General features: G+C 42.6%; 1 protein-coding gene across 12 annotated transcripts; it reads left to right on the top strand.

Moving 5' to 3' along the window:
- The first annotated feature begins 30,347 nt into the window (after positions 1 to 30,347).
- On the top strand, positions 30,348 to 83,656 carry Gpatch2l (G-patch domain containing 2 like). Of its 12 annotated transcripts, XR_011373483.1 has the most exons (12): positions 30,348 to 30,418; positions 32,832 to 33,503; positions 45,792 to 45,856; positions 51,782 to 51,958; positions 54,538 to 54,617; positions 56,277 to 56,344; positions 57,738 to 57,792; positions 59,103 to 59,188; positions 68,809 to 68,903; positions 80,772 to 80,857; positions 81,154 to 81,238; positions 83,441 to 83,656. XR_011373483.1 is itself a non-coding variant. In XM_070029277.1 (10 exons), the coding sequence occupies exons 2-10, from the start codon at positions 32,842 to 32,844 to the stop codon at positions 76,372 to 76,374; spliced, it is 1,458 nt and encodes a 485-aa protein (XP_069885378.1). In that variant the 5' UTR covers positions 30,348 to 30,418; positions 32,832 to 32,841; the 3' UTR covers positions 76,375 to 83,656. The 12 variants fall into 12 exon arrangements, 4 of the variants coding, with proteins under 4 accessions (XP_069885378.1, XP_069885417.1, XP_069885406.1 ...); XR_011373491.1 differs by having other exon boundaries at positions 59,162 to 59,188; positions 80,772 to 81,238; XR_011373481.1 differs by having other exon boundaries at positions 80,772 to 81,238.
- Positions 83,657 to 144,179: the final 60,523 nt, after the last annotated feature.

Here is a 144,179-nt window from a genome sequence, read left to right as displayed (position 1 = left end):
CACAGCACCACTACCGGCCTTTTCTGTTTATGTGGTACTGAGGAATCAAACCCAGGGCTTCATGCATGCTAGGCATGCTAGGCAGCCACGTTCCCAGGCATGCAATATACACGTTTTAATGGTAATTCTTACTTCAGTTCCACACCAATGGAATGGTATAAACCTGTTGGGCACAGCACAGCTTTTCACACCTTGGACATTGGACACTGTGACAAAATACCTGAGCTACTTACTTGAAAGGAGGAAAGGTTCATTTTGGCTTATAGTTTTAGAGGTTTCAGCCTTGTGGTCATTTGTACCTGACACTGTGGGCCTGTGGCAAGGCAGTATTCACAACAGGAGCATGTAGTAGAAGAGACAAAAATAGAGAGAAGATCAGAGAAACAAAACAGAGAGAGAAGAAATGGTCAGGGTTCCAATAGCTCCTACAAGGGCACCCCTCCAAAGACCTAACTTCCTCCCACTACACCCCACCTTTTAAAGGTTCCACCACCTCCTGATAATGTCACAAGTTGGTGACCAACCCTTCAACACATGGTCTTTGGGGGACATTTTACATCCAAATTATAGAAGAGTCTGCCACACTCACCTTCAGTTACACATTATTTAATTCTTTCATCAGAAAACCCAGGTTCTCAAAGATACACTGTCATTGAAAAGGCTGTAGCAAGATCTATTAAAACTGCAATCCACTTCAAGGTGGAACTCCCAATGGATAGTGAGCATTGCTGTGTTTGCCTATAATCTTTTAAATGTCCTATGGCACTTCTCTGTGTGGGATACAGCGGCACCTTGGTCCACAGTTTGGAGACTATGATGTAGAACAGCTAGGCTCAAATCTCTTTATCTGTTTGCTTGTTTACCTATATCTTGGTGGTTTAGAGGTTGCACTCAGGCCTCAACTTTACCAGGCAGGCATTCTGCCATTTGAGCTATGCCTCTAGCTTTTTGCTTTAAGTTATTCTTGCCTCCGATCCAGTCTGGACCTCCATCCTCATGGCTAGAGCCTTCTGTGCAGCCGGGATGTCAGGAAGGTACCATCATTCCGTTTATTTGTTAGGGCTGAAGTCTCACTAACTTTTGCCTGGGCTGATCTTGAATCTTGAGCCTTCCGATTTCTTTCACATAGCTCAAATTATAGATATATGTTACAGTTTCTGGGCATGTATTTATATTTCTTCAGCAAATACATTCACAGTACTGACTCTGTGCCAGTCTCTGCTCTGAGAGCTTAAAAGCATTAAGCTTTTAATCATCATAGCAAGCTCATGGGACAGTTATTCTGTGGTGGTTATTTTTATGTTCTGACTTGTTTAAGTAGCAGTCTGGATGTTACTGTGAAGGTGCTTTTGATGTGATTGACATTTCAGTAGAGTCTGGATAAAGAAGATTGCCATCCAATATGGATGGGCCTCATCTAATCAGAGAAAGGTCTTAAGATTACGGTTTCAAAAACAGGAAGAAGAAATTCTCAAGACTGCAATATGGAATTCCTGCCATATGAGCTTCCAGCCTGTTGCCAAGGCTTAGGTTGGTGAGTGATCTAGTGAAGGACCCTGAACTAGGGACTAGTTCATTTGGGTTTCAATGAAACTTGACTACGAGATTGCCAAAGCTGTCATATGTTAGATGATTCTGATGGACTGGAAGGAGGCGAGAGTCCATATGAAGCAGGTGGGTGTACAGACTCAGAAAGGAGATGTAGGTGGCTAACTGCAGGCCAGTTAGAAGAAGAAAGACATAGGCATGCCAGTTGCCAGTAGCCTAGGGGAGCCCAACTACTGTGTGTTGACACAATGTCAAGAGGAATCCTTGCTTCTGTGAGGCGGGCAGGGCACTTGGGAAGGGAGTGGGTCAGCCTGGCTGACTCTCCACCACTGAGGAACGTGATTTCGGTTCTATTCCTTGACCTATACCCCTCCATCCCCAGAGGACTAGCACACCTGGAGGTGGTAGGAAGGAATGATCAGGATAGGCAAGCCTTCAAAACCATGGCAACAACGTCAGTTCTGGAAACAGAGCTATGATTTCCTCTTGGAACTATTCCACTCTTCATGGAAAGATATGGTCATATAGGTGTGTTTAGCCCCTCATGGAGGGAGGAGGGAGGGAGGAGGGGGGAGGCTGGCAGTTTAGAGACTGTGTCATCCTGGCCATAGGGACTGGTTCAAGGGCAGACATGAGACCCAAGCCTAGGCAATGACTGCCCAGTCATGGCTTCTGCTGGAGTTACAAGGAAAGAACTATCTGTCTAGTGCACTTGCTGAGCTGAGGACTTAGGCTGGGACTGCCAAGGACCACTGCATTGGGTATGCCTATCTGAAAAAATGGGTGGGTATAGAGAAAGGCAGAGCCAAGACAAGAAAGATGTTTGAGCTCGTGGCTGCTGTAGTTCCTAAATCTGGAACTCTAGTTTTGTGAGTCATTAAATTCTCTTTTGAGTTGGATCTTTGCTCCTTGTGATTCAGGCTGGTTTTGCCTGGCGAAAGGGCTTCAAATTTTCCAAGTGAAGTGACTGTCTCACAGGGATGAAACTCTCATCTCTCAAGAGCTGCAGAAGAGCCAGTGCCCACTGACCTGGGCTCTAGATGAGAAAGACTTTCCTAAGGGGCACAGGTACCTGCAGAGTCTGTAACACTTATCTGTGTGAGGGTACATGAACATTGTTTGTGCACACTATAAAGAATGTGAAGTAAATAGGCTTTGAAGTTGGAGATGGGCTGATTCAACTCTAAATTTGGATTTGGTGGGAAGCAAACCTCCAGGAGAATGGTCTGGTGGAAACAAATCTGGAGTCAGAATCTCTGGTCCTGTCTTTCTCTCTTACCAGTCAGCTGTGTGGGTCAGAGTAAACAGTCGATCCCTCAGGCTCATGTTCTCTGTCTGCCCAAGTTAGGGTTTGCTGTCTGTGGGGATTGTTGAGTCTCAAAGCAGTAAGTGCTGTGCAATGCAGGGTTGGGGGAAGTTTACACACTGGATAGAAGCACCTGTTGGTGAGGAGGTGAGGTGTTAACTGAGGGTTTGACTGGGATTGCTGAGAAGCTAGACCTGGGCTACAGGTGCTCCCTTGTGAGTGTGGGTGTGGCTGTGTCACACTCCCAAGGGAGGAGCAGTAGGGGACATGAATGATGGGAGTCCCCAGACAGCAGGTGTCTGTGGATTGAGGATTGTACAAAGCTTGATCTATGCAAAGTCTTGCAAATTTGAATTTGAAAAAATTCACTTGGTGAAACAAACAACAAAAAAAGATACCACGTTGCATCTGTGAGGGTTTATGATGTACAGAACCCTGTGTTGAGCCCCTGTGTGTTGCTAGACCCGTGGAGGAGGTAAGGAAAGACTTGGTGGCAGGCTGGTGTTTTATGAGTAAGTGTATTTCATAATTACCAACTTATCCACACTTAAATGTCCGCCCAGGGAGATCTGCCCGCCCAGGTCAGGGTCTCAGGCTACAGGAAGCTCTGTTCCACCTCTCAAATGCCCCAGATGTGCCCTACACAACTATCCCCATCATACTTTCTGTCTAGGCAGCCTGCCACCATGTATGAGGGATTCCATCAGGTTTTCTGTAGAGATTCCAGAAGGCACCAGGCCTGGCAGTGCTCATACCCTGATCCTGTGTAGAAGAAGCTCCCGAGTAAACTCCTCAGAGAACTCCATCCAGGAGTTCTAGACCAGGCTTACTGTGTGCTTCAGGCTGGTCCTCCTCCCTTCTTCCTCCTTCCCCTGGTGCTACATAAGCCATAGCATCCATGTCCTGCTGCTCTCCCCCCTCCCCTCCTGCCTTCTCCAGGGACATCAGGATGTGACATTGGGCTTCCTACAGAGGCTGCCAGCTTTGGCAAGGTTGATTGGGACCCACATGTCAGCCTGGGCCACCTCCTCATCACCGTAACTCTGAGCCAAATAACAAGACCACAGGAATCTGCTAGCACAGGCCTAAGGAGCACACTCCATTACTCTCTTTTATTCACTCTGGAGATTTATGTGGCCTATCTCCCTTCCCTTTGTCCACCTGCAAGGGCCTATAAGTCATGTCCCTGGGCTGACAGGTCACAGGGCCTATGCTGCTGCTCTGTCACAGTGAGTGATGCTAGGGGGTGATTAAAAGAGAGGAAGGGTGAGAGGTCAGTAGCAGACGGCATGATGGGAGTTTGGAATGTAATTATCACTCCCGTGACATACTGCTGGGTTGCTTCTCCCCCTGCTCATATCAGATATACACACTTGGGTGCCACTGGCAGAGAGGAGGACGTGGCGATGCTGGAAGGGATGGCAAAGATGGCGGGAAGCAGCTTTGTATAGTGGGCCTCCCAGGTGAGCCTGGAGCACCAGTTACCAAGGGGCCTCTAGATCCCACCTTCCCAGGACACAGGAAGACTAGCTGCTGTTGTCATTGTCATTAGCCCTGAAAGGCTCTTTCCCAGGAGCACTAAGAAGGAAATCTTAGGAGGGAGCCGGTGGGCTAGTGGCTTATATGAATCACACCACTCCAGTTTCACACACCAAATTGAACATGGACTGATTGCAGACTTGAAGCCAAAGTGAAGTTGTATAAGTTGTAAGCCTCGGCCTGAACAGGCCTTACAAGCGTCCATTTTGTTTGTCTTAGAGTTTTAAACCACCATGGAAAGAAGTCCTGGTTACTCTACTAGAGCAATCGCATGGAAACAAAAGGGTTCTGGAGAATGACAACTGTGAGGAAGGACAGACAGACAGACAGACAGACAGACAGACAGACAGACAGACAGACAGACACACACACACACACACACACACACACACACACACACACACACACACACACACACACACACACAGAAGTTCCAGTGTTCCAATCTTCCAGGGGCCAAGCATGACAGAGAGGTCATTTTGGATTCTCAATTGCAGAGAGACTAAGCCCAGTCAAGCCACACGGAGCAAAAATGCCCTGCCTAGCCACGCCTCAGAATCATAAGTTATGGTGTGGTGCTGGTTTTAAACTGTGTTGTTTTGTTACTGATAAATCCAACTTATGGGACTGGGTGGGAAAAAATGGGAGGCCTTCCATAGTATTTACCTGACTTATGTAACTGTAACCCCTCTGTACATCAGCTTTATATAACAATAATTTCTTTAAAAAGCCAGCTCATCCTCTTTTGCTTAATTTGAGATTGCAATCACACAGCAACAAGAAGTAACATCCAAATTAGCTTTATTGAGGCTAATGCTAGAGTATAAGGGACAGAGTCCCCCTGAGTGCTCTCTGAGAAAGCAAAGAAGACTCAGGTGGAATGAGATGCGCTCTGTGGCCACTCCAGAAGAGGGGTCAGAGCTGGACATTCTACTCAGGCACAGGCTGTAACCTTTAAAGGAATCAGGTGGTATAAATAGGATAAACTAGCTTCTCATTAAAGTAAGACACCTTTGTTGAGAAATCAGGCCTTTCACGGTTTGTTATGATTCTAACCTGGGTCCTGGAAGCCATCCTCCTCTGTTCTTTGCCTCCTGTTTGGGGGCCAGGTTCAAGCATGGAACATGTGTGTATGTGTGTGGGAACGTGTGTGTATGTGTGTGGGAACATGTGTGTATAGATTTTTGCTTGTTGCTTATGCTTGTTTTGCTTTTTGCTTGTTCCTTTTGCTTAAGCTTGTTGCTTAGTTTTTTGTGTTCAAGGTTGGCACTCTACCACTTTAGCCACTCCTCCATTGACTGCTTTTTGCTAGTTAATTGGAAAGAAGAGTCTCTTGGATTTGTCTGCCAGAGCTGACTTCACATGGGATCTTCAAATCTCAGCCTCCTGATGCTTACAAGGGTGAGATTGACAATCTTGCTCAAGGAGGTATATTTTATCACGGATATGGTCCACAATGCCAGAATGTAGTACTGTAAAAAGCAGATTGACTTCCAGTCAATTTCATTATTGTTTCTAAATTATTTAAGACGATGCAAGTGATCACCTATGCCTAGCCTTGAATTTCTACTGCTCTTAGTCCTTCTTCATGAAAATATGAACATTGGGAAGTCAAATGCGAAGGCCCCAGGCAGGCAGGACAGAAAGGGTTCAGGGACCTCTGTGATAGGCAGGGCTCTTGCAGACAAGATCATGTTTAATCCTCAGAGGCCCCTGATAAAGGAAGAGAGAGCGGGTCTCCCAGAGGGGAAGTCTATGAGTTCTTATAGCAAGGCAGGGGTGGAACTGGAGTGTAGACATAGGGCTTTTGGGACTCCAGGATTAACAAGGCTAAAGGGAGAATGGCTCCCAGCTCCAAAGGCTGGGACACCCTAGATAAAGCTGGAGCAGTTTCTGACAGAGGCCGCCTTCAAGAGAGATGCCTGTTGGGAATTTTATCCCACAGCTTGTGACTACCTCAAGAAGTGGAATACAGCTCCATTATACTTCCCACATTCACCCCCTCCCTTAGCTCTCCCCTTCCCACTAATATTCTCACTGTTTAACACTCCTGTTTATCCAGTTTTTAGGTATTTGTTCATTGCTCAAAGAAGTTTCATTGTGATATTTCACATATCTTTTATGTCAATAAGATGAATCCCTTGGATTAAATTTTTCCCTTCCCCCCACTCAAGTTTCCAGTGAGCTTCCTTATGCCATCTAGATACACAGATACAATGTATGTTGATATTCTTTATCCTGGAAAGGTCTCTTTTCCTCTCTCACTGCCTCTAGCCCTACCAAACAGTTTCACAATTGCAAGCATGTTTTCTCTATATATGGGAATACAATTCTGTACGTGTATGTATATGTTTATGTATATTTTTGTATTGGTACTGGGGTTTGAACTCAGGGGTCCCTGGGGGCTGTCCTTTAGCATTTTTTGCTCAAGGCTAGTAGTCTAGCCACAGCTCCACTTTTTTGTGTGATTAATTGTAGATAAGAGTCTCACAGCCTTTTCTACCCAGACTGGCTTCAAACCTTGATTCTCAGATCTCAGTCTCCTGAGTAGCTAGGATTATAGGGGTGAGCCACCAGCACCCATTTATATGTTTAAATTTTTGTCTTAGCTTCCACATATGGGAGAAAACACATGACTTTTGCTCTGAGTCTGGCTTACTTCACTTAGCATGATGATCTCCAGTTCTGTCCGTTTACTGGCAGACATCATTTCATTGTTCGTTAGGCTGGAATCATGCTCCATTATGAATATATACAACTTTGCTTTATTCATTTTATCAATTTCAGAGTGTCTGGGATGTTTCCATAGCTTGTCTATCATGAATAATGCTGTAATGAACATGGTTGTGCAAGCGTTTCTGTGTATCTAAACTTAAATTCTATGAGCTATATTCCCAAGAGTGGTATCACTGCATCATATGATAGTTCTAGGTTTTTCAGGAATCTCCATACTGATTTCCTTAGGGGTCACATTAACTTACATCCCCACTGGCAGTGTATGAGGGTTCCTTTCCCTCTCCCCCCAACCTCACCAGCATTTGTTGTTGTTTTTCTTGACAATGGGCAATCTGACTAGAGTGAGATGGAATTTCAGTGTAGTTTTGATTTGCATTTCTCTGTGGACAGGGATGCTGAGCATTTCTTCATGTATTTTTTGGCCATTTACACTTTTTTTCTTTCTTTCTTTTGTTTATTTTAGGTCTGAGACCAGGACTCAAATTTGGTACCTCACACTTTTGCTCACTGACTAATGCTCTACCAGCTGAGCCAGGCCTCTAACCCCTATACTTCTTCTTTTGAGAATTATCTGTTCAATTCAATTGAATTATTGATTCTTTGGGAGTTTAATTTTTTATGCCAGTCCTAGGGCTTGAACTCAAGGCCTGGGTGCTGTCCCTGAGAATTTTTGCTCAAAGCTAATGCTCTACCACTTGAGCAACAGTGCTACTGTCACTTTTTTGGTGATTAATTGGAGCTAAATGTCTCATGGACTTTCCTGCCTGAGCTGGCTTCAAACCACAGTCCTCAGATCTCAGCTTCCTGACTAGCTAGGATTACAGGTGAACCACCTGCACCTGGCTGGGTGGTTAATTTTTTAGCTCCTCGTATATTCTGGTTATTAATCCTTTGCCAGATGTATAGCTGACAGTGATTTTTCTCCCACTCTGTAGGCTGTCTCTTCAGTCTTGTGACTGCTTCTCTTGTGGTGCAGAAGCTTTTAGTATAATGCAACCCCATTTATCAATCCTTATTTTTATTTACTGAGCTACTGAATTTTTAAAAAAGAAATTATTGCCTATTCCTAGATCTTCCAGTGTCTAGAAAAAGGTGGTTTTTCATTCAAGAAACTCACTCCCTTCTCCACCAACCTTCTCTTCTCTTCTGGGTCCTCCTTGGTTAGAATCTGTCTCACATCTGCTCCCAAGTGATGATTACACACATTTCTTCACAACTCTGTGTTCAGTGGCATCATGTCCATGGAAACGGACAGATGTTACATTCAGAGCCTTTCCACCCCACAGAGCCAGTTAAATGCAGCTGGATGTACACATATATAAATATGTGTACATGTGTTCACTAGTATTTGTGTATTTTCCTGCATCACTGTTACACTTCAATAAGAAGAGCTGAACACCAGTGGTTCACACCTGTAATCTTAGCTATCCTAGCTACTCAGGAGGCTGAGACCTGAGGATTGTGGTTTGAAGACAGCCTAATTAAGCACACAAAAGTCAGAAGTGGAACTGTGGCTCAAGTGGTGCAGCAATATCCTTGAGCACAAATGCTCAGAGAGAGTGCCCGGGCCCAGAGTTTAAGCCCCAGGATCAGCACAAAAAAAAAAAAAGGAAAAAGAAAGAAGATGTAGGGCTGGGTGAAATTGTTAATTCTGGCCAGCTTCAGCTATATAGGGAAACCATATTTCAGAAAACAAAACTTTGGGATCTCCAGACTCCCAATTTCATGGTTGTCACGAAAATTATTTATTCTGAAGAGCTAGCTACATAACCCCATGCTAGACCACTTGCTTAGCATACATGAGGCCTTAGGTTCTATTCCCAGCACTATATAAGGTTCTATTCCCAGCACTACATAACACACAATTATTTATTGTCTGCTTTGTTCCTCTAAGTTCTGTGAAGGAAAGAGCTGCATGTACTCAGCACCTAATAGTTAATGGTTGCATCAAAAAAGAATTTCCACAAGGCAAATGAAGTTGGAGCATCCTAAGAGTGCTGCCATCCGCGACCTGCCTACATTATTGGCTACTAAGACCTTGTATGTCCTTCAAGGGTACCCACCCTTGAACCTCTGCATCTTAGAACTGGGTAACATAGCTCCTCCCTCTGTGTGTGTGTGTGTGTGTGTGTGTGTGTGTGTGTGTGTGTGTGTGTGTGTGTGTGTGTGTGCACCCACACTGATCCTGGGATTTGAACTCAGAGCCTGGGCACTGTCCCTAAACTTTTTTGTTCAAGAATAGTGCTGTAGTACTTGAGCTGTAGCTGCACGTCTGGCTTTTTGGAAGTTAATTGAGATAAGAATCTCTGGGCTGGGGGGCTGGGAAAATGGCTCAGTGGTAGAGTGCTTGCCTTGCATGCCTGAGGCCCTGGGTTCGATTCCTCAGCACCACATAAGCAAAAAGCCGGAAGTGGTGCTGTGGCTCAAGTGGTAAAGCGCTAGCCCTGAGCTGAAGAGCTGAGGGACAGCGCCCAGGCCCAGAGTTCAGGCCCCACAGCTGGACCCAAAAAAAAAAAAATCTCATGGACTGGACTGGGAAGGTGGCTCAGTGGTAGAGCGCTTGCCTTGCATGCATGAGGCCCTGGGTTCGATTCCTCAGCACCACATAAGCAAAAAGAAAAAAACCAGAATTGGTGCTGTGGCTCAAGTGGTAGAGTGCTAGCCTTGAGCTGCAGAGCTGAGGGACAGCGCCCAGGCCCAGAGTTCAGGCCCCACGACCAGACCCCCCCCCCAAAAAAAAGAGAATCTCATGGACTTTCCGGCCCACATTAGCTTGGAAACATGATTAGCTTGGAACCAGAATCCTGGATTTGAGGATCTCAGCCTCCTGAGTAGCTAGGATTACAGACATGAGTCACAGGCATGCAGCTTGAGTAACCTTATTCCCACTGCCTAGCATAGTTGGAAAATACTAGCTCTTTTTTCAGTGTCTTTTCAGTGTGTGTCTCCCCGCCATCCCTGATGGCATGAACTATTGTTTTTCCTCTGACTCTGTCTGTTGCTCTACATAGCACTTAGCTCTGTTGAATAGAGACTGTGGGCTATGTCAGTTTTCTCAGTAGGACTGAGGGTTGATTAAAAAGGACCATATTTTGTTGGCTCCTTCTTCAGTAAGACATATAGTACTTTCAACCCTTGGACTCTAACAGACGTCTGTGAAATGAACTTTGAGAGTATAACAAGAGAGCCAGACATTGGTGGCTTATTCCTAGAATCCTAGGCTAAGATCTGAGAATCAAGATTCAAAGCCAGCCTGGGCAGACAAATCCAGAGACTCTTATCTCCAATTAATCAGCACAAAGCCAAGCTAGAGGCATGGCTCAAGTGGTAGAGCACCAACATCTGTGAACAAAAATCCAAGCAAGAGCTCAAGGCCCTGAATTCAAACCCCCATGCTAGCACAAAAAGAAAAAAGAAAAGACTAGCACAAGAAAGAGTGGGGAGGGGAGGGGATTAAACTTCCCCTAAGGACAAGGCCACCCATTACTAAAACAGGAAAGACAGGTGGGATGTGAGTTATGGTGGTTGACCAAGTAGCCTTTCTACCCCTTCTCTCCCTCTGCATCCCATTATTCTAAAGCAGAAGAGGTAGCTATGAATACTGGGTACAGGTCAGGAGCTGTTCTGCATGCCACCCACCCTTTGCCCGAGATGCTGCCCTGGGTCCCTGCACTGGGCCCTCCGTTTATCCACAGCCCTCTAGATTCTTTTGTTGTTGAACTTTTAAAAAATATAATTTTATTGTTTATTAAGGTATTTTACAGATGAGTGACAGTTTCATAAGTCAGGTAGTGAGTACAGTTCTTCTTGGACAATATCATCCATTTCTTTGCTTTTCTTCCTCATTCACAGGCTTCTAAATTCTTTTTTTTAACTTACAACTTTAATTATCTTTAAGTAGTTGTACAAAGGGGTTTCAGTTCAACATGTCAGTTTATGAGTACAATTCATCAAGATCAATGTCATCCCTTTGATCATTCGCTATGACCGCCCCCAACCCTCTTGGAGATTCTTTTGCATCTCTTAGCATCTCCTGGCTAATGCAGGTCTTTCTTGGAAGAGGGTTTTTATTCTCAAATGTCCCCTTGCCTGGAAGGGAAAAGGGAGTCAGTTGGGGTGCTAGGCATCTTCTATATCTTGATCGGGCTGATGGTGTGAGGAGGGATACGTAAACTGTCACTGAGCTGCACACTAAGAATTGGCTGCATTAAAATGAGAAACCGAAACAAACGAAACCCAAAAACCTGCACCAGTGGGCTTCCCTGTAGTTCCTGCAGGGCATCCCGAGCCAGGGACCAGTGGGTATGGAAGACTGGCAGAGGCTGGCTAAAACAGAACAGAGAGAAGACAGAAGAGATGGGAGAGAGAAAATCCTCTACAGCTCCCTGGGAAGACAAGGACGCTTATGCATCCAGGGAGAGAGAGAGGCTCAGGCTGGAGGAAGGCGCTGGGCATTGAGAAAACCTTGCCAATACCAGGGTTGGAAAGGAGCTGGGCAGGAACGCATTGAACTCAGCAGGCCAGACAAGCAGTGGGTGGGCCTTGCAGGAGCTGAGCTGCTGGGAGGAGGCGGGTGCGGGCCTGGGAGGAGGGGCGGGAAGACAGCGTGACTGCGTCTGATCTACAGTGACGAGTACCAATGTTAACTGTCACCTCTCATCTCCAAACTAAATCACACCTGGAATTGGAGCCACGGAGGAGCTGATAGAGTCAGCCTCGAAGAGGCGACAAGTCAATCAGTGAGGAGATGCACGGGAGACGCTGGCTTCACCAGGCCAAGCGCCTTCATTCATTGTGGGATTTACACTTGTCAGGCTGCTGCCTGGGGGTGGGCAGGAAGGGGGGTAGGCAGGAGGAGGGGGTGGGTAGGGCACTGGTCTCACTTCAGCTCCACTTAAAATGGTGTGACTGGCAGCTTCTCCCTGGGGTCCTCCCTGCAGGCTGGGTCTACTTGCTCTTGGAGGGCCCACTCTGGGGCCAGCAGTCTGCAGTGGAATGATGAAGAAAGATGGGTGGTCTCAGGGCTCCAACCAGCCCTGGCCCAGATGGGAATCTGTGGGGACAGGAAGAATCCCATTTGGGGCAGCAAGTCAAGCGGGGCATTGTGGGACAGATTTAAGTTGATAGGTCTTGATTATTCTACTTTGGTTGCACAAAATGCAAAAAGATCTTCCATCCTCATTGCTATCCACATTTAACAAGTGAGATTCAGTCTGGTATTAGGTCAAGATTAGCAGCACAGAGCCCCTCACACTCTGAAAGACAGAGAAATTCAGATGTTAAAAAGGTCTCCAGTCACCACCTACTACTGCCTTAGAATTGGTGACTGAGCCCATAGAATACCTCCCACCCTCCATCACTCACCAAGTCATCATAATCCTCAGCTCAGCCATTTATAAAAGTGCTTTTCACCTATAAACACAACTGTGCTAAGTGTCATGCCAAGGAAAATGTCTAGAGGTATAAATCCCAGATGGAGGGGGAAAAATCATTGAGGTTCCATTGCTGTTTGAACATCTATTTTATTTTTGTCACCATGAAAGCAATAAAGCTTCATTACAGAAAATTTGGAGCAACTGAGAGGGAGAAAGTCACCTACATACCAAGTTAGCATTTTGATGTGTTCTTTTTAGTGTATTTCTCTTATTTCTTTTTTTAACCATATCTTTCTTGAACTCCCAGGGCACATCCTATGTCAATGAACACAGAGGTGGGTGGAAGCTTCATTTTCTCCTCTGACCCCTGTTGAGACTGGCCCCAAAGGACAAGGCTTCATTCTGCCTGGTGCCCGGGCACAGACATGGTGATACAGGCATTTGGCAGACTGATCTCTTAATCCAGATTGGTGTAGTCATTTGAAACTGAAAGTAGCTCCTTTTTATGTTGTCTGCTTCTCAGCATTAACTTCTCTTTGATGTAATTTTTGTTTCTGATGCTCTCTCTCTTCATGGGTTAGATTAGTGTGAAATTGGCCTGGCTCCTCTAGAGACTGCAGTGCTAAGCTTCAAATATTTGGTCCTTATTGGAAATCCTTAACCCACATCAGGGGAGAAAAGTGGCTGCGTTACTTGGGAATATGTGTGTGTGTGTGTGTGTGTGTGTGTGTGTGTGTGTGTGTGTGTGTGTGTGTGTGTGTGTGCGCGCGCACTCTCATGCATGTGCGCATGCTCATTCATGCCTGAGCCACCCATGAGCAAGATTCAGCATAGGGCAAAAGGGAGAAAGGTGCATGTTGGTAAAGGAACAGTGTGGAAGTTATGGCAATTCTTTCTATATTAACCAACTACTGAAGATCTGCCAGTCTTAATCTTGGAATGAGGAATAGGAATGGGTTTTAGGGAACTTGGAAAGTTCCTAAGGGAAGGCCTGATTAGTTTGCTGAACCTCCCATTGGAGCTGTCCAAGGGCCTTGGTGCTGAAGGAAAGTTAGAAAAGTAACTGCCTGGGAAGGTAACTGAGCAGTTATGTACTGCTGCCTGCACCACTGTGATTATGCCTATTCCAGTGAATGCCACCTGATTTTCAGATGTGATCTTCACACACATGCATGTGTACACAGAGGATACCAATACCAACAGTCTGAAAGGACTGGCAAGAGAAGGCTCCCATGAATGGTTCTGCCCTTCTATTTTGCTGCCTCCCATGTGACAAAAAATGATAAATCCAAGTGTTGGCAACTCATGCCTGTAATACTAGCTACTTAGGAGGCTGATAGCTGAGGATCATGGTTCAAAACCATCCAAGGAAGAAAAGTCCATGAGAATCTTATCTAATTAACTTTACCCCCCCCCCCAAAAGTGGTAGTACACCAGCCTTAAGTGAAAAGTAACAAATGAGGGTTTGAGGCTCTGAGTTCAACCCCCCACCCCCTGCAAAAAAAAAAAACAAAAACCAAAGAAAGAAAGAAAGAGGAAAGAAAGAAAGAGAGAAAGAAAGAAAAAGAAAGAAAGAAAGAAAGAAAGAAAGAAAGAAAGAAAGAAAGAAAGAAAGAAAGGAAGGAAGGAAGGAAGGAAGGAAGGAAGGAAGAAAGAGAATGTCAACTTGCTTTGGGGTCAGGTTGCTGGAGGAAGGTACTGGAACACAGGGAACTCATTTGAGCACTTGGCCCAGGCCAGTGGAGAGACCTGAATAGTCTCCTTCAGCAAATGATTCTCAGGGACTCCATAGTCACTTTCCATGTGAGACCCTCCCTGGAGAGCAGTCACTATCAAAAGTGATCCTGTCCACCAGCTGCCCCAAGCTGTTCACAGTACAGGTCATCTCCAAACTGACCATCAAGGCTGCTGTGGCAGTTTTCCCGCTCTCCATTCAAAACCAGGGCAGCTCCAAACGCCTGGTGCTTCTCCTCCAGCCATCCTTTATGTTCCTCACGCGTTTCTTCCTGTTCTTTTCTCCTTAAACAACTTGCCCCCCACTTCCTTCCCACTCCTTAGGTCTGCGCTTCCCTCCACCCGCTTCTTCCTTCTTTCTCTCTCCTGGGGAAAGCGAGGGGATAGCCCTCTCCCTTCTGGAAGGGCCCCGGGCCTACTTGGGCTCAGCCTTGTGTCTCCTTGTACCGAGGCCCTCCTCTCCCTTTCTGGAGTTCGCAAATCACTCCTTCCAGTGTCAGCCGGCAAATTGGTTTATCCTCCCCCCAACCCGGCTTTCATTACCTTGCCGAAATGAAGCGATATCTCCTCGGTGGAGGCTTCCCGTCCGTGCCGCCGCTGGCATAATAAATGAAGACAAAGTGCCGGCGGCAGAGACCATCTCCCCACCGCACCACCAGCCGCTGCCAGCTTCATTATTCGCTTAAGTTGCCGGAGAGAATTACTTAACCCTGACCCGTGTATTAGGGGCCTGTATTAATGCCGCGACAGGCGCCTCTTACTGCAGAGAACAATTTATTAGTGCCGAAACAGGCTGCTTTTCTCTGTCATTTTTCCAATCTGAGCTTTGAACACACATCATTAAACTTGTCTGACTCTCTCCCCTTCTCCATCATTCCTTTTTTTTTTTCTTTTTTCTTTCTTCAAACAGAAAGCACCGTAGAGAATGGAGATTGTGCTGAAAATCTCTTAAGTTCCGTTCCCTCTCTTTTCTCTCTTGCCTCTTTTCTATCTTTTCTTTGGGATCTTTGTTTTGGTCTTGATTGCTCTCCTATTTTTTGGAGTCAGAATATGTTGGGAGTGAGTTGTTCTTTGGATGTGGGGCTTGAGGTGGAGGGAGAAAGGACAGAAATGCTGGAGCCCCTGTCCCTTAAACGGGGACACCTGCTTATCGCTCAGATGCCTTCTCTTCTGCCTCTTTTTATGTCTCCACTTGAAGCATTTTGCTTGAAGTGAGGCTGTCAGCCTGTACTGCCACCAGGCCATATATATATACACATATATATATATATATATATGTATATATATATATGCTATACACACATACACACACATATGTGTGTGTGTGTGTGTGTGTGTGTATGTGCATACATGCCCCTCTGTCACAGGGGCACGCAGTGTCAGAGTCTAGGTGTGCTCATCTCTGGCTCCTCCTGTGGCTTTGTTTCAGTACCTGAGTTCACCTGTAGCTTTCATATCTTGCGTGGTTCCTGATCCTGGTTTTCCTGCCCACAAAAATGCTCTCCTATTTTTTGGAGTCAGAATATGTTGGGAGTGAGTTGTTCTTTGGATGTGGGGCTTGAGGTGGAGGGAGAAAGGACAGAAATGCTGGAGCCCCTGTCCCTTAAACGGGGACACCTGCTTATCGCTCAGATGCCTTCTCTTCTGCCTCTTTTTATGTCTCCACTTGAAGCATTTTGCTTGAAGTGAGGCTGTCAGCCTGTACTGCCACCAGGCCATATATATATACACATATATATATATGTATATATATATATATATATATATATATATATATGCTATACACACATACACACACATATGTGTGTGTGTGTGTGTGTATGTGCATACATGCCCCTCTGTCACAGGGGCACGCAGTGTCAGAGTCTAGGTGTGCTCATCTCTGGCTCCTCCTGTGGCTTTGTTTCAGTACCTGAGTTCACCTGTAGCTTTCATATCTTGCGTGGTTCCTGATCCTGGTTTTCCTGCCCACAAAAATGCCCTTGGCTCAGAGTAGCACAGAACCCTGCCTGGATACTGTCATTCTCCCTGGTGGCTCTTTCCTGCCCTCTGGAGAGAGGAAACATATGCCCACTGTTTTCATGTGTGTTCCTCTGAGGGCAGAATTTGAGTAGACTTAAGTATAAATAATTTGGGGGAGGATGTAACATCAAGAAGCAGGAGTGAAGGATAGGGAAAGTGAGGCCCGTAAGGAAGAAAAACAGTAAGAGAGTCTGAGAGCTGGTATAGGCAATGGGGTTCAATTCCACTAGGCCCTTTGAGCTAGGGACAGAATGGGTCTCCCTAATTATCCTTCTAGGAAACCTTGAGGATTTAGCCATGGACTCTTGGCCTCCTTTGGCTAAGGGGGGTGGGCATAAACTACTTTCCTATACTACATACGACTTCTCCCTGTGCTATGCTGTGTGTGTGTGTGTGTGTGTGTGTGTGTGTGTGTGTGTGTAGGTGTGCTAGGGAGAGATAAGACTCCTGTCTAAAGCTGGTTGGCTTAGGATGGCTGCATATGGTATTTACCAGCATAATTGTAGGTCATGAGATGCAAGGGCCCTCAATAGCACCCACTCCTGTGCCACTCCATGTGCTACTTTGCCTCACCATCCCCTCCCTCCAATCCCCAGCCCCCATCTTCATTGCCAGCAGTTTCCAGCTCTGCAGCCTCTGCCTGACTGCATAACAAAGCCAGGCAAGCCCATAAATGAGTGAGGTAGGATGAAGACTGTTGGGGGGGGCGGTTAGGAAATTTGTCCTGCAGAGTACCAGTTTCGTACCAGGGGGGGATCTTTAGAGGGCTATGGCTTTTAGTAAGTTTCCACTCACTTTGTGCATTCTTTCCAACTTTCGTTAATAGCTTTGGGGACATTTGGACAGACGTGAGGCTGGAGAAGAGGGGCTGAAGTGGGGGAACAGAGAGCAAAGCCTATCTAAAGGCCAGTGGCTTTTCCCTCAGCCCATCCCCTCCCAAATTCCCTGGGCCTCCAGCTGCCTGCAGCCCTCCCTCCGTTTAGCCAGATAGCTCTTGAAAAGTTCTCTAATCACCTCTGCTTCCTGCATTAATGAGCCTCTCATCTCACTGATGGCAATCAGAATATTTGCTTATGAAAGGGACACGGTTAATAACACGATTGCTTCCCTCCGCCTCCTTCCTTCCTCTCCTCCCTCCTCCCCCTGCTTCCCCCTCCACACAATTCTCTCAATTAACGATAGGCAGAAATTAATTTTTCCCCTAGATCGAAACAATTGCAGGGAAGCGGATTGCCAGCGTGGCTTTAGATAGGGACTGCTCCCAGCAGAGCGGAGAGAAAGGAGGGGAGATGGAGGAGATAAGCAGGCTCTATCTGCAGGCACAGGACAGAGTAATACAAATGTTATCCTTAGAAATGTACTTAAAGAGGATATGTTTATAATTCGGAGGGGATTTTCAGAGGCACTGCTGTCCTCCCTCCCACTCTATACCCTACTCGTCTCCCTTCTGCTTGGCAGAACCCAGAGTTTGTTGGGAATTTTGCTCCTGCTGCCTCAGTGAATGTTGTGAACCCAGGGTAAGAAGGGACACAGGTCACAGCTAGGGTCATGGCTAGGGACCTGGGACCTCTGGGGCTTAGGCCCCTACTGACAGTTCTTTCTTTGTGGCCCAGTGCCAAGCATCAGGTGTGGGGTCTGACTGTTATGTGGCTTTGTAGTTGAGAGTGGGCTGTCTTCCACCAGTATTCCCCCTTCTGCACCCAAGGCTTCTTTGGTGTGAGCCTTCCTCCCAATTGCTGTTGAGAGGCAGGGGCCAGAGGAAGCTAAGATCATCCTAGCAAAGAGGTTTTAGGAATGCAGACTCTGTAGTCTGGGTTTGAATCTCAGCACAGCTGCTTAACCTCTCTGTGGTTCATCTGGAAAATGTGGATGGCACCTACCTCATTGGATTGTAGTAAGGATTAAATAAATACTAGTTTGTGAGTCCGCTTTACATAAGTATCATGAAATACCCATGGTTAAGGGTTTATTTTGACTCATGGTTCTGGAGGTTCCAATGTGAGATCATTGATATGGGCCTCTGGCAAAGGCAGTGCATTATGGCAGGGATGAATGTGAGAGTGATTGCTCACGTGATGAGCTAGGAAGGAAAATGAGGTACAGGGAGAAAACCCAGCCAGGACCCTACAATCCTTCAAGGGTACACGTACCTAAGGACTGCCCATTAGGCCTCCACCTGCCAAAGTTTCCTCTACCTCCCAATATGCCGTCCTGGGGAGCAAATCTCCATACGTGGACCTTTGAGGGTCATTCAATATCCAGACTGTGAGTGCTTTAAATAGTACATGGCAATTTAGCAAGTGCTATTTAAAGGTTTGGTTAAAAAAACAAATTGCTTGTGGCAGTCAGGAATCTGTCAATCCATCTTTTTAACAAATAGTGCCTGTATACTAGTCTTATGAAGGAAGTAGACTTTTTAAGTTACTGGAATTTGAACTTCAGGGTCTCACATGCTTGCTACACAGATGCTCTAACACTTAACTACCCCCCCCCCAACCAATCCCTTTATTTTATTTTATTTTTTCAGATCGGGTCTTGTCTTTTTGCCTGGTGGCAACTCCAAACCATGATCCTCCTAACTACTGCCTCCTAAATAGCTAGGATGATAGGTGTGTGCCACACACCCAGCTTATTGGTTGAAATAAGCTCAGAGGACTTTAAACTGTAATCTTCTTGGTAGCTTCCAAGAAGATAGGATTATAGCACAAGCTAGGATAGAGCCATTTTAAAGATCAGATGCTGGTCTCCACACTTTTCATTGTTTTTTTTTTTTTTTTTTTTTTTGGGTCCGGTCGTGGGGCCTACACTCAGGGCCTGGACGCTGTCCCTCAGCTCTTCAGCTCAAGGCTAACACTCTACCACTTGAGCCACAGTGCCACTTCCGGTTTTTTTCTTTTTGCTTATGTGGTACTGAGGAATCGAACCCAGGGCCTCATGCATGCAAGGCAAGCGCTCTACCACTGAGCCACCTTCCCAGCCCTCCACACTTTTCATTGTAAACGAAGCCATAGAGTGTGTGGAATTCATTGTATGAAAAATTATAGGAGATTCCAGCAGGAGGAAGTAGAGAGATCCAGCCAGGCCAATCAGGGTTGGCCTTCACAGAGGAAGTGGCTTGTCAGCAGACCTTTAAAGAACATACCAGGTTTTTAGCACATTGGGAAAGGCTGCTAGATAGAGGGGCAGGAAGGTGAGAGGATCCAGTTGTAATGCCAACAGGTCACCTATAAATGGAAGCAATCATGGCAGAAAAGAAGGGCTAGAGCAATCCCTTCCATCTTCTCCATCCTTCTGTGTCTACCACACCTTAACTCTGCCCAACTCTCCCCTGTCTCTCCATATCCAAGAAAGATTAACTTCTCTCAGTGTGTGAGAGAAAGTTATCATTAGCCGAGAATTAAAAGAGTGATTAATGATGCATACCTCCCCCCCTCCAGCCTTATCTAATGGTGGGGAGATGGACAATGGGGTAGGTGGGGAGGGGCAAGAGCAGGAGAGGGAGAAAATGGGAAACAATAAATATTAAGTATAGGAAGAAAAGGAGCGCAGTGCAGTTCCCACTTGTTAGATTGAAGGCGCCTCTCCAGAGGGGGCAAGGCTCCAAATTGCTAATTAGCGCCTCTGAAAAGGCCTGGCTCTGATATGCACTAGGCTGAAAGGCCACGTTAATGAAGGCACGGTGCCCGCTTCCCTTTGACGGCCTGCATCCCTCCTCCAAGCCCCAGGCTTCTTGAACAATGCAGCGGGAGCGCTGGCTCCCCAGGCCTCCCCGGGATAGCCGGGGCAGTGCACAGGCAATGTGGAGGGGGAGATAAGGCCTAGCGGAGGGAAGAGCTCCCTCCCAGGGGCCCAGGGAAAATTTGCAGTTATTATGAAGGAGATGAGACAGATTAAAAGCCCTTGTGTTCACTGCTTTGCCCCTTTATTTAGTGGCTTCATCTTGGAGATGAAAGAAGTTGGAAATGACTTTCTCTGCTTTGCGCTGCAAGAAGCTTCATGGCACATTTCTTGACTTTATTCCTTCTTTTGTTTCTCTCTTCCTTGCTTTTAACCCCTGAAAGGCTTTTACTTGTGGGACCACGGATACTGGTGAGGTGCAGAAATACACACTGTATAGGGAATCTCTATTGACCAGGAGAGCCAGCTCAGGGAGGACTGGGATATCTGTTTCTGAGGCCAGTGGCGAGACCAAGGAAGTGATGAGCTTACCTGCTTTGGATGGCTGCAAGAGGAAGCTGCAGGACCCATTATCCCAACGTTGGAGGCTCCCAGGATGTGAAAGTGGGGGCAAGGAAGTGGTAGGGGGAGCTATCCCTAGGGTGGAGCCTTGTGCTGTGTTTAAGACCCTGATTGTATACCATATTGCCTGCTCTCAAGCCAGACCCCTACCACACTGTAGCATATAACCCTGGGCAAGAGGCTTAGTTTTTCTATGCCTCAGTTTCTTATCTGTAAAATGTGCGTGAATATAAGATAGTCTAAATACTTTCTCTCTCTCTCTCTCTCTCTCTCTCTCTCTCTCTCTCTCTCTCTCTCTCTCTCTCTCTCTCTTTCTCTCCCTCCCTCTCTTTCTCTCTCTCTCTGCTGGTTCAGGGGCTTGAACTAGGACCTGGGTACTGTCCCTTAGCTCTTTTATTCAATGCTGGTGCTCTTGAGCCACACCTCCACTTTTGGCTTTTGGGTGGTTAATTAGAGATTTGAGACTCATGAACTTTCCTGCCTGGGGTGGCTTCAAACCTCACTTCTCAGATCTCAGCTTCGTGAGTAGCTAGGATTACAGGCATGAACCTCTGGCACCTGGCCCAAATACCTACTTTCTATGTAAGGTGAATTGATTGATTACTGCTTCTAGTTTTTTGAACTTCCCTGTATCTACAGCCTTTGATAATATCTTTCCATACTCATACTCACTGTAGGCTTGGCCACATGAACTGGCCAATATGTCAGTTACAACCTTGATTCAAGCACAGGCTTCAAGAAGTGTAAGTACTGTATGTTTCTGCCTCCTCTTAACCTCCTACCATGTCATGAAGACATACCACCGCTAGCTTCTGATCAAGAGAACATGACTATGTCAGCCTGCTAGAGGCCTGAGGGAGGCATAGGGATTTAAATGATCATAGATAAGAACATCCTAGATCATCCAGTCTCTAGCTGATGAAGACTTACCAGCAAGTCCAGCCAAGATCAGCCACACCCAGCCCAGATGAGCAGAACTTTCCAGTGAGCTTATGGACTTGTGAGAAGCAATGAATGAATATTGGATTAAGCAACTAAATTTCAAGGCAATTTGTCATGAAACATATTGTGGCAACAGGTAATTGATATATAAATTGATGCTAAGAAACCAGAAGCTGTCGTAAACCAATTCACACTAAAACTGATTAACATACATATGTTAGATTTGCGAATGTAAGTGAAGGCTGGGAAAGATGGCAAAGAAACTACTGTAGTAGGTTGGAAAAGGTGACCTAGATGATGTCTGGTGAAATAATTGGCAAAACTGTGTTCTGAGGTAATTTGGAAGAGGAAAGTACTTAATGAACTGATGGATTTGAGTAATGAGATTTCCAGGTAGCATGTTGAAAGGGTCAGATGTCTCTTGCAAACTAAATTTGATGAGGTATTTGAGAGATGAGCTAAAGATGAAAATGACCAGTTTGTTAACATGATTTAAAAGGATATTAAAGAGCTCAAAACCTGCTGGATTGGCAAAAATAACTTCCTGTCTTCAGCTGCTGGAGCCAGTAAAAGATATTCAGTGGAACCCAAACCTTAAAGCTTCCATTTCTGGCATTGCTATGATTTGGATCCGAAATACACTTTCCAGACTCATGTATTGAAAACTTGGCCTACAGTTTGGCAGTGTTCACAGGTGGACTTTTGCGAAGTGAGTTGGATCGTGAGGACTTCTGACCTTATCAGTAGGTTAGTTCATTAACGGCATTATAATTTGATGGGCTTGGGGGAGGTGATAGACACTTAAGAGGTGGATCATTGGTAGTATGTCCTTGAGGAGTAAGTCTTGTTCCCTGGCCCTTTCCTGCCCTCCCCCAATCTCTGCTACCTGGCCACCATGGGGGTGAGCAGCTCTGTGCTAGTTTGCCCATCCATTGTGATTCTATGCCTCACCACAGACTCAGAAAGAATGGAGCCAAGCCAGACAACCCTTCAAACTATGAACCAAAATAAATTTTCTTCTTTGTTTTTCTCAGTCATAGTGACAGAAACTCTGACAAAGCATTGATAGAAAAACAAAGACTGGATTTGCCTGCCCTATTATCTTAAGCAATGAAAGTGCTTTGAGCATGTTTTCATTTTCAGTCTCAAGGTAACGTTAGCAGTGTCTGGAAAAACAGTATAAAAGAGAGAGAGAGATAGACAGACAGATAAATAGGTAAGTGTAATTATAAGGATAGTAGAAAATTGGCCTGTAGAAAATTAAACAGCCAGGGGCTGGGAAGGTGGCTCAGTGGTAGAGTGCTTGCCTTGCATGCCTGAGGCCCTGGGTTCGATTCCTCAGCACCACATAAGCAAAAAGAAAAAAGCCGGAAGTGGCGCTGTGGCTCAAGTGGTAGAGCGCTAGCCTTGAGCTGAAGAGCTGAGGGACAGCACCCAGGCCCAGAGTTCAGGCCCCATGACTGGACCCCCCCCCAAAAAAAAGAAAATTAAACAGCCATTATAACTATATTTCATATGATTAACAAGACATGAAAAACCCGGAGCTATTAAAAAGAGACATGAAAGATATAAAAATCCCCTCCATATCTAACTTTAATACAAATACAATGGTTGGGATTCTTTTAAAAAATTGTATTGATCAAGATGCATTATACTCATAACTGAGTTATGATGAATATAGAATTGAAATCCCTTTGTATAACTATATAATATAAATAAAAATGTATTGAATATGATAGGTTTGTGGCTCTGAAAACATAGTAATATAAACTAAAATAAATTAAGAAAATAATACTAGAAGAGGAGGAGGAGGAGGAAAAGGAGGGAAGGAGGGGAAGGCAAAAGTCAGAAAAGAGGAAAGAATGGAAATGAAAAAGAACAATTTAGAACAGCCCAATAAATGTGAACAGATGCTCATTGATATACTGGAGTATATCCCAATAGACTCACTGTGTTTTAGATACATGTAATACCCATAGTCTGTTGAATATCATAGATGAGCCCATTTTAACTGAAACATGCTCAAAGCACTTACATTAGCTTACAATGGGCAAAGTCACCTAACACTCTTAAGGCTATTCAATAACAAACTATTAAATACATCAGATAATTTATTGGATACTTAACTGAAAGTAAAAAAGAAAACAGAATGGCTATTTGGATACGCTTTACTATTATCATAGAGTAAAAGAAACCATACATTATTAATCATAAGTATATATCAGACATTGTCTGATGGGAGTGGGAGGAAGTCTTGAGAAGCCATAGCCACTATATGCATGCATGAAACTATCACAATAAGACTCAGTACAATTAAGGTATGCTAATAAAAATAATAAAGAAATTTTAGCTAAAACTTCCCTATATTTAGCAAAAAATATCTATAAATCTATGGATTCTAGAAGCCCAATGTTTTCTTTTTTTTTTTTTTTTGTCGGCTGTGGGGCTTGAACTCTGGGCCTGGGTGCTGTCCCTCAGCTCTTCAGCTCAAGGTGAGCGCTCTACCACTTGAGCTACAGCGCCACTTCTGGTTTTCTGGTGGTTTATTGGAGATAGGAGTCTTAGGGTCTCTCCTGCCCGGGCTGGCTTTGAACCGCGATCCTCAGATCTCAGCCTCCTGAGTAGCTAGGATTACAGGCGTGAGCCACCAGCACCCGGCAAGCCCAATGTTTTCTAAGGACAAGAAATATAATGAATATAGCACAAAAATACAAAAAGTTTCCTTCTTGTGCCCCTGCTCACAAGTTGCATAGTTTATTTTCCACATACTGAATATGTAGCTGTACTTGTTCACCCCTCCTCCCTTCATTTCTGTACCCCCGCTTTGCCCCTAAAAAGACAAAAAAAAAAAAAAAACAAGGCAAAACCAAACAACAAATAATAGATTTTTTAAAGATAGTGATAAAGAAGAAATTTTAACAACAAAAAGATAAAAATATATTATGTGTAGAAGAAGAGGGGAAGAGGGACAGCAAGTTTGGTCTTTGAATAGTAGAAGCCAGAAGCCAATGGAGCAAAATCAAAACAACAACCATGTCAACCTAAAATTCTACATTCAACAAAAGTATCTTTCAAAAATAAAGATAAAGCAAGGTGCTGATGGCTCATGCCTTCAATCCTAGCTATTCAGGAAGCCAAGATCTCATAAGTGAGGTTTGAAACCAATCCAGGCAGACAAGTCTGAGAGATTCTTATTTCTAATTAACTAAAACCCAGAAATGGAGGCATGGCTCAAGTGGTAGAGCACCAACCTTGAACAGAAAAGCAAAATGAAAGCTTGAGGTCCAGAGTTCAAGCCCTAGAACTGGCACGTGCGCGCACACACACACACACACACACACACACACACACACACACACACACACACACACACACACACACGTAAAACTATAAGTTTTTTGTTTTGTTTTTTTTTGTCGGTCGTGGGGCTTGAACTCTGGGCCTGGGCGCTGTCCCTCAGCTCTTCAGCTCAAGGCGAGCACTCTACCACTTGAGCTACAGTGCCACTTCCAGTTTTCTGGTGGTTTATTGGAGATAGGAGTCTCAGGGTCTCTCCTGCCCGGGCTGGCTTTGAACGGCGATCCTCAGATCTCAGCCTCCTGAGTAGCTAGGATTACAGGCGTGAGCCACCAGCGCCAGGCTTATAAGATATTTTTATTTAAAATAACTTTAATAATAATTGACTAGTGAAGACAGAAAATAACATAGTTTCTTTTGTAATATGTAGAAGTAAAATGTAAGATTGCTGATAGTTTAGGACATGCCATCCCAAAATATAATAGAAAGATTGTATTTATTAGCTTTTCTGGTCTCTGTGATGAAATAACTGAGAAATAATTTAAAGGGAAGAATTATTTATTTTAGGTCATGGTTTCAGTCCATCATGGCTAGATCCATTTTCTGGGCTGATGGTAAGAACAACAGTATAGTGGTGGTAACATAAGATAGAGGCTATTCACCTCAGAGTGGACAGGATGTGGAGAGAGACAGAAGCAGTGAGAGACACTGAAAGAGAAAGAGAGAGAGAGAGAGAGAGAGAGAGAGAGAGAGACAGACAGACAGACAGACAGACAGACAGACAGACAGACCGACAGGATGAGGGACCAGGTATAACCTCAAAAGGCAGGCCCAGTCTGGGTGCTGGTGGCTCAGGCCTGTAATCCTAGCTACTAAGGAGGCTGAGATATGAGGATTGCAGTTCAGAGCCAGTCTGGGCAGGAAAGTCTGTGAGACTCTTATCTTCAATTAACCACCGGAAAAGTGGAAGTGGCGCTGTGACTCAAGTGGTAGAGCATTCGCCTTGAGCTGAAGAGCTCAGGGATAGGGCCCAGAGCCAGAGTTCAAGCCCCACAACCGACCCTGACCCCCCCACCTCCCCATCCCCACCCTCACTCCCTGCCCCAAGAAAAAGGCAGGCCCAACAGGCTACTTTCTCCAGTGAGGTACCACTTCCCCAATAGTGTCATTCACTAGGAACCAAGCATTCAACACATGAATCTGTGGAGAATATTTCACATTCAAACCATAATAGAGGAGTATGAATTATTGTGTCCAAAGAGAGGCCATTAATGACACCAGTGTCTCATGTGTCCCTCTGAAAGATGTGTTCAAGTCCTATCCACTGGTCTTGGTGAAGGTGATTTTTAAAAGAGTCATTGTAAGCTGGTTGAGTGCCAGTTGCTCATGCCGTTTTTGTTTTTGTTTTCTTTTTTGTTCATTGTAAGGCTTGAACTCAGGGCCTAGGCACTGTCCATGAGCCTCTTTGTGCTCAAGGCTAGAGCTCTACCAGTTGAGCCACAGTCCCACTTCTGGATTTTGAGTGGTTAACTGGAGATAAGAGTCTCAGGGAGACTTTTCTGCCCGGGCTGGGTGTGCTCCTCAGATCTCAGACTCCTGACTAGCTAGGATTACAGGTGAGAGCCTGATGAGTAAAAAAATGCTGCAATAATGTCCCTGGCTGGGCTCCAACAACCAACCTTTCTGTTAACAACCAGATGTGCTAAGATTGTGCTACAGAGATGCAGCTCATGCCTGTAATCCTAGCTTCTCAGGAGGCTGAGATCTGAGGATCATAGTTTAAAGCCAACTGGGGCTGGAAAGTCCATAGACTCTCATCTCTCCTAGAATGTTTATCCTTCTTATGGTTGCATAGAACACTATATACCTTCTTTTGAAAGTACCTGCCCAGATAGTTATCAGAGACACCACAAATAGCAGTAAGTCTCCCTCCAACCCTTCTTTTTGTCATGCTTTATTATTCTACCAGCTGACATTTTATGTATTGGTCCACTTATTACTTATCTCCTTCCTCTGAAGTCTTTTTCAAGAATTGGAAAGTCAGGGGCTGGGAAAGTAGCTCAGTGGTAGAGTGCTTGCCTTGCATGCATGAGGCCCTGGGTTCGATTCCTGAACACCACATAAGCAGAAAAAGTCGGAAGTAGTGCTATGGCTCAAGTGGTAGAGTGCTAGCCTTGAGCTGAAGAGCTGAGGGACAGCGCTCAGGCCCTGAGTTCAGGTCCCATGACCAGCAAAAAAAAAAAAAAAAAGAGAATGCCTTAAGAATTTGGGCTGGGGGCTGGGAAGGTGGCTCAGTGGTAGAGTGCTTGCCTTGCATGCATGAGGCCCTGGGTTCAATTCCTCAGTACCACATAAGCAAAAAAGAAAAAGCCGGAAGTGGCGCTGTGGCTCAAGTGGTAGAGTGCTAGCCTTGAGCTGAAGAGCTGAGGGACAGCACCCAGGCCCAGAGTTCAGGCCCCACGACCGGACCCAAAAACAAAATTAAAAAAAAAAAGAATTTTGGCTGGGAAGGTGGCTCAGTGGTAGAGTGCTTGCCTTGCCTGCATGAGGCCCTGGGTTCGATTCCTCAGCACCACATAAGCAGAAAAAGCTGGAAGTGGCACTGGTAGAGTGCTAGCCTTGAGCTGAAGAGCTGAGGGACAGCGCCCAGGCCCAGAGTTCAGGCCCCTACAACCGACAGAAAAAAAAAAAGTTTGGATAAAAAAAAAAAAAAAGAAGGGGCTGGGAAGGTGGCTCAGTGGTAGAGTGCTTGCCTTGCATGCATGAGGCCCTGGGTTCGATTCCTCAGCACCACATAAGCAAAAAGAAAAAAGCTGGAAGTGGCACTGTGGCTCAAGTGGTAGAGCGTTAGCCTTGAGCTGAAGAGCTGAGGGCCCATGACCGGACCCCACCCAAAAAAAAAAAAAAAAGAATTGGAAAGTCAGGGACTTTTGTGTATTTGTTTATAGATGCATCTTTTGTATCTAAAACATGGCAGATATTGAACATATATGTCTTAACTGAGTTAACGAATGGATGTTAATGCAGGAAACTCCTGCCAAATACCTCTTCAATGAAGAGAAAAACATGTAGTACAGAGTAGCTTCTGTAATCAGAGGCCTAGTTCAGATAATAGTTAATTCGTCACCTGTTGTTGTATGACCCTATTTAACCTTTCTGAGCTTCAGTTTCTGTATCTGTATAAGAATGATAGTATTTTATTAAAGATTGATAATTAGTCAAATGGGCTTACCAGTAAATACATGGTATGGTTTTCTTTGCATAATAGTATATGCATAACAATAAATATCACCTATGTGTGCTATGCAAGATGCTAGGCATATGCTCTCAATCTTTAGCAATAGTTTTCAGAGAATGTATGGCTCCTCGAGTCACTCTGCCTGATTAAATGCTAACTAGTTTTCTTCCTTCCTTTCTTCCCTCCTTTCTTCTCCCCTCCCCCTCTTTCTTTCTTTTGTCGGTTGTAGGACTTGAACTCTGGCCCGCAACTCTTTTTTTTTTTTAACTACAAATTGGCCCTCAACTCTTCAGCTCAAGGTAAGTGCTCTACCACTTGAGCCACAGTGACATTGCTGGTGTTCTGGTGGTTAATTACAGATAAGAGTCTCACAGACTTTCCTGTCTGGGCTGTCTTTGAACCTTGATCCTCATATCTCAGCCTCTTGAGTAGCTAGGATTACAGGTGTGAGCCGCCAGTGCCCAACACTAGTTTCATTTCTTTTTTTTTTTTTTTTAATTTTATTTTATTTTATTTGAGAACATACTGTACAGAGGGGTTACAATTACATTGGCAGGATAATGCATACATTTCTTACCAAGCATTGCAGCCTCCTCCTTTGTTTACCCTTCACCTCCCTTTCCAGCCTCCCCCTTCCCCCCCACCCAATCATACCCCCCTCCCCCACACACACTAGTTTTATTTCTTACTAGGCTAATTAACCCTTCTGTACCTTAGTTTTCTTACCTACGTAAAAGATTTATTATCTAGTCATAGGATTTTTCTGTAGATTAATCAGTTAATCCATGTTAATATTTAGAATGGTGTATGATAACTATTGAGGGCTCAAAATGATGCTAAAGACCATTATAGTCATGCACCACAAAATGATGTTTTGAGCCAGTTGCCAGTGTCTCACTCCTCAATCCTAGCATTCAGGAGGCTGAGATCTGAGGATTTTGGCTCAGAACCAGCCTGGGCAAACAAATATAAGATATAAGCCAGAACTGGAGATGTGATTCAAGTGGTAAAGTGTGAGCTGTGAGCTGGAAAAAGCTGAGCTAGATCTTGAGGTCCTGAGTACAAGCCCTAGTATTGGCACAAACACAAAAATGATGTTTTGGCCCACAATGCAGCCTATGTAAGGTTGTAGCCATAAGATTAAATGAAGTTGAAAAATCCTTTGTGCTGTTGACATCACAAAGATGTAGTGCAACAGATTATTCATGTGTTTGAGGTGATGCTAGTCATATGAAAGTATATCACATCCAATTTTATATAGAACACAATTCTTGATAATGACAGTAAATAACTATGTTTCCTGTATCTTTTGTTGTTACCATATAGTATATACTCTTTCTATTTAGAACAAAGTTTATGTCAAATGGTATGCCCAGTGACACTGGCAGCAACCTTGTACATCTACTGTTTACATCTCTTGCTTGAGTCGTGGGGTCACATGGAATAATCACCCAGTACCCACTTGGTTTGTGTCCAGACACAATAGTGACATGAAATTGCTTAGCCACAGTTCACAGAATACATCCTTCTTGTGAAGCAATACATGGCTGTATTGCTGTATTTCATGTTACCACTGAACTTCAAATCTTCTGTGCATTTCTGGGGCAGGTCTTTCCTGGTGCTCTGCTGCTTCATGAAAGTTCATTTTCCCCGCTATTACCTGCTTCTGATCGCCAGCAAAATTAGGTCCAGATACTCTTTTGCCACTGCTCTCCATGTTCTCCATTGAGTTCCATTGTAAAGAGTCTTGGCCTAGCCCTCTGAGCTTCACTATTACTTGCTTTTCTTCATTTCCTATTAAGTCCGAAAACAAAACACTTCCACCAGGCAGAGAAGGTAAGTGATCTGGCTTCATTACTTTAGGCCTTCATTACTTGTCCCTCTGGGGCAGTGGAGAAAGCCTGTTTTATGTGCATATTCTTATCTCGGGGATAAGCACCGTAAATATTTGCTGATGAGTGATTACTTTGGGGAGGAAAACTCACACATAACTGCCTCTAATTCGAAGCTGAAGAAAACGCAGGAATGAAGATTCTAGCAAGTGGGCAAGCGAGGGAAAATCTTCATGGAGGTGACCTGACATTGATCCTTTAAATCACCCCTACTTCCAATGGTTCAGCTTTTATTAAATGCTCCCCAGAAAGGCCCTCCCGCAGCGGCAGCTTCAGCATCCATCCACAGGCCTGCCCGCCGGCTGGCTCGCCCGCCCGGGAGCCTTTCCTTATTTCCCCGTGGCTCCGCCCACCATGGGGGCGGAAGTGTGTGTGCTGCGGGGCGGAAGCGCTGGGTGTGGGCGGGTCTCACGTTTACTCACTCAGCCCCGCCCACTCCATCAACACCCCGCCCCTCCGGCCCAGACCGGAAATGAGGTCAGAGAGGGAAACTCCGGCGGGGAGACTCTGCCCAAAAAGCGGCGCCCTTCGGAGCTGGCGGCGGCAGCGGGTGAGGGGGAGGAGTGCGTTGAGGTGCCCGGGGTCCCAGGCCTGTGGCAGCGGGTATCGGGGCCGTGGGCTGAGGCTGGGCGGCAGCGGGGACGGCGAGGCCGCGGCGGCGGGCGGGCGGGGCGAGCGTGGCGAGGCCTTGCGTCTCAGGGCCGGTCCCTCATCCCGGGCGGTGATGTCGCCCCTGGGCCAACGGTCCCCTGTCTGCTCGTCTCTCCGTCCTTCCGGCTGGCGGCCGCGGGAGGGCTTGGGGGGCCCGGGCCGAGGTCCTCCTGGCCCTCGGGGAGCGGCCCGGCCAGGGCTGGGCAGATGAAGGCTTTCGCGACACCGTTTTTCTCCTGAAGTGGCCATGTTGCCGGGACTTGATTTCTGGCGGTTTTTGCCCGAAGAACAATTGCGCCCCGACTCCCCAGCTCCGACCCTGCGTCGGACTTCCTGAACTTGCTTCCCAGGAGTGACTCAGCCTTACCTCTCGGCCCGGGGGTATAAGGGGTGGGAGTGGGGGCGGGGGGCGTGCCTGCGCCCGGGGTCCACTCGGTGCCCCCAGCGAGCCTGGAGGTGCGGAAGGCCCGGGGTTCTCCTGTCACTCCTCTTCGAATTGGAGTCTTTGAGACCAGAAAAGATTCTGCATAACTAGTCGATTTGCTCGCTGACCTCCTTCCACGTTAAAAGTTTGTGCAGTTCTGCCCGAGTTTTTTTAAAGCAGTTCTTTATTAGGGAGTAGTGAGGCTTAGACATACTGCTCCCACTTGTTTATTTTGGTCTAAGGATAGCTGATTCCAAACCCCAACCGTGACACTTTAAACTACTACTTAAACAGCTTAAAGGGTTGTGGCATGTGTGTGTGTGTTTACATTATGAGAAGTTTTGTTTGGGTGGCAGTTTTGGAGCTCGGTGTGTCCACAAGTGTGACATATAAACCAGAGGACTTGTCTGTCTTTGAATTGAGTGACATAGGAACAAGGCGGGAAAGTTTCAGAAACTCCTTTTGTACAGAGTGCCAGTGGTCCACACCTGGCTCCAAAGGACAAGACCTGGAGGATAGCAATTCAAAGCAATTCAGAAGTTCTGGAGTCTGCATCTCCAGTTAACTAGTAAGACCAGACTGGAAGCATGGCTCAGGTAGTAGAGGCCAGCCAGGAGCACACAAGCAGGGTGTAAGGCCCTGTGTTCAACCCCCAGTACCGCACACATGAAAGAAAACCTTCTACAACATCTGAACTATATTAAGTGTCACAGCTTTAAGCTCTCATTATGATCATAAATACTTTAGGTTCAACAGAGTTTTGGAAAAACGTACTAATTAGTGTATATTTTGTTAGTTGTAAGACTATATTACTTATCTTGAAAATTACCTCTACTATTCTTATTTCTTGAAAGGTTTGCCTCTGAAATGTAATAGTTTGAGGAGAATGTTCTAGTTTGCCTAGAGAGATTTTTAAAGGAAATGATCAGGACATTTTAGAAAGCAGTTAGCCAGAAATCTTAGACTTCCCATGTCCCTGTCATTATATTCTATTTTTATGTGATTGTGAGACCCTAAAGCACATAATTAGGATGATCAGAATGAAGAAAAGAGACTAAAAATTGCCAATTATTGAAAAATAAATGACATTCTGTAAGGTTCGAATTTTAGTAACTTTCAGATGACAGTTGCTACTAGGATGTTATCAAACTTTGGCTTTTTTTTTTTTCCTGTATACAAACTTGGGTCATGGAAGAACTTGGGTCAGTAATACTTAAAGCCAACCTCCCCAAAGTTTATCACTAAGTTCTCTTTCTGTTCTCTGCTACATATATTTATTTTCACTAGCTATCCTGGACAACAGAGCAGTCCTTCATCCATTGTCAATACTGTAGTGTGACTGATTCCCACCCTGTTATCCCAGCGCTCCTATGGTTTTTTTAAATTTATATTTATATTTATTTATTTAATTAATTGTGAGAATACTGTATAGAGGAATTACAATTACATGGGCAAGATAATGAGTACATTTCTTATCAAGCATTGTTGCCTCCGAGCTGTGTGATTTTCTGTTCTTCTCTGAGCATTTACTAATCTTTTTGGATTTTATCATCAGCTAATTCAATGACAAGTTTAATTGGAAAAAAGAGAAAGCCCTATTCCCTTGAGTTTGTTTTTGCTGATAGAGTAGTAGTTGTTATCTACTAAGTGGTTGACTTTGTGTACTTCAGGGCATGTTGACTTCAGTCAGAACCTATTTTTAGTGGCTTAAGAGAACATAGGTGGTAGGAACAGTGTGTTAATTGTAGTCAGATGAAAGGTGTCTATTTTCTGTAGACTGGGAGGATTGTGCAAAGCCATGATTGCTCTATGAAATTATTGGAGAACAGCAGATCCTATTCCTATTTTCTTTTTCACTTATGAACTTTCCCTTTTTACTTTTTGGCAGATGTGGCCTCATGGATGAGCTGGTACATGATCTAGCTTCAGCCTTGGAGCAGACATCTGAGCAGCATAAGCTTGGTGAGCTGTGGGAGGAGATGACCCTGAGTCCCCGGCAACAGAGGCGGCAGCTTCGGAAGCGCCGAGGCCGGAAACGCAGGTCTGACTTTACTCACCTGGCGGAGCATACCTGCTGCTACAGTGAGGCCTCGGAGTCAAGTCTGGATGAGACCATCAAGGACTGTCGAGAAGTGGCCCCAGCCACCAATTTCAGTGACTCAGATGATACCATGGTGGCCAAACGACACCCAGCTCTCAATGCCCTAGTCAAGAGTAAGCAACATTCTTGGCATGAATCTGACTCCTTTACTGAAAATGCACCTTGTCGACCACTCAGACGCCGGCGGAAGGTGAAGCGAGTGACATCAGAAGTGGCTGCCAGCCTTCAGCAGAAGTTGAAGGTGTCAGATTGGAGCTATGAGAGAGGCTGCAGGTTCAAGTCTGCTAAGAAGCAGCGCCTGTCCCGCTGGAAGGAGAATACTCCCTGGACCTCATCAAGCCATGGGTTGTGTGAATCAGCAGAAAGTAGGACTTTCCTAAGCAAAACAGGAAGAAAAGAAAGGATGGAGTGTGAAGCTGATGAACAGAAACAGGGCTCTGATGAGAACATGTCAGAATGGTGAGATCTCCCTTCCTAGGTCAAAAGTTTTCCTGTATACCAATGTGAAAATCCATAGTCTTGTAATGGGTCCCACTTTATTCCAAAGCATTCACTCTAGTATTACTTTAGTAGCCTTCCTTTCGTTACCCAGTAGTCAACCTCTGCAAGAATCTAATTTTCCTGTGTCAGGAACACTATGTATAATAGGAACAGTGTGATTCTAAAAATGACCTAAATATGTACCTCATATGCAAAACAGAATTTTAAGAAACAGTTTGTTGCTGTTTATGTTATGTAGTTCATTCTTACCTATGATGCTATTCTTTAGAACCAGGAAAAAAAATGCATAGTTGCCAGGTCTGGCAGTTTGTAAATAAACCATTTTGGTAAGCCGCTTTTGCACTTTTACTACAGGATATTCAGCCTCTCTACTTTGTTCCCTTTTCATTGTTTCAACCTAAATGCCTCCAGAGACAGCCTATAAATGGATTTTGAGTATTTCTGGTTGAGACCATTATTAGTTTTAATAGTGGTTGGTGTTTGTTAAGTACTGTGTGAGGTTAGTATATATGTGGTAGGCACTGTATCCTGTGCTTAATGACTACTCTTATTTAATATTTACAGTTCCACTATTTGTATTTTATATGAGGAAATTGAAGTTAAGAGAATTTAGACAGTTTTCCCAAGGTTATCCCGTGATCACATTGAGTCTCAAACCTGATTTCAAAGATAATATTTTACTGTGTTTTGTTGCTTATGCTTTTCCATGACCTTTTCTGTCTTAACTTCTTTTTTTCTTTTTCTTTTTTTTTTTTTTTGGTCCGGTCATGGGGCCTGAACTCTGGGCCTGGGCGCTGTCCCTCAACTCTTCAGCTCAAGGCTAGCGCTCTACCACTTGAGCCACAGCTCCACTCCTGGCTTTTTTTTCTTTTTGCTTATGTGGTGCTGAGGAATCGAACCCAGGGCCTCAGGCATGCAAGGCAAGCACTCTACCACCGAGCCACCTTCCCAGCCCTCTTTTTCTTTTTTTACAACTATAGAATGTATGACTTTTCTTAGGACTTCCTATTGTTTGTCTTAAGAGCAAAGACTAAGTGTACTCTGAGGTGAGGCTATGCCAATAACAGGATAACCTGTGTAGGTTTATAAGCCTCCACTTTTTTTTTGTCAGTCATGGGGCTTGAACTTGGCCTACATGTTGTCTAGAAGCTCTTTTGCTCAAGGCTAGCACTCTACCACTTTGAGCCATAGAGCCACTTCTGTTTTCTGGTGGTTAATTGGAGATAGAGTCTCAGACTTTCTTGCCTGGACTAGCTTCAAACTGCAATCCTCAGATGTCAGCCTGAGTAGTTAGGATTACAGGTGTGAGCCACCTGCATCTAGCTGTGGCTTTGAACACTTGTTCCATTGGCCTCAGCCTTCTGAGTGCTGGGTTTATACCAGTTTATACCACACCCACTTTTCTTTCTTTCTTTCTTTTTTTTTAAGTCCTTAGGGCTACAGATTAACCCTTGAACTTTGTTTATGCTAGGCAAGTTCTTTACCACTGAGGTGCATGCACAGCCCTGTTCTCAACTGTTTAACTTATCTATAAATGGAGCTATCAGTAGAGTATAAATAGATAATAGTTTGTGATTTGGATATTATTTCCTCTTGAGTTGATTCTGGCAAAATTTTCTACCTTTTTTCCTCTCTGTATTAAAGGAATTCCTTTCAAGAATCCTCTCTCTCCCTCTCTCCCTCTTTCTTTCATTCTCTCTCTCTCTGTGGTGTGTTTTGAATTTAGGACCTTGGCCTTATGCTTGTTAGATAATGTGCTCTACCACTTGAACTACTCCATCAGCATTCTCAAGAATCCTCTTGGTTATTTTAATTTATTTACATACAGATCACAGTGTTGAATTTTACTTTTTATCAGTAATTTGAGGATTATCCGAATCACAAACCATATTAAAATATAGGAGTCAGATACTGGTGGCTCATGTTGTTAATCCTAGCTACTCAAGAGGCTGAGATCTAAAGAATGGCAGTTTGAAGCTAGACCACCACAACCAACAAACAAAGCCAGATTGGAGGTGTGGCTCAAGTAGTCATGCTTTACTCAAGCAAGTAAGCCTAACAAATGTAAGTCCCTGAGTTCAAACCCTACTACTAGCAAAAGGAAAAGAGGAAGGAAGGAAGGAAAGAAAAGAAAAAAAGATCGGAATTTGATTATTGCTTAGCCTAGTCAGTGGATAGGATTTCTTTAAAACAAAACAAAAACACATGAGTTTCTTTTTCTTTAATTCTTTTTCTTTGTTGTTGTTGTTGTTGGTCATGGGGCTTGAACTCTGGGCATGGGCGCTGTTTCTGAGCTCTTCAGCTCAAGGCTAATGTTCTACCACTTGAGCCACAGCGCCACTTCCTCTTCCTTTAATTCTTTACCAATCCCTCATGATTTCTGAAGAACCAAAAGTGGGTATGATACAGTAGTTTTTAAAAATATCTACATAAAGATCAAACTTTTATTTTAATCTTTTTCTTTGTATGTGAATATTCTAAAATGGGACAACTCTTGCAAAATTAATTTTTGTTAGAAAATTTATGCAAATTTTTCTCACTAGCTGCTATTAATTAGGTGCATAGCTCTATTCACTAAAAAATTGTTCTCTTTAAATATAGTTCAGGGTTTTTTTCTTCTGTAAGTGAATTGGTTGGATGTTGGGTCTGAAGTCACATTCAGGAGCCTTCCTAAGGTGATGTATTAGAGGCTGATCTCAGAGGAAAGAAAATATTCCCTTCTCTTGGAAGGCAAGTGACAGAGATAGAGTGCTAAACTTCCCCCCTCCTTTTCCAGCCCAGGCTGACCTTCTGCGGCCCCTTGGTGCCTCTTGTTTTCTTATTTTTATAGAAAATCAATGTCCCTTCTGACACAAACAATAGCTCAGAAGCAAGAATAAATGGGAGAATGCTGAGATCTCTGTCCATCACCTCTCACTCTAACTCCCCCAAACTCTTTAATTATGAGTGTGCTTGCTCCAGGTGTTTGTGACAGTGAAATTGCTAAATGAGGACCATTTTAACCAAAGATTGGGTAATCAATAACATTCTATAACAGTAGCTTGTTGGATCAATAACATTCATTATTTCATGGTTAAGGTAAGTAGCCTCCTTTGCAAGTGGAGGTCATTAATCAGGGGTTACTAGAGCTGTGAAAAAGAATATATGTGGTAGGTTGGTGATGTCCTATTTTCTATTCTGTAAATAGAGTTGTTGACTCAGAGTGTATTCACTGTTATTGCAGTTTGTAGTATTCATTTGAGAGCATTGTGAGGTAGCATAGAGTACTTTTAATAGATTTATTCCAAATTCTGCTTGTTTATCCTTAATAACACTGAGTGATAGATATGATATTTAAGTCCCTCTTGCAAAAAAGGTCCACCACTTGAAAATTTCCTCTTTCTCTTTTTGGCTTGAACAGTGGCTTGAACCATAGGCCTTATGCTTTCACTCAACTTTTTCTGCTCATGGCTGACACTCTACTACTTGAGTCACATCTCTACTTTTGTTTTTTTGCTGATAAATTGGAATAAGAATTCCTTGGATTTGTCTGACTGAACTGGCTTCAAATCTACATCCTCCGCTCTCACCTTCCTGAGTAGCTGGAGTTATAGTTGTGAGCCACAGTACCCCACAGTAGTCTTCCTCTTGAAAGAAACATTACAATTATTCTGTGGCTCTAAAGGAAACACCTAGGACCCAGATAGAATGTCGTGTCTTTTCTCCACAGGCAGTCTTTCCTTCAGAAATGTAAGGTTTGCCTCAGTCAGAAAATTGAATAGTTCAGCTGCACTCTCTGTAGAATGTTGTTCTATCTTTTACTTTGTATATGGAGGCTGTGATTTCTAATATATTCTTGACTAGAGAGGGGATGGTAGTTTTTGGGTATATGTTTGTGTTTGGGTATAGGAGGCAGTTAGGGGATATTGAGTCCTGAGAAGTAAATGAATCTTACTATTGGTATGATCAATAGATGGTACTGTTTTATATGTCTGTATTTACTATGGATCCCAAGAATGAGGTCAAAATCAGGTCATGAGGATTAGGGGATGATCTGATCTCAGCCTCATAAACCTATATGAGATAAAAGCCTGCCAGTAATATTGACAATTACATTATGACTCTGCATGTCCTTTTGGCCAGTTGTAGCTCTGAGAAGGCCATGCTACCTATTGAGAATATAACCAAAGGTAATTAACCTGTGTACTCTTTCTGTTGGCAAATATGAACAAGAGACCCCAACACATTCTGCAAACTAAGTAGAAGGGAATGTATTCTGAAAGTTGGGAGGAAGAACAAACTTAAGAAGATGATTGCCGGGCTGAGGAGGTGGCTCAGTGGTAGAGCGCTTGCCTTGCATGCATGAGGCCTTGGGTTCGATTCCTCAGCACCACATAAGCAGAAAAAGCCAGAAGTGGCGCTGTGGCTCCAGTGGTAGAGTGCTAGCCTTGAGCTGAAGAGCTGAGGAACAGCGCCCAGGCCCAGACTCAAGCCCCATGACTGGCAAAAAAAAAAAAAAAAAGAAGATGATTGCCACTGGAAACAAAAAGTGTATTTTAGGAATTGTCATCAGGATATAAAAAGATGGCTAGTCATGGTGGTATGACTCCCAGCACTTGGGAGTCTAGAGCAGGAGGATTGAAAGTTCAAGAAAGAAAATTTATGAAAAAAGTTAAGATGTAATTATAATAGTAAAACAGGACAATTCCTTCTGTAGGAAGGGACTTGGTTGATGATATGGAGAAATTTGGAAGCTGTTCTAAAAGGCAGAGAGGAAACTAGTGGGAGAGAAAATTAGGTCTAGAGGACAGAGACTAGAGGCCCAGTTTGTAAGTAAATGTCCCAAAGAAGAAGCCAAAGTATTGGAAAAGCAGAATTTAAAAAGAAAAAAAACTAAAGAAAATAGGAGGGGGGGGGGTGGAGAGGAGGGGGAGAGAGAGAGGGAGAGCAAGGGAGCATGAAAGAGAACACCCAAGTACTTAAATATTAGAAGGGATGGTCAGGTTGGAACAGGTTTGGCATCCATTTTTACAGAATTAAGGGTGAGGGGTTACATTTGAGGATTGCTTCCCCCCTCATCCTGAATTTTACATGGGGTAAGATATACTTCATGTGCAGAGGCAAAGAAAGATATTCTCAGGAATGCAGGGCTCAGAATATGTGCTCATCCACTTCGAGGTAAATGATCATTAGCTCCAAGAATAGGTTAGTCTTACAAGGATGGGTGGACTTCTCTGAGCTTAGTCCTCAGTTCAGTGTCAGAGACCTGAAGAAGATCTGGATCTTGGTAAAGTATACCTGGCTGCAGTAGTCACATTGTTGAACCTGTAAACTGGAGAAGTTGCTACTTCTGTTCATGGACCATCTGAATGAAACTAAAAAAGGTAATTTCTTAATTATTTGTTCTTTTACCATATGTAAGTGATTTTGGAATTGAAGGAGAAAGTTCTCTGAATGACTACTCGGTCATATGTACTATTAGAAATTTGATTATATATGGTTACAAAGATTCTACCTACACCTAGCAAAAGATTGGGAAAACAAATAGTAAGAGCAGAGATGTCTTTAGGTAGTAAATTTAGGCATGGCATATTACTTTTTGTTTTTTCTGAATTCTAAACAATTTTTCATTTTGTTACATGTATGTATATAAGTATGTATGTATGTATTTATTTAGACAGGGTCTTGTTGTGTAGCAGGCTGGCCTCCAAGTTATAATTTTCCTGCTTCAGTCTCTTGAATACTAGGATTCAGATGTGTCAATACTCCCTGAAAGATATAGATATATAAATAGATGTAAAAGACACCTCTTATTAAACTCCTTGGTTAGTATAATTTTACATGGGAAGGGAAACAAACCAGGGTAGTTGCTTTCTAATACCAGCTTTTGATTAGAAGTGATAAGTGAATTCTTTGCCTCTTTATTGTAATTTAGACAGAATAAACTATTCGTACTCAATTCTAAATGTACATTGTCTCTTGTGGTTTGGAGTAAAAAATGATTAGCTAACACTCAGGTCAGAGGAGGAGCTCAGGAGCTTTCCTTTTCTTCCAGCTGTCAGAATTTGGAGAGATTTGTCTTGTTGAACTAGAAGTTACAGCTGGGTGCGGGTGGCTCACACCTGTAATCCTAGCTACTCAGGAGGATGAGATCTTGAGGATCGTGTTTCAAAGCTAGCCTGGGCAGGAAAGTTAGTATTTTCAGAAAAGAGTTCTGAAAGGTACTGTATTACCTGTTGCTGAGAACCTCTTGCTCTAAGGTGTCATTACTCTAAACAGGACCTATTTATTATCTTCTGTTTCTTGAGTTTAGGTGTCTAGGAGTGGCTTAGCTTGGTGGTCCTTACGATCTATAATAAAGTTACAGTCCCACTGTTGAGGGTAAGGGATAAGGAGTCTTCTCAAAGCTCAGCTGATGATGAAGACTGTTCCAAGATAACTTAAACTGCTGTTGGTAGATCTTATTTCTTCACAAGGTTGTAGGGCTGAGAATCTCAATTTTCAACTCGTCTTCATTTAGGCCCCTCTACAGCACTGTCAGTGTTCTCAAGACATGGTAATTGGCTCTTCTTGAGGGACTAATGTGAGAGCTGTGTGCAGGGGTGGTGAGTACAAAGTGGAAGCCATAGTCTTGAATCACCCAATTTAAGAAGTTTCATACAGTTACTTCTGTCCTTTGGCACCATGTTAGAAGGACTGTACTAATGTGTAAAATAACTACAGGTTGGAGGCTGAAGACTAGAGGCTGGTTACCACAGATAGCTATTAGCTGTCTGATTTTTTTCCCCCCTAACCTAATGTGATGCTACATTTAGTAAAAGAACAGTAATTCCTTGCCCCACCCCTATCTTTGTCTTTGATGATACATTTTCAAGACTCATAGTGGATGGATTACACTGAACCCCCTGTGTTTTTTTCCCTATACGTTGATACTTATGATAAAAAAAAGTTTCTTGGGTTGTTTTTTTTTTGTTGTTGTTCATTACTCTAGATCAGGTTTCTCAAGTTGGGCACTATTGACATTTGGGGTTAGATAATTCTCTGAAATGGCTAACAGCATCCCTAGTTTCTATTCACGAGGCGCTAGTACTTTACCCCTTCAAGTCATGACTATCAAAAGTGTTTCCATGTGTGTGTGAAGCTTGTGTGTCGCTCAGGGCAGCACTTGGTAGAGCATGCAAAAGGCCCTCCTGCACTGCGAGGAAAACAAAACAAGTAAACAACAACAACAACAAAACTCAAAAAACTTTCTAGACATTGCCAAAAGACCTCAAGCCATGGAAAATTGCCTCCAGTTCACTGTATCTGGATTTTACTTCACTGTCTGAGTTTCAAATTGAGAAAACTTAGGTTACAATATTGATCTTTTCTATAGAACAAATATACAGTTTTAAACTTGAGATTTTTTTTTCTTATTTGAAAATGATAACCTTTGACTACCCCTAAAAAGAGCAAGCAGTTCATTTTCAGAACTTGAAAGGAAGAGCATCTTAGAGATGCAAACATTTCAAATCAGTACCAAAGTTTGTAATGTTTGGTTAGCAGTGTTTGTCCTGAATTATTTCAGTGGAGGGGTTTGAGTAGTTTTATTAGACTGAGTTCCTAATGTACATATGTGCAAATGAATACAGTGCTCAATCACCTGATCCATTGAGAGCGCCTCTAATTACAAAGATGCTCTGGTGGGAAGATTAGATAGATGTGTGATAAAACAAAGGAAGTAAAATGTTACTGGCAGAATCTAAGTGATGGGGTGTGGTGTTAACTTCTTTAAACTGTTAACTGTGTTTAAACATTTTTCATGATGAACTATTGGCAGGAAGACCAGTCTTTAGAACTGCTAGTGAAGTTGACTTTCTTTACAGTTCTGTTACTTCAATTGCAGATGGTTCAGTTGCTTTTCTAGTATTGTAAGTAGATAATATAATTGGTAGTTCAAAATTGGCTCTAATTTTGTCTTAAATGCTTTTGAATAAACACAGAAACATTTTTGAGTGAAGAGCATTGTAGAGAAGTATGAAGTATTACTTTTACTCTCATACAAATACTTTCATACATCTAAAATTGGATGGCTTTCTCAGTACTATAAGGTTAAATTCTAGATTTATACTGCTTATTATTTGCAGAATATTGGTTATGGGAAAGCATAGTCTCTACTTCTTTAGTCCCTTCTCCCACTGTCTTGTCTAAGTGATAGTTGTGGTGCTAGTTATACCTGTCTTATAAATACTTAACAAATTGCTTCTTCCCTCCCTCCCTCCCTCCCTCCCTCCCTCCTTCCTTCCTTCCTTCCTTCCTTCCTTCCCTGCTTATAATGGAAGACATTTATTTCTTTGTTTTTTTATTGTTATTATAAAGATGATGTACAGAGAGGTTCCAGTTATGTAAGTCGGGTAAAGAGTATATTTGTTTTTGGGACAATGTAACCCCTTCCCTTGCTCTCTTCAAGTTTTTCCTTCTCATCCCCACTCACAAATTGTATAGTTAATTTCCAACATACTGTCTAGTCTCAGTACCACTGCTAAGAAATGCTTCTTAAATGATTAAATGAAGGTCTAGGAGAAATAGTGGAGAAAACTTTTTCCCTTCTTTTCCTGATAAAAACTCCAAATCCTCCCAATTTGAGATTGGATTTTTTTTTTTTTTTTGGCCAGTCCTGGGTCTTGAACTCAGGGCCTAGATGCTATCCCTGAGCTTTTTTGCTCAACATTAGTACTATAGAGTACTACAGTAGAGCCACTGCTCCACTTCCTACTTCTTGGTGGTTAATTGGAGATAAAAGTCTCAGGGTCTTTTCTACCTAGGCTGGCTGACTTTCCAACTGTGATCCTCAGATACCAGCCTCCTGAGTAGCTAGGATTATAGAAATGAGGTATTGGTGCCCAGCAGGATTGAGTTTTTTGTTTTTGTTTTTTTTTTTAAATAATGGATAAGTTATTTGCAAGGTTAATAGCTTTTTCCATGACAGTTTAGAAATAGTGTGGGAAGGTTTTTGTATACAAACTATTTAAAGGTTAGAATCTGGTAAGGGATGAGACCAGGGAGTACAGGGAAACTCTGGAGGCAAAGGTAGGCATCGGTTTTATGAGGACAGGATCTCATTATCTGCTACCTGTATGGTCTTCTTGTTCCATTTCATCTGAAGATTAATAAAGGCTAGATTTCTGTCTTCCTGGCTCTGCTTCAGAGGACTACAAACAAAATGGACATGAGGTTGAATCAATTTTTTTTTTTTTTAGTCACTAGTGGGCTTGAACTTAGGGCCTGGCCACTGTTGCTGGGCTGCTTTTGCTCAAGACTAGTGCTGTACGACTTGAGCCATGGCTCCACTTCTGGCTTTTTCTATGTATGTGGCACTGAGGAATCAAACCCAGGGCTTCATGCATGCTAGATGAGCACTCTACCACTAAGCCACATTCTGAGCCTCCAGGGCTTCATGCATGCTAGACGAGCACTCTACCACTAAGCCACATTCCCAGCCTCTAATTTTTTTTTTCTTTCTTTCTTTCTTTTTTTTTTTTGGGGGGGGGGTCCGGTTGTGGGGCCTGAACTCTGGGCCTGGGCGCTGTCCCTCAGTTCTTCAGCTCAAGGCTAGCACTCTACCACTTGAGCCACAGCGCCACTTCCAGCTTTTTTCCTATGTGGTGCTGAGGAATCGAACCCAGGGCCTCATGCATTACAAGGCAAGCACTCTACCACTGAGCCACCTTCCCAGCCCCATAATTTTTTTTTTTCTTATAAATGAGGAACAGTTTGTTTTTTTTTTTTTTTTTCCCCCTTTCCTAAGTAAAAGGGCTCATGGTTGAGCCAGGCACCAGTGGCTCTTGTTTGTAATCCTATCTACTCAAGAGGCTAAGATCTGATCTCAGTTCAAAGCCAGCTTGGACAGGAAAGTCTGTGAGACCACTAATCTACATGGAAGTGGCACTGTAGTTTGAAGTGTCAGAATACTAGCTTGAGTGAAAAAGCTCAGGAACAGCACCTGGACCCTGAATTTAAGCCCCATGACTGATAAAAAGAATAATGAAATAACAGTTGTAGAATATATGTTTAAAATGTACTAGGCTCTGGGTTTGATCAACACAATAAAATTATATAAACCTTTTAAAAAATTAAGAAAAAAGAAATGAACAGTACTATATGAGTAAGACTTGGTAGAGTTAGACCACTTTCTTCAGATTTGCTAAAAATACAAAAACATCATCATTGAGTTTATCAGCTCAATAAACACAGCACCTTGAACTCAGAAGCAGAAGAATGCAGTACTTGGTGAGGATGTCTTCTGAATTCCACTGTAGAGCCCTTTGATGATTCTAGTAGTGTAGTTGAGAAATGACCTTTGAGAATCTTCTTATTTACAAATACACAAGAAAATAAAATGAGGGCTGTGAATGTGGCTTAGTGGTAGAGTGCTTGCCTAGCATGCACAAAGCCCTAGGTTCAATTCCTCAGTGCCACATAAACAGAAAAAGCCAGAAGTGGCGCTATGGCTCATGTGGTAGAACACTAGCCTTGAGCAAAAGAAGCTCAGGGACAGTGCCCAGCCTCTGAGTTCAAGCCCTAGGACTGGCAAAGAAAGAAAAGAAAATGAAATGACCTATACAGAGGTAGTGTTCTTTTTTGGATCTTGCTGTGTCATCTACCTTGCATCTATTGCTCAAAGACAAGCTTAAATGAGGAAAGCAGTGCAATTAACTTAAGCAGCTCTTGAGGACCTAGTGTTGGCCAGCTATTTGGAAATGTTGCAAAATACAACATATTTTCAGATTTTTGATCCAGGAATGTAGATTGGGATTTTACCAAGCCTGTTTCTTCTGTGGCAAAGTGAAGATGGTTGTTCATTCTTTTTGTTTCTTTCATCTTCAAAGAAATTGACCAGCTTAGAAGGAAACTTTCCCAGTCATGGATGGTTAATAACTAATATTTCTTTTTTTTTTTTTTTTTTTGTCGGTCGTGGGGCTTGAACTCTGGGCCTGTGAGTTGTCCCATAGCTCTTCAGCTCAAGGCGAGCGCTCTACCACTTGAGCTACAGCGCCACTTCCGGTTTTCTGGTGGTTTTATTGGAGATAGGAGTCTCACAGTCTCTCCTGCCCGGGCTGGCTTTGAACCGCGATCCTCAGATCTCAGCCTCCTGAGTAGCTAGGATTACAGGCGTGAGCCACCAGCGCCCGGCTTTAATAACTAATATTTTAAAGATAGAAAAAACTTTCTTGAACCAACCAAATCAAATCCAGTGAAGATTGGGTGTAAGAGAACAATGTAAGATGAAGCAGAATCAATTATTAGAACAAAAGTTTTAGTTCAGTGACTCAAAAATGATGATTTTTTTTTTCTGACTTGAACTTAATATCTGATGCTTTCACTCATTGGTTAGTGCTCTCCTAACTGAGCCACGTCTCCAGCCCCAAGTTTGTTTTTTTTTAATCTTAATTTTTAACTTATAATTCCTTTTTCCAGAATTAGTCTTAAATATATGTTTGATATTAAAGAAGACATAAAATTTTTGAAAATAGAACTTTTGCCATTTTTTTTCGTCTTTATGGATTTATTTGCTACTTTGTAAGTAGAAGAAAACTTGAGGTCCTAGATGTCTTTGAGGTCAGGGGAAATACTGGGGTTTGAACTCAAGGCTCACACAACCTGTGCTTGCTAAGCTCCAGCTCAAGGTACTAGACATCTTATGATTGTATAGCTTATTTGAAAGTGATTTTTGGCAATATTTAAGAATAAAATTGTTCTGTAAATTTATTAATCAAATCAGGTTGAGATTACTTATATTTAGTATCTTATTGTAAACTAATGTAAACTAATAACTTTTTTTTTTTTTTTTTTGCCGGTCCTGGGGCTTGAACTCTGGGCCTGGCCACTGTGTCCCTAAGCTTCTTTTGCTCAAGGCTAGCACTCTACTTCTTGAACCACAGCGCCACTTCTGGCTTTTTCTGTTTATGTGGCACTGAGGAATTGAACCCAAGGCTTTATGTATGCTAGGCAAGCACTCTACCACTAGGCCACATTCCCAGCCACTTGAGATATTTTTAAGTACATTGAAATATACCTAAGTAAAAGTTTTAGATTTCTCCACTTATATTTCTTCAGTTTGAGGGGAAATAAGTTTTACTTATGGTTTTCCTGTGAAATCTGCTGCGTGACTAGCATGTTAGATTGAGATTAGAGAAGCTTGGGCTCTTTCCACTTGAAAACCAGAAGAATATACAGTGGTTTTTGACTGGAGTTGATACATTCTCTTATGTCTTACTCTTTTTTCAGTGAAACCAGCAGTGTGTGTAGCAGCAGTGACACTGGGCTCTTTACCAATGATGAAGGACGGCAAGGTAATCTTGACCCCAGCTTTGGGACATTGATTCTAGTAACTATAGGAGTGCCTTACTGAGAATGTGATGGTGACCTGTGGCAGTGGTTCTCAGACTTTTAAGTCATATGAGAGCCACTTGGGCATCTGTTAAAAAACTGCATTCCTGGGCTTCTAGAAATCAAACTGCTCCTGGAGTCTGCAGTTTTTATATGCACCTGAAGTGGTTCTTACATAGTAGTTCAGGTTTTGAGAATTGTTGGTCTAGAGGGTTAAGAGGGTCAAGGTTGGTACTTAGAGAAGTTCTTTTTTTTCCCCCATAGAACCAAGTATCCTTATGCATTCCTCTTCTTTGTTGGGAGGGGGATATGTTGTTCTTTTACCAAGGGAGAAATTTACCTTATTTATTAATGATTATAGTGTTCTTCGTAAACATATTAAGTAAATATCTTCTTTAGGTAAGCTTTTTAGTGGGAGGGGCAATACTGAGGTTTGAATTCAGAGCCTATCACTTGATAAGTACATCTCTCTACTGCTAACTTATGCTTCCAGCATCCTTTTGTTTCTTTCTCCAGTGCTGGTGATTGAGCCTAGGGCCTTGAATATATGAGACAAGTTGCTCTACCAACTGAGCCACATCTCTAGCCCAAGTTAAAATGTCTGAATATTATAGAGTCTGTGAATAAGGCATGTATATGTTAATCATCAGGTCTTTATTTTTAAGTATTGTAAGTAGTAATTTGAAACTTTGTGTTTGTCTATATAAGGGCATTTAGCAAAATTCTTGTCCTCTATACTTGATCAAGGTCACAATACTTATCCACCAGTAAGAATTTTGTAAGTTTTCTTAACCTACTTGAGGAATTCAAGCATCTCTAGAATCCTTTTTTTTTTTTGTTATGGCTGAATTTTACTTATTTATAAGTGATTATAGTATTCTAGCTGGGTATATTATAAAATTGCCTTCTATGGCCCAGTAATTTTTCTCCAAGATAAAAGAGGTACTGGTCACATGTCTAGAATGATCCAGGTAGGTTCCTCAGAAATTCAAGCATCCAAATCCGAAGGGACTGGTGGGAGGGTACTCATCTATGCCATAGCATTGTAGCCATAGAGATAATTTAATCCCTGTGGAGTTGTTGAGCTTCTTACGACAATGGTGGTGATTTTGTTTATATTTCTCTCATTTTAGAAAGTTAAGTGTTATTGGAAACCGTGTGTACAGGTAGATTCTATCTCAAGTTCTTTTCTTTTGTCTTGTCTTTTCTTTTGAGATAGAGTCCTGCTATGTATTCCAGGCTGGTCTGGAATTCTCTATTCTCCTGCCTCTTGCCTCCTGAGTGTTGGAATTATAGGTATGCACCCTTATGCCTGGCTTCTAGTTAGGGTCTTGATTCTGTTATTTCATACCAAGAAAGTCTGATTGTCTTCCATAAAGACTATACATACCATTCAGAATTACTGATGTTTACCTCTTTCTACAGTGCTGTGAAGTAGCATAATTCACCTTTTAAAGGTTGTGATGCATAATTTTATAGAAGTGTAAGAAAGCCTATACCTATTACAGCAAATCAAGTTTTTAACCTTTGGAAGATGTAATAATGATATCTTCATTTATCATGAAAAAATTATATAATACTCTATAGCCTCAGCTTTCCTCTTTTTCTTTGTTTCAATTTTATACATTCAGGTGATATTGAGATGCTAAGAATTCTGTTCTTTTGTTCATGTTGGTCCTGTTCATGTTGGTCCTGTTCATGTTGGTCCCTAGCTGAAATCTCATCTATACCTTTCTTTGGGTAGATTGTCTCATTCTCTAACAGCTCTTGCCCCTTTTGCCTCAGGGCATGTTTATGGACTGTATCAGTGTGTTTTCTTGCTCTGTGTTTCATGTTGGGTTTGACCCATAGGAGGCAGCAGTAATATTGGAGAGAAATTAGATTTGTATTAGTCCCACATTTTTATTGTAATAATGCTGCTTAGAACCCCCAAACTTCCAGTGGTTTACTACATTTATTTCTTACTGTGAAGATTTTTTTTTTTTGGTCTGGTCATGGAGCCTGAACTCTGGTCCTGGGTGCTGTCAGCTCTTCAGCTCAAGGCTAGCGCTTTACCACTTGAGCCACAGCGCCACTTCCGGCTTTTTTCTTTTTGCTTATGTGGTGCTGAGGAATCGAACTCAGGGCCTCATGCATGCAAGGCAAGCGCTCTACCACTGAGCCACCTTCCCAGCCCCAACTGTGAAGATTTTTTTTTTTTTTTTTTTTTGGGTCCGGTCATGGGGCCTGAACTCTGGGCCTGGGCACTATCCCTCAGCTCTTCAGCTCAAGGCTAGCGCTCTACCACCTGAGCCACAGTACCACTTCTGGCTTTTTATCTTTTTGCTTATGTGGTGCTGAGGAATCAAACCCAGGGCCTCAGGCATGCAAGGCAAGCGCTCTACCACTGAGCCACCTTCCCAGCCCAACTGTGAAGATTTTTACTGACTATAATTTAAATGATCTTGCCTGGGCTTAGCTGTTCTCCAGAGTTATAGTTACCTCAACTTATTGTATCTTATGTTAGCTAAAGGAGCTTCTTATGGCAGAGACATAAAAGCCAAATTACCAAGCCAGACTGTACATGTATATTTAAAAATTTTTGCCTAAGTCACAACTGCTAATATTCTGCTACTTAAAGCAAGTCATATGAATAGGCACAATGTCAGTAGGATGAAGAAGAATGATTTGCCTAAAGGGGAAGGCAATGTGGAATTGAGTGGCAAAAGGCAAAGAATGTGGATGAATCATTCTAGTACAGGGAGGTGATAATGGAATAATAGTGCAGTCTACCACATTGGATTGAAACTCTCCCCGACTCCCTTTCTTTTGAATTTTGCTCTTCTGTTGAAGACTACTACTCCTGTATCGTAGCTTTAGCCTAAAATTGCAGTTTCTTCTTTGGCTCTAATAACCAATCTTTCCTTTTTTCCAGGTGTAATAATGGTAAAAAACTCTGCTGTGCTGATTCTGGGCTTCTGCCTCCTTTGGTAGTTTTCTTGTTCTATACACTCGTACCTTTATAAGTAGTCACATCATTAAAGTGTCCTTGAATATCCCATTTAAGTGTGCATTTTTCATGAGAAACATTTTGACTGACAGTCCTTACCTTTTTGTGTGTGTGTGTATGCTTTAGTGGTCCCTTGTGCCTATTGACTTAAAAAAAAACTATCTACTATATCATAGGTATTGTTTAGTGTTTTCCACTGAAGCTTTCCAAAGGGAGGAATTATTTTATTACTTTATAACTATGATACCTATCACATTGCCTGCTTTCTAATAAGCTTCGAATAAATAAGGAGAAACCATGATAGGGAGAACACTCTCCTTTTCTTCTCCAGACAACATTGTACATAGAATCCCAAATTATAAGAACATCTGAATCTATCTGCATCAAGATACTAGAGGAACTAAAGGTGGGGAGCCTGATCACTTACCCTCTTCTTTATTTCCTGGCAGCACTCCTTTTAAGTAATTCCTGAATCAGGCATTATAGTGAATTCATGTTGAAAACTTTTGGTCTAGATCTCACAATATTACAATGAATCCTGTAGCTTATACTGGTTATGTAGGGGAAGGATTTATGTTCCACATGTTTATAATGTATCCCAGTCAGTTTTACCCCCTCCCTATTTATCTTTCTCCTTTTACAGAACAATTACAGTGGGGCTTGGACTTAGGGTCTGGCTGTTCTTGAGTTTTTGAGCTTAAGGCTAGTGCTTTACTACTTGGAGCCACAGCTCTACTTCTAGTTTTTTAGTGGTTAATTGGAGATAGGATTCTCATAGACTTTCCTGCCTAGCCTGGCTTTGAACTGGGATCCTCAGATCTTAGCTCCTGAGTAGCTAGGATTACAGGCATGAGCCACTCACACCTGGCCCATTAGTCTTATTTTCATAGTTGCAAATAATCTTGACCCAATGAGTCCTTTCTCTATTATTGGAAATCATGAGTAGATACTTGAGAACTAAAAAAAAAAATCCAGCTATAGTTTGGCATTAATCATCAGAAAAATTGATCTGAGTAGATAGTCTATTTCAAGAATATCCTAGGGAGAGTTTCTGGATAAGAAAGGAATGAACATGGAAGTGGTCATAGTTCATCAGTAGTCAATAAGATGTTCTTAGAATAGTGTTTTTTTTTTTTTTTTTTTTTTTTTTTTTTTTGGGTCTGGTCATGGGGCCTGAACTCTGGGCCTGGGCGCTGTCCCTCAGCTCTTCAGCTCAAGACTAGCGCTCTACCACTTGAGCCACAGCGCCACTTTCGGCTTTTTTTCTTTTTGCTTATATGGTGCTGAGGAATCGAACCCAGGGCCTCATGCATGCAAGGCAAGTGCTCTACCACTGAGCCACCTTCCCAGCCCATAGAATAGTGTTTTTTAAGCATGGACCCCAGACCAGCTTAGTTTCATGAGGAAACATGTTAGAAATGCAAGTTTTTGGTCTTACCCACGCCAAAATCAGAAATGGGGGTAGTGCTCAGCAGTCGGTGTATTATATTCCATGTGTTGCAACCTTTTTCTGTCTCCCTTCTATTTCCCCCTCTATTATAATGAGTGGTGTTTCTGGTGCAAGGTAAACATTGAGGTCTTCTCTTTTAGAGAGACAATTGTTTGTAGTTTGTGTTTATATTGGACCACTTTGAGTAACTTGTTCAGTGGCAATATCTGCTGCTATTTACCAGAGTGCATCTTTTACTGCCCCTTCTGGAGGTTTTTACTTTGATTTAAGACTTTCACTATCCTGGGTGATAGTGGCTTCATGTGACTGTCATGTCCTGAGGGGCTTCTTTGGGGTCCAGTATATATTAGAGACTGAATGTACTGTGGGCTTCTTTTGATGTTCTTGTTATTTCCTTCATCCTTGCAGTTTTGAAAAGGTGATGAGGCAGCAAATAGGAAGTTACCTTCCTAATTCTTATCTGTCTTATTGGTAGGAATAACTTTTTTTTTTGGAAACTGAGAAGCTATTATAGTAGCTAGTAGGAAGAGGTTTGAACCAAGAGTCTAGATAGATGGGTCTAGTTGTGACTTTATCATTTATAAACAGCATAACTTTGGCAACAAGATACCAAGGATTATTAAGCAAGGTAAGGCAAACATATGAGAAATGCAACTACAGGAAAAAAGACACACCAAAAGACAAATCACCTTCAGCAGGAGTAGGACTGAAGTGACCTTGTGGCTGTGAACCCCTAAATTTGTATTTAGTAGGAAGAATGGTAAGGAAGACAGTTTATTTTTTGTGGAAAAGACTTCAAGCTTTGTTAACCCAGCTTTAGGTTCAAATTCTGGTGTCATCATTTAGTAACTTAATTTGACTTCTCTATGGACATTAAAAACATTGTTGTAAGTTGGAATTAATATAGGGATTGGAAGGGATTTACATATTTACAGAGTTTTAGTAAGGACTAAGCAGCAGCCTTACTAGTTTTCACTATTAGAGCAATCCAGTCTAACTCAGAATAGCGTTCATGTGACACTAATTTGGTATCTCAGTTTTCATTGAAATATTTATTAGGAAGAAGGGCCAGAACAATTTTTGGTACTTTATTTGAAAATATTATCAAGCCAGGCACCAGTGGCTCATGCCTATAACACTAGCTACTCAGGAGGCTGAGATCTGAGGATCATGGTTCAAAGCCAGCCTGGGCTGGAAAGTCCATTAGACTACTCCAATAAACTACTCAGAAAAAGCCAGAATGGGATTGTGGCTCAAATGGTAGAGTGCTAGCCTTAACACAAAGAGGCTTAGGAACAGTGCCTGTACCCTTAGTTCAAGCCCCAAGACAGGCAAAACAACAACAACAAAAATCTAATCAAAACTGTAGCACTGAGAAGACATCCTCCTATTTGCTTTTTCTTGGTGCATGTTGAAATTCCAGCTTATGACATGACCTATTTGCTTTAGGGGATGATGAGCAGAGTGATTGGTTCTATGAAGGAGAATGTGTCCCAGGATTCACTGTCCCTAATCTTCTACCCAAGTGGGCTCCTGATCACTGCACTGAAGTAGAAAGAATGGACTCTGGACTGGATAAACTTTCAGACCCCACATTTCTTTTACCTTCCCGGCCAGCTCAGAGAGGTGAGTTTGGAGGAGACTAAAATGTAAAATATAATTTATGCTTTTATGGTTGTCTTTGCTCAAACATACCTCTAAATATGCACCAGTATCTCAATTGTGTTGTTATGCTAGGGATTTTCTAGAGGATTCTTGAGCCTCAAAGCTCAAACTTCCAGTTCTAGCTAATTCAATCTATGGAGATTCTTGGGACATATATTAATTCCTTAGCCTCTGTTGCCAATTTGTGCCAGATTTAGGAAGCCTTACATGTAGTGGCTGCTCATCTTTCTGTGTAGATAATAGATTATTGAGAGTTCATTGGAAGCTCAGTGAGAGATTTTTTTTCTTGTAAAGGAATAGATTATCATAAGAGCATTCACATATAAGGTATAATGGCATTTTTACATGGATAATTTAAAAATTAAAAAAATACTTTTAGGATCATATTAATGATACTGTTATCACACATTTCAGCACAAATGCATATCCTTTCCTTTTGTTTTTTCTTCATTTATAAGGTAGCAAAGTAGGGTAAAAAGAGCCTAAGATATGGAGATGTTATTGTGGTAATACTCTCATACAGTCTATTAGCTCTGTGGTTGTAACCAAGGCACTTCATTCCCTAGGGATGTCAGGGTCATTGCTTAAGACATGACATTGAACAAGACTCTTTTATACATTTCTTCAGCTCAGTAAATTTATAATTCTAGGAGTCTCTGTAACAAGTACCAAGTACTTGTTGAGCATTGTAGGATAGTCATGATTATACTGAGAACTGTAAACTTCCATGTAGGATTTAATTTTTATTAATTTGGATTGATAGGCTTTAATGCAGCTGGTTCTTGCTAAGGACTACTGCTTTCTGAGACACAAATTTTGCTGCCTTAGTAACTTTTTTTTTTTGCTGGTCTTGGTGTTTGAACTCTGGGCCTAAGTGCTGTCCCTGAGTTTTTGCTCAAGGCTATCATTTGAGCCGTAGCTCCACTTCCAGATTTTTTATTTTTATTTTTATTTTTTGTGGTTAATTGTTGATAAGAGTCTCATAGATTTTCCTGCTTGGACTGGCTTTGAATCTTGATCTTTAGATCTCAGCCTTTGAGTAGCTAGGATTATGGCTGTGAGCTACCAGTACCTTGGCAGTAACTTTTATTTTTTATTGAATGTTTCAATAAATATTTCTGTAAGTTCTTTATGAACCATTTAAAATAGACACAAAAAAGTAAGACATCAAGAAGAAACTGGGAATGGCTATAATCTCAGTTTCAAAGATCAAGTCATTAATAACATTTTTATATCTATTCTTGTTCTTCCTTTGTGTGTAGAACATACATAACAGGAAATGGTATCATTCTATTTTTCATCACTATTTCATGAATTAGTACATTTTTGAGATAGTAACTAGCACTTAAAATTAGGAATTGGGGGCTGGGAAGTGGCTCAGTGGTAGAGTGCTTTCCTCGCATGCATGAGGCACCAGGTTCAATTCCTTAGTACCACATAAGCAGAAAAGCCAGAAGTGGTGCTGTGGCTCAAATGGTAGAGTGCTAGGCTTGAGCTGAAGAGCTGAGGGACAGCGCCCAGGCCCAGAGTTCAAGCCCCATGACCAACACCCCCCCACCAAAAAAAAAAAATTAGGAACTGTTAAATGTACCTTTTCTATTAGTATAGTGTTTGAGGTTTATAAAGTACCTTCTTTATACTGTTTTATAAGGTATATCCCTGGGCTAGCAAGTATGCTCTTTTATAATAAATTTATCAAAGTCAGGAGCTGGGAAGGTGGCTCAGTGGTAGAGTGCTTGCCTCGCATGCATGAGGCCCTGGGTTTGATTCCTCAGCACCACATAAGCAAAAAGAAAAAAGCCGGAAGTGGCGCTGTGTCTAAAGTGGTAGAGCGCTAGCCTTGAGCTGAAGAGCTGAGGGACAGCGCCCAGGCCCAGCGTTCAGGCCCCACGACCAGACCCCCCTCCCCCCCCCAAAAAAATAAATAAATTTACCAAAGTCAAAAGATAAATAGCATGCCTAAGTTTGTAGTGATAGTGACATATATGGGAACAATAACAGATATGGCAAATGGTCTTGTGAAGAGCCTGGGGTAAGGGTCCCAGTGGACTAGAAGTATCTGACTGCTTATGAACTTCTGTTTCTCTCTGTTTCTCCTCCTCCCCCTTCTCTCCTTCATACCTCCTCCCTTTTACATTTCTCTCTTCTTCCTTTCTTCTTCCTTTCCTTCCTCCCTCCCTCCTCCCCCCTTCCTTCTCTTCCTTCTTCCCTTTTTCTTCCTTTTTTTTTGGGGGTCTGGTCATGGGGCCTGAACTCTGGGCCTGGGCACTGTCTCTCAGCTCTTCAGCTCAAGGCTAGCACTCTACCACTTGAACCACAGCACCACTTCCGGCTTCTTTCTTTTTGCTTATGTGGTGCTGAGGAATCGAACCCAGGACCTCATACATGCAAGGCAAGCACTCTACCACTGAATCACCTTCCCAGCCCCTCTTCCTTTCTTTTGAAACAGGAACACTTACATAGGCATGGGCTATCTATGCTTATGGATTTTGTGTGTTTAGTAACTGAGACTTTTTTCTCTTTTTTTTTTTTTTTTTTAGGGTACCATGCTCGCTTAAATCGCTTGCCAGGAGCTGCAGCTAGATGCCTCAGGAAGGGACGAAGAAGGCTGGTTGGGAAGGTGATAGCTCTCATGGTTTTCTAGGTGCTATGGGAAGGTGGCGTTCCCTATGGGATTTGTGTGCCCTGTTGACAACTAAAGGTGCCATAAAATACCTGGAGTTAATGAAACCAATTGAATGTTTGGGGGAGTGTATGTATGAACAGTATTATGTAGGATTTGAGAGCCTTCCACTTCTGTGGAAATGAGTCAGTTTAGGGGTCCCTTTAGCATGTTTGAAAGTATCTAGAGTCTATTGGACATGCCTCTAATGATTTCAAATAAATAGGATAATGTTTACTTGTTTAATTCATCTTCATCACCTTAAAGGAATATTTGTCATTTCTAGCAGAGGTCACCGCTCTTCTCCCCCCATCCCTCTCCCCCATCTTTCTTCTCTTTTTCTAAATTGTAGCCATAAATAATGAGTTTCATTCACAGCTCCCTGCCAGTGAGCTGCTAATTACGCAAAGTACTGCTTGTAATTTACACAGTAATAAACTGTAAATTTAAACATTACGGCATTTTAAGTTAATAATTTTTCTGCTGTAACAAATAGCTCATTTTTCACCCATCTTTTCCCTTGGCTCCTCTACTGTTCTGTGTCTGCAACCAGTAGGCATAGCCATGAGGGATGAGGAATATGAAGAATGCAGTGTGTGGGCCCTTTTCATTTAGCTCCACTCCCTTCTACAATCTGACCTCCAAATTAATATGTCTATAGCCAGTCGTTCGCTAAAATGTGCATCCTAATGTTTAGGCTAATCCATATACATAGATGAATATAGATAATAACATTTACCCAGAAAAAAATGGGTTTTAGTAACAAGCTCAATGTTCTTGACATTTATGTTCATAACTTACGTTCTTTTGTTTTAGCGCTTACTCATATGTGTGTAACTCTTATTCATATACGGGTTGGTATGCATTCTTAGGTACTGTGATAACTATTCACTATAAATGTGTTCAAGTTAAATGAAGGATGAATGCCTTCTGCCACTTTACAATTTTTGTAGGTTATTAGTTTTTGAATTGCTTGTGGTATTATGGGTAAGCTTTCATATTATCATCATGAGAATACTGAATTTATGAATCAATTTTATTTTTATTCTCAGATGATGTATAAGGGACAAAATTCATGGTGATAATTTTTTGTAGGTCACAAAAGTCCTTTGATGTGTATACATTCATTCAACAGATATCTAGTATTTGCATCCAGCATAAAAGATACATAAAGATATCCTTTTATATAAGCCACCCGAATAAGCGTGTCCCCATAGAAAGGCTAATAGAGCTATAATGACATAATTGATGAGTCTGATATGCTGGCCTGCTTAAAAAAATTGGCTACTGTGAGTATATATAGGTGTAATCCCAGCACTCAGGAGGCTGAGGCAGAAAGACAAAAAAAATTGGTGGCTGTTGAGTATTTCTGAAGAAGTGGTTCTACTTCTACACATAAGCACACAGGCAAACAGACACACAGACACAGACACACACATACTCAACATGCTGTTTTTAAAAATTGACATTTGACAACTGCATTTGAAATCTGCATGGCTGGCATAATTATGGGAAGTGTGAGCGTGTGTGTGTATGGTGCACACGCACGTGTGTATGTGTTCTGTATATATTTGGTTCTGTAGTTGGCTAATATTCTTGTCCTTCTCTTAATTTTAGGAGGCGAGCATAAGCACTCTTGGTACTGAGAGGATAAGCCATATCATCAGTGACCCCCAACAGAAAGAGTAAGTCCTTAAGTATTTTCTGGCTGTCTTTACCTATACCTTGGGGAAGGAAACAAGAGGAGACTTTTATGAAGTCTTAGAAACTGAACTCCAGAGCTGAAAGAGAACTGAAAGGTTTTTACTTTGTGCTAGTTAAGATGGATGATGTCTTAAAATCATGGCAGTAGTTTTCCTTTCTAGACTAGTTTTTATTTTCTTGCCTTTTTTAAATCTCTAGGTCCTATGTTAGTATATATCACTAAGGATGTTATATTTTTAACTCATTTGTTTTTTGTTTTTTTTTTCTCTCTCTTTCTCATTTATTTTGTGTGAGTGTGCACCAGTCCTGGGGCTTGAACCCAGAGCCTGGGCACGGTCCCCGAGCTTTTTTGCTCAAGTCTGGTGCTCTACCACTTGAGCCACAGCTCTGCTTCTGGCTTTTTTGCTGATTAATTGGGGGATAAGAATCCCATGCACTTTCCTGCTTGGTAGCTTTGAACAATGATCTTCTGATCTCAGCCTCCTGAATTGCTAGGATTACAGGCATGAGCCCCTAGTGCCCAGCTGTCTTTCAAACTTTTTTTTTTTTGATTGTTCAAGATAGGTGGTTGCCTGTATATTCCTATATTGTTTCCCATTTTTAGGCCTCTTTGTAGAAAAATCTTTTTCCTATAGTTTCCTATTTTTAGGCCTGTTTGTAGAGAACTCTTTTTACCTTATTATGTGAGGACAACAGCAAACCTTACGTAGCTGCAGAAGAATCATCTGTCCCTTGTCGTGATAGCTGGGCCCTACATGATTGACTCTCTATGATTATTGTCTAGCAACCTTCACACTTGGACACTGAATGATTCCTCACTGGGAAAACCTAAATGCCTGTTGAATAAATATATAAGTCAAAGGAATTTAGTGACTTACAAAAATTGTTAGCCTGTATTTTGTCCCTTATATAAGATGATGGGAATCCAGTGACAATCTAGTACTCATCTAGCCCAGTGTAATTTTAAATTTACCAACTAAACAAGATATGCATGTGGAGTTGGAGTTGGAGTCCTCTTGTCACTGCCTAGCTGGGAGGATGCTGCTTTTACAGTGTAATCTTGCTGTTATTCTAGGTGGTCTGGTTATTACATTCAGTTGCAAGTCTTTTTCCTTTAGAGAGCTACATTTAGTGCAGATACAGTATCTCTCCTTTTCTCCCCTAGTTGCATTTTTTCCCATTTTCTTCTATCTTCATTCTATCTTCTTATCTTTTCCGTTCCATAAATTTCCTATCTTTTTATTGCTTTCTTTCCTATTATTCTCCCCCTTTCCTTAGCTTCTGGTTACCATCTGCTGGAAAAAGAGAACGAAATCAGGTAAGATCACTTTTCTTTGTCATCTTTATTTTATCATTTGATTTCCTTTTCTTTAGAAAGAATAAAGCGTTGGCTTCTGATTTTCCTCACATTTCTGCTTGTACACATGAGGTAAGGGTATTTTTTTCCCAAATGAATGGGATATTCTTGGAGACTTACTTTCCAAGAATATTCCATACTGATAAGAACTGTACCTAGTTCCTCTCATTTGGTTCAACTGTGATAATCAATTTCTTGCATGTAACACCTTCAAGAGAATCCTGTCTTTATTTTAGTTTTGACCTTTGCATTAAGAAAGCATTCTCATCTGTAATCTGCGTTATCATTTAGTTTAACACTAGAATTCTATGCTGTGAAGTCCTTTTAAAAAACTTAACTTTTTTTTGTTTTTGGCAGTTGTAGGATTTGAACTCAGGGCTATGTCCCTGAGCTCTTTTGTTCAAAGCTAGTGCTCTACCACTTTGATCCAACAGCTCCACTTCTGGTTTTTGAGTGGTTAACTGGAGAGGAGAGTCTCACAGGGACTTTTCTGCTGGTGCTAGCTTTGAACTGTGATCCTCCGATCTCAGCATCCTGAGTAGCTGGGATTACAGGCATGAGCCACCAGTACCTGGTTTTTAAAATACTTTTGCAGTTACCTTTCAAAAGTTCTTTCAGTCTTAAGATGTAAAAACGTACACATTTTTAGAAAAAACTATACTGGGAAAAATTCAAAGAAAGCTAGAAAACATAAAGTGGGGTGCTTTCATATATATTATATATGTATATTATGTGTACATATACATACCATTTAATCCTTACAATCTTTGATTTGGTTTGGTTTTTTTGTTGCTAGAGATTGAAGCCAGGGTCTTGCTCACAAATAACTTGAAAGTAATATTTTAGTCAATGTCTTGTAAAATAGGTAGGACTCTGTAGATGAAGAGTAAACCTCAAAGGTTGTTTAATTTTAAACATGTGTCATTCCTGTGGTAGATTGGGATTCAAAGATAGGTATTCTAATTCCCATCTAGTTTTGATTCTACTATACTATGCCACTGGATTGTGCTAACCAGTTATTCTTAGAAATATTGCGAGGGTAAGGGAATGAAAAGGTAATTAGTTTTTTGCTTTTTAGGAGAAGGATTTGGTAATCATTGAACTTAAGTCTCTACTGTATCAGTAATTTAAGTAATTTTTGTGTATTAGGAGTTGTGTATTAGTTGTTGTTTAACAAGGAATAGGGTTTTTTTTTTTCTTCTGAAGTGTGCCATAATCTTGGTCACAGTTGGAAAGCACAGCTTTATCAAATGGTGTATCTATGTTTAGTATGAAAGAAGAATAGAACAGCCAAAGAGAAAAGTAATCAAATAGTAGATATCCTTTGGGAGCAGGTCTGGTCCCTTTAAACTTTATTAAAATAATCTTATTTATTCCCACAGTCTAATCCTCTCTCTCCCCTTTACTCCCTGGATGTTCTTACTGATGCTTCTCATCGAAGATGCTCACCAGCACACTGCTCTGCCAGGTAACTCTTCTGATTTACAATGTTTGTGGACAGGATCCAGTTTGATCCTTATAATAACCAGTCAAGGTAAATAAATGTTGCACAAGTGAGAAACAGACTAAGTGGTGAGTAGTTTCCTGTGGTCACACAGCTGCTTTGTGATTAAGTCTCAACTGTGACCTAACTCTTCTAGCTCATATTTCATATTATTTCTGTTGCTAAAAGCCCCTCTTCAAAGAACATTATTAATGTCCCTTGCCATGACCTGTAAAACCCTGCATAATCTGATTTCTGCCTACATGGCCAGCTTCCTTTATATGTCTTCCCCCTTCTCTGAGGGAGAGATTCAGCTACATCAGGGAGTACCATTTTATTCTTCAAAAATAGCCATTCTTTCCCGCCTTGGACCTTTACTCTTGTTCCCTTTGCCTAGAAACTTTTTAAGCTGCTGCTCACTTCAGCTTACCATGTTACCTCCTCAGAGGACAGCTCAGACCATTAGGCCATGTGCAACACTCTCTGCTCATTATCTATTTGTTCCCTTCATTGCTCACATAGTCTTTAATAAATTTGTGTATTTCTTTCTCCTTCATGTCTCTGTCACCAGAATATAAACTTCAAAATTCAGGTCCTTGTCTTATTCCCCAGTAGATCACTAGCATGTGGACTGGCATTTCTTACACATTTACTATCTTTCAAATGAATGAAATTTAGATGATAAATAAATATGGTTTTAATGACAGCATTCTTTAGCAATGCTGTTGTGCACAAAAGAATAGTTAATAGGCTGGACAGTAGAACTATGATTATTTCTTGCAGGGAAAAGAATTCCTGAGATTCTGATGATTTTTTTTTTCTTCCTAATAAGTAGATATGTTCATAGATTGGGGTACAGGCTATACAAAGAAGTTTTCTTTTTATGGATACATTTAGAATAGACTGTATACCATAACCTATTGCATTGATCTGTCCTTTTTTTTTCTTTTTTTTGTTAGTTATACTCTGAGCCTGGGCTCTGTCCCTCAGCTCTTCAGCTCAAGGCTAATGCCCTACCACTTGAGCCACAGTGCTACTTCTGGCATTTTTCTGCTTATGTGGTACTGAGGAATTGAACCCAAGGCCTTATGCATACGAGGCAAGCACTCTATTACTGAGCCAGCTTCCCAGACCTGCCATAGATCTGTCTACAAGACAAGTAGCATTTCAGTAGAGATAGTCTTTTGAAAAGAAAGACCATCATAGATGGTGTTACTAAGAATGTGGAAAATTAGGGCTGGTGGCATGGCTTGAGTAACAAGATAGGGTATTCAGACATTAGCCCACCCAAAGAAAAAGAATGGAAAATTGCGGGGTGATATAAACTATGACTTTGAGGCTTTTTCTTTAGTAGTAGTGCTTATTTTTTGTTTATTCATTCAGTATTCACTGACTCCCTACTAAGTACTGGGCCTTTTGTTTAGGAACTACAGCCTCAGGGAAAGGCAGGTATGGAAATTGACAATTGCAATAAAAGTTTGCTTCCTAATTATGTGAAGCACAGAGGATGAGCTCCTAACTCAAGCTCAGGGGAGGTTATCTTAGAGGTGGTGGTGTTCAAAAAGACAAGACTTCAGTCTGTAGGAAAGCTGTCCCGTAGCTTTTTGTTTTGGCACCAAAGTAATGCCTGTGAATATTCTTTGGGAAAATGATATGAGTAAGTGCCTGTCAAGTCCAATGCTCAAAGTGATTACCCTCCTCCTTTTACTTCTGCTATCTAGAGCTGGGCTGTTCTACTAAGGCCAGTATCTATGTTTCTCTCAGGTTTTCCCTTCAGAAGCCTCATTTTGGTTGGACTCGGTGGCAACAGCTTGTTTCTTGGTGTATCTCATTATCTACATCATTACTGTCCTCTTACCTGGTGGTGTTTGTGACTGGACTTGGAAACCTTAGAAAGTCCCAGTGAGCTTCTGGTATTCATGGCTCCAGGGAAATGCTGCTGTTGATATAGATGGTTACTAAAAGAGAGAGAATGTAGACAATTAGAGATCGTCTTTTTAGTCTTACTTCTAGACAGCATTCTTAGGATTGTGGACACCAAATGGTTGCATGCATGGAGGTTTTAAACTTAGCATTTATTTATTATCTTCTTAAAAATTTCATTGTTTTAATTTAAATAGTTATATTAGTCTAGTGGTACATATTTATAGTTATGGGTATGTATTACATATATAACAACTCTTTCCTCACATTTTTAATCAGTGAAGGTACACATCAGGTTTGGCAACAACTGTTCTGTGGGAGGTGATAAGTGCAGGTGACCTGTGTACATTTTGGAAAATATGAATCAGGAGGCACTGACCTCTTGGGGCTACCCCTCACACCTTTGAAATAGGGGAAAGAGGTCCTTGTCAGCAAAGAGTGAGTGGAGAAAGACAGTCTAACTCTAGTGTGGGAGAATATTGAAATCCAATTAGGAACTAGGCTGTGAGTTTTGCACATGTAAACTAACAATAGTCTGGCTTCTAAGAGAGAATGTAAAGGAACCAGTGGTGGTAGAGAAGCAGCAGCCAAATGCCTCATTAAAAAAAATGTTTCAAATAGAAATTTTATCTTTTTCTTGTCCCATTTTAATTGTAGTAGGAAAAGCTTTCTTTCAAGGCATCTGGGCAGCATTGGGAATTTTACACCTATCATTAGAACAGAGAGAGAGAGAGAGAGAGAGAGAAAGAGAGAGAGAGAGAGAGAGAGAGTGAGAGTGAGAGTGTGTGTGTGTGTGTGTGTGTGTGTGTGTGTGTGTGTGTGTGTGTGTGTGTGTGTGTGTGTGTGTGTGGTGACTATGTTATCATTAATGGTATAATTTTATTTTGCAAAGAGAAAAGTGTTTCCTGTTTTATCACAGCTTTCCCCGAGGAGGGCTGGTGTATTAATTTGCTGTATTGCCTCCTGGCTGTTCCCAGGCTGTTTTTCCTCTTCATCATGGAATTTTTAATGGCTCTCACGCCTCTTGGGAAGCATGTGAGGAAGAGTTCCTCAGGGAGTGCTTTCCTTTTTTCACATGCCTATAATTACTCTCCTTTAAGAGCACAAAGAGTCTGATAATCATGCCTGAACTATGAAGGTTCCCTCCTGCCAGGGTACTGAACTGAGACTGCTTCTTGCCTGAACACTGCCAGTTGCACTCTATTCAGTGCCTGGCATCTGCATGCCAGCAAGGCCACCACAAGACTCACATACAGCTCCTGGGCCAGGGGCCACAGAACATGTACGAGTGACCTCAAGGTACTCTTACACTGCTATAAACAAATAATAGGGTCATAGTTTTAAAGTGACACAGTTTGGTGTATCATACAGCTAAGATGGCAGAAGGGGAGTTTTGTGATTGTTGTTCCATTCTAAAGATTTGTAGATTTACAAGTATTTTAGAAACACCACTCTAGAAATAAGTTAAATTTGATGGATTTCAACCCTGTCTGCACTTCTGGGGAAGCTTTAAAAAGCATCTATGCTGGACCCCACCTCCAGATACTCTGATTTAGTTGGTTTGGGATGAGGTCCAGCATTGGTATTATTTTAATTCTCCTCAAGTGACTAATATGAAGTCAGGGTTTAGTACTGCCTCCATAAGAGCATGTGATTTTATAACTGGTACTTGGTGATTGGCTTAACAGGGACTTGGTTTCATAATTAGCACAAGTTCTTTGCTTTTGTATTTTGAGCACAATTCCTTAATTCCTCATTGGGAGGCGGGGGTGGGGGGGTGGGGAGGGGAGGATGATGTGGGGGGGTAGAGTTTGCCGGAGAAGCTGCTGCAGGTGAAGTTGAGTGTTGGTGTTTGGCACAGTGTCAAGTGTGTACTTACTGATAAATAGGAGAGTGAAGGTCAGTGGGGGGATGTGGACAGTTGTAGAATTGGCTGCATATGTGGATAAAATTGGTAAACCAACTATTTTTATTTTATTATTTTGGTTGCTGGTTTGTAATTTGCTATTATAATACTCAGTGTTAAGAATTGCTGCCACTCTAACAGCAGATGGTGTGATTGGTGTTCTGATAGACACAGTGGTATTGTTGTCAAGGGCACTAATTTGTGATAAGACTAGACCCATAGGCAGCTTTCCCAAAATGAGAGATTGACTGTGAAGAATAGCTTTTCTTACCCTTATTGCCTATGGTAAACCATAGTTAGAACTTATTATTTGCTACACTGCTCTGTATGTTGCACAAGTCACTGTTGTTTTGAGTGTTTCTTGGTAGTTCTGAGTTTTTCAAAATTTTTTGTGATATTTTCTGTGGTAATTTGGTAAGGCCCCACCGTTTTCTACTTGTACTTTCTTTAAGTCTGAAATAGCAATGCACTTGATTGTAGCTTATTTTCATACAGATCTTTTCTTTTATAAATAACCTTTTCACTTAAGAAATATTATTTTCAATTCCAATAAGGATGGCAGGTACAACCTGATAAGCAAATGTTATATATTTTCTTTACTGAATAAACACAAATTTCATGGTTTCCTCCTATTTTTTTCATTATCCATGAGATGTTGGCAGATACATTATGAAAGTAAGAGCATGGATACTAATATGAGATAGACCCACAGAAGAATCTTGATTTCCCTGGGCAAATACTCGACCTCTCCATTCCTCAGTTTCTTCATGTTTAAAGTAGAAACTTCTTACTGGACTAGTGAGTATGAAAATGCACTAATGTATATAAATATTTCAGCAAGGGGCTGGGAAGGTGGCTCAGTGGTAGAACACTTGCCTTGCATGCATGAGGGCCTGGGTTTGATTCCTCAGCACCACATAAGCAAAAAGAAAAAAGCCGGAAGTGGCGCTGTGGCTCACGTGGTAGAGCACTAGCCTTGAGCTGAAGAGCTGAGGGACAGTGTCCAGACCCAGAGTTGAGGCCCCATGACCGGACCCCCCCCAAAAAAATATTTCAGCAAGCCTGGTAACTAGTAGTATTTTTGTCATATAGTTAATTTCCCTCTTCTGTCCTTATGATGATGACAGTGTTAAGACTGAGTTGGCTTCTGTAGTCATTTGCTAGTAAGGTGTCATACAGATACTTGAGGACCTGACATGGCCTCAGATGGACTGTAAGAGGAGTTATTTGGACAGTGTTTGAGTGAAAAAGTGAGACCTTCCTGTCCATTGGAGAGCTGATAAATGATAGACCTAGCTCATTGTAATTCATTTTATCTGTTCATAAACATTATGATCTGCATATCAGAGTTGTGTGCCCAGCTGGCTGTGCCACTTGACAAGGAGTTTCAAAGAGCAAGAAGAAGACTCAATTCATGCTATTAATTTTGACCTTTGGAGCTATAATAAACAGCCTCAGGTTTTACCCCCAGGGCTTGGGGGAAGGGACCTTTTATTAGTCTTCTCTCTGGTGGGGATGCTGTGATGCATAGCAGCTCTTGCTAACCTCTTTGGTGCCTTAGTTCCAGCTATGTCTGAGGAAATGCTTTTGCTGTGATGTTGTCTATAGGCCCTCTGAGCCTATTGGAATCTCCCTCATTATGGTCTTTTGTCCTCTGTTGGAGGGTCTTACATATAGCAGCTCTCAACTGACCACATCGCTCATGTGAAGGGATGGAAACATTTTCTTCCTCTTTTTTTCTTTTCTGTTTTTTGGGGGGGTCCGGTCGTGGGGCCTGAACTCTGGGCCTGGCGCTGTCCCTCAGCTCTTCAGCTCAAGGCTAGCGCTCTACCACTTGAGCCACAGCGCCACTTCCGGCTTTTTTCTTTTTGCTTATGTGGTGCTGAGGAATCGAACCCAGGGCCTCAGGCATGCAAGGCAAGCTCTCTACCACTGAGCCATCTTCCCAGCCCCTTCATATATTTTTTATACTCACCTTTCCAACTGATTTGAAATGATTCTGCTTCTGTGGGTTGCATGACACAGCTTCATTATATCCTTTCTACCTTGGCTTAACTAAGGAAAGTAGATTAGGGTTAGCTTTGAGTTAGAGCCATTAGAATTGCCAGGGTCTCTTCCTGCTAGATAAGCCACCTCTGTTCCTTATGGTAATTGTGATATTCAGGTTTTCTGTCCCTCACTGCTCATGGTTCATAAGGCCTAGATCTTTCCCCTTGTGCAAGTCTGTAAAAATCTTTCCCCAATTGGGTGTTTAATAAATGTCAGTCAACCTTGAAGATAAATCACAAGTGAGTGTGGGGTCTCTTACTTCCGTAGGTTTAATTCCCTCCTTTTACCCTTGCACTTGACTTCATCTTGATTACAGCTCACTGTCTCAGATTATTAGGTCTCCATTTGTAAATCAGACTTCCTGCCATGCAATGAACCCCTTAGGGCAGGGTAAGTCTTGGCTTGGTTGTCATGTATTTATCCTATCATCATCCAGTGCAGTGTTTTACATGGGACGGGCCCCCATTAATTTTTCTTAAAAGTAATTGAGGTAAATAAATTAGTTATTAAAGAAAATAATTGGAATATATGACATGTAAGACCTTTGGTCCTTAGAAACATCTGTTTTCCCTTGTTACTTAAAAAAAGTACAGCAAATAAATACCTCTTCCTACATTGTCTGATTTTTATTTTATACCCCCCCAAAAATGAATCTTTTCCATAGCTGTAAAAAAGGAGTGATTTTGAAGGTGAACTGTTCCTTAAATTGCTTGCCATTGGCTTATAAAGCTTTTTACTCCTTAGGAATAACTCTCAACATCTTTGTTGTAGACCCAAAGCAGTCACTTCAGTTATTTTCTGCCAACATTGGTTCTATTAAACATGCATGTATTACTCAAGTAACTTTTCCCCTAAAAGTACATTCCTGCCCCAGGGACATAGTGATCTGCCGGGTTTCCTAAGTAACACTGCAGTTTGAGCAGCTCACCTGATCTTTTCCTTCGTTGCAGTGAAAGCAAAGTAGAAATGTTATGCATAGATTTAAAGAATACACTTTGAATTAATAGTTAATCTTCAGCATTCACCTTCACACAATAAAAATTTCGTGACTTTCTAAAGGAACAATTTTTTAGAGTGTTTGTTGTTTTTAATGCTACCTCCCCTTCCCCCACCTCCATCCTTTCCTTCAAGTGCCCCCATGGTCTACAGTGGGAGGGTTTAATGCTCTTAGGGAAAGTACTGGTCCAGACAAGACTGTGAAATAGCTTGGGTGGAAAGTATTCTGGCCTGAGGGAAGATTGTCCCTGAGGCCCAACTCAGAGGAAGCAGATGAGTAGAGCTTGTCTTCTCTTTAAGTTACTTGCTCAAATACTGGAGAACAATATTTGTATCTAAATGTATCTTCATTTAGTCATTCTGTTATTCTTTTTTTTCCACTGGCATATATTGTAAACAGATTTCATCCCAACATTGCCATACATATGTAGAATGTGCTTTGATCATTTAATAATTCCTCCTCTCCCAGTTACTATCTCCTGTTATTTTTTAGACTAAATTTGTTTTTTTGTTTTTTTGTTTTTTCCTTGAGACAGTTTTTTGTTTTTTTTTTTTAAACATATACCCAGGCTGACCTCAAACTGGAAAGATCTCCTACTTTTGCCTCCCAGGTGACGAGAATTGTGGATATGCACCACCCTGCCTGGTTTGATTGTTTGTTTTTTAACTAAGTAATTTCCTTAGTAACTAGGTGCCATTAGAATTATCTGGGGACGAGTTTTAAAATAAGCATCTTATTGATTGTGCTCCCACTTTTGCCCAACCTATTAAATAAGGATCTTGGTGGGGCGGGCATGTATATTTTGTAAAAGCTCCTTAAGCTAGCAACCATTTGCTACTCCAAATGAGTGTGATATTTTAGACATTAGCTTAACTTGAACAATAGATTTTTTTAACCCTAAATAGCTAAAAAGCTCTTCTGAAGCTCTTCCCAGTAATGCATCTCAGTGGAAAACATCTTCTTAGGTTGTAAACTCTGAAACCAAAAAGAAAGAAAAAAGTCCTAATGACAGTCATGATGCATGCTTATAATCCTAGCACATGAGAGGCCAAGACAAAAGAATGCAGAGTTCAAGGCCAGGCTGGGCTGTAGTGAGTCCACACTATAATAACAGAAACAAAAACAAAACAACCAAAAATAAGAACTTTATCTGTCTTCTTTGAGTAGTTTGAGTGTTTCTTTTCTTCTCTCTCCCAATCTTGATGAGGTAGGGGCATAGAAAAATAACGCTTTTCATGTACTCAATCTAAAACATGTTATTCTACCCACGATGAAATAGCTTCCAACATGGAGATAGTCTTAAGAGATACTTGAAGAGGAAAGCATTTTTACAGAGTTTAAGGAATGTACACAAGTTTTCCTTATTGCTTGACTTAGTTTGCCAGCAGCGACTACCAATTAGGAGTTCATCTCATATAATCTTATTAATAAAGACTCCTTTTATGATCTGTATGTGTACATATGTGTGAGAATCTTAACTGGAAAATGAGGGGCAGCACAGGAGGTGGAAGGTTAATGAAGAGGATGAATGGAATAATATGGTCTACGTAGTTTGTTTGCTTGTTTGAATACAATGAAACGAAGTTGTTTTGCAAAGGGAAAGGAATGAGGGAGAGTGATAGAAGAAGGTTGGTTGAGAAAAATTGTTTATATGTGTTTAAGTGCCACAGTGAAACTCCCTTTTTACATCTAATGTATGCTAATAACAATTGTAAAGTATACATAATATTAAATTTAGCATTTTAACTACTTTTAAGTGTTTATCCAGTTGACCATTTGATTTTTAGAATTTTTATTTTTACCAATTTCTGGTCAGCATGTACCTAATGAAGATCAGAAATGTGCCTTGTATGAGGTTGGTAGATAAGAAAATTATGAAAGAAGTGTAAATATGGTTCCTGTTCTCAAGATCCCTGTTCTTAATCTCAAGGAGATTAAGCCTCATTAAGGAAGGATGATGGATGTACACCAGTCAAATAATGATTCATGGTAGGTGAGGCTTCAGATGTTCAAAGCTTTGTGTAAAGGTGAGACTCAAGTTTGTACTTAATCAGGAGCCAGATCTGTCTAGTTTGTGAGAAAAGAGTAAGTGGGGAGCTAAAATAGTGAGCCAGTTATTCCATTCATTATCTTTCAGAGAATCTTTGGCTTTTCTAGCATTGAAGAGCCCAGTGTATTGCATATAGCTGAAAAAACATAAGCTGTATAATGTTCAAATGATGGAATATATTATTAGCATGTAATTATTATTTTTAAAAGCCACAGTTACTTGTGATGTACACAGTATTAAAAATCTAGATATCTAGTGGAAGAAGGGTTAAATTTCTTATTAAAGTTCTATGCAAATATCTCTCTTCATGGAGCATTAAACTTTTTAGTATGGCATCACTTGGGAGTAGGTATTTCATTAGTGAGTTTAGAACAATTATGGTTATAGTTTTCATGAAAAATAATTGTGCAAAAATCAGCATGTGATGAAACACAATTTTATTGAAATTAGTTTTGAATGTTTGCTCCTCTGAAGTCAGGTAAAAAGTTTAGAGTGGTATGTTTTATAGGTTATGATCAATTCTGAATTCTGAATAACCAGGTGTCAATACTGTGGCTGACAGTGGTTCCCCTTTTGTTAGTATATGTCTGTTGGGCTAAGGATTTAATCTGGGCTGAGTTTAATGCCTTACAATAAGAATCACAAAGTTAAAACCATTTTTTTTCTTCTCATTTTTGTAGACAGGGAAACATACACTGGGGATCACCTTGTACACGTGACATCAAGAGGAAACGGAAGCCTGTGGCCACAGCATCTCTGTCTAGCCCTAGTGCAGGTGATTTTTTGCAGCTTGAGCACCTACTGTGTGCTAGGAACTAAATTATGTCATATTTAGGAGCATAATTATATCTACTTATATCTTTTTGTTTATTAGATTGTTCTGGACTAGGCTTTTTCACTCACTGCCAGCACTACCAATCTATCACTTCCATTACTCTACCACTCTACCCCACCTCCAATTCTGGTCTTTTGCTGGCTAATTAGACATTTGTCTGCCTCTGATCCTTAGATCTCAGCCTTCCAAGTAGCTAGGAATATAGGCCTGGGTCATTGGCATCTGCCTTGTTTTATGTAATTAATTGAAAACTGAGGCTGTTAGAATTTCCCCAGTGCTCTCTGATCCTAAAATCTCTGCGTTTTTCACCTTGTCATATGATTTTCTAGAATTTGAAATCCAGTATTCTACTATTAGCCATAGCTGATAGTAGCACTGCCAGGAAGATGGTCTGTGTTAATGAAAATCTAGTTGAGAGGCAGTTTGGTCAGTAGTAAGGAATCATGTGGGTACCCTTCCTTCCTTCCTTCCTTCCTTCCTTCCTTCCTTCCTTCCTTCCTTCTTTCCTTCCTTCTTTTCTTTTTTTCTTTCTCTCTCTCTCTCTTTCTCTCTTTCTCTCTTTCTTTCTTTCTTTTTTCCTTTTTTTCTTTCTTTTTTAACTTGGGGAAGGAGGTTTAATTGGCATCTAGTTAGTAGCTGACATGATATTGCTAAACAGCTAAACATTTTATTTTCTTTACTAAACAGTGTAGCATTTCACTAGGTATGATGTTGTGAATTTAAAATGGTTTATCAGGCTTAATTCTTTTAGTTTTCCATATAAAACTAATGTTTTACTTGGTAGAAACTAAAAGAGTGGTGACCTTTGGTGGGAAGTAGTGACCAAGAGGGGAATCCTACATGTCATGTATCAGATGGGGCTTCCATGGCTGTTTACATAGGTAGATTCTTGAGTTATACACTGAAGGTTTATGTACTTTACTGTATGTGTGTGTATCATCAAGGACATGGGTATAGAATATCATAGATTATTTTATTTTCCTTAGAAATACAGGATGAACTTTCCTTATCAAAATATTCAAAATGCTTCAGAACCTGAAACTTGGTTTTATTACCTTTTAAGTAGTTGTACAAAAGAATTACCATTCAGCCCAGTGTGGGTGGCTCATGCCTATAATCTTAGGAGGCTGAGATCTAAGGATCTCGGTTCAAAGCAGGCCCAGGCAGGAAAGTCCGTGAGACTCTTATCTCCAGTTAACCACCAGAAAACCGGAAGTGGCCCTGTGGCTTAAGTGGTAGAGCACTAGCCTTGAGCTGAAGAGCCGAAGGACAGTGTCCAGGCCCAGAGTTCAAGCCCTATGACCAACAGGGAAAAAAGAAAAATTAGCATTCAACAAATCCATCTCTGAGTATAATGCATTTTGATCGATGTTACTACTCTCATCATTCTTCTTTATCCCTGAAACTTTGTACAGGATGTGAAATTGTAGGTGTAAAACACAATTCCTGGGGGCTGGGAAGGTGGCTCAGTGGTAGAGTGCTTGCCTTGCATGCCTGAGACCCTGGGTTCGATTCCTCAGCACCACATAAGCAAAAAGAAAAAAGCCAGAAGTGGCGCTGTGGCTCAAGTGGTAGAGTGCTAGCCTTGAGCTGAAGAGCTGAGGGACAGCGCCCAGGCCCAGAGTTCAGGCCCCATGACCGGACAAAACAAAACAAAACAACTCCCCCCCCCCCCCCACACACACACAATTCCTGGATTGCATATGACAACTTGCAGTCTGAGAACAGGAACAGTAAAAATATTGTATAAAATTATCTGCAAGGTTGGTGGCTCACGCCTGTAATCCTAGCTACTCAGGAGGCTGAGATCTGAGGATCGCGGTTCAAAACCAGCCCGGGCAGGAGAGACCGTGAGACTCCTATCTCCAATAAACCACCAGAAAACCGGAAGTGGCGCTGTAGCTCAAGTGGTAGAGCGCTCGCCTTGAGCTGAAGAGCTGAGGGACAGCGCCCAGGCCCAGAGTTCAAGCCCCATGACCGACCAAAAAAAAAAAAAAAAAAAAATTATCTGCAAGGCTATGTGTGTAAGATGTTTATGAAACAAAAATGAACTTTGTATTTGAACTTGTGTCCCATATCAGAGTAACTCATTTATCCAAGTATTCAAAAGTTCAAAAAATTAGCTGGGCTCCTGTAATCCTAGCTACTCAGGAGGCTGAGATCTGAGGATCACAGTTCAAAGCCAGCCCTGGCAGGAAAGGCTGTAAAACTCCAATAAACCACCAGAAAACCAGAAGTGGTACTGTGGTTCACTAGCCTTCAGCTGAAGAGTTGAGGGACAGCACTCAGGCCCAGAATTCAAGCCCCATGACTAACAACAACAAAAAAAAGTACAAAAATTCCCAAATATGAAACACGTCTGGTCCCAAGCATTTTGAATGAGGCATATTTAACTTATACTAAGTATTAGATATTTCTGATCAGTTGATAACTAAGTGAAAAATAAGCCTCAAGCAGATATGAAACCCATCTACCTTCTTTTGTTTAGTCAGTTATAGCACACTCTGAAATTGGCTTCTTTGATGTGTTTGGGATGACTGCTTGATGGGGTATGATCATACTAAACAATCTTGATCATAAACCTAGTAATTATTATATATATTTGAAGTGCTGTGTGGCGAGTACTGTATTATTCTACTTCATTATTTTTCATGTAAAGCAACAGCTTTATTAGATTAATGCTGTTTTTGTTCCCATTTACAGTTAAGAAAAAAATGAGGCTTAAATTATTTCCTGAATGAGACTTGTTGATAAATCCTAAGTCAAGATCAGATCCAATCCCCCATTATTCTAGAATTGTCCTTTTTATACTAAAGGTGTTCTGTGGTTTTTCATACAGTAGAATTGATCAAACTGATCCTCTCTCCAGTCTCAGGATCTCATCCAGTTGATAGTGTTAAAGCATTCTTACCTTTGTGTTTTTTTCTTCCTTAATATCTAGCTTCTACTTCTAGCTGTTAACTTTTTTTTTTTTAATATTCCAGTAATAGAGGGCCTCACAACATGCTAGGCAAATACTCTGTCCCTGAGCACACCAGCCCAGCTTTTCATTCTTTATAAGAAAAGAACCATTGGGAAGAGTTTAAAATGCTTATTTGATATTAAAAAATTTTAAATGTACCAGGGAAGCGCATTAAAGAAACATTAGCTTTAAATATTTTCCCTGTGATGCCAACTCCTCTTCTCTCACTTGTTGACTAGGCCCTGCTACACTGAGCATTTTCTTTCTTTTTTTCCCTCCCCACAACCTGAGTGCCCCATGGAGGTGAAGGACATAGCCTGAGCCCATGCCATCAGTCAGTAGAACAAATGGGCTTGCTCTGCCTAACATCGGGCCATCTCGGATTCCACCTCTTTTATAGAAATGAGTGATGAAGAGAGGTGCGTCCTGCTTTGCCGCTGTATTAATACACATCAGGGGCCAGCTCCTGGCAGTAAATCACGCTACTGCATACATCTGTTATCGGCTCTTCACCAGTGTGATGAACAAGACTGCAGATAGAGGCTTCCTTGTGTCATTCTTTATAGGATTTTCCTAAAAGAATAAATAGCTCAGATCTCTGCCAACATTCTCCCCTGTCATTGTGATGAATTCAGCTTCTTTCTTAAACATGCAGCCACAAATCTTTTCTCTTTCCCCTTCCCCCATTGGTAGAAACTTTTGAGTTGAAATTGAACTGAATTTAAAGATATTAATAAGGTTAGAGAGGTAGAATGTGAAGGAATGGTGATACTATATTTATCTTTTTGTTCTAGTGGTAGCAAAAGGCTAGGGAAAAGAACCCCTTCATTGAGTCACTAAGTAGACCCTTCTTGGAAGTGTAGCACCTTATTTCTTCTTCTAATCTTCTCTTCCCTCCCCTTTATGGCTTAATAGTATGCAGATGTTTAGTGCATAGAGCTGTGCCCTGGACCTTAGGGAGTAAGTGTGCAAACCTGCTTCTGAGACTGGTGCCCCAATCTTTACCTCGGGATGAAGTAAACATGCTGTTTGATCTTTTAGAATGTACTTGGGAGAGGTTGGCAGCATGGGTCAGTTGATAGAGTGTCCAGCCAATGACTGAAAGGGTCAGGTACCAAGTTCAAATACTAGTTTCATACCTAAAAACAGAAAAAGGAAAAAAGATGCATTTGGCAAAGAATAAAAAAAAAAAGACTTTCTCTAAATATTGAGACTAAGCAGCTATAAGAAACACAAGGATGAAAACAAGGATGAAAACTAGAGTTCTTGAGATGATTTTCTTCATGAGATGATAGATTTGAGCCAGTTCTTCATAGACTATAAACACATAGCTATCAGTATATGGGAACTGGGACGATCGGAGATTCTATTAAGAGGCTAGATTATTTTGGTTATTCCATAAGCCTTTCTTGACCTTCCTTTCCCTGTAATAGGATTTGTGGCCTTAGAGCATCATTCAGAAGGATCCTTAACAGTTAATCCGTTAGTCACACGAGACTCTGAACATCAGGCCAATGGTCTTAGTTAGGGGTGCATTCAGAACAGCAAGGTTTTGCTCACTGATAAGCCCCCAATATGTTGTCAAATACCTAGCACATAGAATAGGTTCCCTAGATACTTGCTTTTTGGATAAACTAATAGTATCTTAAAATTGAAATAGTATTTTTAGGTATTATTCTATTATTTACATGGGAAATACTGAGTGACCATAAAAGAACATTTAATAGATATATGAAGTGTAAAGACAAATACTGCAGGTAATATCCATGAACCCATTATCTGCTTTAAGAAAAAGAATATTATTTTTGTTGTTTTTATGCTGGTCCTGGGCTTTGAACAGCACCTGGGCACTGTCCCCTGAACCTTTACATTCAAAGCTGGAGCTCTACCATTTGAGCCACGGCTCCACCTCCAGTTTTGTTTTTTTTTAATTGGAGATAAAGAGTTCTGGGAACATTACTGCTCGGGTTGTCTTTGAACCTCAATTCTCAGATCTCAATCTCTGAGTAGCTAGGATTGCAGATGAGAGCCACTGGTGCCATCAGCACCCAGTTAATAATATTACTTTAAAAAAAATCATTGTTATAAAGGTGATGTACAAAGGGGCACCCCTTCCCTCCTCTCTCCCAGTTTTTCTCTCCCATTCCCATCCACAAGTAAGAATATTACTTTTAAATGCTTCTTCCCACTTTGCTCAGAGGTAACAGTTATTTCGTTGTTTTTTTTTTTTTTCTTTTCAGTTATTTATCATTCTTTTGGCCTTTTTTTCTCAAATAGTTGTTTGTCCCTGAGCTTTTTTTTTGCTGAAGGCTAATGCTCTACCACAGCTCCACTTCGCATTTTCTAGTGGTTGGAGTCTCGTGGGCTTTCTTGCCTGGGCTTGCTTTGGACTGTGATCCTTAGATCTCAGCCTCCTGAGTAGGTAGGATTATAGGCATCAGCCACCAGCGCCCAGCTTTCTCAAGTAGTTTTAATACACATATGTATCTTCAATATATTGTCTGTTTTGGCATGTTTCTGAACCTTCTGTAAAAGAATTCAAACTATGTCTATTTGATGTTGCAAGTTTCTCCCAGTCCTGTTCTTCCATTTGGATTTTGCTTTGCCACAGTTACTCAGTTCTCACTGCCATATGTCTAGTATTACATGTATAAGGGTAATAAATCCACTACAATTAAATATTCTTTATAGACACTTAGATTGTATACTGTTTTATGATCTCATGCAAAGTGTCACATTAGTCTCTGAGAGAATAAGTGCAAATGTTCTAAACCACTTCACACTCATTAGTATAGCTACACCAAAACCTAGAGAGCACAGGAGTTGGCAAAGATGTGATTGGATCTCTGTGTATTTCTGATGGGAATGAAAAATGGCACAACACTAGAAGAAACTGTGGCAGTTCCTTAGAAAAGTAAATATAAAATGGCATGTGATTTAGTAATTCTGTTTCTCCATAAAGAATGAAAAGCAGATCATATAGATACTAATATTCACAATAGTCAAAAAGTACAGACCACCTAGATGTCCATAGCCAGATAAATGGGTAAACAAAACGGGTAAAAACAAAATGGGTAAAAACACGATCAAATATGGTTCAGCCAGAAGACCTATATTATGCAGAAATCTGCTAAATACAAAGAAACTCATGGTTTTTTTGTTTGTTTGTTTGTTTTTTGTTTTTTTTTGGTCGATCGTGGGGCTTGAACTCTGGGCCTGGGCCCTGTCCCTCAGCTCTTCAGCTCAAGGCTAGCGCTCTACCACTTGAGCTACAGCGCCACTTCCGGTTTTCTGGTGGTTTATTGGAGATAAGAGTCTCACAGTCTTTCCTGCCTGGGCTAGCTTTGAACCGCGATCCTCAGATCTCAGCCTCCTTAGTAGCTAGGATTACAGGCGTGAGCCACCAGCGCCTGGCTAGAAACTCGTTTGTATATATTTGTGGATGTATGAACTCTGAAATCTGAAATGAATCTGAAATGAACTCTGGGTATGCTCTTGTATTTTCTGATTTTTTTTCCTTCTGTTAAAGAAAAAAATTAACATTCCGGTTACATTCTTGGGAGAATTATTGGACTGCAGGGTAAAATCTGAACTTTACTATGTGCCACTCTATTTTAATCCATATTTGTTCTCAGCAGTGAGAGCTAATGATGGTGGTTTGTACTACTGCACCAGGGTCATTTGGTTTTTTTGGGGTCCGGTCATGGGGCCTGAACTCTGGGCCTGGGCGCTATCCCTCAGCTCTTCAGCTCAAGGCTAGCTCTCTACCACTTGAGCCACAGCGCCACTTCCGGCTTTTTTCTTTTTGCTTATGTGGTGCTGAGGAATCGAACCCAGGGCATCATGCATGCAAGGCAAGCGCTCTACCACTGAGCCACCTTCCCAGCCCCCGACCAGGGTCATTTGGAAATGTGTGGTAATGTTTGGTAGTTTTAGCAAGCCATGAGGCCCTAGTTTAAACTCATCATTCTGCCAAAAGGGGAAGGAGAGGAGCAGGAAACAGAAAGGAAAAACAGAAACAGAAAGAGCCTGTCTGTAATATTGTTTAGTATAGCATGTGAATGTTCAATGGGTGACTTTTTACTACATTGTGAATTTGTGCTACTGAAGGCATTTGTTTTCTCAAATGGAGAAATGCTTAAAATTTTATGAAGAAAAAGGAAAAACCACTTGGGTTTAAAGTACATGAACTTTTAGGATTAAGGATATTTTAGTGTTACATGTCCTTCTAATTCTTCTCCCCTGACTGTTTTCCTCCTCCTTTTACTGCTACAACCAGTTCACATGGAAGCGATGGAGCCAGCTCCAGCAGCCCTACCGACAGTGCAAGTCCCACAGTCTCCAGACTCTGAGTGGTTGATCAGGACCTCTACCACAGACAAAGCCACTGACTCAACTGCAGCCACGTTTTTTAAGACACCCCAGGAAAAGGGCTCTGGATGCAGCTAGAGAGCACTGTCACCACAGGACCTGAAACTGTGTACAGTCTCTCCTAGCTCCGCTGTCCAGTTCTTTCACTTCACACCTGGCTGAGGACTTGTGCACTTAGAGAATCACATTGTGGGAATCTTAATACTTTCTTTCTTTTAATTAGTAAAGTATGGAAGCCACAATTCAAGAGAAGGATGCCTATGCTATGTCCTGTTTATTACGTTATTATCCTTTTATCTACAGCTTCCGTTAGAGAGCTGTTGCTTTTTTGCAGATGTTGTTCCTGAAATACTAGAAATGGCTTTTGCATATCTTTTGTATAAAGCTTTTAATATTTGAGGAAGTCCCAAATTTACATCCAGTTCCAAAACCAATTCCTGAATGGAGCTGTGCTTGCAGGAGATGAGGCTTGCTGTTGAACTAGGCCTTGGTTCATCTAGAGTGCCAATACCATATGTCAATCACGGTTTCAGTCTGTGGCCTCAAGAGACACCAGCAGCATGGGAACTTCATGCCTGCAGCTGGTGTAATAGGATCACCTGCAGCTGCATTGTCCTTTCCCTCATCTCCAAAGTTGTTCTGCTGAAAGAGGACATTGTCTATATATACACATTGCTGTAATGATATGGAGACATAGTTTAGGTGGGCAGCAAACTTGACATGGTCAGTGGATGATGTCATCCTTCAGGTCTCTGTGTAAGCCTTATGTCCTAAGTGGAGCTTCACTGTTACCGTTAGAAGTCAATGACCTACAGTAGAAACTGATACTTTTATTATAAAAATGGTTTCTTGGGGCCATGATTTGGAGAGGAAAAAATGTCTTTTGACATGCCTTTCTACTTGGTGTGTTCATGACTGCTCAGCTGCATGTAGAGTTATATATACAGTCGTGCCTGAAGTTGGATATTACTTTGTCAAATTGAGGAATAAGTGACTGCTGGGAGCTGCTGGAGAAAAGTGACAAGCTTTCTCAAAAGTATTATCAAGAATGTCTGTCATGCAGGGGTCTGGTTGACAGAGGGTTCTTTTTTTGTATGCTTTTACTCTGAAGTACATGAAAGCTGTTTGTTACATGCTCACTGTTCTGGTCACCTGGGAAAGGAGCATGTGCATACACACATGCCCCGGTGTTTTGTTTTAATGTAGGTGTGGGTGGTACTGTGCTTCCTTTCCCTAGAGTGAAATTGTCCCTCCCACACAGAATGTAATTATTGGTGTGTTGCTTTACTGTGTTCTCTTTAAAAATTACAGTTCCTATCGGTGGAAACTCCAGAATTTCGTTGTCAATGAGGTGGGCAGGTGGTTGGGTATGAATCTTGTCATTGTACTTTATGTTAAGTGTGAGATGATGTGTTGGCCCCCACAAGGAATATGGTGGAGGCTGGGACAAATGGAGGATATGGGATGGGAGAACAGTGTTAAAGCCAGGCATCTTCAGAATCACCCCTGAAGGAGTGAGAATACTGAAGGAGTGAGAGTTCTGTTGGAATGTTAAGACTGCACTTCTGTTCCCTGTGAGCTGTACTCACAGAGGTAGAGAGAATGTGGTGCCTGTTAGCTCTACTGGCTCTACTGAATTATCTCAGTGAAGATAGGTTTTGTTGTTAAATGAATTCTCACCTAATCCCATAGTGGACTGTTGGACACAATTTTAAAACGCGTGATTGGATTTAAGGGAGAAAACTATGAATGATCCTGTTTTTCTTTATGTTATCCTCAGTGGCTCTTGCAGAAATCGCTCCTGTGACCAAGGTGCAGAGGTGTGCATCTTCATACCATGTTACCTAGTCAGTCTACCCATGATATAAAACCTTAATTACATTTACACATCTCTATGGAGATATGCCATTTTACGAAAACAGGGTTGAGTGATTTGCTTTAAAATCACATGACAGCAAGAACTGAAAGCCTAAACTTCCAGATTTTTCTTCATTGGATTGTAATCTGTTGTTTTTGTTAATAGGTTTGAGTCAGTCTGAGAGCCACGTTTTTATGAGAGCTTTCCATGAATGCTTATCTTTCTTGGGCATGCTTTTTTCTATATATTTTTTAATACTTTTTAACAGGGATTACCACAGGAATGCAACATTACCTGTAATAAATGAGAATAAAATTAGTTACCTAAGACAATAGAATATTAAACACACAAATACTAACCAATGCAGAGTTATAAATTATGCTTATCATTTTAAGGTGCTGGATGCTAGATTAATCAACCTTGATTTTCTGTATTAACCATTTCCAGAGGCTAACATATCAAGTGTATTTAAAATTTTCAGTTTCCTTTTTATAATGGCATGGTGTTTAGAGTCATGAATTAAGAAGAGTCAGTTACCTTTCAAGAAAAAGTATAGCTTTACAATCAGGTTTTGTAATCATTGTTGAAGAAACTGCTGGTGTTGCACACTTTGAGGATGATGGTTGAGCTCAAGTGTTTGACCTGCTCAAAAGTAAAACTGAAACTGAGTTCTTCTGTATTCATAGGTTTTTGACTCATCCCATTTGACTATACAAAGCATCTGTCTGCATCCTGCTTTTTGTGTTTTTTTTTCCCCCACAATGGAATAAAGTCAAGACAATGTCTACTTGCATGAAAAACTTTGATAAGTTAGTTTTCCTTACCTAAGGTTATTTTCCAGATGCAGCATTCTAAAGGGATAACTTCATTTGTATTAACATTTCTGTATTGCTTTTTGGTAGTAATTGAAGAGTTTAGTGGCTATTTATGTTCTATCAAATTTAAATGGGGCAGAGTAACTTTGAGTAGAAGATTAGAAAATAGTTCATACTTTCAATTGAATTAGTTAAAAACCAATTGCAGTGGCTGGGGAGATGGCTCAGTGGTAGAGCGCTTGCCTTGCATGCATGAGGCCCTGGGTTCGATTCCTCAGCACCACATAAGCAAAAAGAAGCCGGAAGTGGCGCTGTGGCTCAAGTGGTAGAGCGCTAGCCTTGAGCTGAAGAGCTGAGAGCAGTGCCCAGGCCCAGAGTTCAGGTCCACGACTGGACCCAAAAAAAAGAAGAAGAAGAAAAAAAAAAAACAATTGCAGTGAAAGATTTCACATGTTTTACTGGATTATGAAATAGGATCTAGCCATTTGGTAGTGGTAACATGGAAATAAGTGGCATCCTTTGTTAAGTCACACTTAACATGTAAGACAAGTAATTAGGTGTGAATCCTAAAAAGATAAAGATTGAGCTTTGTATTTTGAGATTTGAGACACTGTAATAGCTGCATGTCTTCCACAGCCTACAAGTTGTCATTGAAGCCACTTTTAATTGAGAAGGTGACAGTTGTAGAGATGAAGGAGCTGGTATGATGAAGTTGTCACTCGGGCTCTAGGCAAAGGGTCCTGATTGTGCCTGGCTCATTTCAGGTCGTTGCTTTAACATCATGGCTGTGGTGTGAGCAACATGCAACCACCTTCACACTGGAGAGGAGGAAAAGACTGTTGAAAAAAACTCAACCTAGCTGGGCACTGTAATGCCTGTAATCCTAGCTACTCAGGAGGCTGAGATCTGAGGGTCATGGGTCAAAGCCACCCCAGGCAGGAAAGTCTGTGAGACTCTTACCTCCACTAAACCACTAGAAAACCAGAAATGGTGCTATGGCTCAAGTGGTAGAGTGCTTGCCTTGAGCTGAAGAGCACAGGGAAAGTGCCCAGGCCCAGAGTTCATGTGCCACGACTGACAAAAAAGCAAACAAAAAACCTCAACCTTGAAGCTGAATTCAGTTCCTGTGTGTTTTGTGACACTTGTTTGAGTTGAGTGTGTCCTGCTCTAGCAGCTGTCAATACAGATTTGGAGGTGTATCGTAGAGGGTGTTGAGGCTCTCAGGGTAGTATGAGGGATCCTATGAGAAGTTTGTTCTCGTCAACTGCTTCCTTTGCTAGTGCTGGATCTGCTCATTGTACTTGACTATTTTCTGATCTTCCCCTCCTGTTAAGACAGCAGAGTTTACTGCTGATAGCAACAAATAAGAAAAAAAAGTATTAAAAACAGAAATGAGAGAGGTGCTGTTGGCTTACACCTGCAATCCTAGCTGGTCATGAGGCTGAGATGAGGATTGTAGCTCAAAGCTAAACTGGGCAGGAATATCCATGAAGTAGAGCTGAGGCTCATAGTGGTAAAGCACTAGCCTTGAACAAAACAGCTCAGGACAGTGCCCAGATCCTGAGCTCAAGCCCCAGGACAGAAAGAAAGGAAAACAAACAAACACCTGAAACAGCAGAAGGTGACAATGGTAAATTCTACAATTGAGCACTGAGTGGCCAAGAGCAGCTTTTTTCCTGAGAAACATGAAGATCCTCAGCAATATGGACAAAAAGATGAGTGGCATAACTAAAGAGTGGACTGTAAGGTTGTAAGTCCAGTAAAACAATTATGGCTAAAAGAACCTATTTTCCTGAATGTAGACAAAACTGTCAAGACTTGGGACTAAAACATTTCAAGCACAATATTGAAGAGTGGACTGAAGATATACATGAAGGAAGCAACTTTGGTGAGGCTGGGAAGTGGGAAGGCAAAGAGAAAAGAAGAGAAGATGCACCAACCAGGGGCTCAAAGGGTGTTCCCTGGTCCCAGTGGTCCCCTAAGTTGGCAGCCTGCTGATCCAGAGATGGGGTGGGGGAGGCCCAGCAAGCTTCTAACAAGCCCTCCAGGGTATTGAATATAGGCACTGAACCACAGTTGAATAGAGATGTCTTAACATACCAGTATCATACTAAGGTCAGGTGGTATAGCTCCTCCAGAAGTAAAGTCTTTTGTATATGACTACTGTTAATGTCTATTTCCCAGATTTTCTCTTGGCAGGATCTTGAAAGATTGGAAATACTGAGAAAGAATGATATGTAAGATGGATGGGAAGAACCTTTTTAAATGGGTAAATATGTGCTAATGAATTTTTTAAAGCTACCTTGGGTACATAGCAGGTGTACAATAAATGCCATTTATATTCATGGTAAGAGAACTTCAGAGCATGCCGAATCAATTCCCACAGCCCTGCTTCCATGCCCTGGTTTGGTGAATCTCAGGGACTGGGGATCACCAACATCTGGCTGTTTCTGTTGTCTCTTTTTTAAAGCTACCTTGGTACATAGCAGGTGTACAATAAATGCCAGTTATATTCATGGTAATCTGCTAAGAGCAGTTCAGAGTATGCCAAATCAGTTCCCACAGCCCTGCTTCCATGCCCTGATTTGGTAAATCTCAGGGACTGGGGATCACCAACATCTGGCTATTTTTGTCTCAGCCATGAGTTCACTGTTTCAGAATATGCTGCCTTAATTTTAAGAGCTTTGAAAAGAAATCATGACATTTTATTTATTATTTGTATTATTTGTGGTAATGACTTGTTGCTAAAACTTGAGGAGCCAAGTGCCCAATTCCTACAGTACTGTGACTAAGGAGTTCGTGGTATCTGCCAAAATGTGCTACAAGTTGTCCCATGTTGCTTCTTCACTTTTTGGGGGCTTTTAATTCTTATTTTGGTGAGTAGTGCTGGTGGCTTATGCCTATAATCCTAGCTACACAAATGGCTGAGATCTAGAAAACCTCAGTTCTGAGCCAGCCTGTGCAGAAAAATTGGATAAACTTTAAAATAACCAGCAAAAGACTTAGCTGGAGGCATGATTCAAGTGGTAGCCAATTGAGCAAGCAAGGGTGAGGCCCTGATTCAAACCCCAGTATTGTCTCCCCCCCAAAAAAGAAGGCTTTTTAAAACACCAGTTAATAAACATTTTCTTTCTTTAAAAGTTCTGACCCTTGCAGATTTCTGATACTTTCAGTTGAAAAGTGAAAGACAAGTGTCAGAATATAAATTTGACCATTTCATCATTATATATCTATATATATGTTATTTTGTTTTTTCAATTGTCCTGTGAAAAATACCTTAAGACCAAGCAAACTGATGCCACCCCAAAATCACAGTGACAACTCAGATTGTTCAGTATTTATCTCAGGCAGCGCCTCTTTTGATTCCAGCAATTTTGTGAACTGGTCATTCTAAAACCCTTGCAACCACCTCTCAATCCCACCAACTACTGTCACTTCTCTGGGGCCCATAACAACCTTAGGTTGAACTTCCTACTCTCACAGATCCTCCAATGCACACTTCCTCACTTCTTCCTTCTTATAACTTCGAAAGAAGAATCCTGTGACCTAGGCCCTCCCCCTTAATCCATGCCATGTTCAGTCTAATACAGTCTCTCAATCCTGCCACATACAGTTTTGCACTTTAATATGTTCAAAGCCATCCTCTTCAAGCAAAAATACCCTTCTTCTACCCTTTGATCTCTTGCCTACCACTGAAGTATACTGCCCTCCCCTGCACTCTTGTCTATTAATTCTGCAACCCAGTAAAGCAGTGTTTTTTGTTTTTTTGTTGTTTTTTTTTAACCCTGGCTACACATTAGGATCACCTGGGGAGCTTTTGAAACAAATCTCCAGTCCCCAACTGGACCACAGACCAATTACATCAGCTGGGGGAGGAGGGGTTGGCTTGAGTCCTTTAAGAACTGCAACAGAGCAGAGAACAGCTATGCTCAAACCCACCCTCACCACCATTAAAGTTTTTGCTGAGTTCAACAGTGATTTCCAGCTGCCAAAATTTAGTCCTTGAGTTGATCTTTATAATATTGGGATTGTGAAACGACTTCCTTTTTAAAAAAATTTTTTTCCCCTTTTCTGCTCCTTCCTGATTTGTCTCTCTCCCTTTTTTTTTTTTTTGTTCTTTGTTTCCATAGGCAAGCAGATTGGTTTATAGGCCAGTCCCACACCACACAGACTAGATGTCTTTCTCTGTCTCTACTCCATTATTTCAATTAACATATGCTAATGAGTGCCTTTGACATACTATCTTAATACAGTAGCTTGAAGGACAGACTGAGTGAAGCACTCCATTAATAATTATTGTAAACACTAAGGACAGCCTACTCAAGGCCTCTGCTCATACATTCCTCCTACAAACCACCAAGGGAGAAGATACTGCTAATCAGAATCCAAGATGGATCAGCCTGTTTATTAATGGGTAGAACTGCCATTCAGTCGGGTTTGTGTCATGGTTCTTCCTCTTTCTCCTTCCTAGAATCTTGAACTGAGAAGAGGACGCCAAGCCCATTTCTACATAAAGATGCTTTCCATCAAATGTTTTTTTTAGTCTGGCTTTGTACAGCCAGTCAGTGTTTGGCTGTAGGTGATGAGACAGACATACTTTCTTGTACCATTTTGGTTTTGGACTCCCATTTTATTAAGGAAACTTTGTTTTAGGCACTGGCCTTGCTATTAATAAAGTGGAACTTGATTTCCCACCTCACTGTCAATCACTGCTACTGTGGCTCTGGGTCTACGGATGTCCCTCGCATAAGGAATACTGTGGTTCCTGACTGATAAATCACTAGTTTCTGATTTAAAATTTGGTGTAGTAATTACTGTTGTATGCTAGCTATAGGAAGCTATAAGGGCTTATCTGTAGTCTCCAACTTCAACTTGGGGTGTATAAATTCCTTCAACCCAGAAGTCATACTTGAGGTGCTGGACAGCCAATATAAATAGCAAAGGTCCTCTAGAGCCATAGCTCTGGTCACTGAACTAAGTGAACATTCACTGAACACTGACACTGAGCCTGGCTCCTTAGGAACCTTTAGGGGAAAAGCTAGTTGCACTAAAACAGGGTATTAAGGTCCCTTACATGTACTATTTGCAACCACTAAACCTTTTCACAGTCCCTAATGATGATGAGTGTTTGCAAAGTGATTATTCTGTACCATCTGTAATCTCTTCTTCCTTAACAACTCTAGGATAATTACTTTTAAAGTAATGGACTAGGCTTATAGTTAAGATTAACTTGTTCAAAGTTGCAGAGATAATCAGCATCTGACAGGATTCAAGTCTGACATCAAGATGTCTGATCTCAACTAATATCTCTGCATAATATAAGTGAATTGTTGGGGGCTATGCACATAAGAATGACCCCATGGGTCACTGCACAGGGTAGGCCAATTGGTGAAAGGTTTTACCTCCAACCTGTTGCTCCTAGTGGGCTGTTCTTCTGTCTAGCAACTAAAAGGGGTTCATCCCCTCTCTGGTCTACAACATCAAAATGAAATAGGAAATTTCTGCGATGTCTTCTTATAACAATATATATTGTATGTACAAGTGATGAGACCAAAGAAAAAGTCAAGAAAAGCTTCCAAACCTATGGCAGTAAAAATGCCTTGTCTCAACCTGTAATCACAGCCCTCAGCAGAGCTTGAGTTAGGGCCCAGCTTGGGCGACATAGTGAGGCCCACATCTCCAAGTAAAAGAAAATAAAAGGTTTACTATTTGTTTGCCAAGGTAGGAGGACTTGTTTTGAATTATTGAAGATAGGTGGCAGACTGCTTTGAACATCTTGCTAATCATCTCTGACTACTAAGCAAAGTAGCTGCCTTGATAGTCTTGGCTTTTAGAAATCCTGAAAAAGACATTTATTGCCCAGTTCTGCTGGGATCAGGGTAACAGGTAAAGCATTTCTGTTATCATGAAGTTCATAGTCTCTGATGAAGAGAAAAAAGCTTATGTGTGGGGTGCTAACTTTAGGGCAAAGATGTATTCCTGGAAAATGGGCAGGAGTTAAGTGAAGAAGAGAGGATGATGCTCTCCAAGAGTAAAGAGCAAAGCTGGGCACCAGTGGCTCACGCCTGTAACCCTAGCTACTCAGGAGGTTGAGATCTGAGGATCACGGTTCAAAGCCAGCCCGGGCAGAAAAGTCCGTGAGACTCATATCTCTAATAAACCACTAGAAAACCAGAAGTGGCACTGTGGCTCAAGTGGTAGAGTGCTCACCTTGAGCTGAAGAGCACAGGTACAGTGCCCAGGCCCAGAGTTCAAGCTCCATGACAGACAAAAAAAAAAAAAAAGTAAAGAGCATGGTTGGTTTAGACCACTGTAAAGTAAGCATACAGATGATCAAGGAGGGGTAAATACAAGACAATGTGAAGGTGCTGATGTACACTGGCTTGTTTGATTTAGGGAGCTATTGTCCTCCACTGAGCTCAGGTACAGTCATGAAAACCCTATGTATGGGTCCATGGTGCAAATATCAGAACTGAGATGCAAACAGGTTTGCGTTCCTTTGGTCACATTCCTCAGGAAACTTAACCAAGCCTACCTATTTGTAGGAGCTACTGACTGCTTAAGAGTAGATTGAACTGGAAATCTGCCCAAGGCTAATGCATTTCCTGATGCATAAGTCTGATTGTTTCCTTCATGCTTTCGTCTTGGGAGAAGCTGTACAGCAAATGTGTGGGCTCAAAATGTACAGTATGATGGGCCCCAGTTCCCAGTACTGTTCTTTAGTAACCTGGCTGTCACTACCCGCAATTGGATGAACATTTTGTTTCTCAATAGTGACAGTCTGTTGATCCCATCATACCTTTTAGACTTAGCAGCTTGGTCATTTGACAATCCCACTGGCTCACACTAAACTGGTCTCATGGTTTGAGTCTCATTAATACCATGTTATACTTGAAGTTTGCTGAAGTGAAACGTGTGTGAGTTTGACCATTTTTCCTAAACAGCTTCTAACTGATCAGCATGTTAAACCAGTAGCTTTTATAAGAAATAGGTAAGTGACTTTTCATGTTCTATTATTAGAATGTTTTTGTAGAGAGCAGAAGTATATAAATTTCATCATTGTTTAGCTTAGAGAATTAAAATATATTGACTGCCTAGCTGCCAGTGGCTCATGTCTATATTCTAAGTACTAGGAGGCTGAGAGCTAAGAATTGAGGTTTTGAAGTCAGCTTGGGCATACAAATCCAAGAGACTTATCTCCAACTAACCAGCAAAAAGCCAGAAGAGGATATATCGCTCAAGAGGTACAGCATTAACCATGAGCAATTTAAAAAAAAACACGCAAAGCTGGGCACCAATGGCTCACACCTATAATCCTAGCTACTCAGGAGGCTGAGAAATGAGGATTGTGGATTAAAGCCAGCCCAGGCAGGAAAGTCTATGAGATTATCACCTCTAATAAACTACTCAGAAAAAAGCTTGTGGCTCAAATGGTAGAATGCTAGCCTTGAGCAGAAGCACTCAGGCCCTGTGTTCAAGCCTCAGGACCAGCAAAAACAAAAACAAGCAAGAATGTGATTTCTGAGTACTGGCACAAACATATATATAATATAAACATAGATACTGCTTAAAGACCTAGAAAATTTATGGGAAGCATAAAGAGACTGTCATTAGGAGAAAAATTAAGACTGCTGATTAATTATTTAAAAATACACATGTATATACAACTAAACTACAAAGGTGAAGAAAATTAAAATTATACAAGGGGATCAGAGATATTTGTTACCCAGTGGACCTGGGTCTGTTATAATCTTAGATGACTAGCAGAAGCAACCACAAGTTTCTGCAAGAATGGAACTTCAGTCCAGTGATTGAAAACTTCCACAGATGAAGTTATGTAAAATATAAGTAGCTTTCTATTAAAAACCATAGACCAGGGGCTGGGAAGATGGCTCAGTGGTAGAGTGCTTGCCTGCCATGCATCAGGCCCTGGGCTTGATTCCTCAGCACCACATAAGCAGAAAAAGCTGGAAGTGGCTCTGTGGCTCAAGTGGTAGAGTGCTATCCTTGAGCTGAAGAGCTAAGGGACAGTGTCCAGGCCCAGAGTTCAGGCCCCATGACCAGCACAAAAAAATAAATAAATTTTAAACTGTAGACCTAAAAGGGAATAGATACAGCAGAGATAAAAAGTTAAGCTAATACTATGAATAACTTTAACCAATAAATCTACAGCTTAGACCAAAGAGATAAATAGACTTCTACCAAAATTCAATCAGGAGAAATTACCTTAGTCCTGTAATGTTAAACAAATACAATCAGGGGGTTCAAATCTGGAAGTCTACTGTTTACAGAAGACATGTGACACCTCCCAACCCCAGTGCTATCAGCTCTTTTTCTGGAGCTAAACACATCAACAGTAAGGTCCATTGAGAACAAATGCTCAAGATTAGCCCAAGGAGACCCTGGAAAACCACTTGGAAGGGAGGAATTGTCTTGCTGTATAATAAAACAGGAAGCTGAGGTCTGAAAATGTGATCTCAGCATGCGAAGAGATGGACCAGTGAAACACAAGAGATGATTCAGAAATAGGCTGAATTTCACTTGCTTATGAAAACTCAAGAACAATAAAGGTGGTATGTTGAACTACTGGAGGAAAAGATGAACAATAGGAATGAATGATACTGGAAAAGCTGACATACTTCTAGAGACAAGCCATATGGAAAAGAAAACTGAACTGCTGCTCATATATTCCAGCATCACTTTCAAATTAATCAGAGATTTGTACATTAACCATATGATTACTAGGGGAAAGAAAAAACTATTATGAATTTGTGTGTAACGAGTAAAAAAGCTAGAACTTGTAAGCCAAATTTGGCCCAAGGCCCGTTTAGGAACTATTATGAGCTGTGAATGAGTTTTATAATTTTAAAGGTTCAATAAAAAAAAGAGCAAAGAGGTCATGAGCAGATTTCACAGAGCTATAAACTAAAAAATTTAATTTCTGAGGAGTGCACAGGCTCATGCCTGTAATCCTAGTTACTCAGTGGGTTGACATCTGAAGATCTGATTCAAAGCCAGCCCAGGTGGGAATGTCCATGAGACTCATCTCCAGTTAACCACCAAAGAGCCAAAAGTGGAGGTATGGCTCAAGTGGTAGAGTGTTAGCCTTAAGGAGGGGGGAGGACTGAGGGGGGGATAGGGGGAGGATGGGAAGTGAAAACAAAGGAGGAGGCTACAATGCTTGATAAGAAATGTACTCATTATCTTGCTGATGTAATTGTAACCCCTCTGTACAGTATTTTCACAATAAAAAAAAGGGAAAAGTTCAGAAAAAGCACCCAGGCCCATCACACATACACAAAGCTAATATTTCTTAAGCTATGAAAAGTTGCTCCATTTTCCACATGGTTAGTTGGTTCAAAGAAGAACCCAATGAGTAGATATCTACTTATCTCCATTTTAAAAGAAAAGGAAACAGGGTAAGTGTTCTACCTGATCCAAGTACTAGTACCTAATGGTACTGGGAGTTGAATGCAGTTAGATTGCTGTAGACAAAAAGAGTAATTCTCCATGACTAAGTGAAGCTTATTTCAGAAATGCAAGGATCATTTAATATTAGGAATAGCTGGGTGTTTCCTTAATATGATAAAATATTTATCTCAATCCAAAGCCAGCATCATGCTTAATTGAGAATACCAGAAGCAATTTCATTAAAGCCAAGAACAAGACAAAGATGTCTGCTAATCACTATTATTTAAAATTGTTCTGCAAGACTTTGACAAAAGAATTAGACAAGAGAAAGAAATTAAAGACATAGAAATTAGGAGATGAGAAGATAAATGCATAATTTGCAGATGGGATGTGTGGATTGTTCACAGAGACACTAGAGAGAACTAACCAAAATCTTACCAACCAAAAAATAGTAAGTTAATTTTCAAAAATCAATGATCTTTGTATATACAATGTCTGATTTTGTGCTAAAGACAAGAAAAGATTCTTTACAATAGAAGAAAAAAAGAGTAACTTAGAAATACATTTATTTTTTTTTTTAAAAACTTGAAAAATGCTACTGAGGGACATACAAGACCCAAATGGAATGACATGCCATGTCATGCATGGATGATCAGCCTTACTTCTTAATTCAAGTTTAATGTGGTCTTCAATAAGAATACCTCTGGATTTTCAACTGGGTGCTGGTGGCTCATACTTATAATTCTAGCTTCCCAGGAGGCTGAGGTATGGGAATTATGGTTTGAAGCCAGCCCAGGCAGGCTTCAAATTAACCACCATAGAGTCAGAATTGGAGCTAAGGGACACTGGAACTCAAGACCCTGGCCCTGAGGTCAAGCCTCAACACTGGTACCAACACACACAAAAAGAGTAACAGTAAATTTTAACCGACGATTCACATAAGCCAGTTCTCAAGTTAATATGGAAAATTAAAAATATGGAAATGGGACAATGATAGAGGGAGACTAACTCCATTAGACATTAAAATGTATGATTTATAGCAAAATGGCAATAATTTATGAACAGTCAAATGTGTAGACTAGAATAGTTCAGAAGTAGATCCAGGCTGGATGTGGTGGTGTATATCTGTAATCTCAGCACTTAAGAGGCTGAACCTGGATGAATCTAGCCTAGAATAGATGGTAAGACTCTTCCCTCTCCCTTACAGAAAAAATAACAGAAGTAGATACAAATACACATAGAACTGAGAATAGGTGGCTCTTTCAGTCAATGGAGAAGAGATTATTCAGTATATGGGTTGAGGAAAACTGCTTAGTGTTCTGGAAAAATTAATTTGGATCCATACTTTATTCCTTACCCCCCAGGACAAATGACACACAGTTCAAAGATTTAAATACAAGAAATGAAATTCTGAGGATGGGAGGTGGCTCAGTGGTAGAGTACTTGCCTCTCATGCATGAGGCCCTGGGTTTGTTTCCTCAGCACCAATAAGAAGAAAATGCCGGGGCTGGGAAGGTGGCTCAGTGGTAGAGTGCTTGCCTTGCATGCCTTAGGCCCTGGGTTCTATTCTTCAGCACCACATAAGCAAAAAGCCAGAAGTGGCGCTGTGGCTCAAGTGGTAGAGCGCTAGCCTTGAGCTGAGGAGCTGAGGGACAGCGCCCAGGCCCAGAGTTCAGGCCCCACGACCAGACCCCCCCCCCAAAAAAAAAAAGATAATGCTGAAAGTAGTGCTGTGGCTCAAGTGGTAGAGCGCTAGCCTTGTGTGAAGAGCTGAGGAACAGCGCCCAGGCCCAGAGCTCAGGCCCCATGACCAACAACAACAAAAAAGGAAATTCTGAAACTTAAAATTCTTGTAAAACTTAAAATCAGGAAGACCTTACTAAATATGACACAGGGCCCAGAAACCATTAAAGATTGCTAGATTAGATTTTATAGAGAGAAAAAATGTTTTCATGACAGGAGTATCATAAGCAAAGGCAAAGAAGAACCTGAGCATAAGATGAACAACTATAACAAAAATGCGCTTACAAATAAAAAAGGAAAAAAAGTAAGTAGCTCACCAATTCAATGCAAAAATGAACCAAGTAAATGGACATATTTCATAGAAGAAATAATACAAATGACTGAGTTCTAGAGTTTGAACTTGGGGCCTAGGTGCTATCCCTGAGCTTTTTCACTCAAGACTAGCACTCTGCCACTTGAGCCACAACTCCACCTCCATGTTGTTTTGGAGTCTCACAGATTTTTCTGTCTGGGCTGGCTTTGAACTGCAATCCTTAGATCTTGGCCTCCCAAACTGCTAGGATTACAGGTGTGAGCTACTAGTGCCTGGCACAAATTACTCTTAAGAATGTGAAAGGAAGTGGCGCTGTGGCTCAAATGGCAGAGCTCAGGGACGGTGCCCAGGCCCAGAGTTCAAGCTCCATGACCAACAACAACAACAAAAAAGAATGTGAAAATGCTTTATAATAAGAGCAATTGAATAAGAGCACTAATTGAAGCTTGATAATATGCTCTAATGAGAATTAAGTTGTTAAGTAGGTACTCTCACATAGAAGTTAATAAAAGCTATGAAGATTGGTAGTCAAATTACAGACATTCCTTCTTTTAGCAGTGCTAGGGATTTGTCTGCAGATGCACTTTTGTCTGTACGTGTGAAATGACTCATGAATTATAGCCAAGGTTAGAATTCACTAGAGGTGAATCAAGTTCTGTTTTTATTCAAGGGAGAAGAACAAAATGCTTTGTCCCCGGAAGGTGAGGTCATTTGGGTTCATCTTAAAGAGGCTGCCTATTAAATGGATTACTATTTTTTTGATGTACTTTATTTTTTTCAGGGAACTTTAGACTGATATCAAGAAAGTGTCACAAATTCCCATATGCCCCTCACTGTATACACTGTATACAGCTGTAGTATATGTAAGCCAAGAAGCCTTGAAGATCTAGAGGGCCATTTCCTTTAAACAAAATTATGGACCTACCAGGAAGCTATAACCTATATTTTAGTGGATCTAACATTAATCAGAAAAAGTTAATTATTGTATGATCCAACTATATTTTACATTCTGGAAAAGGTAAAACTAGGGGTACAATGAAAAGTTCAGTGGAGACTGGGTGTGATGATGCATGCTTATAATGCCAGCACTTGAGAGATGGAAGCATGAAGATCTGAGTTTGAAGCCAACCTGCACTACACAGGGCTATATAAAAGGCCTTCTTGGAAACCCTCACTACTTCAATAAGGCAAGAAAAGATAAAACTACAGACAATAATCTGTCCTCATTTACAATTGACAGATGTCAGAAATCCAAAATAAACTATTATCAATATATTAGAAGTAAGTAAGTTTAGTAAGGCCAATGGTTCAAAGTCAATATATATAATCAATGAATTCTTGTGCTTCTACCATAAATAATTCAAAAATCAAATTAAAGAAATGCCATTTTACAATGGCATTGTGACATAAAATACCTGAGAATAAACTTAAAGATGTGAAAAGCCTTATTCAAAAATGATTGTAGAGTGAAAACAAAGAAGAGATCTTCTGTGTTCATGAATTCAAAGTCTCAGTATTATGAAGATATTCATTCAGTGGCCCACATGGTGGAGCAAAGCTGCTCTCCTTATGACGACAAAGAAGCAACAAAGAAATGGAGAAGAGGTCTGCCTGAAATCTCCAAATCTTTGTAGACATGCCCCCAATGCCCTGCCTTCCTTTTACTAGGTCTTATCTCCTGAAGATTCTACCCATTCTTCAAAGCATCACAGGCTGGGGACCAAGACTTTAGCATTTGAGCCTTTGGAGAACTGCTAATATCCAAACCACAAAAGGGTTAATGAAAAGAAGGTACTTGGACTGGACACCAAGTCCCCATCCCTTCCTAGCACTTTTCTCCTCTGTCATCATGAGGTAAACAGGTGAGCAGCATCTGCCACAATCTACTCTGCCATCATGGGTTCAAAGCATCTGGCCAGCCAACCATGCACTGAAACTGCTGAAACTGTGAGCCCAAATAATCCTTTCCTCCTTATAAGTTGTTTGTTTCAAGGTATTTTGTCATACCGATGGAAAGCTGACTAACAAGCAAAACCAAACATAGCTGTGATAAATGAGGATCCTGCCATTTGTAAGTATGAACAGTAACTGGAGGGAGACAGGAAATTGAGGTAATGCCCTGTACCTCTATTTAGGGATTATTTTCTTACTGTGGTCTGCATGGACCCCTCGAATCTATGTGTTGGAAACTTAAGTCGCCAGTGCAACAGTGTTGGGAGAGAGGGCCTGTAGAGGCATTTAGGCCAGCAGGGCCTCACCTTCCTGAATTGAGAAATATCATTATCAAAAGGGATTGTAGGACTGAGTTCATCCTGTTCTGCCAACCACCATGTGAGCAAGAAGGTCCTCACCAGATACTGCTGCCTTGACTTTGGATGTCCCAGCCTCTGAACTGTGAGTAAATAACTTCTTGTTCTTTAAAAACTACTCTCAGGTATTCTGCACAAATGGACTAAGATCATCTTGTGGACATTGATGAAGCTATATACTTAAGATAATGTATATTTCTGGAAGACAAGGTAAGGGCAAACCAACAGTGTATATGAGCACAGATAAGGTTTTTGAGTATGTGGGATAGATGCTCAAGAGCTTGGACAGGGCATACACAGACTGACTCACTTTCCCTTCTTTGACCCAGGACCTGGGTAGGAAGTGCTGCATAGAAGCCCTCCTTCCCTGGTTGGCTGAGGTGACTGGGGTAGGGGTGGGCGTCCGTCAGGACTCAAACACTTCCTTCCACAATAGATCATGAAGCCACACCTAAGTCTACAGGAGTGAAAAGGGATCTGCACAGCAAAGGACAGGCTGGGCTTCTGACTTCCAGTCATTGTCATCTGTGGTGCTTAGGACAATGCTCTTCCCACCAAAGAAGCCCTGGGTGTGAGACTAAGCAGTGGATATCAGTAGCTGCCTTGAGGACCTGAGTAGTAGCCATGGGCAGTAGAGGAAAAGAGTTTTGTGCCACCAACTCTAGAGCACAAGGGGAGGGGGACAGGGGAAGAAGAGACCGTGGCCAGCCGACGGGGCAGAACCCAAGGTTGGTTTTCTGAGGAAGATGGACAGACACAGTCCCAAGGCCATGCGAGGGCATTTGCATTCCACAGCCTCTGTGGCGGCATCCTTGCCAGTCATTTGTGAATTGAATAACATAAAATGCCATCATGTTTCTGCTAAGACAGAAGCTTTTAAGGTATTAAAAAGTAGCTCATGTTCCTAACTCCAACACAATCTTATATAGTTAGAAATGCATTGGGAAAAAGTATTACCTATAAGAACTCTGGGAGAATTAATGTTCACCATTGGGTTGTGTGCCAGTTTATTTTTCATTATTATCATGAAATAACTGAGGCAGGCTAACTTTGTCAAGAGAAGAAGTTTGTTTTGCCTCACAGTTCTGGAGGTACAAGGTCAAGAAGACATATTTAGTGACCACCTTGCTGGTAGGTTGTGTGTGTGTGTGCATGTGGATGTGGATGTGTGTACATGTGCATGTGCATGTGGATGTGGATGCTCACGTGTATGTGTATGTGTGTACAAAAGGGGAGGCTGCTGCATAAGTCTGCCTCTCGCACTGCACTTGTGACTGTTGGCACAGTGCCAGGGGGCACACAGTTTCAAAGCTGTCAGTTTTCCAAGGTCGTCCTTTGAGATTGGTGAATTTCTGGGTGCATCTGAAGTGCTTCAGATGAGGGTCTCTTGGCTGAGTGAGGCAGAGGTCTGGCCCCTCCAATCTGAAGCTGCCAAGGAAGTCTGAGGGCAGGCTGTGGACTGTTTAGTTGCTACAAACTTCTAAAAGAAAACCAAAGCAGAGTGGAATCATTCCTGGTGCCCTTTTTCCTCTCCATCCCTCTGTGTTCTTTGATGAGGGAGAAAGGATGGACAATGTGTGGAGGGAGTGAGAGAAGCAGTGCCTACGGGTTGGAGAGTGGAGAAAGAGGTTACCCTGGGATGGAATATCCAACCATATTGCATTGATTTCCCCCCTGGGGGACCCAGATATCACATCCTTCCATTTCCCTCTAGTCCCTGCCTGCCATCGACAGGGAAGCATTAATGGGGGAATAATCAATGATGCTCTGTCCTGAAAATAAAAGGCTTGTCATGTCTCTCCATTTGGTGGAATGGATGTGAGACCAGGGGTCATGTGGCCGCCTCCATCTGTCTCCTGACAGAGGCTGTGACTCACACACATTCTCTACCCAGAGGGCTGCCGCTCACAGCCAGGTGACCGCAAGCTCTCCATGGGCATCAGGAAAAACAAGACTTCAGTATCTTTGAACTCTTGTGTCAGGAGCTTGGCTGGCTATTAAACATGGCAGCTTAGGAAGGGCTTCCGTGAACTTGAATTCCTGAGCTTCATCATGGATTGATGTTCCCCGAGGTGCTGGATGCTATGTGCACAGCAACACAAGGCCATGTGTTCATTGTCTCATGGAAGGATCACAGAAGCTCAGTATACACACACACTGCAACCTGTGCCTTCCCCATCTGATATGTGAATACACTGCAGTTTTCAGTTCTCTTGCTTGCTAAGCCCCACTACTGCCTCTAATATTACTACTATTACTTCTAACATTACTTCCCTCTTGTCAGAAAGCTCAGTTCTTACAGGTTATTTTCTTCTTTCTCCTTCTCCTTCTCCTTTCTTCTTTCTTCTTTTGTCTTCCTCTTCTTCCTATACTCTGCCTCCTCTCCCTTCTCCCCTTCCTCCTCCTCTTCTTCCTCCTTCACCTCCTATTCATTTTCTTCTTTTTTGGGAAAAGATTTCACTATGCACACGTGCAGGCTTTGAACTCATGATTCTCCTAGCTCAGCCTCCTGAGAGTTGGGATTATAGGCATGTATGGCTCTCCCTGGCTCAGAAAGTTATTTTCTTTCCTTTTTTTTTTTTTGGTCAGTCGTGGGGCTTGAACTCTGGGCTTGGGCGCTGTCCCTGCGCTCTTCAGCTCAAGGCAAGTGCTCTACTGCTTGAGCCAGAGCACCACTTCCTGTTTTCTAGTGGTTTATTGGAGATAAGAGTCTCACGGACTTTCCTGCCAGGGCTGGCTTTGAACCACAATTTCAGATCTCATCCTCCTGAGGAGCTAGGATTACAGCATAAGCCACCAGGGCCCGGCTAGAAAGTTTTTTTCTTTTTTTCTTTTTCTTTTCTTTTTTTTCTTTCTTTTGGTCCGGTCGTGGGGCCTGAACACTGTCCATCAGCTCTTCAGCTCAAGGCTAGCGCTCTACCACTTGAATCACAGCACCACTTCTGGCTTTTTTCTTTTTGCTTATGTGGTGCTGAGGAATCAAACCCAGGGCCTCAGGCATGCAAGGCAAGCGCTCTACCACTAAGCCACCTTCCCAGCCCCAAAAGTTATTTTCTTTTCTTTTCTTTTTTTTTTTTTTTTGTCGGTCGTGGGGGTTGAACTCTGGGCCTGGGCGCTGTCCTTCAGCTCTTCAGCTCAAGGCGAGCGCTCTACCACTTGAGCTACAGCGCCACTTCCGGTTTTTCTGGTGGTTTATTGGAGATAGGAGTCTCACGGTCTCTCCTGCCCAGGCTGGCTTTGAACCTTGATCCTCAGATCTCAGCCTCCTGAGTAGCTAGGATTACAGGCGTGAGCCACCAGCGCCCGGCTCAAAAGTTATTTTCTTAAGCTTGGTTACATTCTACTTTATTATGCTCCTGGCTGTCATGAGTAGTAACTGCTCTCTCTACCTACTTCCTGCCCTTGGACCTAGTTCTCCTTGGCTGCTAACTCCTCACATGCCCATTCACAACCCTGTTGAGTCCTTTGAGATTTAGTGCTTCTATCAAGTTGCATATCAAACTCTGGCTTGGAAGCACTCCAGGGCTCTTCTTTCAGTTCCTGGCTCCAGCCTAACCCCACACCCTTCAGCCTAGAGGTATATGGGAGCAGCTTCTTCTGTTTTCTATACTTGTTTAAACATAGTAGAAGGCCCATTTAGCTGGCTTTGGAAGATACCCTTTGGATTTGTTTTGAGATAATTATCTAGTCTAAAATCCTTTTTTTCTTCCAGTCCTAGGGATTGAACCCATGGCCAAGTGCATGCTCAGCAAGTGCTCTGTCACTAAATCACATCCCCAACTGTCTGCGTTATTCCAACCCTCTCCCCCAGTCCCGGGGCTTGAACTCTGGGCCTGGGCAGTGTCCTTGAGCATCTTTGTGCTCAAAGCTAGCTCTCTACCACTTGAGCTACAGCACCACTTCTGGCTTTTTCTTAGTCGTTTATTGGAGATAAGAGTCTCGTGGACTTTCCTGCCCAGGCTGGATTCAAGCTGCAATCCTCAGATCTCAGCCTCCTGAGGAGCTAGGATTACAGGTGTGAGCCACCAGCACTCAGCTTTGTCTGCATTTTTTTTTTATGCATTCTACAGCCAAAGTCACACTTTCCCACCCTCTACCTGTGTGGTTGGCTTTATTTGAACTGCCAGGAAGAACCAACTAACTGTCATGGATTAGACATTATCCTCTAAGATCAGTTTGTTAACCTATCCTCTGGGGTTCTTTTTAAATCAGGTTCTTCCATGGGAATAACTCCTTTTCATTCACAGCTTTGACTAACTGGGGAATCTAGATCTATACTGACCAACATGAGAGGATGAGTGCCCAGGAGACATAGCTCAACAGGATTCAGGGTTTTAGAGTGTAGAGACAACAGTGTTGGCAACAACAGTGACCATCTTCCATTCCTTACTGTCCTTACTTGTTTTCTCATGTAAACCCTGGCTTCATTGTTTTGTGGGATGAATGCTTTTTCTCACTGAAGTAATCCCCTCCCCATGTTACCATGAGCCCTAGAAGCAGAGGGTATCCTAATAGATTGCCCTGTAAGGTGATCCATTCACCATATTTCCACTAACAACCTTAATTTTCTTTTTGCAATCTGATCTCCTCCACCCATGCTTCATAGGGTTAACTGAAATCTCTCCTCTTCTCTTCCTCTGAACACAAGGGATAGGCATAGTTACATGAGCTAAGTCTCTCCAGCCCCTCAGTGAGACAATTCTGAGTAGTTCATTTCAGTGAGCACCGAGAGGATGGTTCTTCTGGCCAAATGAGTCCTGCCCATCCTTGCCCTGTCTCTTCTTTCTGTCATGCCCATGAGTTGTACAATATCTTCCCTTAAATGTATGAGAGTAGCTAGGCATCAGTGACTCACACCTGTAATCCTAGTTGCTCAGAAGGCTAAGATCCAAGGATCATGATTCAAAGCCAGCCTAGGCAGGAAAGCCCATGATACTCTTATCTCTAATTCACTACCCAAAAGCCAGAAATGGAGCTGTGTGGCTCGATGTAATAATAAAGCACTAGCATTGAGCACAAAAGCTCAAGGATAGCACCCAGGCCCTGAGTTCAAGCCCCAGGATTGGCACATGTGTGTGCACATGCACGCACACGCGTGCACACACACATACACAGACAAGTATGAGAGTTGTACTCAATTGCTTACAGCATTATCACTCCAAGCAAGATGAAATGCATATCTCACTAGCATTTGGTTACTGACAGTCTGTGAGCCCCGTCTACTCTGATTCATCCCCACTGCCACAGCTTCCCAGATCTCTTGGATGGCATCTCAAGCTTCCATTATTTATTAAGGGTCAGCCCATCCTTGTGCCTGGCAGGAGAGGGGATTAGAAAACCCTTGGATGAGATACATACACCATATTCACATATGTGTTACAAGTATGTTGTCCTATTCATTTTCTAGGCACGTAGAGACCATTTAGGCTTGTGCTTGTGTTGTTAGCTCATATATTTGCAGAAAGAACCGACAGTGGATTGAGGGCAAGTCTGGTTGAACTTCAACTTCTTCTACCATAAGATAAACAGAATAGGGCTGGGAAGGTGGCTCAGTGGTAGAGCGCTTGCCTTGCATGCATGAGGCCCTGGGTTCGATTCCTCAGCACCACAGAAGCAAAAAAAAAAAGCCAGAAGTGGCATTGTGGCTCAAGTGGTAGAGTGCTAGCCTTGAGCTGAAGAGCTGAGGGACAGCGCCCAGGCACAGAGTTCAGGCCCCACGACAGGACCCAAAAAAAAAAAAAAAAAAAAGAGATAAACAGAATAATTGTCTATCACCTCTGATCTTTACCACAAGTCTCTACATGGGGCATTAACAATTTTTATTTTAAGCAATTATATGAGGAGATTTCAGTTTAACAGGTCAGATTATGAGTACAATGTATCTTCCGTTGTTCTCTCCATCTTTCCGAACCCAGCCTTATCATTTATGGCCACCTTATTCTTTCATTTGATCCAACAAGCAGGAACTTCTGTGGAAATGCTTAGCAACAAGAATGTATTATGCCTGGTACTTTGTATGTTACAAAAAAGCACCAGCTCTCATCTTCTCTCCACTATTCTGGTTGCCTCCAGGACCCCTGATCCCATCTTAGCAGTTACAAGGCTTCTCACTATCCTGGGAAGAAGTCCATTGAGGAGAATGCAATTGACTTTAGTTCGTTCACATACGTAGAGAAGAGGGCACTTCATAATCTCTTCCTTTGCACTTTGAATTCAAGCTTATCTGTCTTATCACATTTCTTTACTTGTATCATGGCAAAAGATTTTACATGACAGTGAAGGTGGAAGCAAACTTGGAGTACAGAGGTTCTGCCTTCTTTCTGATAAAAACCACTGCAGTTCCTAAACAGAGGTCGGTGCCATCTTTTTTTTTCTATTTGCTTGTAACTTTAAAATGCTATTTTTTTGATGCCTGAGGTTCTTTTTTCTAAGTCTCAACTCATTACAGGTTTCAGCCTTCTGACACTCTTAAACCAAAAACCATCTTTACTAAAGTCTGTGCTAGTCGACTTTCCATCACCTCAACAAATAACAGGGTCAGTCAGCTTATAAAGAGAAAAAGAGTATCTGAGCTCACAGTGTTTAAGGTTCTGCTCCTTGATCCATTGGCCTCGTTGCTTTGGGGCCTGTGGTGGCACCTGATGGTGGGAGAGTGTGGTAAGGCAAAACTGTTCACCTCATAGCCAGCAAGCAGAGAGGGAAAGGAAGGAGGGGAGAAGGGGGAGAGACAGAGACAGAGAGACAGAGAGACAGAAAGACAAACTGAAGTTTCATAGTCTCCTTCAAGGGCATGCTGCCTGATGAGTTACATGATCTCCCACCAAGTCTTACCTCTAGAACTTTCCACCGCCTCCCAATAGCCCCCAGCTGGGAACCAAGTCTTTAACCATGGCCTTTTGGGGTCATTTCAAATGCAAACTACAGCAAAATCTTTATTCCCATGCCACCGGGCTCAGAGTCTAAGTAACAGAAGCCCATGAGAACAGAGGGGATACTTGAGGAAGTATGCTGAGCATGCCATTCATTTAAGGCACCTTGCCTCACTCAGAGGATGAAATCCTCACTGGGATTAAAACAAACAAACAACTGGACTGTGTTAGTCAGAGTTGTTACTGTGACTGAATAGTGATAAGCAACTTAAAAGGAAGAAAGGTGGCACCCATTTGTAACAGCAACACTTGGGATTCTGAAGTAGAAGGACTGTGAATTTTGTGAATTGGTGGTGGTGTGGGGGGAGAGCCTGTGCTACATGTAGTAAGACCCTGTTTTCCCCTCCCCTACTTGAGTCATGCTTTTAAGGTTTCAGTCCATAGCTCCTTGGGCTTTGGGACTGTAGTAGATTGTACATCATGGCAGGGGGTTCAGGAAGCCTCTTTACCTCATGGTTACCAGGAAGCAAAAATAGAGAGGAAGCGGCTGGGTATGAGTATCATGGCCGGTGACCTAACTTCCTCCAACCAGGCCCCATCTCTCAAAGGTTCTACCCCTTCCCCTCCCCTAGTAGCACCACAAGCTGAGGACCAAGCTCTAGCACCTAGGCCTTTGACAACATCCAATGACTCAGAAAGGGGTCAGAGTTTATAGATGCATACTACCTGCCATCATGAACTCCCTCAGAGCTCCCATAACTGGGGCTTGAACTTGGGGCTTCATGCTTTCCCTCAGCTTTTTTTGTTCATGGCTAATGCTCTGCCACTTAAACTTTACCTCCAGTTCCTTGAGGATTATTTTGAAGGCTAAACTCCTGGGAGTGGAATTTTGGATGAAAGTATATGAGCATTTAGAAGACTCTTAATACATATTACCAAAGTGCTTTCCAAGGAGTGTGCCAGTTTATTTTCTACCCTCAAGTACTGGAGTGTCTGTTCTATCACACCCTGGCTTATAGGAGCTCTGTATTTTTAAATTCATACCTTTACTTGCAAAGATACTGTCATTTAAAAATGTCCCCAGCAGCCAGAGCAGGGTGGCTCATATCTGTAATCCAGCTACTCAGGAGGCTGAGGTCTGAGGATCAAGGTTCAAAGCCAGACCAGGCAGGAGAGTCTGTGAGACTCTTATTTCCAATTTCCCACCCAAAAGCTGGAAGTAGAGCTGTGGCTCAAGTGGGAGAATACTAGCCTTGAGCACAAAAGCTCAGGGACAGTGACTAGGTCCTGAGTTCAAGTCCCAGGACTGGCAAAAAGAGGAGGAAGAAGAGGAAGAGAAGGAGGGGTTATTGAATGATTTTGACTCAAGTATAGTGATCTTGTTTATCACTGGATCAGTATGAGGTAAGGTGCCTGAGTCACAGGAAAATGCTCCAAGTTTTAGGAATTGCAAGATGAAGTAAGCAGTTCGTGGAGATGAAGGAAAAACCTGCCAGGGAACTCAATGATAGCAGATGGCTGAGTGTGACCTAGAGTTCATGGTGGACATTATCAAGAACTTCTCAGAGCTGAATATCAACCTGTAGGGCTTTAACTAGCTTCTCAGCTCCCCACTTTCAAATATAAAATTATTTGAAGCTAAATGAAAGCTGTGGAAAGTGCAACCTGAAAGGAACCCCACAGTGCCTTCCCTTTCCTCTCCCCTACCCTGGAAGGACTAACGCCTCTGATAAAACTTAAATATACTAATGAATGTGCAAATTGAAATATGTAATAGAAGATTCAAGGAAGTGGAAAAACTGAAACAACTCAAACTTCTTTACCACATTATTCAATATAGAACCGGCCAATGTGCCTGAGAACCTACCACATGAAGTTATTCAATGCAATTCCACAATGAACTTGAAGCCAGGTACAGTGTTTGAGTTCTATGAACATGACATGAGCAATGATGAAGTTACCATTTTGAGGAGCCATAAATTGAAATATGCACCTGTATGTAGAGCAACAAGCAGGTGTTTCCCCCACCCAAAAAAAAAAAACTTAGCAAAGTGTTGGCTGCACTCCAGACTGATGGATGCAAATCTGGAAAAGAGTGTGCAAGTAGTAACCTCCTCCACACCAGCTAACATCATCAGAGAAGTAGTTCCAGCTGTCACACGAAGGGTGACTCAATCAAATGTTTGGCAAAGATATCAGGCTAATTTTTCTGTTGATCATTTTGTTTGGCTTGTGAATGATGTTATAAATAGCCATAGGGCCCTTAGTAGAATAAAACTTCCTCCACTGCCCCACACTGAAGTATTGGGCCTTGATCTGACCCTGTGTGGTCACTGTGCAGATGAGGCCACACGAGGAGATTTCCTTGCCCTTCCATCCTGTAGGGCACTGGTCATATTTGTTTACAAACTCTCTCTTCTCTTTCTAGTGTGTTCTCTATGTCACCCAGGTGTCTGTCAAACAATCGTCAGAATATGCCATTTAATCTGTTTTTATTGGCCAAAGAGGAAAAGAAGACTAGAGCAAGGCTGCAGATGAATAATGGAAGAATTCCTCACAGCTGTTCAGGGATATATATTTTTTTTCTAGCAGTGGAGCAAGACGGATTCCCATCACAGCCCGGGGACATGTTCCATGAAGCCCCTCATCTGTCATGCTCTGGAGGCGGGGGAGAGGGCAGTAAGGAAGTGTCATTATGGATGTAACTGGGCTCAGAAGTGACTGGTCAAGGTTGACACTACAGTCCTGGCAGAGTCGTTGGTGGAAATGTCCCTGCTGTGGAGTGGGCTCCCATCCGGTCTATTCTGTGGCTAAATCTCAGTTCTTTTCCAATGAGATTGTCTTCGAGAGGGAATCAGATACCCTTCCCCAAGGCAGCAACCCAAGGAATTACGCTGTCAGCTGGGAAATCAAAGCAAACATTAGTTCAGTGTTTGCAGCCAGCCTGAACCAAATGCTCTTAGTTATTTTTATTTTTTTTGTCCTAAAGCCATTGGCCCATTCTATCTAGGACTCCAAGGAGAGCAGGAACTGAGTAGAGCCAAGTGTGATACATGATGCTGACAGGGAGACATGCTTGAGCCTGGGGCACCTGCAGCAGGCTTCCCAAACTGATCACATTTCCATGCAGGGACAGACACAGATGCTAGACCACAGCTTTTCTCTCCACTCCCTTTGCAGTGCTGGGAAACAGCTTGTACAAATAACTCTCCAGCCACTAACAGCTGCTTGGGGCAGAAAATTACTTAAATTATTATTTAAATTATTTTATTCAAATTATTATTAATTAAAATGGTTATATTCTGAAGTTTGCTGTGAAGATGACTGGGGTTTGAATTCAGTGATGAGCTTTAGAAGGAATCTTATGAAATTAAGTTTGGGGTTTTTTGTTTGTTTCTTTGTTTTGTTGGTTGTGGGTCTTGAACTCTGGGTCTGGGAGCTGCCCCTGAGCTCAAGGCTAGTGCTCTACCACTTGAGCCCACAGCACCACCTCTGTTTTTCTGGTGGTTAATTGGAGGTAAGAGTCTCATGGACTTTCCTGCTAGGGCTGGCTTTGAACCGCAATCCTTAGATCTCAGCCTTCTCAGTAGCTAGGATTACAGGCATGAGCCATTGGTACCCAGCTTGAAAATAAGTTTTGAAAAGACTTTTTGTGTGTCCTGATGCTACTACTTGAACTCAGGGCGTGGACGCACTCTGTGAGCTTTTGTGCCCAAAGCTATCTATCCACTCGAGCCACAGCTCCAGTTCCAGCTTTTTGATGATTAATTGAAGATAAGAGTCTTTCAGGGCTGGGAAGGTGGCTCAGTGGTAGAGTGCTTGCCTTGCATGCATGAGGCCCTGGGTTCGATTCCTCAGACCATATAAGCAGTAAAGGTCGAAGTGGCACTGTGGCTCAAGTGGTAGTGCTAGCCTTGAGCTGAACAGCTGAGGGACAGTGCCCAGGCCCAGAGTTCAGGCCCCAGGACTGTGGGGGGCGGGGAGGGGGTCCGGTGGCAGGAACAGTCAGACCTTCCTTACATGGCTTTGGCTCACCATCCTCAGATCTCAGCCTCCTGAGTAGCTAGGATTGCAGGCATGAGCCACCATTGCCTGGCTGAAAAGACGCTTTAAAAAACCCTTCCCCTCTGCCTCCTTCTCTCCCTCTTCCCTTTTTATCGTTCCTCTTGAAAGCAAACCAGACATTTTTCGCTTGTAGCCTCAGAGAACTGGGCTGTGGTGTTGACTCTTTAAGCAACTGACTATGTCACTGCTATATATGTCCTCTCTGCATAAGTCCTGTGACTGTGTTCATGCACAGACAAGAACAGATGGTAATAAATATGCAGCCTCACTATGTCACCATGTTACCATTAAATTACATGCAGTGAGTCTGGGTGAGGGGAGGCTCTAAACCAGTGGTTCGAAAACATGAACATGTATCAAAATCTCCTGCAAAGTTTGTTAAGACACATTGCTGGGCCTGCCCTGGAGTTTCTGACTCAGTAGCTCTGGGGTGACCTGAGAATTCGCATCCACAAGTTTGCAGGTGGTACTGGTGCGGTCAGTCTGGGGACCATACTCTGAGAACTTCTGTTCTAAAGAAATCTCCTCTTGGGCTGGGAATGTGTCATAGTGGTAGAGTGCTTGCCTAGCATGCATGAAGCCCTGGGTTCAATTCCTCAGTACCAAATAAACAGAAAAAGCTGGAATTGGTACTGTAGTCAAGTACTAACCTTGAGCAAAGAAACTCAGGGATAGTGTCCAGGCCCTGAGTTCAAGCCCCAGGACTGGCAACAAAAAAGAAAAAAGAAAAGAAAGAAAGAAATCTCCTCTTTCCCCTTAAACAAGCTGTGGATGGATAACCAGCATGATCTGTTGGGCAGTTTTCATTTCATGATTTCATCCAAAGGAAGAGAAAGAAGGAAAGGAGGAAAGGAGGGAGGGAGGGAAGGCAGCAAGGAAGGGAAAGAGAGAAGGAGGGAAGGAAGGAAGGAAGGAAAGGAAGGAAGAAGGAAGGAAGGAGAAAAGGCAGACAGGCAGGCATGAGGGAGGGAAGGAAGAAGGAAGGAAGAAAAACATTCCTAGCATTCAGAAACCATTCTTTACCTGCTCTGATTTGGTCAGCAGCCCCTGCCAAGGTCACCACTGCTGTTACTTCTAAGTGCATGGATCAGTGTGATCTGTTTTTTGTTTTTGTTTTGTTTTTGTTGGTCATGGGGCTTGAACTCTGGGCCTGGATGCTGTCCCTCAGCTCTTCAGCTCAAGGCTAGTTCTCTACCACTTGAGCCACAGTGCCACTTCTGGTTTCCTGGTGGCTAATTGGAGATAAGAGTCTCACAGACTTTTCCTGCCAGGATGGCTTTGAACCACGATCCTCAGATCTCAGCCTCATGAGTAGCTAGGATTATAGGCGTGAGTCACCATGCCCAGCCAGTGTGATCTGTTTTTAAAATTCATGAAGTAGAACCATCCCGCATGCGTTCTTTTGGTCTGGTGGTTCTTCTCTCATTATTATGTCTATGAGAATATCCAGTTTGTGCAGATGTCAGTAACTTGTTCATTTCACTGAGCTAGAGAACTCTATTGTGAGAATACACCACAGTGTACATATTCAGCCTGCTATTGATGTGCTGTTGTTGTCCCAGCTCAGAGTTTACAGATGGTGTTGTTAAGAGCATTGTTCTTCGTCCTCTTGGTGAGTGTATGTACACATGTCTAGGGGCCAGATGGATGGGTTATAGAACAGCCACATGCTTACTTTTTTAAGTTCATATTTTTGGTGCATGTTGCCAACACATTTTTCACATGTCTTTTTGTTCCTCTCCTTACTAACCTATTCACTTTCCTTGCTGTCCTCACATTCTTTACTCAGAGTGCCTACTTTGTACACATACTTGTATATACACATACTCACATAACACATACTTGTATATACATATGCTCATATACATATCACCACCCACCCATGTACACATATATTTACATGTACATATGTATGTGTATGGATGCATGCCTCATATAGACATTATATAATGCATACATGGCTATATGTATGTGTGGAATGTCTGTGTTTGTGTGTATATATGTAAATGCTCCAGACTTTATTATTATCTAATAATATATTATGAATAAAAATATATATTATATATCATATATATTATATCATATATATTCTGAATGAAAATGTAACAACCCTGTTGAGCCAGCTGTGCTTAGGTCCTAAAAGGTGTGAGTTGTTAGGCATTGGCTAGAGATTCTCATTGCCATCTGAGATTTGGTTCAGCAACGGATTCACTCACAGTGTATTTCAGTTGCCTTCGGTTTGAGTTCTGGAAGTTGTTACGGTTTGTGTGTTTCTCATAGCATCTGACAAGATGTAAGCAGGTGTTTATAAGGAGCGGGTGTTAGTAGCACAGTGGATCATCTTCCTCCGTGCTCAAACAGAGGAAGGGCGAGTCTTGTTAGGCTATTTGGCACAGAGACCCAACTTTTGATGTGAATACAGTCTGGTAAGAGCTGCCAGGCCAACGTCTTAGATAGGGTGATGGTTTTCTTGGAATCATTCTTGTTTCTGACAGCCTTTTCCTGTATACTTTTTCCTCATTCAGCCTTTAGGAAGAACTCAGGTTGTAAAGGAATGTTAACATAGCTCTTTTCACCAAACCAGGATCTCCTTTCAAGATTTCCATATAAGAAAACATTACAATGTTGGGGGACATTTTTTAAAAAACCACAAGAGGACTTTAAAATATATATATTCAATTTGCTTCAGTGTTGATTGCCCTCATGAGAAGAATTGATGCAGTTAAGAAATCCACAATTTCTCATAGATGCTAATCTACAATTTCTCATAGATGCTAAAGTCTCTAATGTTAAGCTATTAATATCCAGGAACTCCACGTGCTCATGGAAAGATCCAGAATCCATCTGTGACTTTAGATAACCACGTCCCAGACACTTGTTTCATTTTTCCTTTTCTTTCTTCCTTTTCTTTTCTTTTCTTTTCCTTCCTTTCTCTCTCTCTTTCTCTTTCTCTCTCTCTCTCCTTTCTCTCTCTCTCCTTTCTCTCTCTCTCTCTCTCTCTCTCTCTCTCTCTCTCTCTCTCTCTCTCTCTCTCTCTCTCTCTCTCTTTCTCTCTCTCTCTCTCTCTCTCTTTTCCTGGGATTTTTTTTTAAAAAAAATTCTGGTCCTGGAGCTTGAACTCAGGGCTAGGTATTGTCCCTGAGCTTTTATGCTCAAGCCTAGCACTCTACCATGTCAGCCACAGCTCTACATTCTGTTTGGTGGTTAACTGGAGATAAGAGTTTCACCAACTATCCTGCCTGGTCTGGTTTCCAACCATAATCCTTAGATCTCGGTCTCCCAAGTAGCTGGAATTACAGGTGTGAGCCACTGGTACCCAGCTTGCGGTATTTTTTTTTTTTTTTTGAGGCAAGGTCTCCCTATATGGCCTAACGTTCCCTTGAACTCATTATCTCCTGCCTCTGCCTCCTCATTGTTAGGACTACAGGCCCTGTGCCATCATATCTGTCAAACTCTGACACCACCGTCTAATGGGGAAAAAAAAAGAACTCAGTAATTCCAACCCAGGGACTGAGTGATGGAGAGGGATAGGTCTATGAATTTATCTTTTATCATGAAACTATTGAAGATTGCCATTTAAATGGCAAAAACCTGTCTTTTTTTTTTTTTTTTTTGGTCAGTCGTGGGGCTTGAACTCTGGGCTTTGGCGCTGTCCCTGTGCTCTTCAGCTCAAGGCAAGCATTCTACCACTTGAGCCACAGAGCCACTTCCAGTTTTCTAGTGGTTTATTGGAGATAAGAGTCTCATGGACTTTCCTGCCCGGGCTGGCTTTGAACCAGGATCCTCAGATCTCAACCTCCTGAGTAGCTAGGATTACAGGCGTGAGCCACCGGCGCCCGGCTAATAAAGAAGTGCATGTGTTTTTGTATTTTTTTTTTTTGTCAGTCATGGGGCTTGAACTCTGGGCCTGAGTGCTGTCCCTTAGCTCTTCAGCTCAAGGCGAGCGCTTTACCACTTGAGCTACAGCGCCACTAAACCTGAGTCTTTTTTTTTAAATATTTTTTATTATGAAAATACCATGCAGAGCAGTTACAATTACATGGGCAAGATAATGAGTACATTTCTTATCAAGCATTGTTGCTTCCTCCTTTGTGTCCTCTTCCTATCCCTTCCCATATCCCGCCCCCTAAACCTGAGTCTTTAAGCCAAGCAGAAAACTAGACATATGCACACATGTATCAGAAAACACTACAGGATTCCTAACTGACTTGATACTTTTGAAACTAAATCAACATTGATCAATAATGGGAAAGAAAGAATGACAACTATTGAAAACCCTGAGCCACCTGGACCACACTGACAACCGGTAGTGTGCTAGTCATAAACCATCCTTCCTGAAAGCTGTAAGAATTCTGACTGCGTGCCAGTATGTTCAGGAGGTGCCAAGGGTTGCACAGGTGCCACGTGGCACACTAGACCCTGGATTAGAAGTCCCCAGTCAACTCAAGGAACGTACTCATGTAAGCTATGAATACAAAACTTCTCTAATCCTTAATAACCTTCTTGCGAGATTATTAACCTGAACCCCTTTGTCACATGGGGGAAAAGAGTCTTTGTAACTGCTCATCTTTTGTTCTGAAAAAACAAGGAAGGATTCATGCCAGTTGTTGGTCCACTGGGAGACCCTGACAGCTCAACTGTGGGATATACAGAGAAGTACAGCAAGAGTGAAATAGTAGAGGTTCTAATGCTATGGGTACAAGCTTGTTTAAATCTTCCTTCAGGACTTGGGGTGAGCTAAAAGGGCTCAGCCTGGAGGAGCAACCACAGAGTGAAGGGCAAGCCACGGTCAAGCAGACCATGAAGTATTTGCCACTGATGACATTGTCTGAGACTAGATTGGTTACCACACAGGTCATGGTAGGGGTGAGGGTATGAGGGTGGGCATTGGGCCAGGTTGGTGCATTGTAAATTATTCTAGTTTCTTTAACTATAGAAACACTTTTGATTACCTCTTGTGGTGTGTATGTGTGTGTGTATATATATATATATATATATATATATGTATATATATTATACACACATATATATGTGTGTATAATGTATATATTATATATAAGAAACATGCATATACATACATATATTTGTATATGATTACTTCTTGTGGCACATGCACATATCCAATCACTTCTTATGATAAACATGTATATGTATATGTGTGTTTGTATATATATATATGTACAATGACCTCTGTGGCACACACATACATACACACAAATATGATTATCACTTCTTGTGGCACATACACATGTATGATCACTTCTTGTAGTGCATATACACACATACTTAACTTCCAGATAATTACCTTAAAAAGTAATCATTAAGCCAGGAATTTATTTGTAGCTGAGGTCAGATTCTAGACATGCCGTTGCTTGATTCCAAATATATATTTCAAAGCTCCACATGATCCATAGAACCACAGTGAGATCAGAACACATACACAGAACAGATTTCATCATTTGTGAGTTTGGTGAGTTACACCATTTCAATCATCACTGGAAAGTTTATTGTCCTACAAATTTTACATATTTCTCCAAATATAAGCACTCTTCAGACACCCAGGTCCTGTCACCTCTTGTTTTCAGTTTCCTAAAATATTCTGCACTAGTTTCCACCTTGATTTTCTTAGTCTTCAAAAGCTAAACATTACTCTAACCACATTCCCAGTTGATTATTTTTTTAAGCGAGTGTTTCTCTATATGTGAAGGCAGCCTATAAAGATAGTGGTACATCCTGAGTTCCTGCGGGACATCACAAAACAGAATTAGACATGAGCCTCCCTCTCTGTGCTCCCCATGAAAATATTAAATAGGACGGAGACATGAGACAGGTGCAGAGACACACACCTTTGTAGTTGTGTTTTTCTACTGGATCCTGTGGATCTGTATTCATTTGGTAGAATATTTTTACAAATGTGTTTATTGACAGCATTTTAGAAAGGTGGGTGTACCTGTGGCTTATTCTGTGTTGGCTACCAGTAGGCTTAGGATTTCCTGCCTAATGTGTTAACTAGGTGTCAGGGACCTGTCATACCTAGGAAGCAATAGAAAGCCCCAGAACCTGAGGACATGCCTAGCACACAGGCAACCTGGGCTGTCTGTGATTGTGTGACTGATTTGTTGACATATTGAGTCAGTCTTAGAACAAGCCAGACAAATTTAGAAAGTCTATTTTATTTCTGTGGTTGGTATGTCTTTATTCTTCATTCTAAACTGATACATGCTGTCCCACCAAACTAATTTTTTTGCATCCTGGTGTGTGTGTGTGTGTGTGTGTGTGTGTGTGTGTGTGTGTGTGTGTATGCGTGTGTGTATGCTCATGCGCGTGCATGCGCGAGTGCTCACACACTTGCATGCTGATATTGGGGCCTAAACTCAGGGCCTGGGCACTGTCTCTTAGCTTTTTTACATGAGGCTGGTGCTCTACCACTTGAACCACGGTTCCATTCTGGCTTGTTGATTATTAATTGGAGGTGAGAGTCTCACCAACTATCTAACCTGGGCTAGCTTCAAACCATGATCCTTAGATCTCAGCCTTCTAAGTAGCTAGGAATACATGCTTGAACTACTGTGCCTAGCTGGTAATGACATTAGCAGTTGCCAAATGCCTCATGGTTATTTCTATCTCGTATAAATGGAACGTTTAAACAGAGCTGGTTTAAGTGTGAACTTTTTCTGTAATTACTGCTCTCATGTCTTCTCCCTTGCAAATGCCCGGGGCTCTCCCCAAGCTTGATTGAAAGACACACTTGGTGAATGGAGTTCTCTTGGGAAGGCAGGTGGGAATGAGAGCATTTAGAGTTGGAAAGAGAAAGCAGAAATGGTGTAGTAGATGAAGTTGCCTCAGTGATGGAATTGAGTCCTGGGAGAGCTGAGCGGGTCTGAAGTCCAGAGCATAAGCACTGATATAAGGACTCACTTTGGGGTGGAGAGGATTCTGGGAGGTGATTTAGGGACTCACCTTAGGACAGAGAGGAGTCTGGGAGGCAGGTCATTAATGCAAGCGTCTCCTTCCTCCAGGCCACACCTCATGTTCCCAGTGGCCAAGGGCCTTTGCAGGGACAGGAGAGGGCAGAAGTTACAGGGGTACAGACAGGACCTGAAGAAGAGTTAGCAAGTCTCGGTTAGGAGGAAGTATTTGTTCTGGTTTTCTGTAGCACAACAGGGGAACTACTGGTTACAACAATTTATTGTATATTTCAAAATTGCTGGAAAAGAAGACTATGAAAGTCTTCAGAACATAAAACTAATGTTTGAGGAGATAGAGGTGTGCTTATTTTCTGCACACATTGTATATACCTATCTACTTACCATACTGTATCCCATAACCATTCACAGATACGATGTCACAATAAAAATGATGCATTATACTTAGAAACTGACATGTTGAATAATATCTCCTTTGCACAACTATTTAAAGATAATTTAAAACAAACAGACAAAACACAACAAAGCAATCAGACCCATACATTCTCCTTTGAAAGGAGTTTTCTCTGAGAAGAAAGTGTCCACTTGATTTGCTCTGTGAGCTCCCTGTACTAGAATTGGTTAGGGATAGAAAAGGGGGCGGGGGGAATAGAAGGACTGCAAGAGTGTCACTACTTCTGTGTCTGCCTAGGGTGTTCTGTCTCTATTTCTGCCATCTGAGTAACTCCTTGTTTGTGAAGGTCTTTATGCTCCTCACAAGTGGAGTTTTCTACTTGTTTCTCTGCATTTTTGATAGCCAAGCGCCTAAGAAAGATGATGAATTAGTGTTATTGACTTCCTAAAAGGGTGAGCAGTTCATCTCACAGAAGCTTGCCATTTTCTAAAGCAGAGACAAACAGCTCCTACTCCACAAACTTTCAGACCTGTGGAGTGTAACACATTGGACCATTTTGAGAAAGTTCAGTAGATTCATGCGGTTCTGTCACATAACTCATCTAATGATACTGGCTAATTAGGCCAACCCTCTTCTTAGCTCCAAAACTGCTGTTAGAGAGGGTGACATGAAAACCCAATGGCACACATCATCTAAACTAACAGAGGATAGATACCTGGCTCCTCTCCTCTCCAACCTGCCTAACTCCAGTAACATTATAGTCAAAGGCAGTAACAGTAACATTAACCTCATTTTCTCTCCCATGCATTCCTTCTCCCCACCCGCCTCAGTACTAGGGGTTGAATCCAGGGCTTCACACTTAATAGGAAGGCACTCTATCACTCCCCATCCCTTGTGGTTTTGTGTCTTTGTTGTTGTTGTTGTTTTTTGTCCGTCATGGGGTTTGAACTCTGGGCCTGGGGGCTGTCCCTAAGCTCTTCAACTCAAGGCAAGCACTCTAACACTTGAACCATAGTGCCACTTCTGGTTTTCTGGTGGTTACTTGGAGATAAGAGTCTCACAGACCTTCCTGACTGGACTGGCTTTGAACCGTGATCTCAGCCTCCTGAGTAGCTAGGATTACAGTCATGAGCCACTGGCGCCTGGCTTCATTTTGTTTTTTAAGGTCTTGCTACCTCACTTTAGCCTGTCCTCAAACTCCAGATCCTCTTGCCTCTGTCTCATAAGTACTGGGATTATAGGCATGTGCCATCATCCTACCTGGCGTCTGTGTGTGTGTGTGTGGGGGGGGGTGTCTGTGTGTGTCTGTGTGTGTCTGTGTCTGTGTGTATATCTGTGTGTGTTGTCAGTACTGGGGCTTGAACTCAGTCTGGGTATTGCGCCTTAACTTTTTCACTCAAAGCTGGTACTTTATTACATAAGCCACAAGTCTACTTCTGGCTCTTTGGTGGTTAATTGAAGGTAAGAGTCTTATGGACTTTTCTGCCCATGATGGTTTTGAACCACAATCTTCAGGTCTCAGCTTCCTTAGTAGTAGGATTATAGGAGTGAACCACAGGTGCTCAGTTCTACCTTCTCAAATGAATATTCTAGGAAATAGTCAAAAGCAAAATATCCTGGGTGGCTTTCAATAAGGAAGAGCTCCTTGGACACAAACCTGTCAGTAAAGGGAGGGTCCTTTTCACGACAGGATTGCTTCTACGCACTTAGCAAACCTGCTCTCTCTACTTGTCCTTTCCATTCCTACAATCCTGTCACTTGCCATGCTCAGTTCGTTCAAGTAAAATCCTGAGTGGGGAGGGGAGGAGCCAGAGCAGACATAACTAGTTTTGACCTTGTTTGCTTATAGTGTGTGTGTGATCCTGCATGTGCGTTATTTCTTTATTCTCTTTGCATGTACCTCTAATTGATCTTGAAAAGAAGGGACAGTTAAAGAAGACGTTAAGGTGAAATGAAGCCATAACTGCAGCTGGAGACTTTTATTAAGTGTGGCAAAGTTCCCTGGGCTGCGCTGAAATTGTTTATTGATTTTGGTATGGCTGGGTGCTCGGGAGTAATCGCCCAGAATGCCGCTGCACACAGCGCCTTGTTAGCTCTGCCTTCACTCCAGAGCTTGCCTCTTTAACCTGTAAATAAATACCTGGGTTAACTCCTGAGGTGCCTCTTCCCGGAACCAGCCCGCTTCCCCCGAGGGTGTGCACCCCTGAGTTATCAAAGACCCCCAGGGGTTGATTTCATCCATTGGAAAAGGTTGACTTGAAGAAGAGAGAAAACTGGGTCAGGTCTGAAGTTAAGACCCCTGTCACTTTTCCATCTTTAATGTATATTTGCTTTTTTTCTCTCTCTCTCATTTCCTTTTAGTAGTAAGGTTGGAAGTTGAAGAAACAAAGTAAATGGAATTTTCTTTCCCCTCAGTGGTGACTTACCCTTCTCTTCTGTGTCTTGATTGGTGTTAGGGCTTTGTGGTGCTGGGGATTTCTTTCTGGCTTTCCTCATCTCTGTCATTCTGCTCTCCTGGGGTTTCCCTAGAGGCAGGGTGGGCCAGGGAAGTGGCCTGGGGTCTGCGCCAGGCTTCTGTCCAGCTAATGGTCCTATGTAGAAGCTGGATGGCTTGTACATGACTGTGCCCTCAAGACAGAAAGCAGGTGGGAAGGAAGCATGGTACCAGATCATCCACTGGAAGGAACCAAGAGTGGAAGAAAGAAAGTTTGAGTCAACTGAAAGAGAGCTGGATTAGAATAGGACATCCTACTCCCAAGATGGCTATGTGGGGTATCTCTTTGGGTCCCCAGATTGACTGACCTGAGTCATAGCCTAAAGCTGTCTTGCTTCAGTTAGGGTTGGTAGTGGGAGACACACCATTAGTGTGGGTGGATTTTGTTCCATGATATCCAATGAAATACCTTCATTGTGGTTCTTTCTCTGCCTCTTGAGCTCTTCCATAATTTCCCAGTACCCAACTTCCATTTCCATACTGCTGCCAGTACAACATAGTTCCCAAACCACAGAGCTACAAAGCATCTGGGAATAGGCTCCTACATTAGTCTTTAAGAACAAGTAGCTATTCAAAAGCCCCCTTCTCCAGGAACTGTCTCTCTAGTTATCCTTAGGCATCTCTCTCAGGATGCTATGTCTGTTGTAAGCCCTGGTGTTCACTTCCTCCATCCCGCTTCATATTTTCTCCTGAAATCAAGTAGTAGCTTATTTCCTCTATTCTGACTACAGTGAATTTTTCCCCCTTGGATGAAAAAAAAAGATTCTTTGAAAAGCATTGCACTCTGAATATTTCTGTAGCTTTCCATCTCAACCTATATATGATTTTAGCTGTGCCCCGTGTTGAGGAACACTGGGATCAGAGAAGGAGTATGGATAAACAAAGAAGATACAGAATACTTAGGATTCATCCCAAATCATTATAGATCATACCTTCTTCTGTGTCTTCACCTGCTGTCTTTATCCACTACCATAACAAACTACCTTGAGACCAAGTAATTTAAAGAATAGAGGGTTATTCCAGAGATCGAGTTTTAGGCTGGGCACATGGTGCCAACATCCATTAGGCATCGAGGCTGTTTGCCACATCCCAGCAAAAGTTTTGTCACACGGTGACACAGAACAAGAGCACTTCAGCTGAGTTCTCTTTTCCTCTTCAGCTGCAGGCACAAGTCTCAGCAAGAGTATCCCATCTGATGACCTTGTCTAACCTTCCAAAGACCCCACCTCCAAATATTGCCAGTGTTTGACTTTGGAGGCTAAGATTCCAACATGGAATTTGAGGATACAGTGGGACCTCAGCATCTCCTGTTGCTTTCCATCCCTCAACTTAGCCTCCTGACAGAGCTCCTATTTTTTTTGTCCCCCACCAACTAATTCGTAAATGTCATTCAAGACCAAGGAAAGAGCAGATATTATCAAGACAAAATAGACAGCAAGTTTACTCTATGGCCAATGTCATTACCTTGAAATCTCAGTAGAACCTAAAGATTTCTAAGGATCTTAATTCAGTATCAAAAGTGATTCAGATGAATGACATTTTATAAAACAATAGGATTTGAACAGTTTTCAGTCAAATTCCAACTTTTATGTAGAGATATTTCTTACATAGATATTTGGCTTATATAGGTGTTTAGGATTATAACATTGTCTCCTTTAGAAAGTAGCATACAGCTCAGAGATTTTGTTTTGCACTAAGCAGAATTGTTTTTTGTTTGTTTGTTTTTTAATCAGTCATGGATTAACTCAGGGCTGGGACACTGTCACTAAGCTTTTTTTTTTTTTTTGGTTCGGTCGTGGGGCCTGAACTCTGTGCCTGGGCGCTGTCCCTCAGCTCTTCAGCTCAAGGCTAGCGCTCTACCACTGGAGCCACAGCGCCACTTCCGGCTTTTTTCTTTTTGCTTATATGGTGCTGAGGAATTGAACCCAGGGCCTCATGCATGCAAGGCAAGCACTCTACCACTGAGCCACCTTCCCAGCCCCTGTCACTAAGCTTTTGTGCTCAAAGTTAGCACTCTACCACTTTGAGCCACAGCTTCATTTCCAACTTTTATATCATTAATTGGAGATGAGTCTCACAGCTGGGGGGGGGCGGGGGGGGGGAGGCCTGGGAAGATGGCTTAGTGGTAGAGCGCTTGCCTCCCGTGCATGAGGCCCTGGGTTCAATTCTCCAGCACCACATAAGTGAAAAAAGCCAGAAGTGGCGCTGTGGCTCAAGTGGTAGAGCACTAGCCTTGAGCTGAAGAGCTGAGGGACAGCTCCCAGGCCCAAAGTTCAGGCCCCACAACTAACAACAACAACAAAAAAACGTCTCACGGACTTTCCCACCTGGACTAGCTTTGAACTGCAATCCTCAGATCTCAGCCTCCTGAGCAGCTAGGGTTGCAGGTGTGAGCCACCCTGCAGTACTATCTTGGAATCCAATTCCAAACAAGTTTTAAGCCCTTTTGAATTAAATCTTCTGTATATAAAATGAAGATGAGGGAATGGACTAAGATTTAATAGGTCATAAATGGACAACTTTCTTCAAGATTAGATCAGAAATGTTTAAAGCTTTTTGGATTTGGTTACAGTTTACCACATGCTGCTGTAGGTAAGCTGTCTGGCCAATGATTTGGTATTCATAAATTCAAAGTGCTTACCCTTAAAATAGTTGGGAAACAGACCATATCCAACAAAGTGATTTGCCTAGTGTAAAACAGTAATTATTTAAAATCCAGAAATTTAAGCTGGGTGCTGGTGGCTCACTTCTATAATCCTAGCTACTTGGGAGGCTGAGATATGAGGATCATGGGCAGGAAAGTCTATGAGACTCTTATCTCCAATTAACCACCAGAAAAAGAAGTAAAGTGGCTCAAAGTGGTAGAGCATTAGCCTTGAGCAAAAGTTGTTCAGGGACAGCACCCAGGTCCCAAGTTCAAGCCCAAGGATCAACAAAATAACCCCCCAAATTTTGTACTGGGTCTTGATGTTACAGTTCATTCTAGGTTTCTAGTTACTTATTTCTTTGTTTTCTCTTCTCCCTAAGCTTATACCTTAGATTTCGTTTTGACCTTCGGTCTCTCTGGTCTCTGATTTGGCACTGGGACACCTTGTCCTGCCATTATTTCCCTGGCCCATGCCTTTTACAGAATTTAGAATTCCTGTTCGAATTCTTCAGTCTGTTGCCTCCATCGGAAAGAGTTATTTTTGACCTACCCTGACCCTGTCTTGAACAACAATAAAATGGGGATTGGGAGAAACGTGACACAAATCAATAGGTTATCCCAACAGACGTGATCTTTGAAGCTGGTTTTTTTTTTCTTGGACAGTTGCAGCAGTAACAAAGATAAATAGCAACTCCCTCACATTGCCATCCGAGCAGTAGGTGGCTCAGCGAATCACATCATGACCTCTAGGCGGGTGAGCAGCAGGTCTGAGCAGGACGAGGACAGGTATGAACCAAGGTTCTGGCTACAGGAGAAAAAAGCCAGACACTAAAGGGCAGTTGGCATCTCAGTGTCTCTAAACCTGTCAGCGAACCTGGGCTTCCTACTTGCCTTTCTGTTTGTTCAGTTAACTCACATCCTCATTCCCTTGTTTTATAGCCATTCAGTAAGCACCTATGGAGCACCTATTGTGTATAGGACATGGATGTAGTGAGATAATCTGAGCATTTATAGCAGCTCCCACATTTGCCTGATTCTTCACTATGGCAGATTCCAGGAACTTGGGAGAAGAGAGGAGGCAATGAACCCAATGGCTTCCTCTTCCAGATTCCCAGAATCACGCCTTGGCTGGTGAGGAGTAAATGTTGTGCATTCCTCCATGAGCTCCCAGGCTAGTTGTATGTGAGGGTTTACTAGTAGTGATGGTAGGAATAGATATTACTAGTATACATATAAGGCATATTCTAGCTGTGCTAGCTCTGCTCCTTTGGTCCTCATGACAATCACATGAGGCAGATATGGTTATCATTCCCACTTTCCACAAAAGGGAAAGAAGGTGGAGAGAGTTGAGGATCCCGGCCACCACGTGACTAGGCTGATTTCACTGTGCCACCAATACCCACTCACTTTCCTGCTTCTTCTTTTCAATGGAAGCTAATGAACCAATCAGTGTTTTTTTTTGTTTTGTTTTTTGTTTTTGCCAGTCCTGGGGCTTGAACTCAAGGCCTGGGCACTGTCCCTGAGCTGCTTTTGCTCAAGGCTAGCCCACTACCACTTGAGCTACAGTGCCACTTCCAGCTTTTTCTGTTTATGTAGTACTGAAGAATTGAACCCAGGGCTTCATGCATGTGAGGCAAGTACTCTACCACTAAGCCACATTCCCAGCCCCTTTTTAAACTCTCTATAGTGTGAAGTATAGCACATAAACATAAAACTGTACAAACAAATTGTTTTACATCAAACACCTATGTATTCACTGCCTAGACATTGCCAGTACCCCCAACCCCCCCCCAACCTCCTTTCAATTCTTTCTCCTCTTCCCCACAAGTAATAGCCGCTACCATGGTAGTTGGTTTCATCTATTTCCAATTAATGCTCCATGGGATTATCAAGTAGGTGTTCTCTTATACCTAGCCTCTTTGGTTCTACTGGTTGTAAGATTTATCCATGATGGAACATGTAGAATAGTCATTCATTTAATTTTATTTATTTTTGGCAAGTACTGGGTCCAGGGCAACTTTCAATTGGCTTTTTTTTTGCTCAAGACTGGTACTGTACCACACCTCTATTTCCAGCTTTTGGGTGGTAGTTGGAGATAAGAATCTCATGGACTCTTCTGCTCTGGCTGGTTTTGAACAGTGATTCTTAGCACTCAGCGTCCAGAGTGGTTAGGATTATAGATGGCACCTGGATTACATTAATTTTCCCTTCAGTGTAATGTTCCATTGTAGAAATATTAGTTACTATCTGTCTAATCTATTGTTGACCACTCTGGAGCAGTGGGGTGTTAGGAAGAGTACCCACTGGAAACAGTGCTCCACGTCTCTCCGAGTTCCGGTACACATATTCTTCTGGAACATAGGAGTAGATTTTTCTGAGTCTTTGTCTGAGTTTTATCTACAAGCTTACCTCTCACCAGTAATGCATAAGAGTCCTTGTTACTTCTTATATCCCTAATATTTGAGACTGTTGAGACTTCTGGTAGATTCTGATAACTCATTCTGACCTTAATTTTTATCTCTTCCATATGTAAGGAAGTCAACATTTTCCTATGTCTGTTGATTCTTTGCTTTTTCAAGTCTCATGCTCTCTTTCCTTCTTTGTGTTTGCCTCTGTGTGTGTGTGTGTGTGTGTGTGTGTGTGTGTGTGTGTGTGTGTGTGTGTGTGTGTGTGTGTGTGTGTGTGTCAGTTGTGGGACTTGAACTCAGGGCATAGGTGCTGTCCCTGAGTTTTTTTGCTCAAAGCTAGTGCTCTGCCACTTTGAGCCATAGCTCCACTTCTGGTTTTTGAGTGGTTAATTAGAGATAAGAGTCTCACAGGGATTTTCTTCCCTGAGCTGACTTTGAACCTTGATTCTCAGATCTCAGCCTCCTGAGTAGCTAGGATTACAGGCAGGAGCTAGGAGTTGACCCCAGCTCTCTGCTTCAAAAGTTGTGTTCTTTCTTCCATCCTGCTAGGCCTGTTAGGAAAGAGCTCTGCCCACTCCTCCTTAAATTCCAAATCCTTCCTCCAGTACTTCTTCAAAGTCTAACTGACTTTCCATTGTTTTCTTCAGCTTAGGCTGAGAAAATGAGTCTTCCTCTTTTCTAGAGGGACAACTGGACCAGAAGATCTGAACACCCACTTCAACTTCATTGAGAAGAGGGAGTGCATCTGGTAGCACCTGGGACCTTATGGATGGGTGGTTCATGGAATAATGGTCTCCAATGGCCTGAAGTTCCCTGGAATATGGAGAGTTTTCTTTAGTCCTCTTCTTCCAGAAGTAGAATGGGTGGTAAGACGAGAGGCAGAAGATAAATGGACTTGCCTGTGGGTGGAAAGCAGGTGGGGAGAGTACCAGGTGTCACCTGAAGGACTCCCAGTTGCAGTTTGTGAGAGAGGAAGAGACAGTCTAAGAAGGTAGCTTCTAACCCTTAGAAGCAGCAGTTTCCAGCCAGGTGCCAGTGGCTCATGCCTGTAATCCTAGCTACTCAGGAGGCTGAGATCTGAGGATCATGATTCAAAGTCAGCCTAGGTAGGAAAGGCCATGAGACTCATCTCCAAAAAACACTAGCAAACCAGAAATGGTGCTGTGGCTCAAGTGATAGAGCGCTAGCCTTCAGGTAATGAGCTTAGGGACAGCACCCAGGCCCAGAGTTCAAGCCCCAAGACCCACAAGAAAAAAAAAAAAAGAAAAAAGAAAGCAGCAATTTCCAGCATTTATTCCTTTTACTTAATCTTTTTTTTTTTTTTTCAGTTGTGGGGCTTGAACTCAGGGCCTGGTGCTGTCTCTGAGATTTTGTGCTCAAGTCAAGAACTCTATCACTTTGAGCCACAGTTTTCTGGTATTTAATTGGAGACAAGAGACTCACAGACTTTCCTGCCCGGGCTGTCTTTGAACTGCGATCCTTAGATTTCAGTCTCCTGAGTAGTTAGGATTACAGGCATTGGCCACTGGCACCCAGCTAAATCTTTTTTAAAAAATATTTTTTTAGTTATAATTATATAAAGCAATCCCTTCTCATGTGTGATCACACTTTGCTTGTTTTCAGTTACCCATGATCAGTTTGGCTCTAAAAATATAAGATGAAAAATTTCAGAAATAAAGAATGCAACAATTTTCAGTTGTGCTATGTCTGGAGCAGCATGATGAAACCACCACTCTCCTGCTCCCCACCAGGGACCTGAATAGTCTCTCAGTTCAGTGTATCTGCTTTGTATATGTTACCTGCCCACTAGTCATATATGTTTGCAGATTGAATTGACTAGTGCTGCAGTGTTTGTGTTCAAGTCAGTCTTATTTTAGTTAATAGTAGCCCCACAGCACAGAAGTGCTGATAGTATTATTCATACCAAAGAGAAGCCCTAATCATAGGAAAGAACATCATTTGTATAGGGCTTGGCACTCTAGTTTATCAGGCATGGGGCATTATGGATAACGTAGGATTATTGTATAGTAAAACAGGCAAATTATAAAGTGAGTTCACTGGATCATAGAAATGTATTCACCTGTGAAACTGCCACCCCTGAGACAGAAGTTTTCTTATATTCAGATCCTACTCATTCTGATGCATGGGAGTGGGGAGTTCTTGTTATCCCACAGTATAGGAATACAGTCAGTAGCAGCCAGTGCACCTATAGTAAGGTAATGAAGAATTTATTTAACAAAGCAAAAGTGCAGGCTGCTCAGGAGGATGAGCAAGGGGGACCAGAAACTGTGTTGTCTGTGATGTGGCCCTGCTTTTATGTCCTCCCCTCCCCTGCTTTTCTTCCTTTCTCTAAGTGATCTGTCATATTGGGATTGGTTTGTTTGGAACAAGCAAGCCTTTCCTCCTGGGAGATGGCTTTCGGTAGGGCTGGCCTAAGACCTTAGACCCTCCCCTGGGTGGTGGCCACAGGATGGAAGGTTGGCCTGGATTTGTGATTGGTTTTTTTAAAACAGGTAGGAAGTGGCTTGCAGGAGGGGTGGCCTGAGTTATGACAAGACACACGACCCTCTCCTGGATAGTTGCTGCAGAATGGTGGCTTGGTCTGACTATCTGAGACTGTATTTCCCTCAATTCCTTCTCCCCACTCCACCACAGGCAACCAGGGTTCTGACCTTTTATAATCATACGTTAGTTTTGTCTGATCTTGGATTTCGTATAAATTGAAACACACACTTTAAATTTTGGAGAGCTGGCACCCCTCACTCACCTGCTGCTATGAACTCCATCCAATTTGTTGTGTGTATCCATAGTTCGTTCTTTTTTAAATACTTAACACAATTATATCAATAACCATCATTTCTTTACTGAGGTTTAGTTGATGGACATTTGGGGAGTCTCTGGTTTGGGGTTGCTGGGCACCTTGGGGTAAAGTCTTTTTGGTACACATATATTCATTTTTCTTGGGTGATTACTAAGTTACAGGGTGCTGTGTTGGACATACCTTGATTGCAGCATCTGCACATGGCTTTTCTGTCTTCTGTGACAGACCTCGGTACGTACGGGGGTTTGTGTTCAGCTTTCACTCTGGTGCTGATTGGAGAGCCCTGAACAAATACTGGTGAATATAGGTCAGGAGGGTACTGGTTATGGAGAGAGCTGGTTCTCATCCTCCAATCGCATAAGCTTGGCTCCATTCTCTTGTTTCAGAAGAACAAGAGAATGAGCTAAGAAGTGCTCTCATATCCACGCATCTTCTGCTCTGAAATTTACTACTTAAGCAGACTGCTCCTATTATTTAACATCTCTGAACCTTGGTTTCCAGAAAGGCTTGAAAACAACTATCTGAAGAGTGATGATAAGAATGATATGAGAGCTGCCAGGGCTGGCTGTTCAGGTTGCCCAGGCCACAAGGGACCGATTGCATGAATGTGCTGTGCAGGCTGAGTGGGCAGGGAGGAGGGGCCATCCTTTGTCACCGGAGTGACAGGGAAGGACCTTTTTCAAACTTTTCTACTCAGAAGAAGTGTCTTTTTTTTTTTTCTATTGGTAATGCATACAATGGTAGCGAGAGTCATACTAGAGATGTATAATTTCTCACATTCAGAAGTACAGTATTCAACAGATAGTAGTTATATGTGGAGATTGTTACATAATGGACATTGTATGGAGAAGGATTCTTGGTTTGCAAGCAACAGAAATTGGCTTGGACTTTCTTCTGGGATACAGGGAATTTTCTAAAGGGATAGAGCAAGGCTTAGAAACATATTAGGAGGCAGGAAGGCCAGTCTCAAGAATACCCAGAACTAAAAATGAGGTGAGGGGTGCTGTTTTGAAGACTGAGCACTGGAAACTTCAATCAAAGCCTCTTAGGCAGTGATTAGCTGGCTTGTACCCTGGGGTAGCTGCTGAGATAAACAGGACCTCCAACTGTCCTGCAGCCTTGTCTCAATCCAAGGAGAGAGTGTGTGATGTAGACTAATGTAGACTCATGTTCTTCCCACTGTTAGGGATCATTGAAAGAGTCAGGAATGGACTCTTTGCTGACTGTGGCATAGCTCACAGGTAGAGTGCTTCTCTAGCATGGAAGAGGCCCTGGGTTCCTAGCACTGCAGGGGAGAATGGATCTGGCTTGATTAATGACTGTCTCTCAACTGTCACTCAGTGGGGAATTCCTGATGATGATGGACAACCATCCCTTATTGCCATCCCCCACCACCCCCAGTGGGATTTCCCATTTGAGATAGAAATGGGAAGGGGATTTTATGTAGGAAGGTCAACAAAACCACCGCTTAGGTCAGGTTTGAGGAAGGAGAGATAGTCTATCGTATGCCAGGAGAGCTCATCACTTTGTAAACTGAGCCTCAAAAATGCAGGGGCCCACTAAGCCAAGTCTCCTCTCAAGTTGACGGAGGGACAAAAAGAGTCTCAGACAGAGCGGGGCACAGTGCCCCAGCCTTGCTACTCTGATACCCGGAGAAAAACACTCACTCACTGTTATGCTTTAAAAAGGTAGAATCTCCCAAAGAGATACTATTTGAGTTCAAGAAAGCTGCCTGACAGCTTCAAGAAGACCTGCTCCTCACACTGGCTGTTAGCAGAGCAGAGGGAATGCTGTGGGAAGAGTGAGGATCCTGGTGGTGATGAAGGTTGCTTGGCGGGTGTTCTTGGGCAGAGCTAAAAGTATAGGTTTACAGCTTCGGCATTGAGGGGCTGCAAGCCACAAGGGCACCTGGTATAAACCACTGGGGACGGGGGTGGGGGTGGGGTGGGGAGTCAGTGGGGTTTCGGAAAGAAAACAAACAAAACCACTGTGTGAAAGCTGCAAGATGACACTTTATGGAGGCCCATAGATCCCAGGGAGCATGCATGGCTGGAGGATGTAGCTGGCAGGAAGGTGAGCAGAAACAGTGTACACTGCAGGCTCTTCTCAACATCTGGGTGCAGGAGTTATTGTGACTCTTATGATCAGATGAAAGAAACAGAGGCTCAGAGTGGCTGGGCTAGTTTAATGATTCCAACCAAGGCTGTATGCTAGATGCTCTGAAGGCTGTCTCAGAACACTGCCATGCGTTTGAGAACTAGACTCAGTGGAAAGGGTTTTCTAAAATACAATGGCATCTTAGGGACCAGAGACCCTCATCCGCCCTGCATTCTGATGACTTTGTGCTCATTAGTATATCAGGGTCCCTGATGGAGGTCCAGGGAGGAGGGGGGTCATGGAGTTTCCAACTTATGCTGGTGACTGTGCATGCCCAGAGGCTTCAGCTGTGTTGTTTCAGAAGAGTCAAGAGAAAGAGCATCTAGGGTGGTGAGAGCTGCCAGATTCTCTGCCACCTTTGTCCTGTCTCTACACAAGCAGAGCAGGAGTAGCAGACAGGCCCATGCTTGTCCCCCCATCCCCTTTCAGGCTATGAATAGAAGTAGCCAGACTTTCCATCCACCCTTCCTTTGTGTGGTCTGAAGAAATGCCCCCAGGTGGAGGCTAGCACACCCTAATTTTTTGAAGATGGCTATGATTATTTGATAGTCATCCATTCTCTGTCGATCTGTCCTTTGCCGCACAAGTATTTACTAAGCACCCACTGTGTTCTGGAGGAGGCCATGTTAAGTTATATAGGAATAGTGCAGAAAGGTGCTATGTCATGCTGGAGCCTGGAGTTGATTGCTGCCGCCACCACTGTGGCCAACCCAGATGCCCCTCAGTGGATGAATGGATCAAGAAAATGTATCTATATACAATGGAATTCTATGCTCCCATCAGATAGAATGACATTGCCCCATTTGTTAGGAAATGGAAAGACTTGGAAAAAAGTATATTAAGTGAAGTAAGCCAGGCCCAAAGAAACATAGGTCCCATGGTTTCCCTTATTTGCAATAACTAGTATATGTCTGAGACAAGAAGAAATGGTCAGATAAGTTGATGTTAGGTGAAATGAACTCAAGATAAGGACTCAAATGGTTTTTCTTTCTTGCTATTTGTTCCTAACATATTTATAAGATAATTTCTTTGTTGTTTTGTATGTCCCTCCCCCATGGTATAACCCCTGTTTTCACTGTATTTGATGTTGGTATAATTTGGGGAAGGGAAAAAACAAATTGTTTAAAAGGGATACAGGTGGATCCATTGCAACAATGAAATGAACAAGATGCTATGTTGAAAATGAACTTTACAATTTTGGCGAGGGTGGGGGGATGGGAGGGCAGGGATGGGAAGGGGAAACAAAGGAGGAGACAACAATGCTTGATAAGAAATGTACTCATTACCTTGCTCATGTAATTGTAACCCCTCTGTATGGTATTTTCACAATAAAAAGACTTATTAATAATAAAAAATAAAAGTATAATAGAAAAAAAGGAATTAGTGAACAGATATAATCCCTGCCCTCCAGAAACTTCCAGTCTGGTAAACAGACAAGAGTTTTCCTCTATAGCTTCTCTCTCCAACCTGCCCCAGCATCCACGCTATTCTCTCCAACCCTGGTCCTCCCCAAGAGCCAGATGAATAGTGATACATACTGAGCCACTCATCAAAGGCTCCAGGATCAGTGTTGGGCCTGAGCCCAATTTGAGAAAGTGCTGCCTGTGCTAGTCTTGCTTCTGCAGCCTTTGGCAGCTGGTGTCTGAAGGCCTTCTTTCCTCTCCCTCCCAGCAGCCTTAAGGAGTTGCTTGCATATGGAAGGCTGTGAAGGAAGAGAGGTAGCGAAGAGTCAGTCACCACCCAGCCTGGTGACAGGGGGTGTTGGCTGGGCATGATAGAGGACAAGACATCTGTGCAGAAAAACCAAGGATCATGGAGCAGCTGCCAACGGAAGCTGGGCCACAGGCTCCACATGGCCGCCCCTTCCCTATCTCTACCTGTGCCCTTGGAAGGGGTTGGCCTCTTCCATGTGCCCATCATTACATCTCCCCATGGAAACCATACTATACTTCCAAGGGAATGTAAAAGTAGGGTGAAATGTCACTGGTCACAAAGACAAGGAAAGTGAAAAAGTAGCCATTAACAACTAGAAGTTAGAAGGGAAATGAACAAGTGGTTACTGACCTGGCTGAGCAGGGAAGCAGAAACCACAACCTGGAGTTGGGGGTCAGGAGAGAAAAATGCAGGAGGAGGTTCCAAAAGGCTAGCTTGGAAGTGGTGCTGTGACTCCAAGTGGTAGAATGCTAGCCTGTAGTGAGAGAGCTTAGGGGCAGTGTCCTGAGTTCAAGCCCCATGACAGAAAAAATAATAATAATAAGGCTAGCTTTTAGGAGCACCAGTCACCACTGAAAATCAGAGGACAGAGGGAACTCAAACCAGAAAGACTGGTTTACATTTGAAAAAGAATCCCTTTCATATATCCCCATGGAAACCTAGTTCCCCTTTCCCAACCCAGAAAATGGATTGAGGTTCGTTTCCTAGAGAAACAGAGGCTGAACAGCTTTGTGTTCTGAACTTTAGACACCGGTGAGGCAAGGGTCTCATGAACGCAGGAGAACTCAGTGAGTGGAAGATTCAGCACCAAACATGAATTGCCTTTCCTCCTTCCCCATTTGGTTCCTAAACACTTTGGCAGTCAGATCTCCAAACAACTCCTCTCTGAGGAAACCAGAGATACCAACGACACAGGAGTCTGGTGTCTGCCTCCTTGCATGGGGGCTTGCTTTGTCGCTAGGAAACTTGACTTCAAAACTTGACTTGGAGCCTTCTGCTCATCTGAAGCAATCCTCCGTGGATTCCCCTATGTATTTCCGGCCTCTAAGTTTACTCCTCACTTTATTATGCTACCACGTTTCATCCTGATTCCATTCACCGATGCATCCACTCATTCATCCATGCAACAAATGTAGCAGTATCCTGAGCTGCAGGTAGCAAGCAGGCTTGGTGCTGAGGGCTAGGGACTAGAATCTCCCAGATCCTGTATGTTAGCATTGTGCATATACATTTTAGTAAGTGTTGAAAATATGGACAAGGGTATGATTATAATAAATAAATAAATACATGTTTTATATATATGCATATATATATAATAGTCCTTCCATCTGAGATTTTGTTTTTCTGTGCTTTCTGTTACCCACAATCCAAAAATGTTAAATAGAAAACCTTTTATCTTTTTAATACTATTAAACATCTGGTTTGGTACTATCTTTTAATATTTCTTGATTTTTGAACTGTTAATGAAATTTCTGATACAGTCTTTCGTAGGACCTTTCTATACAAAGAAACCATTACAGGGCTGGGAAGGTGGCTCAGTGGTAGAGCGCTTGCCTTGCATGCATGAGGCCCTGGGTTCAATTCCTCAGCACCACATAAGCAGAAAAAAAAAAAGCCAGAAGTGGCACTTTGGCTCAAGTGGTAGAGCGCTAGCCTTGAGCTGAAGAGCTGAGGGACAGTGCCCAGGCCCAGAGTTCAGGCCCATGACTGGACCCCCCCCCCCCCGCAAAAAAGAAACCATTACATTAAGGTGTTACATAGAATATGTGTACATGTTAAAATTTTTCAAATTTTCAAAAATTTTCAAAGGTATTTTTATAGTTCAGTCTTTCTACATAACAGTATACATTTAATCTCTAGTTAAAGAGTGGTCCTAAAAGCTGGGCACTGGGCTGGGAAGGTGGCTCAGTGGTAGAGCGCTTGCCAAGAGGCCCTGGGTTCGATTCCTCAGCACCACATAAGCAAAAAGAAAAAAGCCGAAAGTGGCGCTGTGGCTCAAGTGGTAGAGCACTAGCCTTGAGCTGAAGAGCTGAGGGACAGCGCCCAGGCCCAGAGTTCAGACCCCACGACCGGACCCAAAAAAAAAAAAAAAAAAGCTAGGCACTGGTGGCTCATGCCTGTAATCTTAGCTGCTCAGGAGGGTAAGATCTGAGGAATACAGTTCAAAGCTCAGGCAGGAAAGTTCATAAGACTCTTATCTACGATAAGAAAAAACTGAAAAAGCTGTAAATGGCTGTGGCTCAAGTAGTAGAACACCAGCCTTGAGCAAAAGAAGCTCAGGGACAGAGCCCAGTCCCTGAGTTCAAGCCCCAGGACCATCTAAAAATATAAAAATAAAAAGTGATCCTAAAAATTATTTTACAGATTTCTCAAAGTAGGTCTTGAAAAGGTGCTGTTGACAAATGTGCTGACCTTATTTCTTGTATGTTGTAGCTTTATTGTGAATGGAAACAGTAATGAAATTTGAATGTTCACTTCTTTTTTGGAGGGGTTAAGTGATTCATTTTTATTGATTTATATAACTGTGATCTCATTTAATTGCTTTTATGGTTTTTTTAATGGCTTGTTTTGTTGTTGTTGTTTTACTGGTCCTAGCTTGAACTCAGGACCTTGGCTCTGTCCCTGAGCCTCTCTGTGTGTAAGGCTAGTGCTCTACCACTTGAGCCACAGCACCACTTCCAGCTTTTTCTGAGTAGTTTATTTGAAATAAGAGTCTCACGGACTTTCCTGCCTGGGCTGGAGCCTCATGAGTAGCTAGGATTACAGGTGTGAGCCACCAGCCCCTGATGCCTTTATGGTTTTAACAGATTCTTTTACAAAAAGGAAATTCCAGACGTAAAGCATAAGCTTTACATCCTCCTACCTCCTGGGAAGCAGGATATCATCCCCTGAGCTCACTCTCATTCTGCCTGGGATGTCAGTCACTCCTTTGCTCAGTGCATCCACACTGTTTATGCTACCCTCCTCTGAGTCATGTGGTAGCTGCCTCAGTCATCAGATCTACTGTGGTAATATTGCAGTGCCTGTGTCAAAGTAACCCTGATTTCATTTCATAATAACCCTAAGCTCTAGAATAGTAAGTTGGATCATTTACATATATCAAAAAGAAACCCCAACCTGCTTCTTTTAAGAGGAAAGGCCCAAGAATATAGAGGGCTCCGCTCAGTCCATGTTTTTAGGCATGCATGGTAGCTCTTTGAACGTGTCTGTGGAGGACAATGGGGGAATGATTGAGATCGTCCCAGGGGGATATTTGTTATACTGCCATAGGAAGCCAGATGGCAAGTGGCAAAACCCCACTGGTACTTGGGACTCTACTGAAAGACCTTGATGTGATAATCAATCCCCAGCCACTTTAGGAACACCAGGGTAAGTCCCGTTACTGCTTCTGTCATGGCAGATCTTGGCTGTGAGGAGCATCTCGCTGTCTCAGTGGTGCCCTGCTCTGTGGGCACACATCACCCTGCAAGATGCTAACTGGGAAGCAGCCACGCCCTTTTCTCCGTAGCAGATTTTGCATCAGGGAAGTTAATCGAGATCTACAGCCCTGCTTCCCGTTTGCTTTCATAAATAAATATATTAAATTGGCCAGCCAAAATTTATTTCTGGCAACAGCTTGCAGAGACACCTCCTCCTCTTTCTCTTTATTCGCAGCTTCTCAAGCAGCCCCAGCTTCTTCCCCCCCCCCCACCCCCCAGGCACGACTTTCTCTCTTAAAATTTTATTTTTAATTTGTTATGATAAATGAGTGGCACCTCTGACAGCCGATTCCCAGAGATTAATAGAAACGACACAATATTTACGTCGGCGCTACGAACAATTATCCTGCCATCTATCTCTGAGATTATCTTCCTGATTGAAAACTACTCATCCGTGTAATCGGAATTATTTGGAATTAGAAGGGAATTTATAGCCCCCCTGGAGCTCGCTGTCTCCCGTCGCCTCTATACCTCCGTCTCCATCAGTCTCTTGTCTCTCATCTGGGTCTTTGGCCTTCTCGTCCATCCTGGTGATGAGACAGAAGAAAATTCTCTCCCTTTTTGGAGGGCTGCTTGTCAGAGCAGGGAACATCTTTTTGGGGATCCTGGTAGTGCCTGTATGGGAGCTGGAAGTCGAGCTTGGCAGAAAGAGAGTCTCGGTGGTGTTAGAGAAATTAGGGGTCAGGGAGGCCATCTTGTGAGGGCAAGAGAGATAAATGTAATCTGAAGAAAGAGGTTGAATTGAAGGTAGAGAAGAAAGGTGACTTTGGAAGCACATGAGTGAGATGGTGAAGAGAATAAGGAATGTAAAGGGGCAGGCTAGGCCTCCGTCCGTGGTGTTGGATGGCCAGCAAGAGATGGTTCCATCAGCTCAGCTCAGGCTGCAGAGCAAATACCACAGGCTACATAAACATGGATGTCATGGATGGGGGATCGCAAGTTAGGGGCCAGGGTCCATGAGTGTCAGCTTCCTTGTTTGCAGATGGCTACCTTCTTGGTCTCTCATGTGGCAGAGAGAAAGAGGATGGGGAAGCAGAGGGAGACAAGGAGAAGGAGGAGAAAGAAGAGGAGAAGAGAGAGGAGAACAAAAGCTCACATTTCAGGAGCTCTACCACCGTGACTGAATTATATCCCAATCCCCCCAAAGCTCTCTCTGAATACTATCACATTGGAAATTAAGGTTTCCACATGAAAACATGATCCGTGGTAGACATTCTGAAAAGGGTGAGTCAGAAGAGAGTCTGGAGCCTGGGCCATATCAAGGCTTACATTGGGGTGGTATGTGTGGGGGGACTAACAAGAGCCTATGAAGATCTAAAGTGACCAGGGGTGCCGCTTGTCAGGCGTCTGGAGGGTGATAGGGTAGATGAGTGGAGATACCCTCCTTGAGCAGCCTCTTCCTGGCTCACCCCTGCTGGTAGCCCTAGTGGGTATAAATCTGAACTCTGGGGTCAAACTGATCTCAGATTGACTCTCCTTTGTGCCAATTCAAAGCTGTGTCATCCCTGACCCTTAGGCAAGTTCTCTAACCTTCAACTTTCAATCTGAGCACAATTTAAAGACTAGAGGTAGCAATCTACCTCTACAGGGGTGTTGGTGTGGATTGAGTAGGAGCAGGCCTGTGGGGTACTTGCACAATTCCTAGTATATCATAAGGGCTCATCATATGTAGAGATTACAAGTGAGTTAAATCCCTCACTCTAGGCCCCTTTAAAAGACAAGAGCCTGGGTTTTTGGAGCAACCCTGGTTTTCTGGACTCTGTTCCCCACCCTGACACCAGTCATCCTGATAACTCATCTCCCTGCAGCCTTCTCCTTCTCCTTCCTCCTCTTCCCTTCTCCTCTGTGCTCTGAGTCTAGGAATTCTTACACCCTGGCCCGGGCCCTGATTGGGCACTTCTATTGTAATTAGGTATTTTGCAAGGTAACACTATGTCAGTTGAGTCCCATAGCATTTCAATTATTGTTAATTCCTAACCAGGTCCCTTCTCTATATCCTCTCAGAAAGGAAGGGTCATCAAAACCAGAAGGTGCTAGGGAGGGGCAGAAGCAAGATATTCTGAAAAGATATTCTCTTTTTCATCTGGTTTTGTGTGGCTAGGCCCAGATGCTCTCCAGGGGCCTTGGGTGCTAGCTAATTTACTCTTGCATTGTCACTTGAGAGCTTATTTTACAAAGGACTATGACATTTGTCTTGCTCATACCACCTCCATAGCTCTCTTTTGCTAGCTTGTTCTGGTGAAGGAAGCTGCCATATTGGGAGTTGTCCTGTGGCGAGGACTAGGGGAGTTGAAGATAGCTTCTGGTCAACAGCCACAAGGATCTGAACTCCCTGCGTAAGTCTGGAGTGGGTCAGAAATGAGTCTGGAAGTCTGAGAGGAAGGATGGCTGCTCTGGCCCATGCCTTGACTGGGGCCTTGTGTGAGGTGTTGACCCAGAGCACCCAGCCAAGCTATTCCTAGAATTCTAGCCCCCAGCCATGCTGAGATCATAAGCAACTGAGTGGGGTCATTTGTTTCACAGCAGTCAGAAGTAGGTGGCATGACACATGACGTTAAGAAGATATCAGAAAAGGGTATGCTGGGGCAAACCAAATAAAAGATTATATTCCTCCCCCCTCTCTCTCCTCTCCCCCCTCTCTCATTTTCATATTTATATAATAAGCTAAGCAAAGACAGCATTCTTACCATTGACCTCAAGCTCATCCTATAGAAATGAGATCTAACAGCTTTTTGTAGATACCCTATTTCCCTCCACAGCCAAGTCCTTGTTCTGACCACCTGTGTCCAGTGTGTGGACTGGCAACACCTGCAGGACCCAGGAAGAAGCTACTAGACAGGAAGTGTGTGCAGTTATGTGTACGGCTGCCCCTTTCGCAGGAATCTCTTTAGATGCAAATAGATGATTCTTCAGAGGACCGGGGCAGGGCCCAGGGACAGAAGCTGAACTTTAGTTAAAAATGACAGTGAGATGTCTGTATTTGTTTGGAGTGGGGAGCGAGGGCAGGGGGCACCGCAGCGAAGCGTGTGCTGTTCTGATGGGAACTGGGAGCAGAGCAGAGGAGGCCATTGGCACTGCGTCTTCCACAAGCCGAGGAGCCTGAACTTGCTCATCTCCAAGCTGTATCTGATGCTGGAGGAGCCTCAGCCCCCATCCAGGCCTTGGAGGGCAGCCTCCTCTTAAGAGGGGCCATGGGGCATGTGGAAAGCCACTGGGATAACGAGTCTTAATACTAGCAGAAGATGAGATGGGAGAGGGTGGGTTGAGTGGGGGTGGGAGGGGAGTCTGGGAGAAGGAAATGATTGCGGGAGAAACAGATGCAATTGAGCAAGACTCCTGGAGATGGATTTCCCTGCCTTGGTCCAAACTCAAATCCCTGTGCTCAGATTAATTAGCAAGGAAATATTTTCCTGTCTGCAGAAAAAGGCTGCTGGATTGCCAGTGGGACATGAGGGTGGGCAGTCTATCAAATAACTACTAATTAGGTTACTTCCCACTGCTGTTGACTTGCTGGGGACATGTTCCTGGACCAAAATAAAAGGGGGAGGAGGGGAGAGGAACAGAGGCAGAGACAGAGAACACACCATGGTCCCCTTGGCTCATTTTAGAAAATCATTGACCGGAATGAGGAAGGAGAACCAGGTCCAAAGCCCAGAGAGAGAAGACAGAAGAGAAACTGTGTACTGGTTAGCAGACAGCGGGGTTGGGTCCTACATACTCTGTGTGTGTGTGTGTGTGTGTGTGTGTGTGTGTGTGTGTGTGTGTGTGTGTGTGTGTGTGTGTGTGTGTGTGTGTGTGTGTGTGTTTAAATGTCTTCCACAAATGATCCGAGGGCTTGTTCAGTAAATGTGCCAGTCCTGGGACTTGAACTCAGGGCCTGGGTACTGTCTCTGAACTTTTTAGCTCGAAGGTTAGCATTCTACCCCCACGTAAGCCACAGCTCTGGTTTTGGACTTTCTTGAACTGCGCTGGCTTTGGACTGTGATCCTCAGGTCTCAGCTTCCTGAGTAGCTAGGATTATAGGCTTGAGCCACCAGTGCCTGGCAGCTTTATTTATTTATTTATTTATTTGATAGATGAAGAAACTGGATGGGCTGGGAAAGTGGCTCAGTGGTAGAGTGCTTGCCTTGCATGCATGAGGCCCTGGGTTCGATTCCTCAGCACCACATAAGCAAAAAAGAAAAAAGCCGGAAGTGGCGCTGTGGCTCCAGTGGTAGAGCGCTAGCCTTGAGCTGAAGAGCTGAGGGACAGCGCCCAGGCCCAGAGTTCAGGCCCACAACCGGACTCCCACCCCCCCCCCCCCCAAAAAGAAGAAACTGGAATTCACAAAAGTTTAGTAATTTGCCCTTGGTCACACAGCAAGTAATAACTTGTAAAGCTGGACTCCATTTTTACCCTTAACTTCTGCTGTATGGTTGATAAGTGTGTTTGCCAGTACACATTCCCTACTTTCTTGCTCCTCTGCCTAAGTTTCCTGATTTTCAGGGTCCATTCATCAGTAGGTCACCTGCAGAAACCTTAACTGTTCTTGTAAGACACCACAGTTTTCTCCAAGGATCTGATAGTGACCTTGAGATGCCATCACCTTGTTCTTGCCCTTGGTCTAGAACTGAACTTGAATCATGGGAAACTAACAAGTGTTCATTTCTTTCCTGCATCCATGTATCTGCAAAGGAGAACAGAACTCCATCTACTGGGAGCATCACCTGCCATCCTCACCGTACCCAGGTGGAATTGGTTTCCTTCCTTTTGTCTTCCCAGGTGAATGGACTGGCACATGCACAGTGGGCCTCAGCCATCCCTTCTCCTGGGCAGCCCACCCTCTTCTCCCACCCTCCCCTTTGTCTCAGAGTGGACCATGGGTCATCCAGTGCTGTCTACAGTCAGCATCCTTCCCAGTGAGTTCTATTCTCCACTGCTATCATTTTCTATAATCAAAGTTCTCTTGAAGGGCTCACCCTCCTGTTAATGTAGCTCTTTGCAGCTTGAGTGCCAGCCTGTGCATTTTTTTTTGAGGGCAAGGACTTTTTCCATAAATACCTTCTGGTTAGAATCATACCTGGGTCATGTGTCCAAGCACACTGGATGACAGCAAAATGCCTTATTGATTCTGCCTGCTGCTAAATGTCCTAATTTGTAACATTGGAACTGGACACCCACTTGAAGGACTGGGATATCTGGATATCTCATGCTGAATGCAAAGGAAAGGTATACTCAGGCTCCAGCTCAACATGCATAATCAGGAAACGTCATCCAGAAGGTGGTGCTCCTGCCGGTTGGAGCTGGAATGAAGATGCTGCGGCTGCTGATCTCAGAAGACAGATACAAGCTGGGAGGCTAGATCGAGGGCTTCCAAGCAATGGGAAGGGGAGACACACCAAAGAGGCTGGGCATGAAAGAGTGTCCCGGAAAACCTGCCTCCTTGGAACAGGTCCTGAGTGAGCAGAAGAAATCTCTCCATAGAGGGGTGAGATGGCAGAGCCAAGTGGGTTACCTAAAAATAGCAGTGCTGCTCTCCCACAGTGAGGGCGGGCCCTCTGCGATTCGTCTGGGCTGCTTGGTGCACCTTGGCTTGGTTATCAAGAATCAAAGAGGAGAGTTGAAGCATCCACCCAAAGGTGGAAATCTGCAGTCTCTTCTACCATGGGCAACCAGACACGTGTGCTGAAGGTTCAGAAAGACCTGATGGCACAGAGGCCTGGGTGGGATATGGGGAGGCTGGCACAGCGGGGTGTTCCCCTCAGCTGGCATCACGGCAGCTATAGTGATGGATGACCTTTACCGAGTCGTGGAGATTACACACACACACACACACACACACACACACACACACACACACACACACACACCATACCTGCATGCAGATATGTGTGAATGTATCACTCTCTAAGAGAACAAGAGATACAGTGTAAGTTACCTGACCTGGTGACAAGCGCTTAGCAAATGGTAGTCAAGTAGGTGGATGCTGAGGGACGGGGCAGGAGGAGGCAGGGAGAATGGAATCCGATGTACTGTGATCACAATGTCTTTGAAGCAAAAGGATAGATCACACTAAGGAAGCCCCCCATGTGAATCAGCTGCGACCGCTCACAGGGCAACACCAACCAGTTACTCACTCTCTCAGAGTCCTCATTTTTTAACTTAAAAATGAAATGGGCCTAAAAACTGAAAGAAAGAAAAAAAGGGGGTTGGAGGCCTGGCTCAGTTGGTAAGAGTCCTAGTCAGGGAGCAAAAGCATCAGATACTGAGTTTGAGTTCCAGTCTCAGCTCCACATACCCCCAACAAAAAAGGGATGAAATGGAAATAAGTTCTGCCCTGGTGGTTCATGCCTGTAATCCTAGCTACTCAAGAAGCTGAGATGTGAAGATTGTGGTTCAAAGCTACATCAGGTAAAAAAACAAAGAAGAAAGAAAAAAGAAAAAAGTCTATGAGACTCTTCTCTCCAACTAACCAGCTAAAAGTGGACAATTAGCCCAAGCGGTAGAGTGCCAGCCTTGAGTGAAAAAAAGCTAAACAAGAGCATGATGCTGTGAGTTCATGCCCCAGTATTGACACAAAAACAAAAAGAATGGGAAAACCTGTCCCACAGGGCTGCCTGGATTAGGTGCAAGAGCTCAAGATACTAAAGCATATTTTTCTTTTTATCATTAAAAAGTATCATGAACAATGAAGATTTTTTTAGATGAACAGTTAGCATCTTACCCATGTATCTTATAAGAGGTGAGAACCCAGTTTATATAGAAAACTCCTGAAACTCAACAACAAAGCTAAACTGCCCAATTAAAAATGGGTAAAGGAAATGGGTGCTGTGGCTCAAGTGGTAGGCCGCTAGCCTTGAGCATGAAGAGGCTCAGGAACAAGCACCCAGGCCCCGAGTTCAAGCCCCACAACCAACAAAAAATAAAAATGGATAAAGGGCTTAAAATGGGTATTTCTCTAAAGAAGATACAAAAATGGCCAATAAACCCATGAAGAGATGTTCCACATCATTCACCCATCATTTGAGAGAGCATTCAAAGGAAGAGGTTCATTCGTCAAATACCCTTGAGAGTGAAGAGGCAATTTTAGGTTAGAGGAGTATATTTGTAGTATTCATAACTGACAAAGAGATGACTGTAAAAGTATAAGAGAAAAACTTAAGCAACTGCATTTGAGATGGGCAAAAAATATTCAAAGGAGGTTGCTGCTGGCTTACACCAGCAATCCTAGCTATAAGGAGGCTGAAATCAGAGGTTCAAAGTCAGCCCAGGAAGACAAATCCAAAAGACTCTGATCTCTAAACAACAACAAAAAAAGCAGAAATAGAGGTATGGCTCTAGTGGTAGAGCTCAGCCTTGAGCAAAAATGCTAAGAGTATAAGCCAAAAGTACTTGACATTTTACTCTTTGGAGAGACGTGTTTGCCACTTTAGTTTACAAATGGAATATTCCCATCACCCTCAAAATGTTCTTCCTTTGCCCACCTTTCCCCTGGCCCTATACTCCTACAAGTCTACTATGTGATTTATCTTTGCCTCTCCCAGAATTCCCATTCAGTGCAGCCCAGGACAGACACTTTCCTGTGCCAGACTTAATTCATTCAGCATGTTTCTGAGACCTGTGCGTGCTATTTGTGTCTGTAGTTGAATCCTTTTTTATTACTGAGTAGAATTGGATTGTATTACCATACCACAATTGACCCATGTATTAGTTAGTGGACATTTGGGGTTGTTTCTAGGTTTTAGCTGTTACAAATAAAGTTGCTACAAACACTTGTATTCAGAGTTTGCCCAGCATGTGTTCAGTTAGCTTGCATGAATAAAAAGTACAATTGTTGGGTTTTATAGCAAATGTATGCTGGGCTTTATAATAAACTAGCAAACCTTTTTCTAGAGTGCTTGATCATTTTGCATTCCCACCAGCCATATATGTGGATTCTGTTGGTCTACATCATCATCAAGACTTCTATTAGCAGTCTCAATATCAGCTATTCTTCTGGACTAGTGATTGTATCTTGTAGTGGTTCTGTTTGTATTTTTCTGATAATTGATATTACACTTCTTTTGTATACTTAGGACCCATTCATACATCTTCTCTTGTCTGTTCCAATCTTTTTCCCATTTTTAGTTGGGTTGTTTGTCATATTGAACTATACAATTTCTTTATATATTCTTCCTCCCTCCCTCCTCCATGATGGGGCTTGAACTCAGGGTCTGGGCATTATCCCTGAGCATTTTTTTTTTTTTTTGCTCAGAGCTAGTGGTTTACCACTTGACCACAACTCCTCTTCTGACTTTTTGGTGGTTAATTGGAGATAAGCATCTCACAGATTTTTCTACCCAGGCTGGCTTTGAACTTCAATTCCCAGAGCTCAGCCTCCTGAGTAGCTAGGATTACAAGTATGAGCCACCAGTGCTAGCTCTCTTTATGTATTATTGATATAGATCATGAGTGTATATGTGTTGAGAGAGAGTGAGAGAGAAAGAAGACATTTTCCTTCAGTACATACTTGAATTTTCATTTTTAAACTATGCCTGTGGCTAAACATAAATGATGTTCTTCCCCTTAGGATACAGTCCTACACAGGCTATGAGGGATATTGAGATGTTTCCAAGGAGCCCTCTTTAATAGTCAGCTGTTCTGGAAGCTTTCCAAAACACCCCCTCCCAACAGTGTTCCGTCTTATTCTGCTTTCTGTTACTCTTGATGGGAGCATTAGTCTGATACAAGTTAGCCTATCAAGGCAGAAATAGAATGTAGGCAATCCTTGTCTTTACAGTCTGTAGAACTGTCACCCAGTCACAGAACTGGGTGTAGAACTGTGGCCCACATCTTCTGAGCCTTTTTATTGGTTGTCTATGTTTCAGGCACTATTCAGATGCTGGGGATAGATCAGTAAGCAAAAACCAAAAACAAAACAGAACAAACTTTGTTGTTTGTGTGGTGCTTAGATTTTAGTGGAAGAGACAAGCAATTAGCAGACCAATTAAATAAAGTATATAGTATGTTAGGGGATTAAAAAGTGATGGGGAAAATAAATCAAGAAAGGAAATGGAAAATGTGTAGGGGAGAAAACTACACTTTTACCTAGGAGAGCTGCTTTTTAACCATCTCCTTGGGAAGGTGTCAGGTTCTATAAAGATTTGCAGGATGTGAGTGAGCTGGGGGATGTGTATCCCAGGCAAATAGAACAGAAAGGTGAGGGCCACGGGGAGGGCCACAGCCAGTACATTGAAGGAACAGCCAGGTAGCCAGTGCAGTGGGGCAGACACACAGCTAGAGACTGGCAGAGTGGAGGTTAGGCGGAAAGGACCTTGGAGGTCCTTGAAGGTCATGGTAAGGGCTTTAGCTCTTCCCTGATCCCTGAGTGATAAGCACAGAGAAGGACAAGGGCAGGAGGACTGAGACTTAGAAAGCAGTCACTTGGATAGAAAGTTCTTGAGCCAGGGCCTAAAAGAAGAAAAGGTCAGACCGAGCCAAAAGAGCAGAGCAGTTGGAAGAATGAAAACTCCATTCACAGACCTGAGCAGAGCAGGTTTAGGGAGGAGAGAATGCAACGGCAAAAGCTCAATTTTGGCATAAGGAAAGGTAACAGTCTGAGGTGGTCAATCATACAGCAGTGTCCCATCCAAAAAAGCTCACAGATAAGAAGTTCATGTTTGATTAGACTAAGGGATGGCTGTCCCCACCCCCTGCCCCACACTTCTCATAACTGTGCAACAGGAGATGTTGAGACACAGACCAATTTCTCTGAACTCACCTTCTACCTGCAGTGAGAACAAGCAACCCAACCTGTTCTGTAGGCCCTGGGGTGTCCTGATTCTAGATGCTCTTGGGACCAGCAACAAGATCCCAGGGGCAAGATTCTCAGTACTTTATAGCTCTCCCAGCAACCAGAACTTTCCAGATTGTACAGCTTTCTGGCCACTTAGAGATTTGAACTAGAGCCTTGCCATAGTTCAGAAAGCTGCAGACACCATTGGATTCTTATATTTTGAGTGAGCAAGCGCAATGGTGGTGGGGGTGGGGGTGTTCTAGACATTTTGCCTCTCCCAGACAGTGTTTAGACTCAGTTCTCCATCAGCAGATGCTACAGCCAGACCTCTAGTACAGGTATTATTTTTTCCTTTTGTCAGTCGTGCGGCTTGAACTCTGGGCCTGGATGTTGTCTCTGAGCTCTTCAGCTCAAGGTGAGTGCTCTACCACTTGGGCCACAGCACCATTTCCAGTTTTCTGGTGGTTAATTGGAGATAAGAGTCTCATGGACTTTTCTTCTGGGGCTGGCTTTGAGCCACAATCCTCAGATCTCAGCTTCTTGAGTAGCTAGGATTATAGGCATGAGCCACTGGCACCCGGCTAGTACAGGTATTTTGTGTGGAGATGAGCAGAAGAGCCACTGTGACTCTGAGCCTCCATCTCAATACCACCCTTGCTCATGCTGCCTATTCTTTGCTTCCAAGTAAGGTCTCTTGGAGGAGGTGACCATCAAGCTGAGCTCTGACTAACAAGAAGCGAGCTAGCCAGGTTCCAGATAAAGCAAAACACTTTAGACCCAGAGACCAGCTCCTGCCACCCCCATCCCCAAATTTCTGAAAATCTCAGTGCTTTCTCACTCACGGCTAATGCTCTTCCACTTAAGCACAGCCTCCAGTTCTGCTTTTTGTTTTTTGCTGGTTAGTGGGAGATAAGACTCTCATGGCCTTGAACCTCAACCCTAAAATCTTAGTCTTAAGTAGCTAGGCTCCCAGGCATGAGCCACCAACCTGTCTTTTGTGCTTTTTGTTGATTTGGTTGGAAGATGACTCCTACCCCATCCTTGGTAATCTTTTCTTTAGCTTTCAATCTCTAGTTCTAATATCCTTCCTCCTCCTAAACCCTCAAGTGTTCCAATCAGATCTGATTGTTCCAGGCCAGGTCCTCCCTTAGTCATAGTGTCTATTATGCTGTGCTGTACTTTGTCCTTTTATATATTTTATATATTTGATTCTAATGTGTTTGTTTCTTTTTTAATTAAGTTTTTATTGTGAAAATACTGTACAAAGGGGTTACAGTTACATAAGCAAGGTAATGAGTACATTTCTTATCCAGCACTGTTGCCTCCTCTTTTGTTTTTCTCCTGCCCTCCCTTTCCTCCCACCTCCTCAGCACATCTCCCCCTGCCATGCATTCATTTCTGTATCCCTGTCCCTTCACCCAATCCCTGGCTCACAGTAGGTGCTCAATTAAGCATTTCTTCAATGAATGAAACTACTGGGCTGCTCAGAGTAAGGGGAATCAGTCAGACCAGATCATGGGCCAAGGTTAGTTCCTCCTCTTTAGTGATTTATCATCAAGTCCTCCCACCCCTCCTGAGGCCCCTCAGGGAAGTCCAAGGAAGGGAAAAGTTAGTCTTTTAACAGCAGAGACATTTTTTCTACCTGCTGAGCACAAAGGCAGGTCTTTAGAGCTATGCCAGGGTGAGGTGGGGTGTGGCTGTGTCTACCCTCCCCATTCCATGGTTTAATGTGTAACTTGTCACCTTTCGTGAGTGCCAGTTTCTTTTATTTGCTTGTCACATTTTCACCTTGCCGGGTCTCCTTGGTCATAGTGTGCCATTCCCAGAACTGCCAATAGCCCAGCTGCCTTTATTCCATGTTGGCTCATAGACTCTGGACCTGCTCTCTGGCCTGAAGAGCCCAACCTTGACTCCTCAGACCCATCAACACTCCCAGGGCAGAGCTGTGGGCAGAGCCCTGGGAGCATCCGTTGTTCCCAGAGGGTAGAGTCCTAAAGGATGCACCTGTCTGGGCCTCATGAAGCCCTGGACGTCGGAGGTGTTCAGGGGTGCTTGGAGAATTACACTGAACTGCTGATGCCTCTCTCTGAGTGAGGGCCAGCCACTGGGGATGTGATGCACCCTAACCTTCAAATGCTCCTTCTTCCTGCCTCCCTCCCTCCTTCCCTCCTTCCCTCTCTTCTACACGACCAGGCCTGACACAAGAGGCCTGGTGAATGGGAATTCCAGGTTCTCTCTCACAGAGATGACATCAGCACATCAGCATGTCAAACAAGTGACCTTGCATAACCAAGGTGCTGTTGGAGAAACGAGCAGAAGTCCCCACCAGAGCAGGGGGTGGGCCGAGGGGGGTCAGCTCTGGAGCAGGGGAGGAACTGTCGGAGGAGGGGGCAGAATACCAGAAAAGCACTGTTAGTGGCTTCGTGATATAAACTTCCGTTTCTTAAAAAAAGAAGAATCTGCAGTTAAGGACATAAGAATGTGGGTGGCAAGGACATGTATATTCATACTTTTCACTCTTATCCACACTAAATGGGCTTTTGTGTTTAGTGTGTTCTGCATTCCATCACCTAATTTAATTTTGTTTATCCAAATGAAGGTTATTTGGTTATCCTACAAATGAACAACCACCATTTTGGGAACATCATTACTTCACTCCTGAATGACTGACTCTCTGACCTTTATCTGGAGTCCACCCTTGACTTTCTCCTTTATTCTTCTTGGCAGACTCTTACTCATCCTTCAAAACCCAACTCAAAGATTGCCTTACAGTGAAATCTTCCTTTCCCTCCTTTCAGAGAGCCTGGTCAGCTGTGATTGACCAGAACACTGTATATTTTGAATAAAGGCTGACCTATTGCATCACAGTCATTTATGCAACTGCTCTCCATCTGTAGAATCTTCCAGAATACTGCTTGTATCTTGTTCCTCTCTTACCTTCGAACTCACAGTGGCAGGCAATAGATTCTCAATGACAATTCTCTGGGATGCCTGTTGGGTATTCAAATGAATGTTTAACCTTCAAACAACAGGCCTTCAATGGAGTATTAATAGAAGATATTTGTATACAAGGATGTGCTAATTAAATTAGTTTTATTTATTCATTCATACAAACTCAGCAAGAGCTCCATTTGGCTGCTATTAATGTTCGGTGTGATGTACTGCAAGTACTGGAATGTAAAAATATTTTTTTTCTTTTAAAAGGAAAGCCACAAACCCTCCTGTTTTTCCCCAGCCTTCTGTCCATTCGCCTGGCTTACTAGGGCTTTATTTTGTCTTAGGTCTTTTCCCAAGGTTTACAGGCTGGTCGTGTGGTAATTTAATTACTTCTGAATCTGTTGAAGGCAAATACCAAGCCAACTGGGGGGAAAGAGAGGGGAGTTGCAGGTTACTTATTAAGTGGGCTCATGTGGTCCTCATGGCGGTGCTGGTGACCTGCCCGCTGTGGGGCATCAATGCACGTGCCAGTCAGAGTTTGCCAAGAGAAGGATGGTGGGGTCTTCAGACAAAAGCAGAGGGCAGAGCGCCCTTGCTGGACACTAGCCTTCTTCTTGAGGGGACACTGAGCCACGGCCATCCAAACATGTATCCTTCTTAGCAGGAAGGAGTTGCCCATCCCAAAGCAAGTTGTGGCTGAAGAAACACAGACTTTGCTGCCTCTGCAGACTTGAGACTATTAAGGGCTCTCTCCTGGGGCCTCAGTTTCCTTGTCTGTAAAATGGGGAAGTTAATGGTGTCTCAAGGCAAAATGAGCCTGCTAAGAAGCTGTCATCTGGGGGTGGATCTTTATAGAACAACCTTCCTCACTATACTCTTTCCTGGGCTAGTTTCTTGCCTGTTCCCTCTGCCTGGGGCTACTATAACTTAACTTAGTGGAAAGTCGTTATTATTGTTTTGCTTTGTTTTGTTTGTGCCAGGAGGGGGGTGCGAACTCAGGGCCTGGGCACTGTCCCTTACCTTTTCCCTCAAGGCTGGCACTCTACCACATGAGCTATAGCTCCACTTGGGCTTTTTGCTGGTTATTTGGAGGTAGGAATCTCATGAATTTGTCTGCTCAGATTGGCTTTGAACTAGGATCCTCAAATTGCAGCCTTCTGAGTAGCAAGAATGACAGCTATGACCAGCCGTGCCCTGCTCCTTGGTTTCAAGATGGTTCCTTTGTGGCCCCTTGCCCTTCATCACTGTCCTTTATTGCCAGTGAGGAAAGCCTTCCTCCCCGCACCCCTGCATACTCAGCCTGAAGTCTTGTCTGGCTGGTTCACATGGAAACCTGTGTCAGGGAAGCTGGGAAACAACTGGATTTTCAGTCTGTGTCATACAGGACCGGCCAGCCAGCCAGCCAGGAGAAACTGGAGATGACTGTAGGATAGGCAATCGATGAAGTCTGCCTAGATTGCTCGAGTTCCTATTCACAGTTCTCCTCTATGGTCCCTTTCCCAAAAGTTCCTTCCAACTCAACTATTAACTAGCAGCTGGCTCTTTTTTTTTCCTATAAGAGAATCGGCCCATTTTGTGATCTATCTAATTTTAGAAGGTTCATATAGACCACCAGCCTTAGGGAAATGCCTTCTGGAATTGGGAAGTTCACAATTTTCTCAACCAGTGCCCTGTGAGTCATTTCTTACGCATCCTGTATGAGCCTCTTACCTCACACTTAATCCTCTTACTCTATATTGACTCATTCACTCACTCACACATTCATTCATTCATTCAACAAACATTTATAGTTCACTAGTATACACCAGGAGCTAGGATAGGCTTCTTAACCAATAAGGGAGGTATAGTGGTATGCATCTGTAATGTCAGCTGTGTGGGAGGTTTAGGTAGGAATATCAAAGTCCAAGGCTGGCCTGGACAAAACAAGAACCCCTACCTGAAAAAAAAAAAAAACTAAAGCAAAAATGGTTGTGAATGTGGCTCAGATGTAGCTTAACAAGTGTGAGGACTTGAGTTCAAACCCCAGTATCTCTCTCTCTCTCTCTCTCTCTCTCTCTCTCTCTCTCTCTCTCTCTCTCTCTCTCTCTCTCTGTCTCTCTCTCTCTCTCTCTCCCCCCCCCTCTCACACACACACAAAGTATTGCAAATCTCTGGTGACTCATGAAGTATGGTATAAAAGCAGATATACAGCCGAGGGCTGGTGCTCACACCTGTAATCCCAGCTACTCAGGAGGCTACCCAGGAGATCTGAGGATCACCGCTCAAAGCCAGCCCAGGCAGGAAAGTCTGTGAGACTCTTATCTTCAATAAACTATGATAGAAAAATTTAAAAACCTGGAAGTAGAGCTGTGGCTCAAGTGATAGAGCCTCAAGTGAAAGAACAGCTCAGGGACAGTACCCAGGACTGGCACGTGCGCGCGCACACACACACACACACACACACACACACACACACAAAATATACTGTTGGAAAAACTGGATATCCACCTGGAAAAGAACAAAATTGGAGTTTTACATAAAGAACAAAAGTCAACTTAGAATGGATTAAAAATGAAATGCTATGCCCTGCAACTAGGAAATCCCTAGAAGAAATATGAGGAAAGAACTTAATGATGTCTTGAAAATGATGCCCAAAGAATGGGCAACAAAAGGAAAAATAGACAAGATGTGTTGAAATAAAAACATTTACATATGAAGGAAACAATCACAAAGTGAAAAGGCCACATGTAAACTGGAAGAAAGTATTCACAAATCCTAAATCTGATGAGGG

The sequence above is a fragment of the Dipodomys merriami genome, unplaced genomic scaffold (genome assembly GCF_024711535.1).
Source record: "Dipodomys merriami isolate MVZ:Mamm:240054 unplaced genomic scaffold, mDipMer1.0.p SCAF_1, whole genome shotgun sequence".
Classification (NCBI taxonomy): Eukaryota; Metazoa; Chordata; class Mammalia; order Rodentia; family Heteromyidae; genus Dipodomys; species Dipodomys merriami.
The sequence above is the reverse complement of the archived record's forward strand: the minus strand, read 5'-3'. Positions and strand labels throughout refer to the sequence as shown.

Bases quoted from the DNA above. Each gene is read 5' to 3' on its own strand.
- Gpatch2l (XM_070029277.1), top strand. From the start codon at position 32,842: ATGGATGAGCTGGTACATGATCTAGCTTCAGCCTTGGAGCAGACATCT. The intron at 56,345-57,737 runs GTAAGTCCTTAA...CCTTTTCTTTAG, and splicing joins AGTGACCCCCAACAGAAAGA to AAAGAATAAAGCGTTGGCTT. The intron at 59,189-68,808 runs GTAACTCTTCTG...TCATTTTTGTAG, and splicing joins CCAGCACACTGCTCTGCCAG to ACAGGGAAACATACACTGGG.